At 42.1% G+C, this 144,179-nt stretch overlaps 3 protein-coding genes across 8 annotated transcripts; 2 read left to right on the top strand and 1 right to left on the bottom strand.

The window, feature by feature from the left end:
- Positions 1-23,046: 23,046 nt before the first annotated feature.
- SNX31 (sorting nexin 31) lies at positions 23,047-91,416 on the top strand. The gene is made up of 14 exons (XM_042924453.1): positions 23,047-23,142; positions 23,255-23,329; positions 33,586-33,700; positions 37,017-37,081; positions 54,787-54,897; positions 58,985-59,075; positions 60,035-60,122; positions 63,858-63,927; positions 69,256-69,348; positions 73,159-73,362; positions 79,369-79,482; positions 82,364-82,441; positions 88,474-88,530; positions 91,123-91,416. Exons 1-14 carry the CDS (start codon positions 23,077-23,079, stop codon positions 91,213-91,215), a joined length of 1,320 nt encoding a protein of 439 aa, XP_042780387.1. The 5' UTR covers positions 23,047-23,076; the 3' UTR covers positions 91,216-91,416.
- LOC122211306 (translation initiation factor IF-2-like) lies at positions 32,227-103,038 on the bottom strand. Of its 6 annotated transcripts, none has more exons than XM_042924447.1 (3): positions 101,838-103,038; positions 72,026-72,257; positions 32,227-32,401 (listed from the first exon to the last, which is right to left on the bottom strand). In XM_042924447.1, exon 1 carries the CDS (start codon positions 102,792-102,794, stop codon positions 102,000-102,002), a length of 795 nt encoding a protein of 264 aa, XP_042780381.1. In that variant the 5' UTR covers positions 102,795-103,038; the 3' UTR covers positions 32,227-32,401; positions 72,026-72,257; positions 101,838-101,999. The 6 variants fall into 6 exon arrangements, with proteins under 6 accessions (XP_042780381.1, XP_042780383.1, XP_042780380.1 ...); XM_042924449.1 differs by lacking the exon at positions 32,227-32,401 and adding an exon at positions 60,264-60,404; XM_042924446.1 differs by lacking the exon at positions 32,227-32,401 and adding an exon at positions 65,448-66,321.
- ANKRD46 (ankyrin repeat domain 46) lies at positions 102,184-142,468 on the top strand. Its single transcript, XM_042924452.1, has 5 exons — positions 102,184-102,225; positions 132,669-132,770; positions 135,376-135,713; positions 136,545-136,703; positions 141,911-142,468. The coding sequence occupies exons 3-5, from the start codon at positions 135,403-135,405 to the stop codon at positions 142,125-142,127; spliced, it is 687 nt and encodes a 228-aa protein (XP_042780386.1). The 5' UTR covers positions 102,184-102,225; positions 132,669-132,770; positions 135,376-135,402; the 3' UTR covers positions 142,128-142,468.
- Positions 142,469-144,179: the final 1,711 nt, after the last annotated feature.

Below are 144,179 nucleotides of genomic sequence, written 5' to 3'. Positions count from 1 at the left end.
ACGTGAAAGAATCTTCATTCTACAAATGGTTACCATTTGAAAAAGACTTTGAATAAAACCCCAGGCTTCAGTTTGGTCCCCGCGAGCTGCTTGGATGAAGTTCTTAACGCGGCTTCCCAGGGAGGCATTTTTCCGGGGCTCGATCTCATCTCAGAGCGAGCTGGAGCCAAGGTCAACCTTCAGAATCCTAAGAGCTGGGAGGGGCTCTGACCAGGTTATGCACTCTCCAGTAGCTTTCACACCTGGGGAGCTGTCAAAGCCTCATGCCCCAGCTCAACCCTAAACCAACTAAATCGGGATCTCTGGAGAGGAGGACCCAGGAATTAGTAGTGCTTATTTAAAAGCTCCCCAGGTGATACCAACAGGCAGTCAAGGCTGAGATGTGCTGCCACAGGAGTAACGGATCACAGGTGGCAGCATACGGCCACATCTAAAGATACAAGCAGATGGGGACACACCTGTTGGGTGGCACAGTCGGGTAAGCGTCTAGCTCTTAATCTTGGCTCAGGCCGTGATCTCAGTTTGTGAGTTCAAGCCCTGCATGGGGCTCGGTGTTGACATCAGCATGGATTGGGCTTGGGATTCTGGCTCTCCTCTCTGCCCCTCCCCAGCTTGTGCTCTTTCTCTCTCTCTCCCCTCTCCAAGAAGAAAAACTTTAAAAAAGATTTAAAAATAAAGACACAAGCAGATGTTCATGAACCGACAAGATTGGGAGCCCACAAATGGGGTCGTTTTGATGTCAAACCCCGTGGTATTTTCTCACCTTTTTGAAAGGCTTAGTTTGAGGGACTTTCACGTAAGTACTGCTTATGTCTTAGGTGGATTTAGAGGAGGAGTTCCTTTTGTGAGCACCCCCCACCCTCAGTTAGAACTTCCTGTAGGGGTCCAGAGGTAGGGCTGGGCAAAGGGAAACCTGAGCCCACAGCTTGAGAGTAGCCCTGCCCTGGAGGCCTGCGGTCTCTCCGTGGAGCCCATGTGGAGTGTGGGGCGAGAAGCTGTACCTTGAAGCAGCGGGAAGGGGACTCTGGAGAGTTTCTGAAGAGGCTGGGGGCAGCCCAGTGAGGACACTAGGGAGAGACCACAGGTATATCCTTGGGGAGGATCCTCAACTGCATTGTGCTTCTGATTCTTAAATGTCAAAAGGACAGTAGTACCTACGTCAGAGTCACTGCGAAGACAGAGCTAGCACAGAAGTAGGTAATGCCTGGCATGGAGAAAACCCTTAGCTGTGCTCGTCAGTAGCATTGCTCCCCACGTCATTGGGCAGCAATGGTTATTCGACTCTTCTCTAACCCGGGGGGAATCTGCCTTGATAATATTCCCATCACCTTTGAGAGGCAGCAAACCCCTTCCCGTCGTCGCTTTTGGGTAATGCTTTGGGTGGACCTTCGAGCTCGGCTGTTCAAGGTCTGTGTGTTATAACAGCGTGTTTCCACTTTATACTGCATTTCTCTAAGAAAGGCGTTTGTCCTCGTTAAAACCAACTAGCTTCCCCCCCACCCAAAAAAAAAAAAAAAGTTGGGCCACCCTTAGAGATAGTTGCCCAAGTAGGACTTGTGACCTGCCCACTCTACGCATCATGGCAAGTGGCTCCTGGGGCCACCACGGGCCTGCCAGGGTACCCAGAAGTGGTCAGGCTCAGCAAGGACAGAAGAACCAGGCTCACAGGACATCACTATCCTGGCCAGGCTCCGATTTATTGAAATACCAGGGGGAGGGTACTTCTTGGTGACAGGATACTGCCGTCTGGGCTCTCCAGAGCACCATCCCCATAATGGCATCCCCCCGCCCCCCCAAAAAACCCAAATTACTAATCGGAGGGCTGTTGATGGATGAGCCTCAAGTCAACGCAGAGGAAATTAGATGGTCATGAGTGGGACCTCGTTCCAGCCGCATGAAAGCCCAGTGGACATTCCCTACCCTACAACTCTAGTGATTAGTATCTCCAAAGCGAGGAGGTGTAGACTTCACTTCCTCCTCTGGACACAGCTTGGAGGAAGGGCAGGAGGAGAAGTCCCGGCCTCTTGGCAGTACTTTCCCAGGTATTCTACCAATAGGTGGCTGTGATGGGTCCACATCCTTTTTCAGACCGTCAGTGGATGGTAAAATTGGCTAGGTTACAGCTCTGATTTCATTCATTCCAGAGAAAGTCTTCTAAGTCACCTTGACCACACCAGACAGGTTTTTTACTCAAGTTCCAAAGTATGAGCCCACTTCTCTCCTCACCTTCCCGTGCCTTTGTCAGGGGACTACATCCACTCCTATGACAGTGACCCCCACCTGTATCCCTGTGATTCCCAGTCACGGTTTCATCCTCCACCCCGGCCTGGATATCTGAACCCTCCCACTGGCTCTCCATCTACCACATCCAGCTTGTGACATCCCAACTCCATTTGGGCTCCCCTATCCCCTACTTGCTACTTCCCCGCATGGTGGCCCGATTGCCCATCAAGACTTTCCAACCCAAGCCCCGAGGCAGCCTTGGGTCTCTCTTACCTTCTTTTCTTCACCCCCAGGCCAGTCAGTCTGAGTCCTGCATAACTTTGCCTCCTAGAACTTTTGTGAACACTTTAACAGAATATTTGTTGCAAGGGAGGATCTACAGGGACATGCCATCCTGCTGTCTGCACGAGCTTTGTTAGGGAGAAAAGCAACTGTTGATATGTTTGCCCTTGCTCCTTTATTTCTTCAAAATTTAATCCCTAGTTCATGTTTTCCATACAACCTAGCTGCCAGCCCAGGACAGAGCAGGGTCAATCACATCAGTGAACCCCAACCTCCTTGGCCCCGTGACGGCGGCCTTCCGAATCTCGGCTGCCTCCCGCTGCAGCCCCCTCATGTAGTTCTTCAGGCCTCGATTTTCCTTTAACAAGCTCATTTTGGTTTTGTCTGAGTTGTTTTTTTAAGTCATCGTAGGCCTTCACCGGCCTAGCTTCCCGGAAGGCTCTTCCCAGTTTACCTCTACTCATCTAGAAAGATCCCTGTCGCAGCCCATCTTCCGCAGAAAGCTTCTCTGCCTTCCCCCCACTTTCCACGCTGGCTGGCTAACTCCCTCCTCTGTGCTAATTCCCTGCACGCCGTGGTTGCAATCCTGGCTGGCCCAGTGTCTAGCCATTTTTGTGTCTGCCTGGCCCCAGCAGGCAGGAAGTCCAGCCATCTTTCAATTCCCACCCCTGATGTGGTGCCTGCACAGAAGGGAGCCTCCCAGCAGCATAGTGACCCCCCCTCTGAAGGGGTCGCTTCTGTAACACCCGGTTGCCAGCCATATCACTTCCCTAGTGTCATTTCCTCCAGACATCAGTGCCCAGCTCTGGGGCCCTTGATTTTTGAGAGTTCCTCCCATCAACAGTTATGAACCGAAATGTTATTTTTGTTTGAAGAAGCGAGTAGGAGTCCAGAGTCAAAGTTTGAATGCTGACTCCCAGCATACAAGCTGTGTGACTCTGGACCAGTGTTAAGCTCTGTCTACCTCAGTTTGGTCTCTCGTCAACGGGGATGACATTGCTTTGAGCTCCTACAGTTGTTACAAGGGCTCGAGGAGTTTGTATATGTGAGCACACACAGTGGGGCCTGTGGTGAGCACAGTGGGGCCTGTGGTGAGCACTGGGTCAGCCAGTCTTGTGACCATCTTCAGGACACTGTCATTCAGATCCCAGGTCCCCTTTCCTCTTAGCTGCTGTCACCCGGTTTCATCTCCTCGGAGGTACGTGTGTGTGCGGGGACATGCACCCACATGGCCCCGGGGGGTGGGGGGTGGGGCATAGCCCTTTGTGCTCTGGGACAGGGCTGATTGTGGCCACAGGGCCGGTGTAGGAGTTTCCTGGGGCCTCTGCCACAAAGTACCACAAACTTGGTCGCTTACAACCTCAGAAATGGCTTCTCAGTTCTGGAGGCCAGAAGTCTGGAAAAAATCAAGGTATCAGCAGAGCCCTGTTCCCCGTTCCCTCTGAAGGCTCTAGGGGAGAATCCTTCCTTGTCTTTTCCAATTTCTGGTGGCTCCATGTGTCCCTGGGCTTCTGGCCTGCATCACTCCAGTCTCGACCTCCATCTTCACATGGCTTCTCTTCTGCGTCTGTATGTCTTTGCTGTGCCTTGTAAGGTGCTCACTGGATTTAGAGCCATCCCAATCCAGAAGCAGCTCATCTCCATTTTTATCTTAATTGGAAATAGGGCCTTTGCAGATGTAATTAAGGCTATATTCTGAGGTTCCAGGTATACATGAATATCTGGAGGAAACTATCCAACTGACCATAGTCAATCTCGGAGTGTAGATGTTCTAGACTAGAAAATTACCCAGGAGCCCCAGACATTCCAGAACTACCTATGACTAGTATAAGTTATTTTTATTTTTTACATTTTATTTATTTTTGATAGAGAGACCGAGCACAAGTGGGGGAGGGGCAGAGAGAGACGGAGACACAGAATCCAAAGCAGGTTCCAGGCTCCGAGCTGTCAGCACAGAGCCCGACGTGGGGCTCAAACTCACAAACTGCGAGATCCATGACCTGAGCCAAAGTCGGACGCTTAACCGACTGAGCCATCCAGGCGCCTCTGACTAGTGTAAGTTTGCAGCTCTCTCAGGTTTCCTATAATTGATGGTCTCTCCAGTTCCAAAGGGCTCTAAAGCATTCAACATAGCCTAACAGGTAGAATCAAGACCAAGAAAGACATACAGCTCAAGCTCTCTGTCTTACCTTTCCAACTCAACCATCTGAAACTCAAGAGAATAAAGAGAATGCTGACAAATGAAGCAAGATACATAGGGTGGGAGGACTTAGCTCCCTATCTCTCACCACTCTTACACCTTCAGTGTTTGCTCGAAAAAGCTGCCTGTGGACAGGAAACTTGCACATGTTTGTTCCAGTCTTTTTGTTCGTATAGTCCATGGCTTTGACTATTGATTCCCAAAGACTGGGCTAGGAGAGGAGCCAAGGGCACCTATGTGCACACCAGATGAACCCCTGTAGTGTATACATAAGGGCGCCAACCATTAGAAACCACCTTGCTGGCTCTCTAGTAGACCTACTATGCTGCCTGTCCCAGAGGCCCAAGTATATGAAGGACTCTGAAGAAGTGGAAAGCCCCGCAGTCAAGACAGAGCCATACTTCACCATCCGTAGCGCCAAAGACTGTGTGGGTCCCAGATATGAAAAGACCAAAGGTTACACAAAGTAGATGAGAGGCTACGTGCAAATAACATTTAAAAGGCTTAAGCAGTAAATAGTGTTCTCGTTTGGTCATAGCACAGATTCCATTATAGAAACTGCCTCTTATCTGTAATCTAGGCTGTGGATTCTGTGAGGTTAAGAGACTGTATCTGTCCCACTACAGTGCCCAACCCCTAAGAGGCACTCAATAAATACTCCTTGAATGAGGAAACGTTAAGCTTTTAATGAATGCCCACCATGTGTCAGGCACAGAGCAAATTAAAATAACCCTCGGAAACCATACAGAATTGATTCAGAAATGGAACACCATAAAAATGCAGTTATTTAAAACTGCATTTAGAGTTAGGACTATAAATGGCAGGATTGTAAAGTAATGGTACAAATTTCATAAGCCATCCTTGGAAAGCAACCAAATTGAGCATGGTCCGCAGGTGCAGACCGCCTGCCTGCCTTATACCCCAGCTTCACCACCTATGAATTCCGTCATGTGGAACAAGTCTCTTAACTTCCGTGCCTCCGTTCCCCAACTGTGTATGATCATAACATCAGTACCTACTTCAGGTGGCTGTTAGGAGAATGAGTTTATTCATGTAAAGTGTCCAGACCACCACCTGACAAGAGAAGTTCTCTTGAAGTGTTAGCAATCATTATGATACTCCTCTCTCGGGCATGTGGGAGCACATCGCCTTGCACAGTGCAGAGTACATGGAAGCGGTCAGTAAAATTCACTGATAAATCACAGCATCAGTAAACTGAAATGTGAGGTGGAGGGCCCAAGTGAAAGTGGAGCATTTTTATATGCTATCCACCAGCTTAAAAGAGGAGGTTGGGGGGCGCCTGGGTGGCTTGGTCGGTTAAGCGTCCGACTTCAGCTCAGGTCATGATCTCACCGTCCGTGAGTTCGAGCCCCGCGTCGGGCTCTGTGCTGACAGCTCAGAGCCTGGAGCCTGTTTCAGATTCTGTGTCTCCCTCTCTCTCTGCTCCTCCCCTGTTCATGCTCTGTCTCTCTCTGTCTCAAAAATGAATAAATGTTAAAAAAAAAATTAAAAAAAAAAAAAAAAAGAGGAGGTTGTAACTCTAAGACATTTTAAGCCTCATGGTAACCACAAAGAAAAAACCCATAATAGATACGCACAAGATTATGACACAGGAATCAAAACGTACTACCCCAAGAACTAATCAACTCACAAAGACGACTGCAAGAGAGGAAGAAAAGGGACAAATGCACCATACAACAATACAAAACCCATGAACAAGGGGCACCTGGGCGGCTCAGTCGGTTAAGCATCCGATTTCAGCCAAGGTCATGATCTGACAGTTCATTTGTTTGAGCCCTGCTGTCTTCGTCTCTCTCTGCCCCTCTCCTGCTCGTGCTCTGTCTCTCAAAAACTAAATGTTAAAAAAAAAAAATTAAAAACAAAGAAAAACAATGAGGGCACCCGGGTGGCTCAGTTGGTTAAGTGTCTGATTTTAGCTGAGGTCATGATCTCGCAGTTCATGGGTTCAAGCCCCACGTGGGGCTCTGTGCTGATCGCTCAGAACCTGCAGCCTGCGTCAGATGCTGTGTCTCCCTTTCTCTCTGCCCCTCCCCCACTCATGCAAGGTCTCTCAAAAATGAACATTAAAAAAAATTTTAAATAAGCAAGTAAAAAAAAAAATAGCAACACTAAGTCCTTACCTATCAATAATTACTATAAATGTGAATTAAATTATCTGATTAAAAGAATGGTTGAATGAAAAAAAAATAAAAATAAGAAGCCCAAACACTAGATCTGATGAGACTCCTTTTGCTCGAAGCTCACACAGGCTAAAAGTGAAGGTATGAAAAAAAGATATTCTAGTAACTACTAACCAAAAGAGCAGGGTAGTTTTCCTTTTATCATAAAAAGGTAAAGTTTACGCTAAAAATGTTCACAAGTGGCAAGGAAGGTCATTGTATAATGACAAAGGGATCAATTCATCAGGGAGTTATAATAATTGTAAATTTTACGAATCCAACATTAGAGCACTGAAATATATAAAGCAAATACTGAGAGAACTAAAAAGACAAACAGCAATACAAATGGTAGGCAACTTTAATAACACACTTTCGACCACGATTAGATCACCCAGACAGAATCTAGAAGAACACAGTGGATTTCAACAACACTGTAGACTAAATGGACTTAATAGACCTACATAACATTCCATCCAACAACAACAAAATACACATTCTTTTCAAGTGGAGATACAAAAATCTTTAGGAGAGACGTGTTAGGCTACAAAGCAAGTCTCAAATTATTTCAAGGATTTTTTCCAACCACAGTGGTATGAAACTAGGAATCAATAACAGAAGGAAAATTCACAAATACATGGAAATTCAACAACACAGTATTGAATAACCAATGTATCAAAGCAATCAAATGGCATATCAAAAAATATCTTGAGACAAATGCAAACTGAAACACAACATACCAAAACTTAAAGGATGCAGCAAAAGCAGTTCTAGGAGGAAAATTTATAGCTACAAAGACCTTCTTTAAGGGGGGGGGGGGGGGCGTGAAGAGCCCAAATAAACAACGTAACATTATACATCAAGGAACTAGAAAAAGAACTTAACCCAAAGTTAGCTGAAGTAAATAAGATTAGAGAAGAAATAAATGAAGTAGAGAATAGGAAAAAAATAGGCAAGAGAAACAAAATAAGAACTGGTTCTTTAAGATAAAAAAAAAAAACCTGACAAACGTTTAGCTAGACTCACCAATAAAAAAAAAAAAAACAAAAAAAACAAAAAAAAAACAAAAAAAAACGATGACTCAATCAGAAATAAAAAAGGAACTATTTCAACTGATACCACAGAAATAAATACCAAGGATCAGAGACCCCTATGAACAATCATACACCAAAAAACTGGACAACCTAGAAAAAGTGAATAAATTCATAACATACGATCATCTAACAGAATAAAGAATAGAAGACCTAAGCAAACCAATAACGAGTAAGGAGATGAAGCAGTAATAAAAAACCTCCTAACAAACCAAAGTCCAAGACCAGAAGGTTTCATTGTTGAATTCTACCAAACATTCAGAGAAAAATTACCAATCCTTCTCAAACTTGCAAAACATTGAAAAGGAACATTCTGAAACTAATTGTAAAGGCCAGTATTACAGTGATAACAAAGTCAGATAAAAACACAAGAAAAGGAAACTATAAATCAATATCCCTGATGAGTATAGATGTAAAAATTCTCAGCAAAGTATTAGTTGAGTTCAACAATACATTACAATGATCACAATGACTAAGAGATACATCACAGAAATGTAAGGATGGTTCAACATACACAAATCAATAAGTGTGATTATATTAATAGAACAAAAAATAAAATCATCTCAGTGGATGTAGAAAAAGCATTTCATAAAATTCACTATTTGTGCATGATAAAAAGTCTCAACAAATAGAGAAGGAACTTACCTCACACAAAAAAGGGCATATATGATGGGGTGTCTGGGTGGCTCAGTGGGTTAAGCATCCAACTCTTAATTTTGGCTCAGGTTATGATCTCACGGTTGTGGGATTGAGCCCCATGTTGGGCTCTATGCTGAGCACGCAGCTTGCTTAAGATTCTCTAGGGGCGCCTGGGTGGCTCAGTCGGTTAAGTGGCCGACTTCAACTCAGGTCATGATCTCGCGGTCCATGAGTTCAAGCCCCGCGTCGGGCTCTGTGCTGACAGCTCGGAGCCTGGAGCCTGCTTCTGTTTCTGTGTCTCCCTCTCTCTCTGCCCCTCCCCCATTCGCGCTCTCTCTCTCTGCCTTTCAAAAATGAATGTTAAAAAAAAAAATTAAAAAAGATTCTCCTCATCCCTCCTCCTCTCTCTGCCCCTCCCCTAAGAGAGACAAGAGAGAGAGAGAGAGAGACAAGAGAGAGAGAGACAAGAGAGAGAGAGAGAGAGACAAGAGAGAGAGAGAGAGAGACGAGAGAGAGAGAGAGAGAGAGAGAGAGAGACGAGAGAGAGAGAGAGAGAGAGAGAGAGACGAGAGAGAGAGAGAGAGAGAGAGACGAGAGAGAGAGAGAGAGAGAGACGAGAGAGAGAGAGAGAGAGAGAGACGAGAGAGAGAGAGAGAGAGAGAGAGACGAGAGAGAGAGAGAGAGAGAGACAAGAGAGAGAGAGAGAGAGAGACGAGAGAGAGAGAGAGACAAAAGAGAGAGAGAGAGACAAAAGAGAGAGAGAGAGACAAAAGAGAGAGAGAGAGAGACAAAAGAGAGAGAGAGACAAAAGAGAGAGAGAGACAAAAGAGAGAGAGAGACAAAAGAGAGAGAGAGACAAAAGAGAGAGACAAAAGAGAGAGACAAAAGAGAGACAAAAGAGAGACAAAAGACACACACACACATACACACAGACACACACACAGAGACAGAGAGAGAGAGACAGAGAGATAGAGACATACAGTAAAACCTTGGATTGTGAATAACTTGTTCTGCAAGCATTCTGTAAGACAAGCAAACATTTCTAATCAATTTTAACTTGATAAATAAGCAATGTCTTACAATACAAGTAGTATATGATGCCGAATGTCACATGATCACAACTGAGCCAATGGTTCTTCTCCATCTCTCTTGCTCTCTCTCTGCTCACTGCAGGATTGTGGGTGATTATCTCCCATGCTCAGATGCTTCGTCTCAGGCCTCCAGTGTTTGGCAGAAATCAATAATCTTTCAGAACGTTGGAAGGTGCCCACAATTGGCACTAGTGTGTTTTTGTCACTTCAAAGCACCTATGGACAGTCCTTTGTTTTTCCAGACAAGAGTAACCTTAGGAATGCTTTGCTTCATTCTACGTCATTGGATAGGTTCCTTGTTAAAGTTGCACGAAGAGAAAAAGATTCCATTGAGCCAACAGATAGCAGGGATTCTGTAAGGGATAGTGAAAGTCCTCCTACACGATGACCCTCCTCTCTCTGGTCTCCTTCACATCAGCCACGAAAGTTTTCAAAGGTACGTGCAGGTTAATTTGTTCATTTTTCTTTATACTTTGTATTTTATTATTTTTATTATATTGCAGTATTATAATCATTTTTACATGAACATTTTTGGGTTGTAGAACAAATCATCTGAGTTTCCATTATTTCTTATGGGGAGATTCACTTTGATACACAAATGCTTTGTATTAGAAGCATGTTTATGAAATGAATTATGCTTGCGAACCAAGGTTTTACTGTACAGGAAAGGCCCACAGCTAACATCATACCCAAGAGTGAAAGATTGAAAACTTTTCCTCAGAGATCAGCAACTAGACAAGGATATCCACTCTTACCACATCTATTTAACATAGTGTTGGAAGTCCTAGCTTGAACAATTAGGAAAAAAAAAAATAAAGGGCATCCAAACAAGAAAGGAAGAGGTCATCTGCAAATAGTGACAGCTTTACAGGACACAATTTATAGAAAATCCTAAAGACTTTATAAGAATACTGTTGGCATAAATGATTCTACTGTTAGAATAAATAAATGATTCTGCTTTGCTGAATTCAATGCACAAAAATCGGTTGCATTTCTGTACACTAGCAATGAACTGAATAAAGAAAACAATTCCATTTACAGTAGCAACAAAATATTTAAGAATAAATTTAACCAGGGAAGTGAAAGATCCGTACACTGAAAACCATAAGATGTGGATAAAAGAAACTGAAGACACAGATAAATGCAATGTTATTCCATGCTCATGGATTGGAAGAATTAATCTTGTTGAAACATCCTTTCTTCCAAAGCCATCTATAGAGTCAATGAAATCACTATCAGAATTCCAATGGCATTTTTCATAAATGGATGAAGGAGTTAAGAATACTCAGTGAGAGGGGCGCCTGGATGGCGCAGTCGGTTAAGCATCCGACTTCAGCCAGGTCACGATCTCGCGGTCCGTGAGTTCGAGCCCCGCGTCAGGCTCTGGGCTGATGGCTCGGAGCCTGGAGCCTGTTTCCGATTCTGTGTCTCCCTCTCTCTCTGCCCCTCCCCCGTTCATGGTCTGTCTCTCTCTGTCCCAAAAATAAATAAAAAACGTTGAAAAAAAAAAATTAAAAAAAAAAAAAAAAAAAAAAAGAATACTCAGTGAGAAAAATAGGGTCTCCAACCAATTGTGGTGGGAAAACTGGATATCCACATGCAAAAGAATGAAACTGGACCCTATTTTACACCACTCACAAAAATTCACTCAAAATGAATTAAAGACTTAAATTTAAGACCTGAAATCATGAAACACATAGTGAACACATAAGGAAAAAGCTACTTGATGTCGGTCTTGGCAATCATTTTTTTTAAGTTTATTTATTTTCAGAGAGAGAGGAAGAGAGAGAGACAACAAGCAGGGGAGGGGCAGAGAGAGGGAGGGGAAGAGAGAATCCCAAGCTCTGCGCAGACAAGACAGAGCCTGTCACAAGGCTTGATCCCACACACGAGGAGATCACAGCGTGAGCTGAAATCAAGAGTTGGACACTCAACTGACTGAGCCTCACAGGTACCCTGGCAATCAATTTTTGTATAGGGCATTAGAAACACAACAAAATCAATAAGTGGGCCTCCATCAAACTAAAAATCTGCTCAGGAAAAGAAATAACCAACAAAGTGAAAAGGCAACTTAGGAAACGTGAGAAAATATTTGAAAGCCATGTATAGGATAAAGGATTAATATGAAAAACACAGAAGATAATCATGTAATGTAATAGCAAAAAAGCAATTATCTGACTAAAAAAAAAAAAATGTGCAAAGACAAAACCAGTCTTACTTTAGAAGACGGAAATCCTAGTATGCATCATCTCTAATTGTAGTGGTATAAAACTAGAGATCAATTACAAGAGGAAAACTGGAGAATTCACCAATATGTGGAGATTAAACAATACACTACTGAATCAACAATAGATCAAAACAGATACTAAAAAAATATCTTAAGACGACTAAAAATGGAAATACAACATACCAAAACTTATGGGATGCAGCAAAAACAGTTCTAAGAGGCAAGTTCATAATGATAAATACCTACATCAAGAGAAAAGGAAAATCTCAAACAACCTAACTTGACACCTCAAACTAGAAAAAAGAACAAAGCCCAAAGTTAGTAAAAAGGAAGTAACAAAGATCAGGAGGAAATAAACAGAGACTAAAAGGGCAATAGAGAAAAAAAAAAAAAAGACAAATGACTAAGATCTGAGGGTGTTTTTTTTTTATAAAAATATCCAAACCTTTAGCTAGACACACACACACACACACACACACACACACACACACACGAAAAAAATCAAACAATATCAGAAATGAAGGAGGAGACATTACAACCAATAATACAGAAAAACAAAGGATCATAAGCATATTATACCAATTGTACACCAACAAATCAGACAATGTAGAAGTGATTAAATTGCTACAAACATACAACCTACCATGGACATACTGAAGAATAAAAAAATAGAACATCTGAAAAGACAGAGTATCAGTAAGGAGATTGAGTCAGCAGTCAAAAACCTCCTGACAAAAGGTCCAGGACTAGATGGCCTCACTGGTGAATTCTATGAAACATTTAAGAAAGAATACCACTTTGTAATACAGCTTGCAAACTAGAATTGTGATACACAGTATGGTTCTGGCACAAAAACACACACATAGATCAATGGAACAGAGCAGAGAACCCAGAAATGGACCCACAAATGTATGGCCAACTAATCTTCAATAAAGCAGGAAAGAATATCCAAAGGAAAAAAAGACCGTCTCTTCAACAAATGGTGCTGGGAAAACTGGATGGTGACATGAAGAATGAACCTGGACCACTTTCTTACATACATAAATTCAAAATGGATGGGTTAATATCCAAAATCTATAAAGACCTTGTCAAACTTAATACCTCAAAACCAAACAACCTAGTTAAGAAATGGGCAAAAGAAATAGGCACTTTTCCAGAGGAGACATCCAGATGGCTAACAGACCAATGAAAAGATGCTCATCATTTATCAGTGAAATACAAATCCAAACCACAACGAGACACCACCTCACACCTATCTGAATGGCTAAAATTAACAACTCAGGAACCAACAGATGTTGGTGAGGATGCAGGGAAAGACGAACACTTTTGCTCTGTTGGTGGGCATGCAAACTGGTACAGCCACTCTGGTAAACAGTGTGGAGGTTCCTCAAAAAATTAAAACTAGTTTTCTATGACCTAGCAATTACACTACTAGGTATGTATCCAAAGGATACAAAAATGCTGATTCAGAGGGGCACATCCACCCCAATGTTTATAGCAGTGCTACCAACAGTAGCCAAATTATGGAAAGAACCCGAATGTCCATTGACTGATGAATGGATAAAGATGTGGTGTATACACACACACACACACACACACACACACACACACAAAATGGAATTTACTTGGCAAGGAGAAAGAATGAAATCTTGCCATGTACAACCATGTAGATGCAACTGGAGAGTATTATGCTAAGTGAAGTAAGTCAGTCAGAGAAAGGTATCATGGGATTTCACTCACATATAAAATTTGAGAAACTTAACAGATGAACGTAGGGGAAGGGAAGGAAAAATAAGATAAAAGCAGAGGAGGCGGCACACCATAAGAGACTTGTAAATACAGAACAAACTGAGGGTTGCTGGAGGGGTGGTGGGAGGGGGATGGCTAAATGGGTGATGGGCATTAAGGAGAGCACTTTTTGAGATGACCACTGGGTGTCATATGTAAGTGATGAATCACTGCATTCTACTCCTGAAACCAATAGTATGCTGTATGTTAACTAGCTTGAATTAAAAAAAAAAAAATACTAAGCCTTCTCAAACTTCCAAAGATAGAATAGGAGGCAACACTTCTAAATTCATTTTATGAGGCCAGCACTATCGTCATGCCAAAACCAGACAAGGATACCCAAAAAAGATAATTACAGGCCAATATCCCCGATGAACACAGATGCAAAAATCCTCAACCAAATATCAGCAAACCCAATTTAACACATTAAAAGGATCACACCATGATCAAGGGAGATCTATTCCAGGGATGCAAGGATGGTTCAATACCTGCAAATCAATCAACGTGCCCATTAATAAAATAAAGGACAAAACTTGTATCTCGAGAGGCAGGAAAAGCATTTGACAAAATTCACTATGTAGTTATGATAAAGAAAAAAAGAATCTCAACATGTAGGGTATAAGGTGATGTACATAAACATAATAAAGTCTATAGAAGAGAAGCCCACAACTACTATCATATGAAATGGTGAAAGCTTTCAGCTTTTCTCCTAAGAACAGGAACAGGACAAGGATGCCTACTCTCTCCACTTTTATTCAACATAATATTCCAAGTCTAGCCAGAACAATTAGGCAAGAAAAATAAAAAAGTATCCAAGCTGGAAAGGAAGAAGTAAAACAGTCACTATTTGCAGATGACATTATATATACAGAAAACCCTAAAAAGACTCCAGAAAAAAAACTGGTAGAATAAACAAATCTAGTAAAGTTTCAGGGTACAAAAATCAATATATAAAATCTGTTATACTTCTGTACACTAATAACAAGCTATCATAAAAATTAAGAAAACAATCATAAATTGTCTCCTAAAGAATAAAATATGTAGGAAGAAGTTTAACCAAGGAGGTGAAAGACTGGTCATTGGACAATATCAGACACCGATGAAAGAAACTGAAGAAGACACAAATAAATGGGAAGATATTCTGCGCTCACGGATTGGAAGAATTACTGTTGTTACAATGTCCACAGTACCTAAAGCAATCTACAGATTAAATGCAATCTCAATAAAAAAAATTCCAACGTAATCTTTCACAGATAGAACAATCCTAAAATGTGTGTGGAACCATAAAAGACCCTGAATAGCCAAAGCAATCTTGAGAAAGAAGAACAAAGCCAGTGACATCATGATCTGTGATTTCAAACTATATTAAAAAAAGCAATAGTAATCAAAACGGTATGGTATTGGAATAGAACAGACACACAGATCAATGGAACAGAATAGACAATTCAGAAATAAGCCCATGAGGCACGAATGTATAATAAGGAAAGGACATTCTCTTCAATAAATGTCCAGTTGGAAAAACTGGATCGCCACATGCAAAAGAATGAAACTGGATCACTACCTTATGCCATAAAAAAAAAAAAAAAGTTAACTGAAAATGTGTTAACGAGTTGAATGTAAGACCTGAAACCATAAAAATCCTAGAAGAAAACAGGCAGTAAGCTGCTTGACATCAGTCTTGGAGGCGGTTTTTTGGATTTGAGGCCAAAAGCAAAAACAACTGGGACTACATGAAACTAAAAAGCTCTCCACAGCACAGTAAACCATCAACAAAATGAAAGGGCATCAATGAGATACTGGCAAACTGAATCCAACAATACATTAAAAAAAAAGTCAATCACCACAATCAAAGGAGAGTTATTCCAGGGATGCAAGGGTGGTTCAATATTTACAAATCAACATCGTACCTGACATCAACAAAAGAAATGATAAAGAAAAAAAAACATGCATCATCTTAACAGATGCAGAAAAAGCATTTTACAAAGTGTAACATCCATCTATGATAAATACTCTAAAAAAAAAAAAAAAACAAAACTAGGCTTAGAGGGAATGTACCTCAACATAAAAAAAGGCCATGTATAAAGACACCCACATCTAGTATCATACTTAATGGTGTAAAACTGGCTTTTTAGATGAGGAACAAGACAAGGATGTCCACTCTCACCACTTCTATTCAACATGGGTCAGGAAATCCTAGCTGCAGCAATCAGGCAAGAAATAAAAGGCATCTAAATTGAGAAGGAAGCAGTCAAACTTTCACTATTTGCAGATGACATAACACTGTATATCGAAACCCTGAAGACTCCAGCAAAAAGCTATTAGAATTGATAAATGAGTTCAGTAAAGTTGCAGAATACAAAATTAATATACAGAAATCTGCTGCATTTCCATACACTAATAATGAAGTAGCAGAAAGAGAAATGACAAAAACAATCCCATTTATAAATACACCAAAATATAAAAAATACCTAAGCATAAACTTAACCAAGTAGGTGAAAGTCCTGTACTGTGAAGACATTAATAAAGCATTGATGAAAGAAATTAAAAGAGACACAAGCAAATGGAAAGATATTCCATGCTTATGGATTAGAAGAACCAATATTGTTAAAACAGTCATACTACCCCAAGTAGTCTACAGATTTCATGCAATCCCTATCAAAATACAACAACATCGGTCACAGAACTAGAACAAATAATACAAAAACTTGTGTGGAACCACAAGAGACCCTAAATAGCCAAAGCAATCTGGAGAAAGAAAAACAAAGCTGGAGGTATCACAATCTGAGATTTCAAGATACTTATAAAGCTATAGTAATCAACATAGTATGGCACTGGCACAAAAATAGACCCACAGATCAACAGAGTGCCCAGAAAATAAACCCATGCCCATGTGGTTAATTCATCTGTGACAAAGGAGAAAAGAATACATGATCAGTTAAAGACAGTCTCTTCAACAAATGGTGCTGGGAAATCTAGACAGCTACATGCAAAAGAATGAAACTGGACAATTTTCTTATGTCATACACAAAATAAACTCAGAATGGATTAAAGACCTAAGTGTGAGACTTGAGACCACAAAAATAAGCAGTCATTTCTTTTATACCAGCCATAGAAGCATTTTCCTAGAGGCCTCCCGAGGGAAAGGAAACAAAAGCAAAATTAAACTATTGGGACTACACTATCCAATAAGGAAATAATATACAAAACCTTTAAAGAACTTCTAACACTCAACACCCAAAACACAAATAATCCAATTACAATGGGCAGAGGACCTGAATAGACATTTTTCCAAGGAAGACATCAAGATGGCCAACAGACACCTGAAAAGATGCTCAACATCATTCGTCATCGGAGAAATGCAAATCAAAACCACAATGAGATACCACCTCACATCTGTTAGAAAGGGGAAAATTAAAAAGACAAGAAATAACAAGCATTGGTGAGTATGGGAAGAAAAAAAAAGTCCCTCATGCACTATTTGTGGAAATGCAAATTGGTATAGTTACTGTGGAAAAAAGTATGGAAGTTCCTTAAAGAATTGAAAATGGAATTACCATATGATCCACTAATTCCACTACCGGGTATTTACCCAAAGAAAACAAAACATTAACTTGAAAAGATACACAGACTCTCAGGTTTATTGCAGCCATTTACAATAGCCAAGATGTGTTAGCAATCCAAGTGTCTATATCCATAGATGGTTAAAAAAAAATGTGGCAGGTACACACACACACACACACACACACACACACACACACACACACACAAAATGGAGTAATATATAGCCATCAACAATGAGATCTTGACATTTCCAGCAACATGGACGGGCCTAGAGGATATAAAACTAAGTAAAAAAAAAATCAGAGAAAGACAAATACCATGATTTCATGCATATGTGGAACTTAAGAAATTAAACAAAGGCACAAAACAAAAAGAGATAAACCAAAACATTACAGAAGAAATCTTTTCAGGGGGAAAGTGGATGGGGGGTGGGGTGTGAATAGGTGAAACAGATGAAAGGGATTCACAGTACACTTATCATGAGGAGCACTGAGTAATGTATGGAAATGCTGAATCGTAATATTATACACCTGAAACTACTATAACACTGCAGGTTGATTGTATTTCAATATTAAAAAGGTTAAATGGCCAAAAGAAAGGCAGCCTTCTGAATGGACAAAAAATATTTGCAAATTATGTTTCTGATACAGGGTTAATATACAAGATATATAAAGAACACCAACTCAATAGCTAAAAGAATTCAAAACTGTGCAGAGGATCTGAATAGACATTTTTCTAAAGACAACAGAGATGGTCAACAAGTACATGAAAAGATGTTCAACATCACTGTCAGAAAAATGCAAATCAAAACCACAATGAGCTATCACCTTACACATGTCAGAATAATGACTATTATCGAAAAGACAGTAACGAATATTGTCAAGGATGTAGAGAAAAGGGACAGGACCTCTCATGCACTGTTTGTGAGAGTGTAAATTGGCACAGCCACTATAAAAAACAGTGTGAAGTTTCCTCAAAATGTTAAAAATAGAACTCCCTTAGGATCTAGCAATTCCACTTCTGTGTATTTATCTGGAGGAAATGAAAATATTCACTCAGAAAGGTGTATACTCTCCCCATGGTCATTACAGATTATTTACAACAGCCAAGATAATGGAAGCAACCTAAGTGTCCTTCAATGGGGGAATGAATAAAGAAAATGTGGTGTGTGTATATGTATTATAGAATGGAACATTTAGCCATAAAAAAGAAGGAAACCTTGTCACGTGAGACAACATGGATGGGCCTTGAGGCCATGAGGTTAAGTGACATAAGTCAGACAGAGAAAGGCAAATACCATAGCACCTCACTTACTGTGTGGAATCTAAAAAACACAACACAACACAACAAGAAAAACAAAACCAGAAGAACTCTGAATTCATAGACACAGAACAGAACCGTGGTTACCAGAGCCATGGTGGAGGTAAGTTAGAGGGGGCATGGAATGTGAGAAGGTAGTCAAAAAGTACAAACTTCCAGTTATAAAACAAATTCTGGGTATACAATGCACGGCATGGGGACTATAGTTAATAATACTGTATTGCATAATTATTAGGGGTGACTGGGTGGCTCAGTAGGTTAAGCGGCCGACTTTGGCTCAGGTCATGGTCTCAAGGTTCATGGGTTCGAGCCCCGCATCGGGCTCTGTGCTGACAGCTCAGAGCCTGGAGCCTGCTTCGGATTCTGCGTCTCCCACTCTCTCTGCCCCTCCTCTGTTCATGCACAGTCTCTTTCTCTCCAAGATAAATAAACATTAAAACATTTTTAAAAATTCAAGAATACTGTATTGCATATTTGAAATTTGTTAAGAAGGTCTTAAAATTTCTCATCACAAGGAAAAAAATTTTAAGCGTATGTGGTAATGGATGTTAACTGGCCTTACTGTGATGATCATTTCACAATATTTACTAATATTGAATCATTATATACCTGAAACAAACATGTTTTATTTAGGTCATTTATCTTAATTTTTAAAAAATGGGCAAAGGGCCTGAACAGGTATTTTTCTCAAGGTTTACTAATCTTCTAAAGGCCAACAGGTACATAAAAAGGTGCTCAACATCCCTAACCATCAGGGAAGTACAAATCAAAACCACAAGGAGAGATCACCTCACACTGTTAGAATGGCTGTTATCAAAAACAAAAGAGAGAAGTGTTGGCCAAAGTGTGGAGAAAAGGGAGCCCTTGTTTACTGTTGGTGGGAACGGAAGTTGGTGCAGCCACTGTGGAGAACAGTTTGGAGGTTCCTGAAAATATTAAAAATAGGACTACCATATGATCCAGTAATCTCACTTCTAGGTATCAGGAAAAGAAATCATACCTCAAAGAGGTATTTGCACCTTCCTGTTCATTGCAGCATTGTTTACAAGAGTGAAGACATGGAGACCACGTAAGTGTCCATGAATGCATGAATTGATAAAGAAAATATGACACAGAGACACAGGATTATTATTCACACACACACAGCAATATTGTTTGGCCATAAAAAAGAAGGAAATGCAGATATTTGCAATAATATAGATGGACCCTGAGGGCATTATGCTAAGTAAAATCAGATAGAGAAAGACAAATATACTATCTCACTTATATGTGGAATCTAAAATAACTGAATTCAGGGGCGCCTTGGTGGCTCGGTCGGTTAAGTGTCTGACTTCGGCTCAGGTCACAATCTCGCGGTCCGTGAGTTCGAGCCCCGCGTCGGGCTCTGTGCTGACAGCTCAGAGCCTGGAGCCTGTTTCAGATTCTGCGTCTCCCTCTCTCTCTGCCCCTCCCCTGTTCATGCTCTGTCTCTCTCTGTCTCAAAAATAAATAAACGTTAAAAAAATTTTTTTAAATAACTGAATTCATACAAAGTAGATTGGTGGTTGCTAGGGGCAGAGGAATAGAGGTCAAAGGGTAGCAACTTCCAGTTATGAGATGAATAAAGTCCAGGGATCTAATGTACAACATGGTGACTATAGTTAATACTATAATATATATTTGAAAGTTGCTAAGAGTTTATTTTAAATGTTAAAAAAAAAAAATCCCAAAACAAATGATAACTATGTGAGGCGATAAATGTATTACCATAATTATTTCTCTGTATACACATGTGTCAAATCATCACACCGTATGTACCTCTCAAACAATGTTACATGTCAATTATATCTCAGGGCACTCGGGTGGCTTAGTCAATTAAGCATCTGATTTCGGCTCAGGTCATGATCTCATGGTTTGGGGGTTCTAGCCCGAGTCGGGCTCTGTGCTGACAGCTCAGAGACTAGATCCTGCTTCCGATTCTGGGTCTCCCTCTCTCTCCGCCCCTCCCCTGTTTGAGCGCCGTCTCTCTCCTGCTCTCAAAAATAAACAAAAAAAAAAAAAAATTCAATTATATCTCAATAAAGTTGGAAAAAAGATACAATACTCTAGCAAAAAAATGTTAACTGAATGAGCGAATGAGAGCTGATGGTCAGGAGCAGAGGTTGGAGGTAGAAGACAGGGACTGGCACAGAGGTTAGTCCTGCCCAGTTCAGCTTCAGAGTAGCCTTGGTGGCAGGAAGGAAATGGCCCTTCGGCCTATGCTGGAGGTGGAGCCAGGCCCCAAACAGGTTGAAGAAAAGTCCCAGGAGGATGGGCTCCACTTTGCTGTCCTGAAGACTGGGCCAGACCCCAGAGCCAACCTCATGAGCCTGTACCCCAGGGGACACTCAGGGACACCTGTAGTCTTGGTGTAGTGTGGCCTTCCCATTCAGAGATGGCCCACCGGCAGGGGAAAAACCCTAAGGCCCATCTACCCTGGACTGAAAGTCCTTGAATACGCTTATTAACACAATTTCCTAAAGGGAAGAAAATGCGATGTAAGGGTCCATTAACTTGTCCAAGGCCCTTAAGTAGAAGCCACGGAGCTGGGATAGGAATTCCATTTGTAGTCTCTTCGTCTCTGCATTATATTGTCTCCCTAACTTAATGGCCGCAAGTTTCCTTTTCCATAAGGCCTCCCACCAATGGTTCCTAGCTCACTGTGCCTGGGGAAGTGAAATGGTGCAATGTACGTGAGAGCCTGGCACACGTCAAGCATGCAGGAAAGAACAGGTGTTGGGCAAGTGTGGGGTCTCCCTCCCCGGTTTCAGATTCCCCCTTTGGGCACTCAGCTCTCCCCCAGTGAGGACTTGCCTCTTAAAGGGCTTTCAGTGGTATCCACGGAGTCCTAGAAAAAAACCAATCAGACCTATGGGGAAAACAAGTGGAAAAGTTACTGCACTCTCTGGGCCTTTTCTGTCATTGGAAAGGATGTTGCTCTTGATGTTTACCCCCAAGAGCTAGGAGAGCTACGAACAGGAGGAACCATGGAGGCAGCCCAGCACCTACCTGGTGACAGGCACACAAGTGCCTGGAGCATCCCTCGGCCCCAGTGACCATGGTGGGAAGGGGGAGGGGGGAAATTCTATCCTCATTTCACTAAAATAAGGGAATTAGGAGGATTGCTTTACACAGCAACTGAAGATGAAAGATTGTTGAAAGAACTTGGGATGGTTAGTCCAGAGAACACAGCGTTTATAGAAACCCAGCTAACTGGGTGCTGGCACCTATTTAAAGCCGGGGCTTCCCGGGGACCAGGAGAGACCCAAGCCAAGCCCATTTGATAAGGTTTCCGGTAGATTAAGGAAACACAGTGGTTGAGGTTTCTGGTACTTTAGTGGGAAAAGTATTTCTTTCCTTTCTTTCTTTTTTTTCTTTCTTTCTTTTTTCTTTTTTTTTTTTTTTTTTTAAGTTCTATGGGTTTTTTTTGAGGGAGAGAAAGTCAGGAGGGGCAGCGACAGAGGAGACAGAATCTCAAGCAGGCTCGTGTGGTCAGTACAGAGCTGGATGCCTGGCTGGAACCCAGGAAACGGGAGATCAGGACCTGAGCCAAAGCCAAGACTCCCACGGACGCTTAACCCACTGAGCCACTCCGATTTAACAAATTCTTAACACAACAAACGGAGGCTAATGTAACTACGCTAGTTATAGATCAACTGCTAGATTTAAGGATTTCTTGAGAATCTTAATTCTCAGTGCACTGCATGTGGGCATTGTCGACAGGTAGTGAGACACGAGCTTTTTTTTTTTTTTTTAAATCCTGGTGTGGGGGGGGCACCTACTTGGAGAAAATATCAACATTTTGAGTTTGAGGGCGCGTCTGCACGGGATCGGTCGGTCGCTCCGTCACTCCCCCTCACAGGACAGGCCCAGGGAAGGGGGATGGGACCTCCGACCAGCCAGGGAAGTCAGAATGGGGTCCTGGAATGGACACTTGGAGAAAGCGACTCCTCCTCGCTGTACATTCCCCTAGCGCCCCTCCCCCCCCCCCCCCCCCGGGCCTCCCGCTCTCCCTCCCCAGGTGTTGGGGGCGGGGCGGGGGAGTCTTTACTTGCTTGGCACTGGACAGGACATCTATATGGCTGGAGCAACGATTTTAAGCTTTTGTGGGTTCTGATGAAAATCTGAAGACCACCTAGGACCTTCTCCCCAGAAGGCTTCTAGCGATCCACCCGCCCACGCACGATTTTCCCGCCAAGGAGCCGGGAGCGGTCCACACACCCGGGTCGAGCCGCTGGCAGGTCCGGCTTCTGCGAGCGCGGCTACCCACCTTCCCGGGACCCACCGCTGGGCGGGAGCTGGGCGGGGACCAGGGGGCGGTGCCAGCCCCGCCCCGGCCGCCGCCGCGGGTCCCGACTCTCCCTTGCCGCTGCAGACCTGCCGCCCTCTGCTCCCCGGAGCCCGGACTCGCCGCCGCGGCTCGGCTTGCCGAGGGCCCTTCCCCGCCCCCGCCAGAGCCATGAAGACGCACTTCTGCATCCCGGTGTCCCAGCAGCGGCCGGACGCGCTGGGGGGCCGCTACGTGGTGCGCGGGGGACCAGGGGTCTGATCGGGCGGGGAGACGGTCGGCGACGTGACGGGGCGAGGGCTCACCTGCTCGCTCAGCTAATCCGAGCCGCTCTGTCTCCGTGTTGCAGCTGTACTCCGTGTACCTGGACGGGTACCTCTTCTGCAGGGTGCGCTACAGCCAGCTGCACCGTTGGAACGAACAGGTGAGCAGGCTCGAGGCAGGTGAGGAAAAGCGCGCCCCAAGACACCGGACCTTTTGAGCACTCCAAGCCCCTAACCTGAGAAGCGGGGTCAGAGTAAGGATCGATTTGGTAACGCTCGCCCTACAGCTCCGTTTATATAGGTTACCGCTCCTAACCCTCTGCAGCTGGGAGGTGAGGGAATTGGCTCAGGTGATTCTCCCAACCGCTTTCCAGCCCAGTGATCGACCCCCAGCAGCCTCGCTGGCTGGGTGCATTTCAGCTCTTCCCCAGCATTATGTCCCCGTTCAGAATGAGCACACTAAATCTAGACGGAGCTATAGTCTTAGGAATCTTGTACATAGATCGGTATTTAATTTTCTCTCTCCCAGAGTGTCTTAGGCTTCTTTGAAAAGGTGTGTGTATTTTTGTTTTCAAATGAGTGTATTTATAGGCTTCAAGTACAGGCAGGCTGGAAACCCAGGAAGCAAATGACTGATCAAGACCGGAGGCCGTTTCCCACTATAGTTTCTCCCTCTGATGTGGGGCATTTTCTTTGCGAGGCAGCCTGATTTATTAGCATGCTCTAAAGGGTTTTGTCCTAATAAGGAAGAGTTCCAAGTCTCCAAAATGGGTTAGAGGAGTAAATGAAAGTTTGGAAATAAAATTCACCCTCCCTCTGCCTCCATGCATGTTTTCTTTTTCTTTTATTTTTTTTTAATCTTTATTTATTTTGAGAGAGAGACAGAGTGTGAGCAGAGGAGGAGCAGAGAGAGAGGGAGACACAGAATCCGAAGAAGCCTCCAGGCTCTGAGCTGTCAGCACAGAGCCTGATGCAGGGCTCAAACTCACCCACCGACAGTGAGATGGTGAACTGAGCCAAAGTCGGGCGCTCAACCGACTGAGCCACCCAGGTGCCCCGTGCATGTTTTCTTTTTAATTAAAAACATTTGGGGGCGGGGGTTGTATCCTGATTTTATTTTTATTTATTTTTTTTTTTAATTTTTTTTTTAACGTTTATTTATTTTTGAGACAGAGAGAGACAGAGCATGAACGGGGGAGGGTCACAGAGAGAGGGAGACACAGAATCTGAAACAGGCTCCAGGCTCTGAGCTGTCAGTACAGAGCCCGACGTGGGGCTTGAACCCACAGACCGTGAGATCATGACCTGAGCCGAAGTCGGACGCTTAACTGACCGAGCCACCCAGGCGCCCCTGTATCCTGATTTTAAAGAGCATATACAGGAAGGAAGGAAGGAAGGAAGGAAGGAAGGAAGGAAGGAAGGAAGGAAGGAAAAGAGGCCCCTGGGGAAGGAAGGAAGGAAGGAAGGAAGGAAGGAAGGAAGGGAGAAAGGAAGGAAAAGAGACCCCTGGGGAAGGAAGGGAGGAAGGAAGGAAGGGAGGAAGGAAGGAAGGAAGGAAAAGAGGCCCCTGGGGAAGGAAGGAAGGAAGGAAGGAAGGAAGGGAGAAAGGAAGGAAAAGAGGCCCCTGGGGAAGGAAGGGAGGAAGGAAGGAAGGAAGGAAGGAAGGAAGGAAAAGAGGCCCCTGGCTGGCTCAGTCAGAAGAGTATGTGACTCTTGATCTCAGGGTCATGAGTTTGAGCCCCAGGTTCGTTGTAGAGATTACTTAAATAAAAGTTACAACAACAACAACAGCCAAGAAACAAACTTGCCCAAGCAACAGCTATTTGGGGGAGAATCCTTCCAGGCAATCTGGGTTTCTAGCGAGCATTTAACACATTTCCTTTAACTGCCTTCTGTTGAAGGACAGGTCTCAACTCCATGTTTTACTGTTGCAAACAGTGCAGGGATGCTTCTTGCTCCCGTCAGCGGGCGCTGGAAGAAAGTCCATTTTCCAAGGTAGGATGAAGTTTCTTTGGACTCCACATAAAACAGCTTTAATGTGCTCGTTACCTAATTCATGTGGTCATCTCTGAGTTGCTACCGCCTGCTGAGGTGCCTGTGCCCCCGCAGGTGCTCAGGAATGACGGTTGGCTGACTCCATGAGGAAGGGCATGGATTCAGACTTCTGCAAGATGAGTGGCTACTTGTGACCAAAATGTGTCTGGGGACTTGGGAGGACTGCTGAAGTAGGCAGATGGAGATCTGAAGGGAAGAGAAAGTACAGGTGTGTTTGGCATTTGGCGGAGGAAGTTGATGTGTCCTCTTGCCCAATAATCCGCCTTCTGTAACGAGGGGTGGCCTTGGGCAGGCTGCCGTCACAGTGTGAAAAGCAGGAGACAGCCGTGAGGAGCAGGAGGGTGTGGAATTGACTGACTGCTTCCTGGCTGGTCACCTCACCTCTTCTCTGACCTTCCATTTTTTCATCAAATAATAAGCAAATAGGTGGTTATGGGTGTCAACTTCCCAGATTACTTGTGAAGAGTAGGGGCCATTTTCTCCCGGAGCCTGGCACATAGCACGTGTTCAGTTAAACACTTACTGATGGAGAGGCTTGAGGAATTCCTGAACCTGGCCCTCCTTAACCAACAGACTTGGGAAAATGCTCGTTTTTCAGAAAAACTAAGACCTGTCAAGTCTTCGTAGGTTCACAAGCGGAGCCATAAAGTGAGTAGACTTTTATTCTGTTTTGGAAGCCAGGGAAAACAAACTGTTAGTACAGTGGACTCTTAAATATTGAATAGCCACAGCCTGGTGCCCAATTTGGGGCACAGGGTAGATATTAATTAATACTTCATATTTGTCCCAGATTTTTCAAAATCTGAAAGTGGAAATTTCTTTATCCAGTTTCCAACTATCTTGTACCTTGCAACTTATCCTTTTCCTTGTTTCTACAGGAACGACTTCATTAAAAAGAAAACTACTTAGAACTTAGATGAATATTGGTATTATTAATTTAAAACAGCAAGCAGTTACTGTGTGTTAAGGTTGGCACCAAGAACTTTGTATGTAAAAGCACGTTTCATTTTAATAGGAGCGCTATGAGCCAGGATTATAATTAGCCCCATTTAACAGATGAGAAAACTGAGGCACAGCTTGCCCAAAGCCAAACTGGTAGTAAGTATTGGAGCCAAGATCTGATCTCCAGTATCTGCTCCGACCCATTAAATTTTGTGGTTTTCTTACTGCAGTTAACAAAATAAATTGTATCAGTAAAACAATGGAGTCTTAAAGTAACAAGCTTTTACCCTATTTGGGGATAACATAATAAAACTCCCAATTTTCGGTGTTCAGTGTGGTGAATTTTGGTAAATGTATATGTTACTACCACCACAATCAAGACAAAGAACAGTTTTTGCACTCTGCATGTAAGTTCCCTTGCCCCTTTGCCCTTGATAACCTCTCCCTCCACCCCTGGCCCCAGGCAACCAAGATCTGCTTTCTGCCAGAGTTCCAGGCACGGGATTTTATTCAGGCTGCCTAGCAAGCCTCTGTGGGGTCAGCAGGGCACTCGTCATCATTAATCAATCCTGTTGTGTAGATCGTCTGAGTAAGGTTGCGAGATTTAGCAAATAAAAACACAGGCTCCCCAGCTAAATGTGAATTTCAGGTAAGCAACAAAGAAGTTTTGGGTCGAAGTAGTTCCGTGCAGTATTTGGGACATACTTACGTGGGCATCCTGTGTTTTGTCTGGCAACCCGAAGTCGGAGACAGAACGTTTGGGGGACGTTTCTCAGGCACCACTCAGCTAGATTTTGTTCTTCTTATTCCACTGAAGATGTGAAATGGCTCGGAATTCTTAATCTGATTTAATACAAAAATACTATAAGTAGGAAACAAAACCAGGCCCCATCTGTGTGTGGGTTTGGTATTTTTCCCAGGAAGTTCTGCATCCTGGTAGAACAGAAATTTCACCTTATAGAATTAACTGATTCATTCGTTCATTTATTCTAAGTTCCCATTAGATGCCATGCACTCACTGTGGTACATTCAGGGCAGACAGCGCTTCAGCACGTGGGATTTTTGGCTTTAAGTATTGGATTTCTGTTTTGTATATTGGATAACTTTGGGATTGAGGAGAGGCACCCGCCCAGGTAAGGTGGCCCCTGCTCTTTCTCCGCCAAGTTGCGTGGAGGCTAACGCATGGAAGACTGAACTTGGCTGTGCTTTCAAGATGTCGGTTTTGAATGGTGCCCTCTGAAGTGATCGCCTGCAGGCTCGTCCCTCGGTGAGCTTCCTTCAAGGTCTGGCAGCTCGCCCCTCCGCTGTTGAGTGCTACTCATCTCTCTGCCATGTGAACTGCTTGACTGACTTCTTTCTGTGCCTTTGAATACATAAAACCGGTTGGATTTATGCCCCGCTCTTGCCTACACCCCCTTCCTTAAAGGGATTTAAAGAGACCTGTGAAGGAAACGTTCAACTGGCTCATTTTGACCTAGTGTTAAGGATGGGGCCATCCTGTGTAAGTGACACTGGACTCTATGAAAAGGATGCTTGCCTCTTTGCAAATGTTCTGTTAGTATCAGATACGGCAATAGGCACGAGCCACAGAATCTTGCAAAGGATCCTTCAGTGGAAGGCTTGGTGAGCCCGTATCTGCTGATTTAGTTTTCCTCCCTGCCAGCTGCTGACCCAGCCCAAATCCTTTCTTCTCTCCCTACTCACATTCTCTGTCTCAGGTTGGCCCACTCATAACCTCTATCTACCTCACTTCCCCCTCCTGGGCAGACCCCTGTTTTCTGGCCCACTGGTTAGCAACCAGCCCTTTCTCAAGACCCATCTCAAGCCTCACCTCCTCTGGAAAGTCCTCCTCGATTTCACAAGATGCCTTTCTCTGATTCCTGTTTTACTTTGTGTTCAGATCTTGTCATATTCCTCTTTTCGTGCAGAGATTTTGTTTCCCCTGATTATTTAGTTACAAAACCCAAATATTTAAATGAAGGAATGAATGAGGACCGTTGGCACAGTATACCCAGCACAGAATCTTTCTTTAGTAGATGCTCAAAAGAGATCTGGTGGAGGAGAAGGCAGGGGAGAAAGGAGGGAGAAGGGAGAAAAATGAGGGGAGAAGGAAAAAGTAACAAAAATCCACCACTCAGTAGCTTGTAGGACTTTGGTTAAAGTCACTTCGCCTCCCTGAGCTTCAGGTTACTGTGATTGTCACATAACCTTGATATAAAGGTGGCAGGATGACAATGTTAATGGTGACGATGATCATCTACCTCACAGGGCTCTTTTGATGAACAAATGGGATAATATACAAGCTCCAGGCTCATGGTCTTTGGTACCAGATGCCACTGACCAGATTGCTTTGAACTGTGGCCCTAGATCCAGTAAATCTGGGGTTTTGTTTCCAAGGGGCCTTGGAGAGGCGGGATGGATGAGTCAACATTAGAAACTGACAGTAAAAAGGATGCCATTTGTATCCGTAATTCCGCTTGTCCCGGGTGACCACTTCGGAATAAGTATGGGGGGGGGGGGTGGTGCTGGAAATGCCTAAGCAGGGAAGGGGGTGATATTTTCCACTGACCGGTAAAGTCCTGTTCATGTTGAAAGACAGAGCTGTGTGATGGAGAAATGGTGCCAGAGTTTGTGCTGGGATTGAAAATATATATGTATATATATATAAATATATATATATATATATATATATATATACATATATATTATCTGAAACATGGTCTTTCGAAAACAAACAAAAACCCCAAGCAAACAAACACATCTCATGATAAAAGAATAAAAGAAGTGTGTTTTCCTTTCAGTATCTGAACAGTTTTTGGAAAGAGTGTTTGGGCTAAACTCTGATGCCAGGTAATCCTTAATATGCTACTGGTTTTAATAGCTAAACTGTGTGCTCTCTGAGACCAATAGAAAAGGTTATATTTTGACGGAGTTGAACTTGGGGAGTCAATGATTGACTTTTGGCAGACTTTACTCAGTCTGTTATATGTTTATCTTCCCTCTTAGACCAGTATCAGAAAGGGGAGGGGAAAGATTCCTTGAGAAGTCAGCTCAGGTTGTGAAACCTGCTGGGAGAGTTTTTGTGCTGTGATGGGTACTAGAACCTTAAGTCTCGGTGGCTTTTCCCCCAGTTCTTGACCTTGGCATAGGGGCTTCCCCAAGATGCTCTGCTGCTGGTGGAAAACCCAGGTGGCTCTGGTGGCTCAAGGCTGCTGTGATTCAAACCAATTTGGGAGCATCTTCGACATTTATGAACACACGCCTAGGGAGAAAATTGCCTTTTAAAGATCGCTTAATCTGTTAGCTAGGAAATAATTGCATGCAAAGAAGACGATTTTCTGCTCTTATTTAATGGAATTAGCAGAGATAGGGTACATAAATCCCAGGTTGTTTGAACAGCCTTGCTTGGGATGATGCTCCAACCGGGGTGTCTTTTGACAGTGTTTGGCATAACAGGAAAACTGCCTTGAATTAAAAAAAAAAAAAGAATTGTTGCTATGATATTTTATACTAACAGATTTAAAGGCGGAATGGTTGCAAAAGTCGATGGCTACAGGGGTCAGGCAGGTAGTTTAAATGGGAGGTGTGAGTCAGGTGAGAGGCAATGGGAAATGGTGGGAACTGCTTAGGCTTCCTCGGGAGATGATTACCTGAGGAATGTGAACCCAGTGATTCCAGAACCTCTGGTTTTTCAGGAAGCCAGAATATCAGGTGTTTTTTTTTTTTTCTTAATTTTTTTAACGTTTTATTTTATTTTTTTTTCGAGAGAGAGAGAGCGAAAGAGAGCATGCGTGTGAGCAAGCAGGAGCGGGGCAGAGAGAGGGAGACACAGAATCCGAAGCAGGCTCCAGGCTCTGAGCTGTCAGCACAGAGTCCGACGAGGTGCTTGAACGCACAAATGTGAGATCATGACCTGAGCCAAAATCGGATGCCGAACTGACTGAGCCACCCAGCCGCCCTTGTTTGTTTGTTTTTTAAATAAACTTTCTTTTTGTGGACCAGTTTTAGATTTACATAATAATTGCAAAGAAAGTACAGAACATCCCCATATATCTTTGCACCCAGTTTCCCTTCTTATTTTCCATTAGCATGGAGCATTTATTACTGTTAAGGAACCAATATTGATACATTATTATTAACTATAGCCCACAATTCAGTTATGCTTCTTTATTGTTAACCTAATGCCCCATTTCTGCCCTGGAATCCCATCTAGGACACCATATTACATTTATTGTCATGTCTGCTTACACTCCTCTTGACTGTGTCAGTTTCTCAGACTTTCCTTATTTGTTTTTTTTTTTTTTTTTTTAATGTTTTTATTTATTTTTGAAGGAGAGAGAGACAGAGCATGAGCCAGGGAGGAGCAGAGAGAGAGGGAGACACAGAATTCGAAGCAGGCTTCAGGCTCTGAGCTGCCAGCACAGAGCCCGACGCGGGGCTCGAACTCACAAACCGCAAGATCATGACCTGAGCCGGAGTCGGACGCTCAACCGACTGAGCCACCCAGGCGCCCCAGACTTTCCTTGTTTTTAATGACCATTCCGAGGAGCACTGGTCAGTGATTCTGTGGGATGTTCCTCTGTTAGGCTCTGATGTTTCTCACGCGACCAGGCTGGGGTTATGGGTTTTTGGGAGAAAGATCACAGAGGTCAGTGCTGCTCTCATCACATCACAGGAAGATTACCTGCCATCAACATGACCTATCACTCTTGATGACTACCTTGATCACTGGGGTAATTCCAGTGGGGTTATACTTCAATTCTGCCTTAGTTTTTGCTATTTTAGTTGTCCCATCTCTGGCCCATGGAACTCTTTGAGTTTGCTTCTGTGCCTCTTTGACATGCACCCACCGTTGATTTGTGGTGGTGGTGTTGTTTTGAGCACTTTCTTGTTTTCTGATGCTACAAGATGCTCCAGATCCCTCTTATATATCCCCCGCTTCAGTCCTAAAAATCAACTATTTTCTTCACGGAGTCCTGGTTGCTTTAGCTGGAGCAAGAGAAACCAAGGAAAATGTGTGTGTGTGTACATAGCTATAAATATTTCTATATGTAACCTTCTGTATCTATGTGAAGCTAAACATGAGTTCCTACCAGTATCTCCAACTCTAATCCATCGCCACATCGATCGTTCTGGCCTGCTTCCCTTATCTGAAAATCTTCACGCCAAGAGTAAAAACCCTGACCCCCACCGCCTGCCATCCATTCACTTAATGTATCTTACCTATAGGCAGTTACTAACCTTTCTAGATACTAAACCAATACCCTCTGGTAGGACTTTCGGTGCTGATGGAAATGCTCTTTGGCCATCTCAGTAGCTACTGAATTGCAACTTGCTACTTTCAAATACTATTGCGTGTTTGAAAGGTGGCTGGTACAACCGAGGAACCGAATTTTAAATTTTATTTCCTTTTTGGGGTACCTGGGCGATCCAGTGGGTTAAGCGTCCACCATTGGCTCATGTCATGATCTCGCGTTGTGAGTTTGAGCCCCGCATCGGGCTCTGTGCTAACAGCTTGAAGCCTGGAGCCTGCTTCCGATTCTGTGTCTCCCTCTTTCTCTGCCCCTCCCCCACTCATGCTCTGTCTCTGTCTCTCTCTCTCAAAAATAAATCAACATTAAAAATATTTTTTTCTAAGGTTTATTTCATTTTAATGAATTTAAGTTTAAAAGTAAGTAGTCCCAGGTGGCTGGCGGTCATCCTGTTGATTGGCACAACTCCAGGCCATTGTAAAGATCCTGGCTTTTCCTTGCATGAGATAGGAAACCATGGAGGATTTTGAGGGGGGCAACGGAGTGACCTAGCTTGCATTTGCAGAATATCACCTTAGATGCTGTATTAAGAATAAACTGAAGGGGATCAAGGGCAGAAGCAGAGAACTATACTCTTGTATAGTTTCTGCAATAATCAGGCAAAGAGAAGACAGTGGTTGGGACCAGGGTGGTGGCAATGGGGGTGGCGACACGTGGTTGTATTGTATTTTGAAGTTAGGGCCTATGCAAGGTGCATATTCACCAGATACACACTGTGTTTGTGACAAAGGCCATGGAGTTAAAATTCCTACCCATTTGTTTCTCTTCGATCTGCTTTCATTTTCTTTAAGCTACTGGCTATGGTAAGAGAGCTTTATCCCGTCTTCTCCAGAGGCACGATGTTAAAACCTGATTTCTGACTAGTTTCCTTTCTCATAAAGAGAATGCTGGCCTCATCTTCAAGCTGCCTCTGTAAGTGCAGGGCTGGAATGAAGGGAAATGCACTTCGGTTATCTTAATTTAAAACATATTTTTGATGCATCTACTATTAGCTTGCATAAAAATAACTGCCACCGTGATCTTGGATCCATAATTGGGTGGGTAGATGGGTAGGAGGATGGGAAGGACCTCACTCACTGGGTTTCTACGGGGGTCATATGTTAACCTTACGGGAATTTTATAAACAGTCCTTTTTTTTTTTTTAATTTTTATTTATTTTTGAGAGAGAGAGACAGAGACAGAGATACGGGGAGAGTAGGGGAGGGGCAGAGAGAGAGGGAGATACAGAATCCGAAGCAGACTCCAGGCTCTGAGTTGTCAGCACAGAGCCTGACATGGGGCTTGAACTCACAAACCTGTGAGGTCATGACCTGAGCCGAAGTCAGACACTTAACTGACTGAGCCACCCAGGCGCCCCGACTTATAGGAATTTTATAAACCAGCACTGCACAATAGAAGTATAATGTGAGCCACATGTGTAATTTAAAATTTTCTGGTAGGCTGATTAAAAGACGTTTTAATAATTAATAGTTATTAATAAATTAATTTTATTTAATCTGGTATATCTAAAATATTACCATTTCAACATATGATCTGTATAAAAAGTTATTAGTGAAATATTTCCCTTTTCTTTTTCTTTGTGCTAAGTTTTGAAGTCTGGAATGTATTTTATACGGACAGCATATCTCAGTTTGGACTAGCCACATTCTGGGGGCTCATTAGCACTGGCTAGTGGATACTTTATCAGCTAGCGTGCTGTAAACCTCTGCTGTTACGTTCAGATTTGGTGGACGTGGGGTAGGGGAATTAAATTCCTATCATCATTGGTATCACAGATTCTACTGGGGAATGAATCTGAGAAATACTATATGGTGGAAGGGGTAGGCAATCTCGCAAAAACAAATGAAAAATTGCAACGTATCCCAAATCTACCAAACTCAGACTGGAGATGTCAGTCTGTAGTATGCTTAACAGCATCGTCGGAAACATGTACTGAAATAAACTCCTTGAGAAAATCAAAGCATCCCCTTTTCTTCCTCTTGGCCACCAGGCAGGGGTGATTTTAGATGAAGTACTCGAGTGAGACTTGCCGTAAGAGGAGGCTTTGGTGTCTAACCAACCTTGCATTGGAGGCTCGGCCTGAAGTGTGTGTTTTCTGGATCTTGCAGCTGAGGCGGATCTTTGGAAATTCCCTGCCACCCTTTCCGCCAAAGTACTATCTCGCGATGACCGCATCCATGGCTGACGAGAGAAGGGACCAGTTGGAACAGTATTTGCAGAAGGGTATGTATTTGGATTTTATTTTTACAGATTTGTTGAGATAAATTCACCCATTGAAAGTGTACAATTCAGTGGTTTTTAGCGTATTTGCAAAATTGTACAACCAGCCACCATGGTCGAATTTGAGAACATTTTTGTCGCCCCAAAAAGAAACCTCACACCTATTATCAGTCACTCCGTATTCCTCTCCCCACCTGCCTCTATCACCCCCTATACTAATTTCTGTCTTATATATTTGCCTTTTCTGAACATTGTATATAAATGGAGTCATACAAAATACAGCCTTTGTATTTCGTTTTAAAAATAACTTTCAGATTTGCCCTTGGGTGTTACGTGTTGGCTTTGATTGTAGAAGTCACAGATATATTACCTGGATTCGACTGAACTAGAGGAGGGGTGCCTGGGTGGCTCAGTCTGTGAAGCTCAGGTCATGATCCCACAATTTCGTGAGTTCCAGCCTTGTGTCAGGCTCTGTGCTGACAGTGTGGAGCCTGTTTGGGATTCTCCCTCTCTGCCCTTGCCCCCCACCCTGAGCTCTCTCTGTCTCTCTCAACATAAATAAACTTAAAAAAAAAAAAAGACTTTTAAAAGGGGAAATAGTATATACGCAAAATATTTTAAAAATAGAATCTGTCCAAAGAGTATACAATGAAAAGTGCATTCCCTTCCAGCCTAGACCCCGAGGCTTCTAGAAGTAAGCATCATTACAAGCGCTTTATGTATTCCTCAGAAACAATTTTTGTATCTACTGGTGCGTATGCATGTCTCTGTTAAACACAAATTGAAATTTATTCTATACACTTTTCGGTGATTGATTCTTAAAAACTTTATTCTGAAAGAATTTCTGACTTATAAAAAGGGTGCAGAAATAATGCAAAGAATTTCTGTATATTCTTCACCCAGATTTCCCAAATGTTAACGTTTCATATTTGCTTTATCATCCTCTCAATTTCCTGTGTGTGTGTGTGTGTGTGTGTGTGTGTGTGTGTGTGTATTTTTTTAATGCTTGTGTTACATACCCAAGCCACTTTACACTTAAATACTTCTGTGTGTATTTCCTAAGGTCAAGGACATTCTCTTCTACAATCACGGTATAGTTATCAAAATCAGGCAATTAATGTTATCTAATCTAGAGACCTTTTTCAAACTACACCAATTATCCCACTGATATCCTTCACAGCACAAGGAAAAATGTTTTTTTCTTCTGTAAGTTTTTTTTTCCCTCTTAAAATCTGTATTTTACAGGTCATTCTAAGTCAGAAATGATAGATTTACTTCATTATTTCTCATGGCTGCACACAGTTTTTTAAAGATAATAAATAAAAATTCTAGAGGTCATCTATTTCCCATATGTCTTTTGTAATGGAGAATATACCTCTTTTAGACCCAGTAAATAAGCTTTTTCAAACTCAAGATGTAATATCTACTGAATTTTTATTCTCTCTTGGCTTGATTTCTAATGTCTTAGTGAAATATCCTTTTTGAACCACTGGTCTTTTCACAAATGATCACAGTGCCTAAGGGGTTGCTTTTTTAGGCCTGGCCTTTGTCCATTTGTCATCAGGATATCTCCTGCATCCTCTAGCAAGGTAAAGCAAGGAGACAACGCAGCTTAGTGATGTGACTAAGATTTGGGCTCTGGAGTCAGAACTACAGTCAAATCCTAGGTTTGTACTTCATTAGCTGTATGACCTGAGCTTCTATCTGATAAATGGAGATAATATTTACCCCAGGGTTTGTTGTAAAGATTAAAGGAACTAAAATACACAAAGTGCTTAGCATTGTACCTGGTTCTTAATAAATACCAATTAGATGAACACTTTTTTCAACAGCTTCCCCCATCTCCAAGAGTCTATGCTAACAATTATGTTAATTTGCATTTACACCACATACATTCCAGAAAATAAGACAAGGGCTTTTTTTCCCCCACTCTAAAATTGCCTCCCTTAAAAAAGAAGGAATATCTTTTGTAAAAAGTCTCTCATGATTTTCTTTTAGTTACTTTATTCTGAAAAACGGAACATTGTTTGGGAAAGGTACAACTCGAAATGACTTCAGTCAGTGCTAGTTGTAAATGCCGGTAGAAGTTATGTGATGAAATCATTTGAAACGTCAATAAAAGAAGAAAAGAAAGAAAAGGAAAGAAAAGAGAAAGACATCTGACACAGAGTTAGTAAATAGATAAGTGTAGCTAAAGCACAGGGCCCAGAAGCATTACAGCAAGGAGGGTTAAGAAATGAGGAAGCAGTCTGGGAATGACCTCATGCAGGAATTTGAACTTCTCAGGGGGAAGTCTCTGCTCTGGCCACAGCACCTGAATATTGGTATCTGAGCTTTAAAACTAAGAGGGTAAATACTCTTATAGGTATAAAAGAATAGAAAACTTTATTACTTGTTTTCACCCTTAATTTATTACTTTTTTAAAATCCAAGTTAGTTGGATTAATGATTGTAATAATGATTTCAGGACTAGATTGATCACTAGTATGTAGTGATTGATCCCTTACATAGAACACCCAGTGCTCATCCCAACTGGTGCCCTCTTTAATGCCCCATCACCCATTTAGCCCATCCCCCCCACCCAACACCCCATCAGCAACCCTCAGTCTGTTCTCTGTATTTAAGAGTCTCTTATGGTTTGCCTCGCTTTCTGTTTTTATCTTATTTTTTCTTCCCTTCCCCTATGTTCATCTGTTGTGTTTCTTAAATTCCACATATGAGTGAAATCATAGGGTATTTGTCTTTCTCTGACTGACTTATTTTGCTTACCATAATACCCTCTAGTTCCATCCACGTTGTTGCAAGTGGTAAGATTTCATTCTTGAATAGAAAACTTTAAATCTCTCTGACAGCCTTCCTTATAATCACTTTTGGGGCGGCGGCGGGGGTAACCTCTTGAGAGCTCCTGTCATTATGAGACGTGCTCTCTCAACCAGGGTTTCTTGGTTGACTTCAGATTTTCAGATTAAGAAATGTCTTGCCAAAGCAGGAGTCCCAGTCCAGGTTTAAAGATCTTTTTGCTTTTTCGTATGAACTTCACCATCATCCTGCTAGGGCAGCAAGATGGATATTGAACGATACGGGGATGTGTGAATCAAGTGAGGTGCCTGGGACTGATAGGAGGGTTTATGTTGCTATCAAGGCTGCTGGGAGGAGGCAAGAATTGTGGATTTTCATGTATTTGAGAGGTCTCAGCTCCACTGCCCAAGGAGGCAGTGGTGTACTGGTAAGGCCTGTAGGACTCCCTAGAGGACAGAGCAATTTAACAGAGAGGTCACCCGAGCCCCAGGCTAACCTGGCTCACCATCCGTATTTTTCAGTAACCATGGACCCAAACATGTTGAGAAGTGACGTCTTCATTGACTTTTTAAAACTCGTACAGCTGGTAAGCATGGTCTTCTTTACTAAGGTCATTATTTTGCTACAGAACATGTCTCTTGGTTACCATGTGTGTATTTCCAGCCTGCAGCTCCACATTGGGTAAAATACATTCATCTGGAGGACATTGGGGAATGGTTCTTGTTTTGTTCTTTTGGCGGTTTAGATTCTAGATGGAAAATGAGTGGGTCGCTTGACTTTTGAACTCATTTTAATTCAGCAGATACCTTTTTATCCTGTAGCCTAAGCATTGTACCTCTCAAAACGGGCCATGGAGAAGAGAACCTTTTATCATGAAGGGCCCCCGTGACAATTCTGGGACCCTTCCTCTGTGGCTGGGATCAAGTGTGCCACAGTGAAGACATCAGCGCAGCATATCCTCTGCTCTTAACTTTGTTGTGAATGGATCACAGAGAAAATTCAGTCTGAACAGAATGACATATAGTGACTCCATTTCCTTTGTTGGCCTAAAGAACCACTGGCCACTTGCCCTGTAGAGGCTGGAAGTTTGCCAAGTAGGTTTGGTTAGCACACCCCTCATTCCAGTCGTACATGTGGGAACATTTTTGTGCCTGCAAGTATGTTCTTGACTGAATGGAAATCTTTGAGAAGAATGAAGTCGTAACGATAATATGATATTACCGAACTAGATCCCTAGCTAGGGGAGGAGTGATACTTTGATTGGAATTGAAAAAAAAAAAAAAACAAAAAACAAAAGGGAGCAAATTTCATTTACTCGGTAGGTCAACCATGTTGGTATAGTAACTGGTCCGTTCAACCCAAGAAATGATCTGGGCGTCTCCCATTGTGTCACCGTGTAGATTTTCACATATTTTTGATGGCTTAAAACACACGCACTTTCTTTTTCTTTGAAAAGTTTGTTGTTGAGGCGGTGATGGTGGTAAAATTCGAACAGCACAAAAGAGTTCATGATCCCACCACAGACCCCCAGTACCCCTCTTCAGAGACAACTGTTTAAAGGTTTGTTTTTTTTTAAATTTTTTTCATGTTTATTTATTTTTGAAGGAAAGAGAGACAGAGCATGAGCAGGGGAGAGGCAGAGAGAGAGAGGGAGACCCAGAATCTGAAGCAGGCTCCAGGCTCCGAGCTGTCAGCACAAAGCCCGATGCGGGGCTTGAACTCATGAACTGTGAGATCATGACCTGAGCCCAAGTCAGTCTCTTAACCAACTGAGCCACCCAGGCGCCCCTGTTTACAGTTTAATATACGTTCTTTCTACGCATTTTTGTGCACATACAAGCAGTCATATGTATGCGTAACCTTTTTGTTTTATAAATAAGCACATACTCTACACACTTACTGAATTTTTTTTTTAATTCTACATCTGGCAAATCATTCCTTGTCAGCACACAGAGGTACATTTGGCCTCACTTCTGCCCTGTTTTTTGTGTACGTTATGGTTTTTGCTTTCAGTGCCTTTTAAAAACTGTCATGGACTGTCAGTGTTGTGGAGCTTTGAGTGTCTTTTTTTCTGATGATGTGCAAGGTTTTTACCCCATTTTAGTTCTGTTAATATTTTACCATGCCTTCCTTCTTCTGATGAGATTTGCACTTGTCTAATGGCTTTATTTTTCTCTTCTGTTTCTTCCACCAACTTTGCAGGTTGCTTTTATATCCTTTTGTTATCTTCTCTCTTTTTCTGAGGCTTTCATCCGTTCTCTGAGTTAGAGAAGGTGTATTTTTATTAATGCATCTATCCTTGTCATCTCCTCAGTGGCATTGTTTTGGAGATATATTTTTTACTCTTAGTTGGTTACGATCCCTCCCTCCTTTGCTGCGGGAGTTTTGCCCAGGTCCCTCGCTATTTCTTCTCAGGCAATCAGTCAGCTTTAGAAGGGGCTGTGCTTTGTGAGTCAGCTGACATAGTGTTCAGGGAGGAGCTCTGGCTGAGTCTTTTGACTGTCTGTTGTACTTGTGGATCTTACCTCTTGTTTCTGAGCACTTTCTCTAATGTTCCACCTGAGGGCTCGAGCAGTGTGTCTAGCCATGAAGCCACAACCACACTTCCACATATTGTGATCTAGCATTTTAAACCCTCTTGTTGACCAAGTAGCCTCAGGACTGGCTTAGTGGTTAAGAGCACAGGCTCAGGAGTGAGATGGCTCAGGGTTGTTGTTGTTGTTGTTGTTTTTTATGTTTTTATTTATTTTTGAGAGAGAGCAGGGAAGGGGCAGAGAGAGAGGGAAACACAGAATCCGAAGCAGGCTCCAGATTCTGAGCTGTCAGCACAGAACCCAACACGGGGTTCAAACTCATGAACTGTGAGATCATGATCTGAGCTGAAGTCAGACGCTCAACTGACTGAGCCACCCAGGCGCCCCTTAAATAGCTCTTAAAGCACTTAAATATCATGTGGCAACCTTAACATTTATGAAGTATTTGCTGCCATTAACAATGTCTTTTTTTCTCTTCCCAACCATGCTGAGAGATTGCTTTCTGCAAAGATGATGTGTCTGCACATTTTTTTTTTTTTCCTTTTTTGGTGTCCCTTCCACTAGGTAGGGTCAAATGGGGCCCGGAGTTGTATTCCCAGACACGCTAGTCTCTGTTTATTAACTGCTTTAAGATAGCTTCTGTGTGATTCGAGTCCTTTGGCCCCTTCCTACCTCTGCTTGTCTCCTCCCGGACCAGGTCTGACTTTCACTGCACTTGGCGGCCCCTTTGAAAACCCAGTAAGTAGTTCAGGCTCGGGACAATTTTCAACGTCTTTGAGGATGATTTTCCTTCTGGTTGTTTTCTGTTTGTCTCCAAAAGGAGGGTAAAACAGAGGTCACTTTGCTTCTAAAGATGTTTACAAAGGAGGTTAAAGATTTTGACAATGAAATTAAGGTGTTTTTAAAAAAAAAAAAAAATTGATATTTATGGATTTATTTTTGAGAGGTGGGGAGGGAGGGGCAGAGACAGAGGGAGAGAGAGAGAATCCCAAGCAGGCTCCGTGCTGTCAGCGCAGAGCCCCGTGTGGGGCTCGATCTCACCATCCGTGAGACTTGAAATCAAGGGTCAGACGCTTAGCCGGCTGAGCCACCCAGGTGCCCCAAGAAACTAAATTTAAATCAGGCAGGTGGTTCTATGCTCCTTGTGCCCCTGTCCTGCTTTATGCTGTCCCTTTTATTGTTCAGACGTTGAACAAGTATGAAGCGCATGCCCGCTACGAGCCAACACTGCTCGAGAGGTGGGGGAGACACCAGCGAATGGCACCCAGTCCAGCTCACGGAGTTTACCGTCTTGTTGGGGAGACAGGTCACTGGGCATGTCGCTAAGTGTAATGAGTACTGTGATATAGGACCACACGCTGTGCCACAGGACCACGCGGCATGATACAGGGCCATGCTCCAGAAGAGAGTGGGGGCTGTGTTGAGATTTCTACCTTCTTAGCCCTGGTGCAGCATTTGCGGGCCCTGCCAGTGGCTTTGTGCCCACTTACCCCAGTGTGAAGGACAAATATCATTCTCTCTGCGTGACCGTGTGAGAAAAGGGCCGGAAGGCCCTGCCATAGGATGAGTGTGTGTCCGGGAGATCTTCCAAAGAAAGTGATATGTAAGCTGGTATTGGAAGATTTCTGGGGTGGGCAGGGAGATGAGATTATTATACTTTAGCTTTTTCTTCCCATTAGAGACCAAAACAACAAGCCACATAGTATCTGGCGGCCTGCAAGACTCAGGACGGATATTAGCAAAAGGGAAGCGGTAGCCAGTTAGTATTGGGGGTGAGTCTACTCCAACGTCCAGTAGACCCTTCCCTGACCGCCTTTCAGGGCCAGAGCGATTTATTGGTGGCGAATAGATGCCGTCAGCGCGGGAGAGATTCGGCCCACCAAGCTTGCAGCAAGATCGCTACTGCAGGGCGGGTGGGAGCCGGGAGAACTGGAATGAGCGGCGGTGATATGTGGATGTGCCAAACTGAAAGAGCCCAAGGGACAGGGATTAGGCAGTTTGCCCGCCTCAATATTACACAGACCCCCCCTGCATATTTTCACTGCTCCTGAAAGTGCTTGGCCTGCAGTTGCCAAGTGGTTATTGCTGGGCAATCGCATGCTCCTGGGCCTGGCTCTCCGGGATGCGGCAGGTACAAGAGCATCTTCCTGTCTCTGGGCAAGGACACGCAACATTCGAAACATGAATGCATGCAAGCATCCTGGCGCCCTTCTCAGGAGAGCCTTTATCAAGGATGATCAGATGCAGGCTGGAAAAACAAGAGGGATTTCCCTCTACAGGATGATTTAATCTGGGCAAGACCTGGTGCTTAATGCGCACTGTCTCATTTATCCTCTACAACTTGCTGAAGGAGGTGCTGTTAGTATCTCTTTTTCAGGTTAGCTAACTTGGCCAAGGGCACATATCTCAGAAGTGAAGGAACTGGGATCTGAACCCAGGGAAGCTGGATCCAGAGCCCCTGCTCTATTGGTGTTATGAGAAATTTCTAGAGTGGCGGTAGCCTGCCCAGCCCTGCCCCTAACCATGTCCCTCTTGTTTTGTGTGTCTGGACTCCCCTGACTTCCTCCGTTTTCTGTTTTTGCCCTGTGGTCGCCTTGGAGATCAAGGCAATTTTGAAAAGGCAAAATTGAAGTCTTTAGACTAAAGACATTTTTATGTTCCTGATTCTTAAACTGCAGTGTTCTATGGCCTTGTGTGAACAACATGTGTGAGAAAAAGAAGACAGAGAAGGTATCTGGAGTAGCGTTGTGTGCCTTGGAAGTTAGGGTCAACTTACTCAGGAAGTTTAGATCACTCTGGCTTTGTTCGGGGGGACCGGGGAAGTGACTCTTCCCCCATTTCCTCTTACGAATGTTTGCCTTACAGTGCAACGATTATAGCCCATTATTAAGTGTGATGGAAAGTAAGAGCTTGGCAATCCCAATGTGGATTTTCTTGGGTAAGAAACCTCAGGAATAAGGACCATGGCTACCATTATTCTGCCTCAGAGCAGAATACCAATAAAACACACTGATGGATCTTCTTGGAAAAATTCAAAAAATTCACAAGTTGTTAAATTCAATTTGAAAAGAATTAGAAAGGGTTTTGAAGGGTGTTGAGGGAGCCCATGGTATTAGAGGATTGCGACGTTTCTTAAAGACAAGTGCATTTGATTTTGCAGCGTGAACTGTGTATTTTGATTCCTGATCCACCCTAGATCAAGATGACAGCCTAGGTAAGGTTTTATTTTTTACATCCCAAATCCACGAAGTTGGCCTTTCCCCCTCTGATTGTGTTTTTGTATTGCTCTTACATTTTATTAATTATATATGTTCTGGCAAAATTCAAATACCACAAAGAGAGCCAAATTCCTCTTGGTCACCGCTCCGAATCTAAAACGTGTCACCTGTTGTGCACTTGCTTGTATCTCATAATATGAAGGTTTCTTACTGCCATTGTTTCTCCTCTTTGCCATATTGTCATAACATGTTCATTTTTCTTTAATCAAAGCAAAATGTGCTTGTGGTTTCCAAAGTAAAATGGCACTAAAACAGATTAGAAGAACATAAGCTTCTCCTGCTCTTCAGAAGCGGTGACTTTCAAATCTTTTAGTTTTTTCTTCAGGTATTTAAAAACCTGGGGGTTAATGAGATACATCTCTAACTTTCTCTTATTCTTCAACTTGTAGACATAATCTGCTGACTGTGATGGAGGGTGAGGATTGCCGCTTTCTTATATCACCTTCTTCCATTTCCTTCACCCCAATTTTGTTATGAAACTCTTTAAAAAAATTAAATTCTTAGCATTTTGATCCCTATAACATGTACAGATTTCTTACTACTGAACAAGTAATGTTCATGATTACTTTTACTTTCTTGAAAACTCTTATTTTTCCTGGAGTTAAAATGGCATCATGTAAAAGAAAAAAAAATACTCAGTTTTCTTTAAACATATGACTCTTTCAAAGCCCATGGAAGTGCTGAAAAGAGATATTTCTCCCATGGGAACCCCCCCCCTTTTTTTTTCTTGGTGGTGATCCACCCAGAGTCTCTGTGTTTCTGTTTAAGATGACAGGGACATGGGGTGCCTGGGCGGTGGCCCAGTCAGTTGAATGTCCAACTCTTGATTTCGGTTCAGGTCATGATCCCACAGTTGTGGGGTAGAGGCCAAGTTGGGCTCTGTGCTGAGTTGGAACCTGCTTAAGATTCTTTCTCTCTTTCCCTCTGCTCCTCTCCCCCACTCACATGCTCTCTCTCTCTCTAAAATAAATAGATGAGAAAAAAAAAAAAAAGATCAAAGAGACTTGAGTAGGTTTGCCTGCTAGTGGTGAGTAACCACTAGAGAAGGAGTTTGAAAATGGGAGTGGGTGGGGTTGGCCTCAATAATGAATGGCACCAAGTACTAAAGGAAGGAGGACCCAGCACAGACTGGGCTTGAGCGGAGGAAGGACACCTCTCACACTGAATGTGAGGCAAGGAGAGACACTGGGCATGACTACAGGCACAGTCCGAGGTGTGTGATTAGAAGTAGAGTGAGTCCCCTCTTGATGTTTCTTCTATGACTTGTAGAAGATGAGGTCAACCGGTGGGAATGAGGAAAGAGGTAAATGTGGTTAGAGTCTTGGGGAAAGTGGAGAAGTTGAAGGAGAGTGTGAATCAGAACCCTGTTGGCTGAGGCAACTGGTAGAACATGTTGGAGAAAAGGAGGGAGATTGTGGGCCAGTGGCCACCAGTGTGTCTGATTCTAACCAATGGCAAAGAGTTGGGTGGTCCTTGAACCAAAACATAATCAAATACCTAGGAATAAACTTAACTAAGGAGGTGAAAGACCTGTGCTCTGAAAACTATAAAACGCTGGTGAAAGATACTAAAGACGTCATAAACAAATACAAGGATATTCCGTGCTCATGTACTGGAAGAAAATAAATTGTTAAAATATCCATACTACCTGAAGCAGTCTATAGATTTAATGTAATCCCTATCAAAATACCAATGACATTTTTGTGTATTTTGTGTATATGTATATTTTTATGGTTTCAGGTCTCATATTTAGGTCCTTAATCCATTTTGAGTTTATTTTTGTGTGTGGTCCAACTTCATTCTTTTACATGTAGCTTTCCAGTTTTCCCAAAACCATTTGTTAAAGAGACTTTTTTCCATTACATATTCTTGCCTCTTTTGTTAAAGATTATTGACCGTATAATTGTGGTTTTATTTTCTGGGCTGTTTAGTGCATTCCTTTGATCTGTGTGTCTGTTTTGGGGCCAATATTGTACTGTTTTGATTACTACAGCTTTATAGTATATCTTGAAATCTGGAATAGTGATATCTCCAACTTTGTTCTTTCTCCGGATAGTTTTGGCTATTTGGGGTCTTTTGTGGTTCCATAGAAATTTTAGGATTTTGGAGGCACCTGGGTGGCTCAGTCTGTTAAGCGTCCAACTTCGGCTCAGGTCATGATCTCACAGCTCATGAGTTTGAGCCCCGCGTTGGACTCAGTGCTGACAGCTCAGAGCCTGGATGGAGCCTGCTTTGGATTCTGTGTCTCCCTCTCTCTCTGCCCCTCCCCTGCTCGTGCTCTGTCTCTCAAAAATAAATAAACATTTAAAAATTTTTGAAAAAAAAGAAATTTTAGGATTTTTGTTCTAGGTCTGTGAAAAATGCTGTCAGTATTTTGATAGGGGTTACGTTAAATCAGTATATTACTTTGGGCAGTATGGACATTTTAACAGTATTTGTTCTTTCAATACATGATCATGGAGTAGCTTTCCATTTGTGTCATCTTCAACTTCTTTCATCAGTGTTTTATAGTTTTCAGAATATAGGTCTTTCACCTCCTTGGTTAAATTTATTCCTTGGTATTTTGTTATTTTTTTGGTGCAACTGTAAATGGAACTGCTTTCTTCATTTCTCTTTCAGCTACTTCATTATTAGCGTATAGAAATAGAGTGGATTTCTGTATATTGATCTCGTATCCTGTGACCTTGCTGAAAATTTGTCAGTTTGGGTAGTTTTTTCCTGGAGTCTTTTGGGTTTCCTCTGTTTAGCAATGTGTCATCTACAAATAGTCAAAGTTTTACTTCTTCCTTACCAATTTGGATGCCTTTTATTCCTTCCGCTTGTGTGATTGCTGTAACTAGGACTTCCAGTACTATGTTAAACAATAGTGTACATCCTTGTTTTGTTTCTGATCTCAGAGGAAAAGCTCTCAGTTTTTCACCATTGAGTATGATGTTTGCTATGGGTTTTTCTTATGTGGTCTTTATTATGTTGAGGTGTGTTTCCTCTAAACCTACTTTGTTGAGAGTTTTTATCATGCATGGGTGTTGTACTTTGTCAAATGCCTTTTATGCACCTGTTGAAACGATCATTTTTTTTACCCTCTTATTGATGTAATGTATCACATTGGATGATTTGCTAATATTGAACCACCCTTGCATCCCAGGAATAAATTCCACTTGACTGTGATGAATGATTTTTTTTTTAATGTATTGTTGAATTTGGTTTGCTAATATTTTGTTGAGGATTTTTTGCCTCTGTGTTCGTCAGGGATATTGTTTTCTTTTTTAGTGGAGTCTTTATCTGGTTTTAGTATCAGGGTAATGCTGGCCTCATTGAATGAAGCTGGAAGCTTTCCTTCCTCTTCTATTTTTTGGATTAGTTTGAGAAGAATAGATATTAACTCTTCTTTAACTATTTGGCAGAATTTGTCTATGAAGTCATCTGGCCCTGGATTTTTGGTTTGGGGGAGGGCTTTTTTTTTTGTTTGCTGGTTTGTTTACTGATTCAGTTTCATTAATGGTAATCAGTCTGTTCAAATTTTCTTTCTTCCTGATTCAGTTTTGGGAAGTTATATGTTTCTAGCAATTTATCTATTTCTTCTAGGTTGTCAAATTTGTTGGCATATGATTTTTCCTACTATTCTCTTATAATTCTTTGTATTTCTGTGATGTTGGTTATTTTTCCTATTTCATTTCTGATTTTGAGTCTGTCTTCTCTCTCTGAGTCTGGCTAAAGATTTATCAATTTTATTGATCTTTGAAAGAACCAGCTTCTGGTTTCATTGATCTTTTCTTTTTTTTTTTTTAAGTTTCCATTTCATTTATTTCTGCTGTAAACTTTATTACTTCCTTTCTTCCACTGCTTTCGGGTTTTGGGTTTTGTTCTTCTTTTTCTAGACCCTTTAGGTGTAATGGTTAGGTTGTTTATTGAGATTTTTCTTGTTTCTTGAGGGAGACCTGTATGGCTATAAACTTTCCTCTTAGAACAGCTTTTTCTGTATCCCAAAGATTTTGGACTATTGAATTTTCATTTTCATTTGTCTCCATGTATTTTTTGTTTTCATCTTTGATTTCCTGGTTGAACCACTCATTGTTTAGTAGCATGTTATTTAGTCTCCATGTATTTGTATTCTTTTCAGATTTTTTCTTGTGGTTGGTTTCTAGTTTCACAGGATTGTGGTTGGAAAAGATGCATGGTATGACTTTGATCATTTTGAATTTGTTGCGACCTCTTTTGTGGCCTAACATGTCACCTATTCTAGAGAATGTTCCATGTGCACTTGAAAACAATGTGTATTCTGCTGTTTTAGGATGGAATATTCTGAATATATCTGCTAGATCCATTGGATCCAATGTGTCATTCAAAGGCACTGTTTCCTTATTGATTTTCTGTTTACATAATCCTATCAATTCATGTAAATAGGGTATGAAAGTCCTCTATATACAATACTATTATTGTATTACTATCAATTACTTCCTTTATGTTTGTTATTAGCTACTTTATGTATTTGGGTGTTTTCATGTTGGGGGCATAAGTATTTACACTTGTTATATCTTCTTGTTGTTCTCTTTATGATTACGTAGTGTCCTTCTTTGTCTCTTGTTACAGTCTTTGTTTTAATTTGTTTTGTCTCGTATAAGTATTGTTACCCCAGCTTTCTTTTCACTTCCATTTGCATGATAATGTATCTCTGTCCTTTCATTTTCTTTTTTTTTTAATTTTTTTTAACGTTTATTTATTTTTGAGACAGAGAGAGACAGAGCATGAACGGGGGAGGGTCAGAGAGAGGGAGACACAGAATCCGAAACAGGCTCCAGGCTCTGAGCCGTCAGCACAGAGCCCGACGCGGGGCTCGAACTCACGGACCACGAGATCATGACCCGAGCCGAAGTTTACTGACCTTCTTTAGTGATATACTTGGCCTTCTTTAGTGATATACTTGGCCTCCTTTTTCTTTATTTTTTGCCTATTACTAGCTTTTAAATTGTGGTTACCATTATGTTCCTATATAACATCTTACACATGTAGTAGTCTATGTTAAATTAATGGTTGTTTAAGTTTGAACCCATTCTAAAAGCACTAAATTGTTACTCCTCTGTCTCCCACATTTTAGGTATATGGTGTCATATTTCACATGCTTTTAGTTTGTGAATCCATTGACTTATTTTTATAAATATAGTTAATTTTACTGCTTTTGTGTTTCCTAGTTTTATCATTTCTGCTTGTGGTCTTCTGTTTCCACTCAAAGAGTCCACTTTAACATTTCTTTTCAGGCTGGTTTAATGGTCATGAATTCCTTTAACTTTTGCTTGTCTGAAAAACTCTCTCTTCTTCTATTCTAAATGATAGCCTTGCTAGACAGAGTATTCTTGGTTGCAGATTTTTCCATTTCAGCACTAATAATACATTATGCCACTCCCTTCTGGCCTGTAAAGTTTCTGCTGAAAAATCAGCTGATAGCTTTATGGGGTTTCCCTTTTATGTAACTATCTTCTCTTCTTTTGCTGCCTTTAAAATTCTCTCTTTATCACTACTTTTTAATTTTAATTACTACGTGTCTTGGTGTGGACCTCCTTGGGTTGATTTTTGTTGGGGGCTCTCTGTGCCTCCGCATCTGGATGTCTGTTTCCTTCCCCATATTTGGGAAGTTTTCAGCTATTATTTCTTCAAATAATTTTTCTGCCCCTTTTTACTCTCTCCTCCTTCTGGGATCCCTATAATGCGAATGTTATTATGCTTGATGATATGCTGAGTTCACTTAATCTATTTTCATTTTTTATTATATTTTCTCTCTTTCCTGTTCAGCTTGATTGCTTTCCATTACTCTGTCCTCCAGGTCACTGATCCATTCTTTTGCTTCCTCTAGTCCACTGTTTATTTCCTCTAGAGTATTTTTAATTTCAGTTACTGAGTTGTTCTTCTCTGGTTGGTTCTTTTGTACATTTTCTCACTCTTTGTCAAGGGTCTTACTGTGGTCCTCCATGCTTTTCTCACGTCCATTGAGTATCGTTAGGACCATTACTTTAAATTTGCTACCAGGCATTTTACTTACCTCTATTTCTTTTAGCTCTCTGGATGTGATTTTGTCCTTGTCTGTTTCATTCGGGACATTTCCCTCTGTCTCTTCATTTTATGAACTCTCTGGGCCTGTTTCCGTGTGTTCAGAAAGTCAACTACATCTGCTCTCGAAAGTAGTGACATTATGAAGAAGAGGTCCTGTAGTGCTCTGCAGTGCAATGTTCCCTGTTCACCTGAACCTCGTGTGTCAGGGATATCTCTTGTGTGTGATGTGCACCCTACTGTTGTGGCTGAGCCACGTTAGCCTTCAGTACAGTTGTCTGTAATGGCTCTCTTTGCCTGTTGTGGGCAGGGTTTGATCTCTGTGTTGTTACTGGGCCAGTCTGGGGTCGCCTTGGGCTTCAGTTGGCTCAGGCCAAGCACTTGCCAGAGCTGTGGTGGCACGAGACTGCAGAGCATTCTCCCTGCGATTGTCCCCGGAGAGCTTTCATTGGTGGGCAGGATCTGCAGTCAGGGCCCGTTGTCTGCCACCATTGCGCTGCTGGGACTGCAGTGCAACTTGGGGGGGGGGGGGTCAAATTGAGATGGTGCTGACCCTTGTCAGGGGTGGTTGCACACTGCCATGCTTGGTGTGCCCCTTGGAATGGACTACTGAGAGTGTGCTGGAAAGTGTGAGTCTACAGGAGAACACGGGGATGGGGTGCACAGTGTTAGAAAGGTTTGTGCTGGTCTGCTTCAGGAGGAGGTCAGGGTGGAGGGGGCAGGTCTGCAGGAGAATGTGGGGAGGCACGCTGCTAGTAAGCTAGGTAGAGAGTATTTGTGCTGAGCTTATTCCTGCAGGTATCTGTGTATCTTGGCTGGGGGAGAGGGAAGGGAAATGGTGCCTGCCAGCCTCTTTGTTTCTTGGACAAGTCTCCCAAAGGCCCCTCCAGCGCAGGCACGAAGATTAACAAACACATCTCTCTCCCGTACACCCAGGTGTTTTTCAAACGCTGCTTCTGTGCTGTATCTCAGCAGGGCAGTATATTATGCTGTTTCTTTAAGGGCCAGGATTTAGTTTCCATCATCCTCTGGCTCCCCCAGAGCCAAGCCCGCTGATTTGTAAAGTTTCAAGTGTTAAAAGCCCCACGAGTGATAAGAACTCGTGAAGTTAGGCCCCTATGGTTTTCAAAGCCAAATATTATGGGGATTCATCTTCCCAGTGTGCTGACAGCACAGAGCCCGACATGGGGCTTGATCTCACAAACCGTGAGATCATGACCTGAGCCAAAATCAAGAGTCAGACGCTTAATCGACTGAGCCACCTAGGCGTCCCAAAACCTTTGTAATTTCTTGAGTGTTGGGGGTAATCGGAGTGCCTTACACAAAGCTTCCGATATTATAAGCCTCTAGAATCTCTGGAAAGATCACTGTGTCTTGTTGCGTGCTAATGAGAAGACTGGTGGCTGGGGGCTCCTAGGTAGCTTCAAGATGGGGATTGGTGGAAAGCATAGTTACAGGGTTGGGATTTCCAGCCCCACCCCTGGTCTACAGGGGAGAAGCGCAGGGAAATTGAGTTAATAATCACACGTGATAAAGCCTATGTGATAAAGTCTCCATAAAAGTCCCTAAACTGTGGGGTTTAGAGAGCTTTGGAGCTGGTGAACATGCTCGGTGTGCCTGGAAAGGGCATGGAAGCTCTGTGCTCCTTTCCACATACCTTGCCCTAGGCACCTCCTCCATTTGGCTGGTTGTGGGTCGTTTCCTTTCTAATAAGTGGGCAATAGTAGGTAAAAGGAGCTTTCCTGCGTTCTGTGAGCCATTCTAGAAAACTACCAATCCTGAGGAGGGTGTTGTGGGCACTCCTGATTTCTAGCCAGTTGGCCAGAAGTGTGGGAGGCCTAGATTTGTGACTGCCACCTGAAACTGGGGAGAGGAAGTCTTGTGGCACGGAACCCTTAACCTGTGGGGTCTGTCCTAACTCCAGATAGTGTCAGAAGCGGTGTGAGTAGAGAGAAATTGTGTTTTTCCCTGGAGTGTCCTGTGGGCAGCGTAAGGCCAGCGTGGGTCGTATAGTGGCGAGCATAGCCGCCCTCTGTGAACAACGTAAGGACGTTGGAGCGTTTTAGGCGAGGGAAGGACATTTTTAGATTTGCATTTTAAAATACCTCTCTGGCTCCATGTGGCGAGTGCTTTGTAGTAGGGTAAGAATGGAAGCGAGGAGGCCATCACAGGAGCCGAGGGAGAAGAGGTGTGAGTTGGGTCTAAGGGGCTGGCAGCGGAGAAGAAAAGTAGATAGAGTCAAGAGATTGTGTAAGATGTAAAATTGACACAACTCAGACGTTCCTTGCTTCGATGTGAATGTTAAAATATCTTCCTGAGTATTTTCTTGAATCCTTTATATCTTATCTATTGGCACTGCTTCTAATCAAAGGTACGTAACTCCCTCCTCATTTCTTCTAACAATAACAGAACAACACAGCTGCCATTTGAGTGGTTTGCAGCGAGTGCCATTCCAACTTCCGCTTGTTGCTTCCTTGCATCTTGACTGCAGCCCTGTGAGGCGGGCACTATTACCGCCCTTATTTTAGAGCAGAAGGAATGAGGAATACAGGGGGCAAATAGCCTCTCCAGGTTTACATAAGGTCACATGGGGCAGGTGTAGCCGCTGGGCTTGGAACCCATTTCTTCACAGGCTCCAGCCAAGTCCCTTGGTACCTGTGAGCAGATTACTGCGGCCACCTCTGAGTGTCCCCTACCCTCCAGTCTCTCTTCCTGCCCATTTTCACCACACTACCAGGCAAAATCTTTCCATCACTCCGTTTCCATCCTTCTGCTTTCTTCTGCCTTTTTTTTTTTAAAGGTTTATTTATTTTTGAGAGAGAGAGAACACAAGCAGGGGATGGGTGGGGGGGTGGGGGGCGTACAGAGGATCTGAAGTAGGCTCTGTGCTGACAGCAGCGAGCCCGATGTGGGGCTCAAACTCACGAACTGTGAGATCACGACCTGAGCCGAAGTTGGACGCTCAACCGACTTAGCCACCCAGGTGCCCCCTTCCTTTTGCCTTTTAAAAAAAAATTTTTTTTAACGTTTATTTATTTTTGAGACAGAGAGAGACAGAGCATGAACGGGGGAGGGGCAGAGAGAGAGAGGGAGACACAGAATCGGAAGCAGGCTCCAGGCTCTGAGCCATCAGCCCAGAGCCCGACGCAGGGCTCGAACTCACGGATGGCGAGATCGCGACCTTAGCTGAAGTCGGCCGCTTAACCGACTGAGCCACCCAGGCGCCCCTGCCTTTTTAATAAAATCCTCAAGTGTCTGACTTCAGGGCCATCTATAATCTGACCTGCTCTCCCAATCCAATCTTTCTCACTTTTGTGGAGGAATTTAATAAAGGTATGCATTTATTTCATTTTAGCTGTTTATGTAATTTAGCTATCTTACCAGTCTGCAGTTTGGTCTGAGTTGGGAGTTGCACTGTGGTAATAAAAATTAATGCTAGGCTTTCCTTTAGAATCTTACCAAAAAGCAATAAAATTTTCATTCATTTTGTGAGTGTTTTTCCCCTGAGGTAAGAGATGTTTGTGATTATAGGCCCCAGAACACAAGAACCAACATCTAAGCAAAGGTGTTCCTAGAAAGAGACTATTTGCAGCAATAATTCTGGGGGAGCCCATTACCCCTGACTACCTGTATCTCAGCTAAATATGGAGCCTTGGGGACCCTGCTGTGTTTCATCATCAATCAGTTATCATGACTACAGGGGAACTAGGGAAATCTTCCAAAGGTCCCCTGGAAAGCAGAGGTGACGGAAGTGTGGCCTGAGGTTGTGTGGGAGCTCAGGACCTGTGCTACGGTGCAGGGAAACCAGGCGTTCTGACATTTTGTGGAAGAACTTGGAGTGATTCTCAAAGGATGCCGGGAAGCAGACGGTCCTGGCACCAGACTCTTGGAGGAAAAACCTGGTAAGAGGATCCGCGTTTGCTGACTCAGAGCCCAGTTCTGACAGGGAGGAGCCACAGGACTGTTTGAAAAGTGACAAATTCCTGTCACACAGACAGAAACCTATTGCATGCGGAGGGAGGCAGCATACCATGGCACCTCATGCTGGTGTAGAGGGTGGCGACATGGTACTTGTGTAACTTATCCAAATTTGGACACTTTGAGAATCAAAAAAGTGCTAGAGTTATTCCATTTGTATCGGACATTATAAAATGCAGGGCGGCTTCATAGAAATTCCTGGAACTATGAGAAATCTGCGTCCTCTTTGTGTACACATGGAAAGAGAACAGGCCCTCTGCTGTCCCTTCTCAAAAGGGCAGTAGTTCCATCACGAGGGACACAACCTCGTCCAGCTCTAATCACTTCCCAAAGGCCCCTTCTGCGCATCCCATCACACTGGAGGTGAGGGTCTCAGTACAGGCATTCAGGGGACGCCATAGCAGTGCTGGATGGGAGGCCTATTGTTGGGAATTCTTGGGTCCCTTGTTTAGATCCCAGGCCTAGAGTCACGTGGAGCTGGTCTGGAATCCTGCCTCTGCCATTCCCTAGCAAAGTGTCCTCCGGCAAATTACTTAACCTTCGTGAACTTTTACTCATCTGACGAAGGGGGATTAATACACGTATCTGTCTCAAGGCATCGCTACAAGAGTTAGATGAGTTACCCTATGTGAAGCCGTTGGCACAGAGCACAATTATGAGTATCACGCGTTATCAATATATTTGTACATAATAAACATATGCATATTTATTCATAAATGATATACTATGTATACATGCTGCCTAAATGTGTAGATATTCATAAACATGGGGGGGGGCAACCCTTTGAATTTGGAAAATAGCGGATTTTCTCTTCTAAAGTATTTAGATTCAGAATCAGAGAAACTTAGTAATTATAACACATGGCGGGCGGCGGCGGGCGGGGGAGGCACGTGGGTCGTTAAAATTTAAAGACAAAGCTTGCCCTTTGATAACAAAATTAAGAAAAATGAGCCTGTCGCTAATGTAGCTGGCCGGCTGAGGTACCTGGGCAATGCAGTTGTGCTGAGTCTCCCAGGAGCCTGTAAAACCTGAAATGTTATCTGTGGATGTAGGGAGGGTGAGGAAAAGGGAGGTGTTGCCTGTTGAGGGGAAAGGTCCCACTTGGTCAGCTTGCCTGAGCCCAATTCTGTGATCTGCAAACAATCTTACAATTGGTCATTTGGTTCTTCTCTCCCCGCCTGGTACCAGGAAGGCGGTAACCTAGGCTGGGTGCACATTGTCTTGGCACTAAGAAGAGATTACCCTCCACCCCTCTGTATTACTAATATTCTGACTTGTATAGTAGGCTTAGGACACAGAAAATGATTTGAGTGACTCTTGTCTCCGTTCTCCCCAGGAGAATACGTAACCACTGCCATTCTCAATGCCTAGGAGAGAAGTGAGCTCCTTGCCTACAGTGAATGTGTTGGTGCATTCGGGTTTAATCCTGTTGTAGAGTTGGGATGAGAGAGGCTCTGACCTGAATCAGCCTCCCAGAGATGAGGCAGTCCTGCGGACCCACAGCATCCCATTTGGGAGGTGCTAAAAACAGCCTTCTGCCAGATGCAACTGCCCCGCGAGGCTCAGCTGAGCGGCCACTGGCCGTGCCTCCTCCTGGGGTCCCCCGCTCTGTGGTCACTGAACATCAACTCCAGCTTCACACTTTCCTCCACTCTGAAGGCTTTCCAGTGTCTCTAGCCTGTCCTTGACATTCCAGAACATTTCATCCAAGAACTTCACAGGTCCCCAGATTTGCAGTAGTCTCTAGCACATAGGTATCCCCTTGCAGAATGCATAAATGTTAGCAAAGGAGGGCTGAGCTGGGAGTGCTGGCCCTCAGGTGGATGCTTACTCACCTGATAGTGACATGCTTCTTCATTCAGAAGACTTTTTTTTTTAATTTCTTTTAAAGTTTATTTGTTTATTTTGAGACAGAGTGAGTGAGCAAGGGAGGGGCAGAGAGAGAGGGAGAGAGAGAGAATTCCAAGCAGGTTCCACACTGTCAGTGAAGAGCCCAATGCGAGGCTCGAACCCACAAACCATGAGGTCGTGACCTGAGCCGAAATCAAGAGTCAGACGCTTAACCAACTGAGCCCCCCAGGCGCCTCCGTTCAGAAGACTTTTATGGGACTTTTAGGGATACCTGGAAATATTCAAAGTGAAAATTAAAATCTGAGATTCCCCAGGGTCAGGTGGATGATTTTATCAAAAGCTTTTTTTTTCCTAAAATGGATGCCTTGTTGTTTATTTGAAAATTATTCAAGCGGCATGTCATTGCTTCGTCTCGGCCCCTCCACACCCCTCCTCACCCCAACACATCCATCAAAACACCATCCCCCAAATCTCTGCAGTCAGCTCTGTGTGTTTCTGGGTAATGTATGCCCTGAGGGCCCAAATAGAGGAAGCTACTGACTTTTCCTGCTCCGTGTACCCCATTGAAGGGACTTGGGGGGCTCACTGTGCTTTCCCTTTGCTTGCAGGACACATTTAGCATCACGATCAAGACAGCGGCTCTGGATATATTTCTGCCTGATGGAAGGAATATTCAAATCGAAATTCTAACGTCAGATACTGCTGAAAGAGTTCTAGAGGTAAACTTTGTCTCAACTCCAGCTCCAGAACTGAATTCAGGAATCATTCTGTTTGAGGGCAGGGACTAGGATAAGGTTACCTTCCAGAAGCTTCCTGCCTATCATTTTACTCTGGATGATGTATCTGTAGAGACGCTGGATTTTCTGGGAGACTGACCAAGGAATCTGAGCTACAACTTATCCTCCCGGGCATCTTTGGTTTTACTCTCCCCGTGGGCATCAACTTCCCAGACATCTTTTAGGCCCTTCCTAATACGGCTGTCAGTTTTCTGGGACTCAGCCAAAGATGTGCCCTGGAGATATGCCAAGTGCTTTATTATGGGATGCCCTCATAGTTGGACGCAGGAAGGGGAGTGGAGTCCAGATGAGTCTGAAACAGGCTGTATCCAGGTAGGCTGGTGACAGGTTCTGGCAGAGTGACAGCAGATTTCTCGAAGGCTGGAGTAATTGTCCCTCCTGTCCCACAGGAAACCAAAACTCCAGCAGGTCTAATTCTGCATCCAGAGGGCCAGACCTGAGTTTAAGCTGGTTTGTGAGGACTCTGAAGACAAGACACAGAGACTGTCCGCCCCGTCTTTAGATGTGGCTAATACCAGCTCTGTCCCTGGGGCCTTTCCTCCCTACCCTGGGTTTCAAGGGAACACGAGCTTCTCACACCCGCATACTGCTCCCAGGTCCTTTTTCTTTGGAGGGTGTTAGTTCTAATCCTCTAGAGAAGTATGTGCGGGAAAATATAAAGTTATAAACAGGTGGAAGTGAGAAAGTTTCTAGGGGCCTTCCCAAGGACAGAATGTTCTTGCACTGGGGACATGGTACCTGACACCTTCTAGTAGGAAACGAGCCATCCCTGTTGGGCTCCCAGCCCTCAAGCCCACCTTTACCTGAGACCATGGGGTGGGGGAGCCTCCTCCCTGAAACACGGCTCCTCTTTCCAGCCTGGAGGTTCAAGAAGGCCCATGCCCTCCTGGCCTCCAAAGAGCAGTTTTGTCCCCAGGCTAGGAAACATCCCTTCTCTGGGGTCTTTGCTCTGCCCAAGAGTGATCATTTTTGACCTTCCTTCCTACAAAAGTCACTGCACACAACCTTTTTTGGCTCCTGTATTGCTGGCCTCATTGAATGAGATCTGCAGCCACCTCATTCCTGAGGCCATCCATTGAGAAGTTACCCTAGGGTCCCCTTCCGTCACCCCCTGACTCCCAAATCCTACTAATCTTGTGCCCCAAGTCTTTCTCCTGATAATTCCTGTCTCCCCATTTCCTCCTCTCCATCCTTATCCTAGTTTGAGCCCTCATTTCTCAGCTAGATTTCGATAGCAGCCTCCAAACTAGTCCCTGCTTCCAGTCTTGCCAACCTTCTACCCTGGCTTCCAGAGTGATATCTCTAAAAAAGCATCAAAGGCCCTTGCTGCTTAATGCCTCAGGGGATTTATCCCCCAAAGCCCCCCAAACACAAAAACATGGTTCCGTAAATTGCCTTCCCAGGACCTGCACAGGGGGAGGCTGCCATAGCGAAGGAGGAGGGCAGTAAGTCTATGGTTCCACAATACTATCTTTTTTGCTCAGTTTCTCTCGTAACAAGGAGCAGAAGTTTAACAACGTACGTTCGTGATCTCAGACAATTATACCTTCCCTGTTCTAATCACACCGACTTGTGAGACATTCAAACCCCAGACACTGACATCATTAGCATCAAATAAGTTTACCTGGAGGTGAGCAGGTACCAAAGTGAGCAGTTGGTCAGGCAGACACGTGACTTCTCTTCCAGGCGCTGGGAGATTCTCCAGCTTGCATAAAAATATAATTTAAATTTTGTAATCGAGAATCATTTTGGGGGGGGGGGCGCCTGGGTGACTCGGTGAAGTGTCCGACTTCGGCTCTGCTCATGATCTCATGGTTCATGGGTTCAAGCCCTGTGTCAGGCTCTCTGCTGTCAGCCCAGAGCCTGCTTTGGATCCTCTGCCCGACCCCCACCCCCGCTGCCCCTCCTCCACTTGTTCTCTCTTTCCCCGCCCCCCAAAAAAACCTTAAAAAAAAATCATTGTTTACATCTCCTCAAGCATACTTTCCTCCACCCTCCACCTCCCTGCCATCCTGCTGGGTTTCTTAAGGACCAGCAACAAGATAAAATCTCTTTCGGGGGGTTTTACACATTTGTGCTAACGTGGTTTTGCTGATGGTGCTTATGTTTTGAAATCTCCTTAACGTTTGCTAAGAAGACAATATCATTGTGTCTCTTTTTTGTCCATGCTTACTCCTCTCGAAAGAAGGTATGTGTGTTTATGTCCTTATAAATGAAAAAGCCTTCTCCATTCTTTTCCCTACTCCTTTATCTGCCCTAGCATGTAAGCTTGCTGTTTTCCCTGAACGGATCCGAGAAGAGAGTAATCAGTCTGAAGGGACGTGGCTCATCCTCTAGGAAAAGATGTCTTTGCAATCTGTTACTTACCAGCACACACTCACCCTTGCACACACAGGGGCGCTGTGTTTGGTGTGGGGTGTCTGCAAGGGCATGGGGAAGGGTGAGATAGGAAGCAGGCGAACGGGGATGCGCCTTGAGTGAATGTCGTAAAACATTCCCGGGCCCTGCCTTATTTTCAAAGCTATGCCGAGCACACCCACTCATATCATGCACCTAGTAAGACTGCCTCATGAGGCAATTTACAGATCTCTGACAAGAAAAGTGCCCCCTTGGAGCCTGGTGTTTGTACGACTGCCACCTTGAGAACCCGGAGCCATGGTTAAAGCATCAGCTCACACCCCTGGCTGTGGAGGTGAAATCCTCGAGTGTTGCAGAGGTGATCTAGTGAATTCAGAGTGTGCAAACAAAGAAGTCACGCTGCAGCCCAGGCTTAAGTGGGGGGCGGGGGTGGGTGAGGAAGGGGAGAATCTGTGGTAGCATGGACATTCCTGCTAAGGAAAGGTGAGTGAATATAAAACATTATGACGTTACAGCCTCATGACCCGCTGGTAGAAATAAAACCGTGGGTGTTGAAATGAAAGCCGTTTGATGTAAAGGTCAGGAAGGAATAGGAAAGGAGAGCAGCCTGTGCCTGGGATCCGAGGTTGTGCTGAGCAAATGGCGTGTAAATTAGACTTGACCGTCACAGGAGGTGCCAGACAGAAGGGGGCCGGGGCGGGGGGGGGGCAAAGGTGGCCAGTAGCTTGTACACTTTTCTATGGCAGCCAGTTGGCGGGAAACATCTCTTCTCTGAGAATCCAGCCCGCAGGAAGGTAAATTGGGGTGAGGGCCCCAGGGGCAGGTATCACAGAAGGACAGATGTTCGTGGAGAATGGCTGGTGCCCTCCGGTGGATTATAACGACCAAACTATCTGGGAGATACATCCCTGTCCCAGGTGGGACAACCAGCCTCAGCGGAGGCCAGGTTCATGTCCATAGTGTTGGAGCTGATTTTTATTTTCTTCACTCTAATTTTTTTGATTTCTAAATTTTCTAAAATCAATGTTATCATTTTTAGATTCAGAAAAGATTCCCTTTTTTTAAAAGTTTTTATTTATTTATTTTCGAGAGCGAGTGTACTTGGGGGAGGGGCAGAGAGAGAGAGGGAGACAGAATCCTAAGCAGGTTCTGAGCTGCCAGCACAGAGCCCGATGCGGGTCTTGAACCCGCAAAACCACGAGATCTTGATCTGAGCCGAAACCAAGAGTCAGCCGCTTAACCGACTGAGCCACCCAGGCGCCCCTGGAGAAGATTCCTTTTAATATCTGCAGCCCATTAAAGCACTTTCTATTGATGTTTACAGGCAATTTATTATTTTTTTTTTTTAACATTTATTTATTTTTGAGACAGAGGGAGACAGAGCATGAGCAGGGGAGGGTCAGAGAGAGAGGGAGACACAGAATCTGAGACAGGCTCCAGGCTCTGAGCTGTCAGCCCAGAGCCCGATGCGGGGCTCGAACTCACGGACCGCGAGATCATGACCTGAGCCGAAGTCGGACGCCCAACCGACTGAGCCACCCAGGCGCCCCTACAGGCAATTTCAAATTCTGCATATCATGGTAAGCATGGCAGACACTCTCCCAACTCCCCACCCCCCCGACCCTTTTCTTGTCTTTGTTTATTTCTCAAGGTGGTGTCACACAAAATTGGACTGTATCAGGAGCTCTTGGGCTACTTTGGCCTCTTTCTCATTCGGTTTCGCAAAGAGGGCAAGCTCTCTGGTAAGGAAAGAAGGAATGCAGGGCAGCCGGGAGATGGGGTTGGGCAGGTGTGGGCACGTGCTCAGCCCAGGGGATGCAGGAGATATCGCCGAGTAGGGGCGACGCGTGGTCCCTACTACTGTTCTCAGTAGTCCCTGGATCAAAAGTTGGGGGATGGGCGGTTGTGTCTGTGTTCAGGGTGAGCTGGGGATGAGCCACTCCAGAAAGCTAGCATGGACCACAGCAAGATGTCAGGCCCTTACCAGTAACTGCACTTGGTCTTGTGCCTGCCCTGGTCCCAGTCCTAATGTCTGTCTCACCTTTACCCTTATGGCCTGGCTGCTGGCCACCAGCCATGCCCCGGCCTCCCTCTGGAGTGCTGGACTTCGGATGTCAGGACATCCCATCACGCTATCGCTTCTCCTCGTTAAGGAATGTTTGCTATAAAATGTGGATGCCATAAATAAGTTCTCAGATTCTTAAAAAACGTAAGGAGTTAGTGAAAGACGACAGTGTGGTCCACATGGTTTTTGCTTTCCTCTACAGTGCATTTATAGATATTACAAGCTATTTAGTTGTGAAATGGTATCAATTATCTGAATGCCATTTACGCAAGTTCTCAAGAAGCTGCAGGGAAGTGGTTTTGAGTGGGAAGTTAAGGGGTTTGTGTGTTGGCTTCACCACTAAGATCTGTGGTGTGCTGGCGAAGGCACTAGACCTCTCTGGAACTCGGTTTCTTCATCTGTATTGCAGTGGAAAGTACCCCCTACCAACGGTGCTGCTGTTTTATGAGGGTGAAATGCTATTTATCATTTGGATGAATTTCAGAAAGTGAAAAATTACATACAAATGCGAGAGAATGTGATCAGGGTGATTTTATTCTTTCCAATGGCAACGCTTTATTTTCTCATTTCGAAGCCTCTGTATGTAAACTGTTTGTGCCGTTTCAACCAGGAAGACTCCCTTTCCCCTTTCTCTAGTCATGAAAAAACTGGCGGACTTTGAACTCCCTTATGTGAGTCTCAGAAGTGCTGGAATGGAAAACTGCAAGGTTGGACTCCGGAAGTGGTAAGCATTTGCGGTGATGGTAGATATTTGAGGATGTTTTCGGTTCCCGTTGAGATTTTGTCGGTCTCACCGTATCAGCTCACCACCTAACAGCTAGAGAGGGACCAGGAGCTTGCGGAAGGTTGAGAGGAAAGCAATAAAGAAGGGAGAGTGGGGAATGAACCAGAATATTTGTCCTAAAGAATGCGATGTTGAAGATAACTCCCACTGGTCTCCAGTAAGTACTTGAGGGATATTGTCACGAGGATGGTGGCCCTGAAGGTAAGTCTTGAAAAGCAAGTGCTGTTGGGGTGGGAATCAAAGCAGGAATTATGAGAAATGGCAGGTCACGGGCTTGCTTTGGAATGGATTATCAACTGTACTAATTGAAGGAATTTATTGATGATTACAAATAGGTGCAATTCATCTGTTGCACTGTGGTGTTCCCTAAGGGCAAAGGGTGGACTCCGACAACTTGCAGTGAATTTTAACTCTTAAGTATTTGGCTTACATTCTTAAAGGATTCCAGTAACAAATGCGTATAAACCAGGGCCAGCCATGTTCGTAGACTGACTGAACACCTTGCAGAAAATACTATCCTTTCCCCCAGAAACAAGAAGCCCTATGGAAAGCGAACGAACAGAAAATAACAAGAAGCAGGACACTTCTCTCACCCCACCCCGCCCCACATATATCCTATAATCTGTAGTCTCCAGTGTTCATTACCATGGCTGTATTGGGTTGCTTCTTTGGTTTACTCTCTCCCAGCCCAGCTATTCTGTAATCTGAGCACAGAGAGTATTAAAGAAAGGCGTTTTGTAATCTAGGAATAGTAGTTATCTTGACCTCATGATGCCTTGTTTACAGCGCCAGTCTGTGGTTTTGAATTTTGGAAGGACATTCCTGGCAGGGCTAGAAGTTCATCTACTGCTATTCAAAAGTATTCTGAGAAACTGTCAAAATCTGTGGGATGGAACTGTAAAAAGGCGAAAATGAAAAACCCTTAGCAGTTCCATCTAGGTGTTTCTAGAGTAGCTGTTCTTCTAGAAGCTGATTAGTGTAACAAGTGGCTGAGCATGGTCGTTCCTAGGGTCAGAGTATGTGAGTCTAAATCCCAACCAACTCACTGGGTAGCTGAATAACCTTAGCCAAGTTACTCAAGCTCACTAAGCCTCAGTAAAACGGGAATAATAACAGGAGTCTAGCTCATATGATTAGTGTGAGGGTTAAATAAAGTCATCCCACATGCTCAACAAATTTTGGTCTTGTTTCTTACTGTTATATTGAAGATAATAATAATTATAATAACAATAACAGCAGGAATCCCTGAGGCTTAGACTGCTTTGCTCATGGACTCTCCAGAGAACTTGAGATCAAAGGAGACCTGAGGACTCTGTCCCTTACCTTGAAGCCTTAATTGGTAATTGGGTTTTGCCCAGGTCTTCATTAAATAGGTATATTCTATGGGCACCTGGGGGGCTCAGTCGGTTAAACTTCTGACTCTTGGTTTCAGCTCAGGTCATGATCTGGTGGTTCTTGAGATCAAGCCCGATGTTGGGCTCTGCACGGACAGTACAGAGCCTGCTTGGGATTCTCTCCCTCCCTCTCTCTCTGCCCCTCCTGTGCTCACGCTTTCTCTTGCTCTCTCAAAATAAATAAATACAACTTAAAAAAAAAATAGGCATATAGTAGATCATCAGCGTAAGATAAAATGTCACTCACACACCAGCATCTCGGATCCAGGCAGATGGCCTTTGCTAATGGGAACTGGGAAGGAAGGAGGCTCCCACTCCAGCTGTTAGAGCTGAGGGTCAGGTCACCCGAGGGGAAGAGCCTGGAGTAGGATCCTGAAGGGACCTGGTCATCTGTCCAGGAAAAGTCTGAGTGGGAGCAGGGAGGCCAGCTTGGCTGCCGGGAGCTGTGGGATTCCCAGCAGGTGACGCATTCCAGCAAACATTAGCCAGAGTTTTAGGGATTTTTCTGTCTGTGAATTCTCTGGTGCACCTCTCCAATTATGGTACGGTTCCTTCCAGACCAGAGGGAGGCTGCCCTGGCCTCTCAGAGCCCCAAGTGTGGGCTGGGTCCGGGGGCTCTCTAGCTCGGATGCAACAGTTGCTATTGTCAGTCACGGAGAACAGGGTGCCTACGCCGCGTGGGCAAATGAGCTACATCGGACATAACTGTGCATGCTTCTCCCCACCCCCCCAGGAGGAAGGTGACCTTCAAGTACCATTTTCCTCCTTTCCTAGTCCATGCCAATCCCATTGGTCTCTTAACCACACTCTCATAAGTGCAGTGATTCGGCTTACCTCTGCCCTCAGGTTGGTTTAGACCAGCTGTGGTGCACCCTTTCTGGACCGTTTCTATCAATTCTTAGCAGCTCCTGTGCTCATACAGGAACTATGATTTCAGTTTAGCCTGACGATTCTAGGCCCATTAGACAGACACGGAGCCCTGCTGTTTGCAAGTCACTTTGCAGAGTGGCAACTCCAAATAGGACACAGCCCCTATGTACCTGGCGCTAAGATCAACTTGATGAGAGCAGTGGTCAGGATGACTTCGGAGTGCTAAGGAAGCATAGAGGATGAAGTGGAAACCGTGGGGAGTGGGGACTGGAGGGGGGACACGAGGAGCCCAGGAGAGGCAGATGAGGCAGGGACGGAAGCTGGTAAGGGCACTGGTCTTCCAGGCAGAGGAGAGGAGAGAAAACATGGTTGGATGTCGAGTGCGACGGAGGAAGGTGGGTAAGAGACGGAGCTGGAAATGAAAGCTAGGTGTCGCCTGACGGGCCGGGCCGTGGAAGGGAGCAAGATGAATGATCTAACTCCTGGGACCACGACAGTCCACAGGCTACTCAGGAAAGAGCCCTCAGGTTAGAACGCAGAGCCTGGGATTGAGGGGACGGGGCTGACGCAGAGGGCCTGACAAAGGGAGCAGTTTGGGCGACAGATGAGAGCAGCCTGGGTACAGGGTGGTGATGCAGGTGTGGGTTTGGGGCAACGGCGACACCAGGTACTATGGGGTGGGGAAAGGGCATCCGCACTTGGGGCCCGACAGCGGGGCGAGTGTGAACAGGGCCGTGGGCCATTCTCCCACAGCTTTATTGTTTGCCACCTTACTCTCAGAGCCCGCCAGACAAGAGCTTACAGTGTAAAGAAAGTAGGAGACAGAAAAAGCTAGGTGAGTAGAGGGCTGTTAGAAAGGGGGGCTCGTTTAAATATTTTTTTAATGTTTATTATTTTTTTTCAAACTTTTTTTTAACGTTTATTTATTTTTGAGACAGAGAGAGACAGAGCATGAACAGGGGAGGGTCAGAGAGAGAGGGAGACACAGAATCTGAAACAGGCTCCAGGCTCTGAGCAGTCAGCACAGAGCCCGACGCGGGACTTGAACTCACGGACCGTGAGATCGTGACCTGAGCCGAAGTCGGCCGCTTAACCGACTGAGCCACCCAGGCGCCCCAATGTTTATTTATTTTTGAGAGAGGAAGGGGGAGGGGCAGAGAGAGAGAGGAAGACAGAGGATCCCAAGGCAGGCTCAGTGCTGACAGCAGAGAGCCCAACGCGGGGCTCAAACTCATGAACCGTGAGATCATGACCTGAGCTGAGGTCAGATGCTCACCCAACCGAGCCACCCAGGTGCCCCAGTGGGGGCTCGTTTAAAGCATAGGGGGCCACCACCTCAGAGAGCATGTGCTCCCAGGTGTGCCCATCGGCTGTGTCATATGAATGAACTTAATGCTCCTGAATTACGCAGGTACATGGACCCATCCCTCGACTCCATGCTGATGGACTGCACAGCAGCCGTAGATTTGATCCATATGCAGGTAAGGGTGACCAAGGACTCTCAAAACACCATGTGTTATCGACCGTTTGGGATGGAAACCATTAAAAAAAATTGTAATAGTTAAGAATTCTACCTCCATAACTAGAATAGGCAAATTCACAGAGACAGAAAGTACAATAGAAGTTATTAGGGGCTCGGCGGCAGGGAGTTACTGTTTAATGGGTACAGACTTTTTGCTAGGGATGCTAAAAAGGTAGGTATGAGAGTGTTCATGGTTACACAACTTTATGAGTGTTTTTAGTGCCACTGAATTGTACACTTAAAAATGGTTAAAATGAGGGGCGCCTGGGTGGCTCAGTTAAGCGTCTGACTTTGGCTCAGGTCATGATCTCACGGTTCGTGGGTTCGAGCCCCATGTCGGGCTCTGTGCTGACAGCTCGGAGCCTGGAGCCTACTTTGGATTCTGTGTCTCCCTCCCGCTCTCTGCCCCTCCCCCACTCACACTTTCTCTCTCTTTCTCTCTCTCTCTCTCAAAAAATAAATAAGCATTTAAAAAATTTTTTAAATAAAAAAGTGGTGAAAACGACAAATGTTATATATATTTTACTACAGTAAAAAAATTTTTTTTAAGAAATAGAATTTAGAAAGAAAAAAAATTCTACCTCCATTTTAACCACCTCTCTGAGTTTTCTAGGCCAATTTACATGAGTCTAGAAAGGTTGTCCCTGATAATCTAAAGCCACATGTGTTCCCATCTCATTTTAGCATAATCTTCTTTTTACCTGAGCCAATGAGTAGCATACTTGCCTCCAGGGCCTGCTTCATGGGCACATAGCCTGCTCAGAAGAACCCCACAATTGTTTAATATTTTGCTGTTGCCATCTTGATCCTTAATTTTGGAACAAGAGACCTCACATTTTCATTTTGCATTAGGCCCTGCAGATTATGTTGGTGGTCCTGCCTACCCCTACCCCCTAACCCCCAGAAAGTACATTGAGAGTTTGAGAGTTTGGCCTCCTTTTTTTTTTTTTTTTTAGGTTTATTTATTTTTGAGAGAGAAACAGAGTATGAGCCGGGGAGGGGCAGACAGAGGGAGACACAGAATCCGAAGCAGGCTCCAGGCTCTGTGAGCTGTCAGCACAGAGTGACATGGGGCTCGAACCCACGAACCTCAAGATCATGGCCTGAGCCAAAGTCGGACACTTAACTGACTGAGCCACCCAGGCACCCCGGCCTCCTTTCCCTTCCCTGATTCAGTGGTGAAGGTTCTGCTACATGGTGGGGCGGTCACAGATGCTGCCTCTGTGATACCTCTCCTTTACCCCCCACCTCAGTTCTCCTGCCTCACCAGCCCCCTGCCACTACATACACTATGATTCTTCATGGAATGGGAGTTATCACTTACACAGAGAGGCAAAGACAGAGTGGCAGTTTTCCCCTTTATATTCATAAAGCCAGAAATGACCACACTTCCAAATTTTCTTATAAAGCAACCACCAGGGGCTTTACGTGCCCAGGGAGAGGGAACTGCTCAGTTTTTCACTAAGCTCTATGCAAAAGGACTGCCTGGCACAGGCCAAGAAGAACAGCTAAAGGCCAGAGGAATCACCAAATGCCTCAGAAGAAATAAAAGCAATGACCAGCCGGGAAAGGTCGGCATGGCCGGTTCATGCACCGTGCACAACTATCACAAGGCCCTGTGTCATAACTTAACTGGCAGTGTTTTTCCTTAGTGTCTCACAAAATCATGATATCAGAATCAATGAGGTCTTCAATTGGACAAGCTAGAGCATCACTTGTATCTATATCTCCCCCACTAGACCACCAGCCCCATGCAGGGACCTTGGCTTTTTCAGCACAGGGCAAAGCACCTGGGTGGGTGACTGAGCAGTCACAGGGAGCCCAGCAGCCAGCATGTCAGATAAGGAGTCACAGCCTAACTGCCCATTTCTCCTTATGTGACTTTTTAACAGGCCAAGGCAATCTAATAAATCATCTTCTCAAAGCTCTCCGAAATTCTAAGGAGGCAAATCAAAACATCACACATTGGATGTGCAATGGTCACCATTGTAGTTTCATGGCTAGTTTTGAGTTCATTTCTCGTCATACTTGGACCCATGTATAATCATGCTGAGTGTAATTAAAATCATGTTGTGTGAATGGGACCATACTTTACCATTTTACTCGTTTACCGAGGCTCATCGCCGTCACACCCTTGCTATTATAGTGCATTATTGGTTGCATCTGGTCTGTTTGATATCCCGTCCTTGGTGGAGGATGCATCGCCTAATTCTGATATTGTTCTGGTGGGAAATAGTCTTTCTGGCCTGGTGGTGAGAAGAAGGAACCTCCACCATCACCGTAGGCATCGTATCTGTCTTCAACGAGGAGTTGTAAACCAGAGAGAAATGGACGGTGTTTCCTCTGCTGATAGCTGGGAAAAAAGATGGCTTCCTGAAAAGCACACGAATAGCAGTTTTGAAAATGCATTCTGTCCCTTGCTCTGTCACTGGCTGTCTCTCTGCGTGACCTCGGGCCCGCCGCTTCACCCTTCCGAACTTTGAACTACAATGTCCCCCTGTTAAGCGATGAGACGGAAGGAACGGTTTCTAAGTTTTCTCTCAGCTTTACTAGACTGTTATTCAAACCACAGCTCTTCGCTTGCAAAGTCTTCAAAAAATTATAGTTGATGTTATGATTATCTGTGCCATTATCATCACCATTGTTATTACTGAATCCAAGTGGGGGTACCGAGAAGTCAGCTCCGGGGAGTCAGGACCGTAACTGCTGCCTCTTTGGGGGAAACTTTTCTCAGCTCCCCTCGAAAGAAAATCCCTTCCTCCCTCTCTGCTCCTGAGGTACTTGTTTGTACCCTCCATTAAGGGTGCTACTCACCCAGCCATGTAAATATCATTTACATATGTATTTGCCTAACTAGACTCTAAATGGCCCAGGGCAGAGACTGTCCTGGGAGCTTAGGATATGTGAATATGTGAGAAGCAATCATCCTTTAAAAAAATTAATGCAGAAAGTTCTTATGAGTTCTTCTGATAAATAACAGTGCCATCATAATTATTAAGGGAAACGCTTTTGATTGTTCTGAAGCAACTGTGCCCCATGGATGGCTGTCCCAGGAGTCAATTGGACTCCCACACTGTTTCCCTTCTTTTATTTTCAATTTGAGTAGTATTAACAAAATGGAAGGTGGTATATAAAAGTATAAATGTCTGGGTTTTCTAAAAAAATACCGAGGCTTGGTCAATTCTGGGCCTGCATGTCAGCACCACTGGCCTATGTGGTAACTTTGTGCAAATTAGAACAAGGTGTCCCTTGCTCTAGGCAGGCTAACCCCGTAATGGGGCTCATGGCTTGGTGAAGGGAACATGGGCTGACCGTTAGCTTCCCCAGACCGTCACAGCCTGGTGCCCTTGAACATGGCCCGGTCTACTCACACAGCCTTGGCCTAGCTGTGCCATGCCTCAGCCAGCTAGAGCCCGGTATATGCCTTGCTCCCCACTTCTCACTGCTATACCCTCTGCAGGGGGTGCTGGGGCATGTGTGATTGAAGCTCATGAAACCCATGGCTTAGGTGATTTCACTCGATTTTTAAAAATAGGTTCTACATAACTTTCCAGCAGCCAGTCTTTGGGGAGCCATAGAACTGAGTAGAGCCATTTGTCTGAATTGGATTCTCTCATGGTTAGAGTGAGATACTGTATGTGATGTATTCGATGACTCGCGAGCCCATAATCAGGGTCAAATCTTTTCAAAGGTAGTGAAACAAAAGCAGTTCTGTTCCTGCTGATGCAGGACGTTTAAATCTCTGTATCTGAGAGTCCCAGGTCCCCTAATGGCAAATGACATATCTTCAGCTAGTACTTACTGTCATGATTGCTGTTTACCTTCTTTATTTAGCTATACTTTCTCTTTGATATCACTGCTGAGTGATAACACTGCCGAGTCCTTACAGGGCTCTAACATCAAGCAGAATTCAGGAAAGGAAAGGTTCTAGATGTCTAGGTCCAGTTTTGCGAATAGTTGGTGACCAGGGGTAAGTCTTGGTGTGCATAGCCGCCTACATACTCAGAATTCAGTAGCTTGGGCATAGAGAGGAGGGTACAGTCGCCAAATCAGGGTTTTAACCCAACTCGTGCCACTTATTGCTGGGTTGTCTCGAAAGCCATAACCTCTCTGGACCTCAATTTACCCATCTATAGGATGAGGGGAATGTTCCTATCCCACAGACAATTTGCAAAGCTGAGAGAACCTATCTAAAACAGGTTCTCAACAAATATTTGTTATTTTTCTTTCTCTTCTCTAAACCCATTTCCTTGTCCCCCAACCTAAACAGCAAAATCAAAACTTTACTCATCTTTTCATTCTCCTGATGGAGATCAGGCATAACCAGTGGAGCACAGAGACTTACATTCAGACCAAGGTATAAATGAGTGCCTGACTATTGGCAAAGAATTATTAAATGTTTGCTGTATGTAAGACCTTGGACAAGATACACTGAGGGGAAGGACTCAAGGTTTTCTCTTGAGAGGTTAACAGGCTAACTGAAGACCAATGGAAAACTTTCTAAAAGCCTGATAAATAAAAGCAACACAGGCTAATGGTACCAATTTAAATCCCATCGGCTCTACATGGAATTTCCGGTTTCCCCAAATCTTTGCCAGCCCTGAATATTATATATATATTTTTAGTCTTTGCCAAGTTGAGAGGCAAAAAAATAAATAAATAAATAAAATAAAAAAATTACCGATTACTAGTGAGGTTGAATATAGATTTGGAATTTGGAATTCCTTTTTGTCAATTGCCGATTCATATTCTTTGTCCATTTTCTTGTTGGGGGATATTTACATTTTTCCTATTGCTTTATATAAATATCAACCCTTTTCCACATATGATGCGGTCATATTCTCTGGTTTGCCATTTGCTTCTTAGTTTTGTTCTTGATGGTTTCTATGCATAGAAGTTTTATATTTTCATGGAATTATATTTTCCTTTGTTATGACACTTTGATTCTGTATCTTAAAAATATAATCCTTACCTCAGCATCAGATTTCTTTTCCTGAATCTTTTTTTTTTTTTAAACATTTAAATCTTTATCTGGATTTATTTGATTGGGTGGTGTGGGGAAAGAGGCTAACTTTATTTTCTCTCCCAAGTGTGGCCAGCTGTCCCCAAAACCATTGAACAATCTCTTCCTCCACCCACTAATTTAACAGTCAGCTCTATAACATGCTAAATCCTTATAAATGTCCACTTGGCTCTGTTTTTATAGCCTTTCATACATGAGTGTGTTTTTGTCAGATTAGCTCACTTCTGCTAAGGTTGCTAATCTTACAACTTCTGTCGCTTTAAGGCACTACAGGACATTGAACAAGAATGGGCCAAACCCACACAGGCGCAGAGGCAGAAATTAGAGGCTCTCCAGAAAGAAGACAACCAAACAAAGGTGATCAAATATCGCACCAAGAGAAATCCCTTGGAGGGGAGTTAAAGAAACATATTGGAATTGAGCTGTTTCTTAATTTGTAAACCCATCAACCGCTAAACATGGGGGTCTTTTAAAAAACGAGAACACCATCATTAATTTTTCTGATTCTATTCTTTAAAGATTCTGAAAAGCACAGACGATATATTGTGGTGAACCCTTTGCCAAGTTAATATAGACCCTCAGCATTCTTTTTAATGACCACAGAGTATTGAGTTTTATAGTTGTCATTTAGCTAACCAATTTCTTATTATTGGAAATCAGGTTATTTCCAGTGTTTGCTGTTATAAATCACTTTGGCAGTGAGCGCCATGAGGCCCAGGACTGTGTCTAATTTAAACAGACCCTGTGTGTTCCCAACACCTGGTACAGTTCCTGGCTGAAGGTCCCTGAGCACTGCGGCCGGCATCCTCTGTCTTTGAGTACATGCTCCATTATTTCTTAGAATATATTTCTAACAGTCTGTTTCTAAAGCTTCCTTAAAGATGGTACCAACTCACACTCCCCCCCGTCCCCAAGCAGGGAGACGAGTCTGACAAACGGCATATTTTAACAGAAGAAATGGACCCTGCTTCATTGTGTTGTCTTCTTTATTCTCTAGGCTTTGCCAACGTTCACTCACTGAGTGCAAACCAAGTCCAACTAAAATTTAGAGGCCTCATTTATACCCACATTGCTATAGAAAGTAATTCTTCAAAAGCTCAGATATTTTGAGAATTTTACTGACAGGCAGGAAAAGAAGAAAAAAAAAAGGGAAAAGCATATACTTCCACGATATAATATTTTCCTTCCTTGGTATTCCACCTCAGCTTTGTCACAAAAAGTTTGGAGTTCAATTTCTCTGTGTATTTGTAAATTTTGACAATTACAGTGTTTATTTTGAAGGATAGATTATTTGGATATAATTGGATACATCAGCTACTTTGGATACAGTTAGAGATTCTAACTGAGATTCATTCCTGTTCCATCAACTTTTTGATTTGATGATTTAGTAGGAATATTGTGCTTACCATGTGCTATACTCTACCAAAATCTGTATTCGTATTTTTGACACAAAACGCATTTTACGTCTATGATGAGTGTTTTACCTGATTTTACTATATTATCTGTCATAGTCATCTTGAAAAAACTTCACTTTGAGCAGGGCACCTGGGTGGCTCAGTAGGTTGGGTGTCAGACTTCGGCTTGCGTCATGATTTCACAGTTCATGAGTTTGAGCCCCACATCAGGCTCTGTGCTGACAGCTCAGAGCCTGGAGCCTGGAGCCTGCTTCGGGTTCTGTGTCTCCCTCTCTCTCTGCCCCTCCCCTGCTTGTGCTCTGTCTCTCTCTCTCTCAAAAATAAATAAAAACATTAACAATTTTTTTAGTGAAAAAATAAAAAGTTTACTTTGAGTGTATGAATTAGATGAAAAAATCTGAACCATGATTCAAATGAATTTAACCGATACTTTCTTGAAGCATCTAAGGATACTGACATCAAACTGGCATTATTTAAGTGTTTGTGATGTTCTTCTCCTGCTAATAGAGCCATCATGGTAACAACTATTGCTTTACTTTATGTACATGTGCAAGAAAACCTGGAGTTGCAAATGAGTGAAATTAATTTAAAGGAGGAATTCGTTGATCTAAATCATAGGCTAACTACAGCCCATGGACCACTGTTTTTGTAAATGAAGTTTTATTGGCACACAGCCATGCTCGTTCATTTTTGTACTGTCTAAACCTGTCGTTTGTGCCAGAATTGTAGAGGCAAGTAGTTACAATGGAGACTGTATACCCACAAAACTGAAAATGTTTACTACATGGCTGTTTACAGAAAAGTTTGCCGACCCTCGATCTAAATGAAAATATGTGGGCATACCTTCTGCAGTTACGTATGTTAAATTATGTTTTTCAGGTGTAAGTTTCTTAAAGAAACTAATTTTCTTTAAAAAAAAACTAATCCTTGCAGATTTCTCTTAGTTTTCAAAAAGTCAGTAACATTGCCTGCTTCTCGAATGACAAATCCCAACAAGCATTTGAATGACTTACTCATTCATCACTGACTTTCTACAGAAATGGAGCTTAACTGTTATTATTTTTTTGAATGTTTATTTATTTTGAAAGAGGGAGGGAGGGAGAGAAGGAGAGAGAGGGAGAGAGAGAGAATCCTAAGCAGGCTCCACGCTGTCAGCGTACAGCCTGACACGAGGCTCAGACTCAGTAACCAGGAGATCATGACCTGAGCCGAAATCGGATGCTTGACCAACTGAGCCACCCAGGCGCCCTGTGGAGCTTAACTTTTAAATACTTTCGCTCTTTTAGAAGACCGCAGCCAAGAGCTGATTATTAAAAAAAGTTTTTAAAGGTGTTACCAAGCAATAAGGGCTTGTATCATATAATAAAGAAGAAACTATTGTAGCCAGAGCTTGAAACTGCTCTTTCTGCTCAGTGACAAGATAACTCCAACCCCCCCCCCCCCCCCCCCCGGCACACAATGTATCTACTCAGGACCTGTCATTTCTGATGTTTCCCACTGACCCAAGGGGAGGAGGCCTGGCAACTTCATGCAGCTTCTAAGTCAAATAAATGCAGCACAATGAGCTGGTATGAGGACGTGTGGCTGGAAGGGACAGGAACCTCAAGTATGTCTCCTACCTCATATGAACAGTCAGCTATCCCTCACCGCTCATGTCTCAGCACATTTCACCTTAATCAGAGAGTGCTTCATGTGGTCCTTGAAGGGACTTGGCTCCCCTTCAAAAAAGGATCTGGAAAGTGCCAGGTTGTCACTGAGTGATCTTCTTTCTTCTTTGACCACATGTTAAAGTGAGAACTGCTTTTTCTGAGCGCACGTCTCGCACAACATCAGGCAGGACCCTGGTGAAAGCTGGAAGAACAAGATCGAGAGAGGTCCTCAAGCTAATATCAGCTTAGTTAAAAGCAGTGGTTAATAATAACACTTTGTTACAAAAATGAAAAGTCCTAGAAATAGATGTTGTCAGGACAGGGTGTCTGGAACACACTTGTGAACTGCAACTATCCTCTGTCCTTAAGCCAAGTCAGAAGCAGAGGGAAAGCTAAACCTTAAAAGTCACATAAAAGTGTTCCCTTGACACTTTGGGGCTGTCTGTAACCCTACTTAGAAAGCAGACTCACTCTCTCATTTCATTGCCATTCGCAAAATCTCTTCCTCTGACAATTCATATATTCATCATATGGAGCAGACTGTAAAAACTACGTTCTTCCTACATAGACCTCAGCTTAGTTAAAAACAAAAAAAAATTTTAAGGAGGCTCCACACCCAACATGGGGCTTGAACTCAAGACCCTGAGATCAGGAATCACATGCTGTATGCACTGAGCCAGCCAGGTGCCCCAACAGCATTTTAAATATACACTTTTTGTGTATTTTGCTGTTGTAACCTGCTGAGATAGAATCATATCTACTTCATTTGGTTCACTCTATTCGTCTCCATTCATCATTCACTCCCTGAATATTTTCACTCCCACTATGTACCAAGCACTGCAACAGGAGAAGAGACACAATGGTGAATGAGGCAGAAATGGTCCCAGCCCTGGCGGGACACACCGTGAACTTCCCCAGGCCTTATTATGTCAGGGAGCACAAGGGACACCGTCTTCATTTGTATCATCCAGAAAAAAAGGCGCTTTCACGGTGACTCCGTCCCACGTGTGCTCCTAGAATGGCAGTAGCTTCTGGCATGAGGCTGTTACCTTTTTCAAGTCGTCTTTTGCTTCTTCCGACCTGCCCCCGCCCACCCCGTGCAGTTTTTGGAGCTGTCCCAAGAGGTACGGCACTATGGATACTTGCAGCTGGATCCCTGTACCTGTGACTACCCGGAACCAGGCTGTGGGGCCGTCCTTTCCGTCGGCAATGATGAGATCAGCTGCTGCATAACCCTGCCTGATAACCAGACCCAGGAAACCATCTTCCAGATGAGCAGAGTGAAGTGCTGGAAGGTCACTTTCCTCGTAAGTATCTTGGCGCTCTGCCTTCCCCAGGATTTAAAGTCTCAACCCGTGGTTTCAAGATCCTAGTGTTTGGGGGTGACAAAGTTGGGACTAGGGACATAGGCCTGCCATTTGTATCACTCTCTTGAGTGGGCTGGCATCTAAGCCATATTAAGCATCACCTAAGGTAAAACCTGTCAACGGGCTGGTACGAGGGTCCCAACCACAGCAGTAGAGACGCCTGTCTCTCCACTTTGCAGCAGTAGGCTTCTCTACTGCCGGAAGGGTGGCTCTTGTGATACAGCCTATAGAAACAATGGCTACTGCTTATTGAGTACTCACTACATCCTCAGTACTGACGAGGTCTTTACCCTCGGAAACTGGACGCCGACCAGTAGAGCTCTTCTCAAGGATCCCTGGCATCATCCTGCCATTGCCGTCTCCTCCCAGAAGAAACCCTGTGATCAGATTTATTGAGTGCGTGCTTTGTCCCGGGTGCTCTCCCGGATGCTGCCACATCTGGTATTCAATTCAATTCTCACAATAACTCAGTGAGCTGAGTGGGATTATCCCCTTTACGCGGGAAGCCAGATTAACTAGTAGAGGTGAAACACTATTAGAGCAACCGTGACCCCCAGTTGCTAAATCCATGGAATCCACGGGGAGTTTTTAGCCGGCACGATACTAGACCTCTCTGTGGCATTTGACTCTGTCAACCATTTCTTCCTTCTCAAAATTCCCTCTCCTCCCCCCCCCCCCCGCCCCGCCCCCCACCAGTTTTGGGTCTGCTTCTTCCTCTGAGCACTTCTGAAGTGCTGGCTTCTCCTGGGGTTCCATTTCCATCTTTCCTCTATGTCTTCCCTGAAAGCAGTTATCCACGTCCCTGTCGAAACGTCCATTATTTCCTAACGCCTTCTGGACATCTTCACCAGCTGTCTCACAGGCATCTCAAACTCGGCCTTTCCCCAAACCAGACTCGCCCTTTCCCTCTCATGCCCATCCTAGAGACCTTCCTCCTATGTTCCCCATCTTGGTAAACAGGACTTCAGCCACCACCCGCTAAATGTCAAACCAGCAATCTTGACATTATCAGCATATGATTTCAGTCTTTTACATTGATGGGAACTTGTGTTGTGGCTCCGAATCTGGTCTGTCTTGGTAAACGTTCCATGTGCTGTTGAAAAGTGTGTGTATGTGTATTCTGCCACTATTGGGTGGAATATTCTAGAAGTGTCAATTAGATCAACCAGTTGATAGTGTTTAAATCGCCTGCATCTTTATATATTTTCTACTTGTTCCGTCAGTTATTGAGAGAAGAAGAAGGTTAACACCTTCAAACGCAATTGTGGGTTTATCTATTGCTTTGAGTTTTATCCGTTTTTTCCCTCTTTTCCTACCTTTTGAAGAAACTAAGTATTTTATGATTCCATTTATATATATGATTTTTAAGCTATGTCCTTTCATTTATTTATGGTGACTTTAGAGTTTATAAAGTACTTTTTTAACTTATTACATTCTACTTTTAATCATTATACCACTTCACAAAGTATAAAAACCTTACAATAGTCTACTTCTATTTCCCCTTTTGTAATATTGTCATACTTTATTTTGACATGTATATATAACCTCATGCTACATTATAATTATTTTTGCTTTTATTTTTCAAACTTTTTTAATGTTTATTTTTGAGAGAGGGAGAGAGACAGAGCTTGAGCAGGGGAGGGGCAGAGAGAGAGGGAGACACAGAATCTGAAGCAGGCTCCAGGCTCTGAGCTGTCAGCACAGAGCCCGACACGGGGCTCGAACCCACGAACCATGAGATCATGACCTGAGCTGAAGTCGGACGCTTAATTGATTGAGCCACTCAGGCGCCCCATAATTATTTTTGCTTTTAAACAGTTGAATCTTTTCATTTAAACTTTTAATTTTGACGTAATTGTAGGTTTGCATGCAGTTGTGAGAAATGGTACAGAGATCCTGGGTAGTTTCCCCCCACTTTTCTCCAGTTGTTACGTCTTGCAAAACTACAGTACAGTATCAACACCACAATATTGGCATTGATACAGTCAAGAGTTGGAACATTTTCATCATCACAAGAACCCTTCACGCCGGCCTTTTATAGCTCTACCCACTTTCTCTCACCACACCTCTCCTTAGCCCCAACAAACCACTGATCTGTTTGCCATTTCTATAATTGTGTGATTTCGGGAGTGTTAGGTAAAATTTTGGAGGTGACGGATATATTCATTACCTTGATTGTGGTGATGGTTTCATGACTGTACCCATATGTCCAAACTCATTAAATTGTGTATATTAAACATGTTCAGTGGTTTGTTTTTTTTTTTTTTACATCAGGTATACCTCAATCAAGCTCTTTATTAAAAAACAGAAACACTCATAAAACAGTTATGTATTGATCAGTAGATGAAAATGTTGTAGCCACACGTTTGCAGGAACCTGGCCCCGTATTTCCCCTGGAACAATGATTCAGTGTTCAGTATTTCACTATGTACAGTGGCTTCATAGAACACGACTACTGTGAATAATAAGAACTGACTATATTTAGGATGTAAAAATATAAACAAAAACAAGGAATTGATTCCCTTAAAAATGTTCTGTAATGGAATCATATGGCATGTAGCCTTTAGGACTGGCTTTTCTTTACTTGGCGTAATTCTTTGGTAACCCATTCAGATTGTTGTTTATATCAGTAGTTTGTTTCTTTTTATTGCTGAGCAGTATTCCATGGTATGGAATGGACGAGATTTATTTAACCATTCACCCAATAAAACGTATCTGGTTGTTTCCAGTTTTTAGCTGTTATGAATAAAGCTCGTGTAAATGTTCGTATATATGTTTTGGAGCACAAATCTCCATTCCTCTGGCGTAAACTCAGGAGTGCAACTGCTAGGTTATATTGGAGTTGCATGTTTAGTTTTTTTTAAGACTGAACAGTTTTCAAGGTGTCTGTGCAAATTTACATTCCCACCAGTGATATACGAGCCATCTTGTTTCTCTGCGTCCTCATCAGCATTTGATGTCACTGGTTTTATTTTAGTGTGTAATGATATTTCATTGTGATTTTCATTTGCATTTCCCTCATGGCTGATAATGTTGACCGTCTTTTCATGTGCTTATTTGCCATCTGTATATCTTCTTTGGTGAAATTTGTTTTTCATATCTTTTGCCTATTTTCTAATTGAGTTGTGGGGTTTTTTTACTGCTATTTTAAGAGTATTTCATACATTGTAGATACTAGTCTTTTGTTGGATATGTGGCCTGCAAATATTTTCTCTCACTCTGTAGTTTTTCATCCTCTTAACAGGGACTTTTGCAGAGCAAAAGTTTTTAATTTGATGAAGTCTAATTCATCAGTTTTTTCCTTTTATAGACCGTGCTTTTCAGTGTCAAGTCTAGGAACTCTTTGCCAAACCCTAGATCCTGAAGATTTTTTTCTTAGTGTTTTTTTCCTAAAGGTTTTATAGTTATAGGTCATACATTTAAGCCCATGACTCACTCTGAGTTAGTTTTCATAGAGGGTGTGAAACTCAGAACCACGTTCCCTTTCCTGCCTGCGGAAGGGCACTTGCTCTGACGCCTTTTGCTGCAAAGGCTGTCCTTTAACTGAACTGCTTTTGCACCTTTGTCGGATATCAGTTGGGCACATGTGTGTGGACTTATTTCAGGGTTCTCTATTGTATTCTATGATGTATGTGTCTGTCCCTCCACCGGTACCACACAGTCATTGTGTTCCTTTGTAACCGCTTTATCAAGATATAACCTACATACCATGCAAGTGTACAATTCGGGGGAATTTCATACGTTCGCAGAATTTCACATCCATCACCATAATAAATTTTAGAGTATTTTCATCACCTCAAAAAGAAGCCCCCATGCCCCTTAGCTCACATCTGTGTCCCCATTCTACCAGCCCTAAGAAGTGACTAATCTGCTTGTCCTGATAGATTGACCCATTCTGAATATTTCATTATTATTTTTAAGTTTATTTATTTATTTTGAGAGAAAGAACATACGCACGCATGCACCTGAGTAGGGCAGGGGCAGAGAGAGAGGGAGAGAGAGAATCCCAAGCAGGCTCCACGCTGTCAGCACAGAGCCTGACGCGAGGCTTGATCTCACAAACCACAAGATCGTAACCTGAGTCAAAATGAAGAGTTGGCCACTTAGCCGACTGAGGCACCTAGGCACCCCTGGATATTTCATTATTCATGGAATCATATATGATCTTTATGACTGGCTTCCTTTACTTAGCATAATATTTCCACATATTACCTTATCATAGCATGTATCAACACTTTATCCTTTTCGTGGTCAAATAATATCTTGCTGTATGGCTATACCGAATTTTGTTTATTCATTCATTCATTAACGGACATTTGGGTTGTTTCTATCTTTTGGTTGTTATGAGTTATGTTGCTATGAACATTTGTGTACAAGTTTTTATGTGGACATAGGCTCTCATTTCTCTTGGGTATATGATTAGGAGTGGAATTGCCAGTACCATAGTGGTATTTTTATGTTTAACTTTGTGAGCAACTTCTAGGCTGTTTTCCAAATAGTCTGCTCCATTTTATATATCCACCTGCTGTGTATGAGGGTCCTCTCCACACAGGCACAGATCATTGTTCAACCAAAGATCTGAAAAGAGCTCTCGGAAGCTCTTTGTCTGTATCAGTCCTTGTCTTTGGTCCTTTTCTCCACAAATTCTAAACTCAACTTCAAACTCTTATCTCCTTCTCCTCAACTCAGCAAGACCTCTGGGCTCGGTTTGAGTCTCCTTCCCTGCACTGCATTCTGGAAACTCCTCCAGGCAGTGAGCTGGGTAACGATAGGGCTCACCTCATGTGTTTTCCTTCTCCTTGGGTTGACAGAACTGGATTATCTGTTGTTCGGTGTCTGAAAACAGCTATTTTTCAGTTCATATTTTACCCTGCTGCTCTCAGATCAATATTTCTAAAATATAAATCTGTGTGATTTTCCAGCTTTTAAAATCTGTTCATGCATGCCTGCTGCCTTCAAGATGAAGTTTAGACTCCTTAACTTAGCTTATAAAACCTGTAACAGCTAGGGCTTTTTTTAGTGGCCAGCAATAGAAACCAACACTTCTGGCTCCAGTGGAAAAAAAAAAAAAAGAGAGAGAGAGAATTTATTGGAGGGATACGTGAAAACCCACTGATTTAAAGGAAAGGCTGAAGCAGAGGCTTAGGAAAGTCAAGAACCAAAGGAGCTCAAGGTTTCTAGGAAACCGGAATTCTTTATCAGGACCTGCTCTTTGGATCGCTCTACTCTGGAATCAAATAAGGGGCATAGAGAGTATTTGTCCAATTGCCCTGAACTTGGGTAATGTGTGTCCCCCCTCCAGGAGGGCAACGTTCCCTGACAGTCCTACCTAGATGGCCACAGCAGAGGAGAGGTTCTCCCACGGGCATGAGACTCCATTACGAGGAGAAAGGAGGATAGAGGCTGTATAGCAAAACTCAAAGCTGCTTCCTACAGAGCTTTCAGGATCTGGCCCCAGGCTGCCTCTTCTCTCGCATCCCTACACGTCTTGCAGCCTGGGCTTTGGCGCCACACTTGATCTCTTGCCACATTTCCAGTGCGCCAGGTCCCCCCCTGCCTCGGTGCATTTGCACTTGTTATTTCTTCTACTAGGAACCACTTGTGCCCCCAGAACCCCGCCCCCACCCCTACCCCTCCACCCCAAAAAACCCACAACAAACTTGGAAATTTTCTACTGCTGCTGCTCAGATACCAGCCCCCTTCAGGAAGCCTACCTTTACACTCCTAGTCTGGATTACATGCCCATCCTACTTCCTTCCATAGACCTGTGTTTGCTTCCCTTGTAATACTTAACATAGCAAACTGTGGTGACTTACTTTCATAGCCCCTCCTAGACTGTTGGCTTCTTGGGAAGAGCCACAGTATCACTTGTTTTGATATTTTGCCTGGCACATAATAGCCACCTAATTTTCTACTGAATATTAAATAATCTCTCTTCCTCTGTAGGGAACTCTGCTGGATATGGATGGACCTCAGCGAACTCTCAACCAGAACTTAGAGCTCAGATTTCAGTATAGTGAAGACAGTCGTTGGCAATGGTTTGTTATTTACACCAAACAGGTGAGTTCTCAGGACAGAGCATGAGACCCTGTGCTGAAAGGCTCTCTTGCCTGCTGGGGTGAACAAAGCACATTATCCTAACCCATCCAGAGCAGAGTTCTAGAATACACTGTACACTCCATTTTTGGCCTATAATACTGTTTAATTTGTTTATTTTTTGTTTTATTCTACTAGTCACTGCAGCCTTCATGTCAATTTGAGAAATGCATTAAGTTACTAAATAACAGAAGATTCAACTAATCGTGGCTCAGACCAAGGGCTGGTGAACTTTTTCTCAAAGGGCCAGATGATAAATATTTTAGTTTTGGGATCCATATGGCCTCTGTTGCAACTACTCAACTCTGTTGTTGGAGTGCAAAAGTAGCCCCAGACAATATGTGAACAAATGGGTACAGCTGTTTTCCAACAAAAATGTGTTTGTAAAAACAAGTGAGGGGCTGGATTTATTGATCTCTGACTCAGACAATATAGATTTTTATCATCTACACTTAATAAGAATACTAGAGGTAGATGATTGACATCCCTATCATAAAAGCTATCCCTTTTATCTAGAAGGCAAAAACTTTGCCTCAGAAGCCCCCACAGACTTTCCATTAGGTCTCATTGGTCAGAGCTGGGTCACATGACCACTCCTAGCTGCAAGGGAGTCTGGGAATCAAGTATTTACCAAAAAGAACAGAATTTGTGATCAGCTTAGAGTAAGCATGAGCTGGGCACTTTGTCATCAGACAAAATCAAGGTTCTGCTGGGAGGGGAGAGAGCTGTTGGGGAGCAAACTCTCCAGGTCTTCCATGGGCTTATAATTAAAGTTGGAACAAACATTTTGTTTTTAAGATTTCATTTTCTAAACAACAAATTCAATTGAAAAATTCTATGAACTAACTTAAGCTATTTCAAATTGGAATCAAAATTACAGATATTCTAAAATGAAACCAAAATATCAAAGCAATCTTTGTGTCAACATTACTTTCAACTTAAGTCACTGGTGATCTCACTAAGTTCCAGGGAGCATTCTGGTTTCAGGTAACCAAAGGTCCCTGAGAATCTTTACCTCTAGTATAGTTGCAAATCATGAGATACTACACACCAAGGTCCTCTGAAAAACATGAAGTGCTAACCAAAGTCTAGATTAAAGAGATGGGCCCTCGGTTTCACCTTGAATATGAAACATCCTTAGGGAAATGGTAGGATGGTTTGCAGTCACTTGGAGAGATGCAAGGTAGATCTTGGCAGTGAAATCATTTCCCCTTGCCCAGAATGCTAACTGCAGTAGTTAAATTTTATTATCATCTTTTAATCTAGTCTGTACCAAATGAGTTGAAGCCACTATACAGAGTGTAATAAACATTCTTTTAAAGGACTCCTAGTAGGGTCTTATTTCCTTTGGAGTGTGGATTTATTGATATGTACCCAAGAGCTATGTATGCAAAAGGCAGAAATACAGCCCGTTTGCCTTGCAAACACCAATGAGGGCTTGGACCCCAATATCTTCTAGATTCTTTAAACAAAAGCTCAGTGCCTTCATATTTAATAAATCCTACCTGATTTATAGCTAAGTCTTAACGTACATATCTGTGCACATTGTATAGGAATATGGAATCGGTTCACACCTTACGGGGCATTATTAAACACCTCTCCTATCTGTATCAACTCAGATTATATTGTTTAACTATTTCATACCCTGGTTTTGTGTAGGTTACATATGTACACAGATAAACAGGGTTAGTTCTTAGCTAAACCAGGAAATCAAAATTTGTTTTTGTGTGTAAATCCCACATCTGTTACTCTTTTCCTTATTGGTAGCAGTACCTTTCTTCTCTTCTACTTCCTTTCTCTCCCCTTAAATAAAATAAATTCCTGTCATGCTCTACAGTCCTGCAAGACTTTGAGATGCTATCTGTATGTAGCTATTCTCCCTCTAATTCTACTTTCTATGTCCTATCCTCCAAGGGTCTCTGCTTTGGCTACCATCCCGACTTGGGTTTTCTCTCTTCCCTTTCTTCTCCTCTCCATCATCCCCTCCCACCCTCCCCAGTGCAGTGACCATCCTTGAGCACAAACTTATGCTAAGGTCCTATGACCACAAGCTTTGAGCTTTGTTGTCTCAAACTTTCGTAGGGCCAAAAGAGAAAGGTATAAGCCAAGAATTGAGAGCAGAACAAAAGAGAAAGAGGATTAGTGGGAAAGAAGCAAGTGGGGAAATCGTAGGGAACCTTAAATTGGCACATGGGGTAAAGGTCTTGGAAAAAGGAAACCCTAGCGTTTGTATGACAAGATGTCTAATGTCTGTGTCTTGGCACTAACAACGACGAGCCAACAAAAAGCCACAAGTGATATTGGGGGCGACCATCAGTCTTAAAAGTGAGTGATTAAAGATACCAGAAAAATAGGAAAGTGATAAAAAAACAAAATTTTTTTTAGTTTATAAAAGCCATAAGGTGTTAATATACCCTTTCAAATAGGTTACTATTTATACCTAGTAATAGGTCTCTCAATAATCATGCATACAATTAAATATAAGATTGACCATCATCGGTTGATTTGATTACAATAATAAGCAGTTTTTATTATTTGTTGCTTGTAAGACATGAGCAGCTTACAAAGTAAAAAATAGGGGGGAGTTTTAAGAGGGAAAAAGATTAGTAAGTGTAATGAGTTTTCAGTCTTTTTAAAAATTTACTGTAAGTATATCTATGTAATTGAGAAAATGTATGGCTACTAGCTAATTGCATCGTATGCAAATTTATGGAAATTAAAAAAGAAATTTAAATTCTTAAACGTGTACTCTTGGAGAGCAGAGCTCAAAATCTGTCTTGTGGTGTGAGGACAGAAGAAAGACGATCTCTTCAGCTGAGACACTTCTTTATTTCTGGATTTTCAGGCTTTTTTGCTGAGTAGCTGCTTGAAAAAGATGATCTCAGAAAAGACAGTAAAGCTAGCTGCAGAGAATCCAGAAATGGTAAGTGCTCTTATCCATGTATATTTTTCAGTTAAGTTCCCACCATCAGCCTATACTAACCTACACTGATGAATGCTGGTCCTCAAGGGAGGAATGTGACCTCCCAGAAGTGAGCTCCTCTGCCTTCTGGGAGCTCAGTCTTTAGAATTCAAGCCATTTTTCCAAGACAGGTGTCCTTACGTTGCTGAGAACTCTCCAACCCTCTACTCTGTATTCTTGTATTTCTGCTTTCCCCCAAATGGAAGATTCCAGATTTACCATAAAAACTACCTCATAAGGTCAGGATCCTGAGAGGTCTGCAACATAGCAGCGATGAACTTCAATAAGCTCTCCAGTTTTGTCTCTAGAAAGAACTCACAGCTTCTTGAAATTTCCATCGTGCCAAATTAAGATGCCGTTAGCAGTTGGAAGAAGCCATAGAGTGAAAGAAGCTCTCAAGGCTATAAATTTTTCTCAGTGTAAGATTAAACTTTGCTTTTCTAGTCTGCGTCTCTTCAATAAAGGCCTAGTAACTCCTTGCAAAGGTTGGTGACAAGCTGTAAAAAGAGACACTGAGATATTAAACTTGTCTATTTGCCTTGTCGCCATCATGATATGAGCATATCCCAATAAGACGGTACAGTTTATGTTTTAAAAATGATTACAGGGGCTCCTGGGTGGCTCAGTCGGTTGAGCGTCTGACTTCGGCTCAGGTCATGATCTCACTGTCTGTGAGTTCAAGCCCGCGTCGGGCTCTGTGTCGACAGCTCAGAGCCTGGAGCCTGTTTCGGATTCTGTGTCTCCCTCTTTCTCTGACCCTCCCCTGTTCATGCTCTGTCTCTCTCTGTCTCAAAAAAATAAATAAACGTTAAAAAACAATTTTTTTTTAAATGATTACAGGGGTGCGTGCGTGGCTCAGTCGGTTAAGGTTCCGGCTTTGGCTCAGGTCATGCGTGCACTGTTTGTGAGTTTGAGCCCTGCATCAGGCTGTCTGCTGTCAGCGCAGAGCCTGCTTTGAATCCTCTGCCTCCCCCTCTCTCTCTGGTTCTTTCCTGTTCACGCTCACTTGCGCGCTCCCTCTCTCTCTCTCTCTCAAAAAAAAAAAAATAATAATTAATTAAAAATATTTTTAAAAAATGATTACAAATACTAAAGCCTGGTTGACATTTATAAACGTATTTTTTTTTTTTGCAAAATGTTATACAATCTTTAAAAATGCAACAGAAAACATTTGGAAATGTTCCCTAATATTTTCATTTAAATTGAGTCCTTTCTAAGAAGATGGGTGACGTCTTCAGTTTAACATTGCTCTTTCCTAGACTTTGCAGCTTTTTTCTAAGAAAATAGTTGTACTTTACCCTTACTTCTCATTCTTCTAGAACTGAAAATATTTTCCCAGGGAAAATAAAATTCACTCCCCCCTTTGTATTTGAAGAATTCAAAATGTATTACAGCATAGCATATCAAAGCAATAAAAGAATTGTGGATGCTCTTTTTAATTTTTTTTTTTTTACATTTACTTATTTTTGATAGAGACAGAGCACAAGTGGGGAAGGGGCAGAGAGAGAAGGAGACACAGAATCTGAAGCAGGCTCCAGTCTCTGAGCTGTCAGCACAGAGCCCAACACCGCGGGGCTCGAACTCACAAACCGCGAGATCATGACCTGAGCCGAAGTCGGATGCTTAATGGACTGAGCCACCCAGGTGCCCCTGGATGCTCTTTTTTAAAGAGTAATAAAATCTAACCTCTTAGGATGGACCCCCTTAGGCTCCACTTATTATATATATATAAAGAAGAAGAAAGAGAAAAGTAATTAACTGAAGTAGCCCCGTTAAAAGGGAGAAGTGCTCTCAAATGTGGCTGAATAAAATGTAAGCCACTTGATGCAGGAAATACTTGTACAATGAATAGCTAAAGAGTTTGCTAAATAATAAGAGAAGGTAGTGACCTATTTAAAGTTTTCAAGAAAAACAACCACACTAACTACATTCTTCAGATTTGCACACAAATTGAAATCTACACTTTCTCTGTGGCTGATGGTGAAATCAGCATGTCAGTCAGTACTTGCTTTATCCTAATACTTAACAAGTTTTATTTCCACAAACTCTTTTTCTTCCCTTTCTTTCTTATTCTGGTTCTTGAAAAGCTAAACCCTTCTTCTGGAAAACTGGGCTTTCAAGGGGATGTTGTTGGGATAGTCCACACTTAAACTTGAAATCTCATCTACAGATGCCTGGGTAGAATGAGACCCCGGAAGGTGAAAAGAGCAGACAGATTAGCTCTCGGAACGTATGCTGGGTTCTGGGCTTCCTCACAAAGTATCGAACAAGTTATTTTGTGGAACTTAAAGTAGCCATATAAATTTATGACTGTGACATCCACTCATTTTCTAGGTAAACACGTAAAGTCTGAATTGACCCATATCACTTATAAAAAAGGCTTGTATGGACTAGGATAGAGAGGTCTCTATTTTGCAAGGCAGAATAGATTCCAAGATTTTGATCATCATGAAGAATCAGGAGGGGGGAGAGAAATTAAGGAAGCTGTAACTTAATGAGCCCCACAAATAAAGCAGATAGTCCCTAGAAGCAGATTAAATAGTACTACTTTATCCTAGTAAGAAGAAAGATGTTGAAAGAAGAAATTTGTGCTACCTTAATTAACTTAGTTAACTCTAGGTGATGCTTTCAAAGGTAAGACCTGAACCATTTCCAAAGAGATTGTTAAAATTTGAAGTCAAACAGGGGCACCTGGGTAGTTCAGTCAGTTGAGCGTCCAACTTTGGCTCAGGTCATGATCTCATGGTTTGTTGGTTCAGAGCCTGGAGCCTGCTTTGGATTCTGTGTCTCCCTCTCTCTCTCTGCCCCTCCCCCTCTCACATTCTGTCTCTCTCTCTCTCTCAAAAATAAACATTAAAAAAATTTTAAAAATTTTGAAGTCAAACAAATGTACTAAAAAAAATGTAAACACAACAACAAAATCATGTTACATTCTTAAAGGCAGTATCAACTACAAATCAGAAAGGGAAAAAATGTAACATTCTTTTTAGAGTTACACTCCTACACAAAAACCTTTAATAAACGAATTTTGTTAGTATTTGCTACTCGTAACTAGAACAGAATTTTAAGAATTATTTTATTGGAAAATAAAATGTATTTGTCAGGAGTAGGTTAGGCTACATATAACGAAGAACAAAACAAGACAGAAGAAGGGTCCCACGCAAAATAACAGTTTGTGTCTCTCTCAACTAAAAGAAGCCCAGAGGTGGGCAGTCTCGGGCTGGGACAGCTGCTCCATAATGTCACCAGAGACCTTTCTGCTCTACCATTTTTAGTGTGTGGCTTTTACTTCATGTTGAAAATGGCTGCTGGAGCTCCAGTCATTACATCCACATTCTAGGCAGCAAGTATAAATGGAAAGTATGAATGGTTCATATCTTTTCTTTAAGGAGGAGTCTCTGAAGTCCCACCGAGTTTCTGCTTGGCTCATTGGCTAAGAGTTAGGCACACCACAGGCCAACACCTAGCTGCAGGGAATCTGGTAAATGTAGTCTTTTTACAGAGTATGCTGTCTCTCCAAATAAGTTTGGGTGGTATCACTAAGAAGGAAAGGCAGAATGGATAATACAGGAGGCTACAGCAATCTCTGCCATTGAAAGAAATCTAAAAGACATTAAGAAAAGAAGGCAGATGTATTTTATGCAATCCATGTGTTCCTAATGAATTTCTGAAAATGTATCATTATTATTATCTTGTCTATTGAACCATAATCTGAATATCTGAGAGGTATCAGGCATAAGATGGTGAATAATTTTCTGAGTTGAAAAACAATTTATATTTTTAATAATCCATACCTAATTTGTCTTATTAGCTTGTATATTTTCTTCCTTAGATTTACTAAAAAGTGGGTCTGAATCTCTAAGTTGGTTTTCTGGAAAATGGCAAAGCACCAAATGGCTTTATGATTCTGGCTTGCCTCATACCTCACACCCCCAGCGCCAACTACCGTCACCATATGTATTTTTCTCTCCACTCCTCTTTCATTTGGAGCAAGATCAGACTATGTAAAAGGTCACTGGGCTCAGAGATCGTGATGTAAAGTGTGTTTCTGTTACGTGGCGAAGAGGGGAAACACCAAGGGCAGTGTTATCTGAGGTCCCAAGAATGTCAGCCTTTGAATAGTTGGCGTTGTCTAGAAAACAGAAGAAGTACAGACATACTACGGCTCTCTTGCGAATGGCCTGAGCATGGCAGGTGGACAAAATTTTGGAGAGCCAGGGGGAAATTACCATGTGGGAATAAGTAGTTAGATTATCAACAGAAACTACCTGGGCATGTAGGAATACCACATCATGACAAAAGGATTTGCTCTCTTTTCCCCTCCCCCTCGTAGATAAAATGTTTAAAGCCTTTCTTGAAGTAAGTAGGAAATAGATTATATCAGAAATTGCTCGATAGTTTGTAGTGGGTTCTATTTTATTTATTTCGACATAAGGAGGGGGGGAAGGTGAAAGAGAACAGGGGAGAGAAACATTCTGAGCTGTTTTCCCCCATATTCTGTGTATTTCATTGCACAAGACTACTTCCAAGCTATAATGTACTGTTGTAACCAATAACAATACCATAGCAAAACATGTAAGACAACAGGGCATTAATTTCTCATTTACCAAGACTTAACAACTGATTTCTTAAAGTTATTAAGGTAGGCTTCAAATATATGAACTTGTCTATTAAGAATACCAACCTAGAGGAAGTCCTCTGCATCCATCCCTCAAGGCAATCTATTTTATAACGGTACTAAGTTAACTGTAGTTAAAAGACAGTGACCCCTCTTTTGCAGGGTCATGTTCTTTATCTCACCTACTTTGAAATGTTCCACCCTGTACTCTCATGAATAGTAATCAATAATAAGCAATTAATTCACACCTCAATCGTTCACTTACAAATGCCTATATTTATGATTATGCCTATATTCATAACATAGGTTGGGAACTGAGGATCCAGAGTCAAGGAGTTTGTGGGAGGAGAAAGGCAATTAGTAAGGAGGCCTTATGGCTAGAGAGTGATACATTGAGACGGGCACATAATGCTAGTTGCTTAGTAATCGTGTTCTTTTCCTCTAAGAAGAGTCAAAGAACTCTCTCTCTCTCCCACCCTGCTCTGTGCCCTGGAGACTGATCTCTGTGTGCTACAACCTTGCTCCCTGGCCTCCCACTGGGCTCACCCGCTGGGAAAACCCAGCGAGACTGGAGTGTGGAAGAAAAGTGAGATGGGGGGAGGGGGGGGTGGGTATTTCTCCAGTTCTGTCCCTGCTGGGTCTCTGTGGCTGGCACAGCCTTCTGCTGAGGGCCACGCTCCTGCAGGTGGCCTCTCCTCTCTGCAGTGATAGCTGCTCTCCGTCCAGTAGCAGCTGCTACCCTTGCCCCTTCAGGCCTAGACGTGGTAAAAATGACCCTCCAGCCCCTCACTGCTAGCCCCTGGGGGCTCCCACATCCCTTCATTGATTCACTTTAATCCTGCCCACACCTCCATTAAATAGTTCCTTTTTAAAACGCCCCTCAGGAGTGCACCATCTGTTTTCCGCCGGGACCCTGACTGTTGTATTAAGTTTACCTTATGTACACGAGGTATATTCAAGTGTCTTGAACTTCAGTTTGATCTTCACTTGATTAATGGTGCCTTTTGATTAATCAAAGCCCCATTTGGCTTTGATTCAGCGTATGGATTGGAGCTCTGTGGATTATTTCAGGATTTAGGAGTTCATTTCGTGTGAAGTCCTTTTAGAAGCTGTGTTAAATCACAAAATCTATAGGCAGCCACCAGTGTTAAACATTAAGCTGTGCTTCACGTTTGGGGGGCTCAATTTCTGCAACATTTGGACATTTGCAAATAAAGAGGGAATGTGCCAATGGGAAGCAGGTGTGCCTGCTGACTGGAGGCCTTCGAGACCATTAAGAGGATTATTGTGGAAGGGGAAATGTGCTAGTTAAATAGATTATTTGTGTGCTTGCTTCTCCAGGCTGTGCTGACTGACATTTTACTAATCTATTTAGCAGATTGAAGTTCCAGAACAAGGCAAAAGTAAAAAATGCCACATTCAACAAAGCCAGGTCTGTGAGTAAAATTATGTAACCGATACATTATAATTTTTGATAAATCTGCCCTTTTCCCCCTTTAAGTAACCAAAGTCATTCTACTTTTAAGAAGCAGCCAGAATTTTCTTTCTCAGAAGCTCCTCCATGTAGGATTGGGCCAATTGGAGGACCATCACAGAAGTATGGTATTTTTACTGTGGTGCCCGGTAGAGCCAGGAGAAAATGCTTTCCTGGATTTTTACATAGAAAATTTCCAGGAAGAACACAAAATTCTCTAGCAATTTTCTTCTATACTCAATACATTTTTTTTTTTTTTTAAATCCTCTTTCTGGCTTACATTTTAGTTTCGTGAGTTCTCTGCAGTGGACTCTTCATACAACAACCTTTAAGTTTATTAAATATTGTTTGGAGCATTTAAGTCTGTTGGGCAGTTAACAATAACAGTAAATATCATAAAGAAAGGCACTTATAGCCAGGCACTGTTCTAAGAGCTTTTATGTGGATTAACAACATTCATTCTCACCAAAGTCTTATAAATAAATCACTGGAGGTGACGTCCAAGTAGCATTTGAAAGAACTCATTTGACTGGGAAGGTCCACTCTTTGTACATGCTCTGCTGTGTATATAAAGGTACTAAGTATCTAAGTACAGTACTTATAAATATATAAGGCCCTTTCGTGAGTGAATAAGCTCAGGAAAAACATTGACAAACAGACTAAATGCGGGGCGCCTGGGTGGCTCAGTCGGTTGAGCGTCCAAATTCGGCTCAGGTCATGATCTCACAGCTCCTGAGTTCGAGCCCCGAGTCGGGCTCTGTGCTGACAGCTCAGAGCCTGTTTCCGATTCTGTGTCTCCCTCTCTCTCTGCCCCTCCCCCATTCATGCTCTGTCTCTCTCTGTCTCAAAAATAAATAAACGTTAAAAAAAATTTTTTTTAAAAAACAGACTAAATGCAAATCTTACCCTCTTTCATAATAACAGCATTTCTGCCTGCTTAGGTCAGAAACAAGAGATAAGAACTCCACCATGCACTGGTGATGTGTCCTCAGGCAAATCAAAAAACTAAATGTTTAAGGGGCTCCTGAGGTGCTTATTAAAATGCAAATTCCTGGGCGCCACTCCAAAAGATTGATTTAGTAGATCGGCATGGGTAGCAAGCACACCAAGGGGGAACACCGCACCAAGCTTCAGTTTCTTTACCCGTAAAGTGTAGGCGGTAGGTGTTCACTCCATCGCTCAAATTCATCAGCAGCAGAGTGATAGGGCAGAGTTGTGGTTCTCGGTGAGCTGCACATTGGAATTACCCAGGGAGCTCTAAAAACAAATGATGGCTGGGCCCCACCCTCAAAGACTCTGGTTTAATAGGTCTACGGGCCTGGCAACACAATTTTTAAAAGCTCCTCAGCTGGTCTAATGTACAGCCAGGACTGAAGCTATTATCCTAGAACAGTGGTTCTCAAAGTGTGGTCTCTCGAGCAACAGCATCAGCATACCTTGGAAACATAGAACTTTAAATTCTCAGGTCCCAAACCTACCTACTTCATCAGAAACCCTAGGGATGGGGGCCAGGAATCTGTGGTTTTAGCCCGCCCTCCAGATGAATCTGATGCATGTTCAGTTTTGAGAGCCACTCTTCCAAAACAACAGGCAGCACAATACACAGCACAACTATGATTGACATTGAAACTGATTCACGTGTCCTCTCTAATGAGCAGCAACGGTAAACTAGGCCAACCTCCCTCATGCTCCGAGCAGGGCCAGCATATCAGAAGGTGTCCAAGTATATTGAGTCCCAACTTATTTGGCATACATGCATTCCATGTATGACTTACTTAGTCCCCACAACAACCCAGCTATTATTATTATCCTCGGTTTATAGCCAAGAGAACGGAACACAGAAAGGTTGAGGAGCTTGCTCAAAGTAACACAGGCAGTGAATGACAGAACCAGTAACAGAACTGAAGCACTCTTTGTTGTTTAACCCATCAAGTTTGTTTGTTCCTTTAGCCACTTTGCCATGGGTTCTATCAAGACAAATCCCTCATAGAAAAAAAATTAGCTTAGCTGCCCATGGAGGCACACTTATCTTACCAGGGACAAAACCATAGGCTTTGAGGTTTCATAACTACTGAAAGCCAACTATTCACTCACTGAAGGTTTATAGCAACCATAACCTCTTAAAAAGTTTTAGAGTAACTATAAACCTTGTTAAAAATGTGTGTTTGTGTGGCGTATGCCCTAAAGATTTGGAGTGAAGTTAAAAATTGAAAGTTGCTTAGCTTTAAGAGAGGGGGGAGAAGGACAAGAGGCAGAGTTGAAATGTTACCTGGAGACATTCCGGTGCCTGGCAAGGCCTTCTGGACACGTCTACCTTGGCATACCAGCAGGAGGCACTCTCAGCCCGAAAACATACACACCTACCCCAAAGTAAAGCTTCTACTGGAAAAAAACCACTTGGAATAACCATTGTTTAAATAAGTGTAACCTTTCCTGTTGCCTTTTTAACAGTATTTTAACATTCTTGACTTTTTTATTGTTGTCATTATTGTTGTTATGGAAATTATTTCCTTTCACATACATTCCTGACCTCTTTTTATTTCCTAACAGAAAGACTCTTCTCATTTTCCACCAAGGAAAAGCAAGATTGAGATAGCCAAAGCTAACTGTGTTTTCGGGACCATAAAGGAAGAAGATCTTTGATGAGAAACTCTCACTTTTAAAAAGGTCCTTTAGGGGCTGTCTTGACAGTGAAAGAGCTTAGGAATTGAAAGTGGGCTTCCTAGCATGAGTGGAATAAGTTAAACTCCTTCCCATTTTCTTCTGACGTTAAGATGGGCAGTGTTGACCAAGAGTACTTCAGAACTCTGTTAATCTCAAGATTAAAGAGAACTATGAACCACAGTTATATAGTTTGATTTAAGGACTCATAAATGACAGACAACAAATCCAAAGCAATTAGTATGTCGTTTGTTCTTTTCTCCCCGCCCCAAAAGAGATGTGTGCCTGGCTTGACGAAGTCTTCAATCTGTTCTGATATTACATGAATGAAAGGCTCGGCATAAAACACTCTAAATGTATTGGGGGTTAGGTTCTGAAGGCATGACCCAACACCTAAGGAAAATGTGGCTCTAAGAAATGGAATCATTGAAAAAGAAATCTGGATGGACTTCACTGATCTGTCCACAGCACCAGGGCAAGGAAGTGATGAAATACTTACTTGTTTCCTTACATAAGTCTGAGTCCACCAATAGCCATGTACTCAAAGGGATAGGCTGCCCAGTTCTCTGTTTCTCCACTGATGTAACTGTATTCTGTCTTTAGAATATGGAATTCAGTTCAGTAAGCATCACACTACTTTGAATCTTTTTTATTTTGGAAAGCAATGGGGCCCTGCACTCACTATCGGATACTGTGTATGTCTCTTAGCTTTAAGACTATGGATACTTTTTAGTTTTTTCCTTATCTGGTTTCAGTTTATCATGATAATAAATGTGATTACATATGGAATTAAGACTGCAATTAGGGAGAGAGACAGAAGAATTTATGTAATGTAATTAGATAAAGTGCAATATTCTAATGTTCTTTTCTAACTGGATTGTGTAACTAATTATGTAATAAATATGAAATATATTCTAGTGAATATAAAATTTACTGATGAAAATTCCGAGACTGATCTTTTTGAAGTGTAGAGTCGATTAAATCCCTGTACTGTTTATACAGCAATGCCTCTAGCCATCGCCTCTCGTACCATAAAGTTTTATATTTTAGGCGATAGTAGGATGTTTTTGCAGGGGGGACCCGTTAGCATCCCAAGTCACCCACGCTGACTGTATTAATTAATTAGAATACATTGTCAGATTAAAATAGAAGCTTATCTACTGTTCTGCCAATTTCAGAATAGTTCATCTATTTCTTTTTAGTAGCAGATACCTACACTGCGTCAGGGCCTATTGGAGACACCGAGAATGCAAAGAGAACTTGTACTTGGGGTGAGAAGATGCACACACTAGATTGAACCGTACCCAACTGGTGTTCTGCAGGTCAAACATCGTTGAATGTTGTCAATTTCACGTTTCCACTTGATACTTAAGAGTGAGTAATCCCAGACAGCATGTGGTAGGTGTCCAATGTGTAGTGTGGACCTGTGTGTCGGAGGAAGGTGGGGTGGTCAGGAAGAGGGACTTAGAAGAAGGTATAGAGCCAAGTGGAGGAGAGATGGGGGCACACATACGCAAGGGAAGGGCAGCTGATGGGAGAATGAGTACAGTGTTTGTGAAACCAGGAGCAAACCCCCCCTGTGCTGGCAAAGTTTTAGGTTGGAGAGTAGTCAGGAGATAAAGCTAAGAGAGAATAGGGATCAGTATCTATGCATACACAAATGCAGCCCTCCTAAAAAATAAGCAGAGCAGTTTATCCCTTATTTGAATATGGCAAAACCAGGAAGATTACAATTAAGTTTTTTTTCCAAGACACTGAGATCATCACCAATGTCAGGAGATGAGAAGAAACAAGGGATGGCGTGCATCCCAAGCATATACTGGGATAGTAGAAGACAAAATTCAAAACTTACTTTGTGAAATGGTACATCCCCAAGCAGTTATGTGGGAGAAGAAAGATTAGCCCTTTTGGGGATTATTGGGCCTGTCTTCATCTAGAAAGAGTTGGGGGCTTTGTTTACTTCTGGATCAAAACACTTCATCATTGGGTAAAAAGCCTAAACTCCAACTGCCAGAGTGGTCTTTCCTGCTGCAAGCTCTGAGAGAAGCCAGAAATGGGGCCCCATCACTCCTGGGGGTGACAACGTCACTCTTCTGTGGTGCTGCTGGGCCGGACCTTCCCAGCAGCATGGTCCCGCCACACGGGAGGAGACATCAGCCAGCACATGAACTTTGTCAAGGTAGGTAGCTACTGAAATCCTTCCAGTAACTCCTAAGTGGTATAACATGGCTTGGGAAATTACCAGCATATGCTTTAGTCTACGGATTCACTCCTTTTATACCCGCAAAACTGGTCCCCAGTCAACCAAATTTTCTTCTGATTCATCTGCTTTCACCAATATCCCTTCTCTCCACTTCTAGACATATGTGTTTGCTCCTACTGCTGTTCATTCTTCTAAAGCTATTGGCGTAAGCGCTCTGCTCACATGCAAACACTAGTTTGAAAAGTTCACAAATGATAAAAGGGCAGAGCTGACTCCATTGTGATTGGAGCCCCTGTACCCCTGTGGGGTCCTCTGGAGGGAAGCACGCCTGGGCTTTGTCAGAAGGGCTGACGTGCTCCCCAAAGCTAGGTCTCAGTCTACATCAGTATGTGGTGAGCTCATGGCTTGCACACATCTCCTCGTGGACACTTGGGAAGCGAACTTTATGCTAAATGTGTAAGTTAGAAATTACTTTAAGTTCGACCTCAAAGTGAATTTGAGAAGGGCTAAGTGATCTTAATTTGTGGAAAACCAAACAGGTTCTAAGCCTTAGTGGGAAAATAGTGGCCAAAGTGATCCTACAACACAACACAAAATAAAACTCAGCAACGGAGCCATCTACTTCTCTGGATGCTTTTTAGTCTTCCGTCTGCAGTGTATTGACCGAGGCCCATGAGGCAAACTGAGGCAGAAGCCCATGTGGACTCTGGACTGCCAGAGATGGAGCACAAGGTACTTCTCTCCTTCACTACGGCGGCCTCAATCCTGTCATCAGGGATCCGAGAAAAATAGTCAAGAAAAACTTGGACGTGTTTTTCTGGCTCTTACCACCCCAAAATAAGGCATGCTGAGTTAACTTAGAAAATGTACGGCTGGGGCACTTGGGTGGCTCAGTCAGTTAAGCGTCTGACTTTTGGTTTTGGCTCAGGTCATGATCTCGTGGCCTAATGGGTTCGAGCCCCGCATCAGGCTCTGTGCTGGCAGTGTGGAGCCCGCTTGGGATTCTCTCTCTCTCCCTCCCTCTCTGCCCCTCCCCTACTCACGCAGTCTCTGTCTCTCTCAAAATAAACTTTAAAAAAAAAGGTATGGCTAACACAAATAATCCTTTAGAAGATGGCTTTTCAGCCTTGTAATTGTTCTTTCCCCCCACTTTATTGATGTGTAATTGTACTTTGCTTAAAAGTTACTTTATAATAGCTATTTGTTGCATTCTTAAGTAATCAGTTGTTTGCAGAACAGGTTTCCAGATAAGAAAACTTAGAGCTATGGAAAAAGTACATGGTGGGCGTGGCTCTTTGGTCTAGCCCTCTAGCCCACATACTTTCCTGGAGGGCAAAGTCTTTTTAGCTAACCAAATGGGCTTTGGTTGTGTAACATCTTGGAAGAGGTTAGACATTCATTTGATTTAAAGGCACTGACCCTGGCGATTTTGCACTCCTCCTGCACTGAATGTGGTTTCTGTCCCGGAATTGTGGGAACACAAAGTTGGCTGTACTTCCTAATGGCTTTTCCATCTGTCCACATGAGCACTTATGTGATGGGTTCTGCGGTGCAACAGTTGTCTGGGGTGGAGACGCCTGGAGCAGCAGGCTGAGACTGCAAGTGTGAGTTGGCTTTTCTGTGCACATGCGTGCTCTTATTCTTACTGAAAACTAGTCCCCACAGAATTTCTGGGGCGATCCCCCTCTTTGTAACTGGGTCTAGTGTGCAGAGGAAGAGGTGATGGAAATCTACTGCATCTGGGTCCCGATCAAAGGAAGTTGGAATAATGTGATTTTCTGCAGAACAAAAATGATGAGTAAAACAAATGAAATGGCAGTTATGAATCATATATGTTGTGAAGTCAGCCACTTGGAGACAGGTTCTGTCCAACAATCAGCTGTAGAGATTTTGCTTCACAATAGCTGGTGGAGCATCGGGCTTTCCAGAGGCACTCCACCAACAAGTATACCCACTTAGGCGCAAAGGGAAGGCGGTTCCACTCCCCATAACTTGTACAGCACGAGATTGAGGAAGAAAATAGGAAGGCTGCACATCAGAGTTTATCTTCATGTATCGACTGCATTCATATTATAGTGGTTAAATCTATGGTTTCTTACAGGTAACTGGGTCTGTATCAATTATATATGTCAGCATCAGTTTCTCTTTTGCAACTAACGATGGGTTGTTTGTGTCAAGATGTCCTTTTTCCCTTTTTTCTTCTCATGGCCTCTTTTCCCTTTTCCTTCGTCAAGATTAAAACAAGTGACATGTGATCTCGGGGTGATAATGAAGATAGGCTGAGATCTTAGTGAGTTCACTGTAGAAAAAAATCCTAAAGCCTTACTGGTCCAGTGCAAGCGCTCTTACCTGGGATTTTCTTTTTAATCCTGCTGGATGATAAAAACACAAAAGGCAACTGCATTTATTTTTTAATGTACCTCGTGAGCTTGGAAGATAGACACATAAAATGCGTTTTTCAGGGCACCTGGGTGGCTCAATTGGTTGAGCATCTGACTTTGGCTCAGGTCATGATCTCGTGGTCTATGGGTTCGAGCCTTGCATCGGGCTCTCTGCTGTGCTCAGAGAGCCCTTTTCAGATCCCCTGTCCTCCTCACTCTCTTCCCCTCCCCGGCTTGCGCTCTCTTCTCAAAAACAAATAAACATTGAAAAAAAAATACATTTTTCAGGTTTGTAAGAAGTAAAAATCATTTGTAAGTCTTTCCCATTCTGATTGCCTTAAAACAAATGTATAGGATAAGAGTAATTCGTATTACTTCTCTACCCTTTTCTTTCCCCTATAAAAATGTCACAAGTTTCCTTTCTTGTTGGTTAGGAGTTTAAGTGAAAAAGATGTATTAGTCCAGTTGTATTGGCAGAAAATAGTTGTCAGAGGAGAAGAGCCTCAGGCTTTATCCTGACTTGGGTGCCAAAGTTTTGTAAAAGTGGAAATGAAACCACAGGATCAGTGTTTTTTGAGAGCTGAACCGCGGCAAGTTCTGAGAATGCTCATTCCCTGGAGTATGTTTCAGGACTGAGAAGGAGATGAGCTTTGCTTCTGTTTGAATGCTCGCCAGGAGTTTGTTTTGAGACTAATATGAGAGTTAAGATTCCCTCCAAGCCTAAAATGTGGGTTCAGCGTGAGCCCCTGGAGTGACCTAAGCACCGTGCTGGGGCTAAAGCGAACCCTCTAACAGCACAGATTGCTGGAACCGGTGGCTCATTATCTGGACCAGCAGGAACCCTTCCTCAGCTTCTCCTTTGCCCACACATAACTAAACCCTGAACCAGCATGTCTCTCAGGAGTGGGAATATTAAAAGGTTAGGAAGGAAATTTGGGACCAGAAAAGGAAGGAGAAAAAGCCAGGCTAGCCTGGGTTGTGAGCTTTTCGATATCTTCCATTGCCTTTCTTTGCCCGCTTCTGAAAAAATGCATAAACCTATTGACTTCTGAGTTTCTAGTGCTTGTTTTGAAGTGTAAAATAAGTGATCATAGATGTGGTTGGACGTCGTCATTTCTTGTGCACTCTGCAGAGTTTTTATTGACTTTTCCAATGACACCCAGCGGTGCTCTCTGGGAGATCATTTCTTAGGTTTGCACATAATCCCTACATCCCAAGTAAGCTATGACTTTCCCATGCCTAAGAGCTCATAACTCATTACTCAATGACTGAGATCTGGCGGTCACAGGCCTGACTCCTCACCGAAAGGCCCTTGTAACCCAGGTGCCCAGAGATTAATGGAATCGAGACAGTCTGATTTATGTGTAGTGATGACGTGCAGGCTACTTACTCACAGACTCTTGACCTAGGAAGGGAACTCAGAAGTGATGCTTGAAATTTTTCTAAGATTTTCTTGAGATACTTAAGAGCATTTAAGTACCACAAAGGAAGAGAGGCATGACAGTGGAGTGGAAGACGACTCCTGACTTGAATTCTGAGCTTGCTTCTGCTTTTAGTTGGCAATGTGAGTGTAGCCAAATTATCTAACTCAACAGCCCTTAGTTTTCTTATCTGCAAAATTAGTTATAAGAGCCTATGTGTGTACTGATTTTTTTTTTTTTTGTCAACTTGGTTAAATTGGAACTATGTTTCCCAGAGTTCCCTCTCCTGTATGGTTACAGTTTAGAACTAACCCAAAGGGGGCTTTTTATGAGGACTGGGAGACAAAGCAAGGGAGCAGCCATTACCTTCTGAGGGTCTCTTCACCATCAGGTACAATGACATGCAGATGGGAAGTTACCCACAGTTTCTAATTTGTCCTTGCCCCCCTCCACTCCGTATCTAGCTCCTCTTCTCGCCTACTGGCCCTGCCTAGCCCTGGGCCCACCACCAGATGCTTGGTAGGGGACTCACAGAAGCAGTAGTTAATTGAGGCATCAACCTGCATAGACCTCTCCATGAGCTTTCCCTTGGGGAGCCCACCTCAGAGAGACCCAAGCCATGCTTGGCATCCAGAATCCTCAGGCAGACAAGTTTGTGACATTTTATCTGATGCTTCAATACCCCCTTCTACACCTTCACTTCCTGGACTCCTCCCACAGGGAGGGAGGGAGGGAGAGAGAGAATCTCAAGCTGACTTCACGCCCGGTGTGGAGCCTGATGCAGGGCTCAATCCGACAACCCTGGGATCGGAACCTGAGCCCAAATCAAGAGTCGGATGCTCAACTGAGTCACCCAGGTGCTCCACATCATTTTTAAAGGCTTTGCAAAGCACTTCACTTGCTTAAACCCTTGCAAAAGGTATTCCCTTACTAATGATCATCTCCTTAACTTTTGGAAGTGAAGCTTAATTAGGACTAAGCACTATATACGTTCCCATCACATACATTATTTCGTCTAATATATGTGTGAAAATCCGTGTGGTTCCGGCATGTGTGGATAAGTGCAAAGAAAAACAGCAAATGGCTGTTGTAGCAAGAAGCCAAGTTCTTTTCTTCTTTCCAGGGGTGCAACTCTTAGTAACTTCAGAAATTCAAGATCTAAGATGTTTCCTTTGCAAATGAATAAAGGGAGAGAGATCCCTTTCAGAAAGTTTTGCTTACATACTTAATTTCTAGTTGTGCTGGTTGCTGGAGGAACAGATTATTCTACTAGGCTTCAAATTCTTTCCTCAGTGTTGCAAACACAATGCCTGGCATACGTGCACGCTTCATTTTTTTTTTTTTTTTCTGGTGGTTTCAATGTTTAAACTGTTGGGAAACCGAAATGAATCTTATTCTGGCGTAGATAAATATATGCTACATGCCTCATGCCCTGGGTGTGACTTAGTCATTCAATGGTTAATCCTTGAGAATCCACGGTGTTGTTAAAAACACCTGATTCTCTCCCTAGCCTGGTGTCAGAGATGGGTGACCCGGAGAAGCAACACTTACAGGAGCACGTCTCCCTCTGATGGCCATTCATTAGTACTACAAAAAACCAACCTGGAACATTAAAGTTCAACAAGTAGAAGTTCCTCTTCCTTTGTAGGTAGGGTGTGTTTTTTAAACACCTTCCCATTCCAACACATCTCTTTTCTACGGAGACAACTGGTTACATGGAGATGGTTGCTAGATCACTTTGAGTCTCTTCTGATAGGTGTTCAATTATGTTTTTGAAAGCCCTTTCTGCATTTTCTAAGACTGGATCCTGATATACCACCAATATAGCCCAAACTCCTTTTTTCCCTAACCAGAAGCAAACCACCTAAAAGAAAATCCTATGCCAAGCAAATTTTCTCTGTCATTCGTTCATTCATTCACTCAGTTGTACGTGACAGAGTGGTTCTCAACTCTGCACGCTGGCTGCACAGTAGAATTCCCTGAGCAGCTTTTAAAAATACAGATGCCAGGTCTATGCTTCAAAACGCTTCTTATTTGGTCTCGGCTAGGACCTGGGTGTAGGTGTTTTTAAGCTCCTGCAATGACCGTAATGTGCTGCCAGGGCTGGGAACTACTAAGCTAATGTTATTGAGCACCTACTATGTGCCACTGTGTTAGTGCTAAGGATTCAATGGTAGGTATACAATTTGGCCACAGCGAACTTTTTTTGTTTTTGTTTTTAAAGTAGGCTCCATGTCCAACGTGGGGCTTGAACTCACAACCCTGAGATCAAGAGTTGCATGCTCTACTGACTGAGCCAGCCAGGCACCCCCATGCTGACCTTCTGACATCACCACTCCTGGGCCACACGTACTACTCCCTTGTCTGAAACACTCCCTTTGTTCATTGCATAATTAACTCCTCCTCATTCTTTGTGTCTCAGATGAAACATTACTTTTTCAGAGGTATCACTGCCCTTCCACCTAACTTAGGTCCCATGTTATTTGTCTTTTTACAGCATTTCTTCTCTCTGCCCCCATAACGCTTATCCCAGTTGTAATTACAGGTATTTCTCCCCGACGAAGTCTCACAATCAGAACTCAGGACCAAACAGATTTTGGTAATGAGGAAGAAGAGGCAGATTCACCTGAAGGGAATGGAGTTTGAGCTTCAGGGCCCTTGTAGTGGGATGAATAACATCCCCTCAAAGATGGCCATGTCCTAATCCCCAGAACCTGTGATGTTGTTACCTAGTGTGGTACAAAGGAGTTTGCAGATGTGATTAAGTTAAAGACCTTGAGATGGAGAGATTCTGGATTATCAAGGTGGGCCCAATGTAAGCCAAGGGTCCTTATAATAAGGCAAGAGGGTCAAAGTTAGAGAAGACGCAAGAATGGAAGCAGAGGACAGAAGGAGAAACAATGCTACATTGCGAGTTTTGAGGATGGAGGTAGGGGCCACGAGCCACAGAATGCGGGCAGCCTCTAGAAGCTGGAGAGGATAAGGAAACAGATTCTCCCTAGAGCCCCCAGAAGGAATGCAGCCCTGCCTACACTTTGATTGTAGCCCAATAAAACTGATTTTGGATTCCTGGCCTCCTGAACTGTAACATGAGGAATTAGTGTTGTTTTAGGTCATTGAGTTTGTGATGATGTGTTACAGTGACAATATGGACAATATGGAGTACAGCCTCCCCTCTCCCTTATACAGGTCCCTTCCAAGACCCTGGTAGGAACTCTGGAAGTATGTACACATGGTCAAACATTTCTGTAAAGCTTGCAAAATTAAAACATTTTAACTACAATAAAGACTGCTGTCTTTTTCCACTCAGACTTCCCAAGGCTCTCTTCTCTGGGTGAGTAACGTTGGAGTGAATACAGACATTTTTGGGCCCTTGCTAAGCAAAAATGCAGTTGGGGATACTTTGGTTTGCATTTAATAGGACACGTTCATGGGTTCATGGTCATGTGCAGCATTAACTTATTGGAAGTGCAGGAATGGATTCTCTGAGCACTCCTAATGACCAATCTGCTGATGTCCCCTGGTGTAGTGACAGGGAAGATTCACAGAATATGTGTAGCACACACTTCATTCCCTTAATCTCATCAGAGAAAAAAGGCTGTCTGCACAGTCCCTGCATTTTTTCAGGTCAAACAAAGGCAGTAATTCATAAAGGGGAGGGAATATGTTTGAAAAGAAGTAATAAATGGGCTTTCAGATTGTTTGGTAAACCAATTAATGAAGAGAAGTGCATTCTGTGAACACACTGGGAAAAGATTTAAATTCTTTCCTGATTTGGCACAATTTACAGGCATCGATGAAGATACTTTAAACTCAACCCAAACCACAAGGAAGACATCCATGACGAATTGGTTAATAAATGTCATCAATTCAAAGAGTAGTTAATGCATTAGTAGTTAATGCACAAGAAAATGTGAAATGCCTTGAAATCATAATTCTTTTTTAAATTTTTATTATTCTTATTTTTTAAGTAGTCTCCAAGTCCCAGATGCGGGACCCACCCTGGGCTTGAACTCACCATCCTGATCAAGACCTGAGCTGAGATCTAGAGTCAGTCGTTTAACCAGCTGAGTGTGAGTGTGTGTGTGTGTGTGTGTGTGTGTGTGTGTGTAAGTTCCCAGTAAATGAATTTCTACCATCCCACCACCCACCACATTTTCAATGAGTTTTTTTTTTTTTTTAAAGAGTTTCATTCTAATTTTTTTTTTTTTCCAACGTTTTTTATTTATTTTTGGGACAGAGAGACACAGAGCATGAACGGGGGAGGGACAGAGAGAGAGGGAGACACAGAATCGGAAACAGGCTCCAGGCTCCGAGCCATCAGCCCAGAGCCTGACGCGGGGCTCGAACTCACAGACCGCGAGATCGTGAGATCGTGACCTGGCTGAAGTCGGACGCTTAACCGACTGCGCCACCCAGGCGCCCCATCAATGAGTTTTGGCTGTATACAAGTTGCATTTAGTCCAGGACTCTTAGAAAAGTGGGATGTAAATATTCAAACCGTTTTTGAGAAAAACAACAACAACAACAACTTCGCATCATATTTTAGAATTAGAGCAGTCACGACTATGTCCATTTGGGTTATTACATTAGACTTACCCAGAGGCCCGTGAGTATCAGTTGATGCCTACAGCTTTTAATAAAACTGTCCTTGCTTTGAAGCCTTCATTTAGCTGAGGAGGTGGGATGTATATTTAGAAAAAGACGTGAAAAGTGCGAAATGCTCCTGGACTTGGGTCTGAAAAGCCTCTTCTGAGGCTGTCATTCTCCTCTCCAGGCGCAGTTAATGGAGAGAGGGTTCTTTCCGAGTTTCCAGCTCAGGGCAGGCCGAGCCGCTGAGGGGGCCTCCCGCCTCCAGAGGGCGCGCCGACCGACGCGGCGTGAGGCCGCTCTGGCACAACTGGGGCTCCGCCTGTCTCGGTGGCCCGCCCCTCTCCTTTCCTCAGCCTGGAGCTGCCGCCGCCGCCGCTGCTCGGCCTGTTCGAAGGTACTTGGACCGGGGCCCGTAGGCGGCCCCAGGACGGAACCGTTGACACCTCCCCTGCCGGCCCCGACGTACCGGAGAGCCCCGGCCGGGGGCCTGGGAGACGGGCTTTGGGGGAGTGAGTGGGGGAGGCGGCCCGGGGCCCCCGCCCCTATTCGGCGACCGGAGGGAGCCCGACCGGGGCGTCGCGGGTCCGTGTTGGCTTCCCCCTGGGCCGTGCCGCCCGTGGGGGCTGGGAAAAGGCCTGCGAGGCGAGGGTTCTTGTTTGCTCTTGCGGGTAAAGGCCGTGACAGTCCGCAGGAGGAGGCAGCCCGGGTGTGCGGCCCGCGGCGGGCGGGCCTGGGGCGGGGCCCGCTCGCGATGAATCGGGCTGTCTGAGCCGCAGTCCTCCGCCGGCGCTTCGCCTTTGCGCCCGGACCCAGCGCGTGCTGTCGCGGCTTGCGCACCGCGCGACGTGGCTGGTCGTAAGGACCCTGCAGTCTAGGCGTAAACGGCTGTTGCGGTGTGAGTGAGCGGTCCAGAATAGCACATGGCCCCGTGTTTAAAGACAGCATTTGCCTTTTAATGTGCATTGCTAGGAAGCAGGTGCTTTACCCGCCAGGTTATCCAATACAGTGCTCTGCCTCGAGGAAAAGATATGTTTATTCTTTAAAACTGGCTACTGAACATCATTAGGTTAAAAAAAAAAAATACACCATTGAATAGTAACACTTCTCACTAAAGAATAACAGTGGTACCAAGGAGCTCCTAGCTTAAACAGCTATAGTATCAGTGGTATAGGAATTCTAGTAATAACTGTCTTCAGAGCTTACTATGTGTCAGACGTTGTGCTGAGTGTTCGAAATACCTAATACCTCTTGCAGCAACCCTGTGAAGTTCCGTTTCCAGTTTACAGACAAGGAACCGAGCACGGAGAGTCTGAGTTAACTTGTCGCCGGTCAGACAGCTAGACAAGAGTGAGCTGGGATTTGAGCCTCATCTGCCTTACTCCAGTGTTCTGCTTCTGTACCTGTCACCTATCCAGGCATGTTCTAGACATGTTTGATTTGATTTGTAGCCTGAACTGGTTTCTCTCGCGCTTAATTTTCATGGCTATGAGCAAGGGCCCCATACCAGCTTCTTTTTAGTTTTAAAGGAGTTTCATGAGAAAACTGTTTGCTCATTAAAGGTTACAGTGGATAATAAGTTAAGCTCATCGCTCCCAGTGCAGTTTGATTTGGAATAGAGTTGGGTTTATTTGGTTGTTTATGCACTTAATTACTTCTCTTCGTTATTTGTATTTCGATACCATTTTTAATGCGTTCGCTTTGCCTTTGCAATATTATGACAGTAGTGCTGAAGGGAAATGAGAGATTTTTCAATGACAGTGAGTTCATCTCTTACTGGATGTAGGAAAGGCATTGGAGAGAGAGTGAAGTAAAGAGAATGAAGAGATTTTTGCCATGTTTAGAACACATTGAGTTACTCTAAAGGATAAAGACTTCGCACAGTTCCTATGAACGTCAGGAGGGATGTCCTATTTCCCATGTGGAAAGAGGTTGGATATTATCGTCTCCCAAATCCCTTCGCCTTATCAGGATCCAAGAGTTTGCATATTCAGCATTCTTGTAGCAACTGTATATTGAGTGCCTTCCATGGCCAGGCACTGTTCTACACACTGGGGATGGAAGAGTGAACAAAGGAAAATCTTTGTCCTCATGGAGCTAACTTTCCACTGGAGGAATGTGCGGGTGGGTACAATAAACAAAATAATTAAAAAAAATTTTTTTTTAATGTTTATTTATTTTTGAGAGAGAGACAGAGTGTGAGTGGGCGAGGAGCAGAGAGAGAGGGAGACACAGAATCTGAAGCAGGCTCCAGGCTCTGAGCTGTCGGCACAGAGCCCGACGCGGGCGGGGCTCGAACTTAGGAACCGCGAGATCATGACCTGAGCTGAAGTTGGACGCCTAACCGACTGAGCCACCCAGGCGCCCCTAAACAAAATAATTTTTAAAAATTAAAATAAAATATCCAGTCAGATGGTAACAGTTGCTAAGAAGAAAAATAAAGCAGGGAAGGGGGATAGGAAGAACCAGAGAAGAAACAGATGTAGTTTTAAAATAAGGAACAGCGTCATGGAGAAGATTTTTGAACAAAACCTGAGGGAGTGAGGGACAGCTTTGGAGCTATCTAGGGGAAGAGTATACCAGGCAGGTGCTGAAGCCCAGAAACTGTCAGTCTTACTGGAGGACCAGCAGAAGGAGGCCAGCAGGTTTGAGCAGAGTGAGGGAGGGTGGGGTGGGATCTGAGAGCTAAACTGGCCTTGGTAAAGACCTTGGCTTTTTCTCTGAGTGAGGAGGGGAGTGGGTGGAAGGTTTTGAGCAGAGGAGTTGGGGGATCTGACTCAACATTGTTTTGTTGTTTTTTGTTTTAATTTAACATTTATTTATATTAGAGAGCAAGATAGAGCGCGAGCAGGGGAGAGGCAGAGAGAGAGAGACGGAGACAGAATCCAAAGCAGGCTCCAGGCCCTGAGCGGTCAGCACCGAGCCTGATGTGGGGCTCGAACCCACGAGCCCTGAGATCATGACCTGAGCCAAAGTCAGATGCAACCAACTGAGCCACCCAGGTGCCTCTCTGACCCAATGTTTTTAAAGGATCGCTCTGGCTGCTGTGTTCAGAATCAATTGTTGGGGCAAGGATGGAGCAGGGAGACTGGTTAGGAGGTTGGTTCAGAAATCCAAGTGAAAGGTGATGGGCGCTCAGACCAGCTGGTATCTGCCAGAATTTACGGATGGACTGGATGCGGAGTGCGGGACTAAAAGAAGGAAGCATGACTCGAAGGCCTTTGGCCTGCTGTTGGAAGGATGGAGTTGCTGTTTACTGAGATGGGGAAGATTTGAGGGTGGAGAGATAAGGGGAGGTGAGTGGGATGGCAATCAGGTCGTTTTAGATGTGTCAGATTTAAGATGCCTGTTCAAATGAGGCTATAGGAGGCTGGAGTTCAAGGGAAAGATCCTGACTCAAAATAGAAATTTGGGAGTCATTAGCAAATAGATAGTGTTTAGAACCATGGGATTGTATGAGATCTGGTCTAAAGAAAAGAGGATTGAGCTCTGGGCTTTGTGGAAAGATGATTGGTGAGATTAAGAACTTCCTGAGGAGGAGAATCCTTTGAAGATAGGAGTGTGGAGTGTTAGAAGCCAAGTGAAGAGAGTGTTTCAGGAAGGAGAAAGTGATCATCTGTGTCCTGCTCGTTGGAGAAGTCATGTAGATGAGGATGGTGAAATGGCCAGTGGATTTAGCAACGCGAAGGTCATTGGTGATCGTGCAGAAGCACTTTCAGGAGAACAGTGAGGGAGAAAAACTAGTCTAAAACCCGGTTTACAGAGAAAATAGGAGAGGGATTGGAGTCTACAAGTATAGACAACTCTGCAGAGGAGGTTAGCTGTACATTTTCCATATATAATTTGAAAGCACTGTAGTCATTTCCATAGTAAATAATTTTATTTCCAGCTTCTCTTACTTAGCAACTAGACTTGGATTATTTTATCAATGACTGGTGGAAAGAAATACTCCTACTACTGGTAATAATTTTCAGTGGTATGCCTTTCTTCATGTGGAGCTGATGAACCTCTTTTGGTGCAGAATTTTTCATTAACTCCATGTTGACTTTTCTTTTGTTATTCACCCTTTAAAAATGAAAGAACTTTGGAGATTGTCACTATGCTATTGAAATTGTCATACCAAATTTGCTTAGTACCATTCTACTAAAGACTTTTCCTAGATGTCTTACAAGGAAAATAGAGAATTAGATCGTGTGTAGGCATTCCATAAAGAACTCTTTCGTGTTGTGTGTAAAAGATTTACCTATTTAATATAATTTTTGCTATTAAAACTTAACGGTTATATCTTTGTAATAAAATCCCTTTTTTTCTAAACCAATATATGAACATTAGAGTGATCAACTTAACTTAAACTTTATATATGAAAACTAAAATCATTGACAAAGGAGCTTCTAATTTACAGATTAAAAAGACGTTTGTTCCTTTTTCTTCCAGCTTTATTGAGGTATTGGTGACAAATTTGTATATATTTAGGTAGCACAGCATGATTCTTTAAGGGGTACAATGTGATGATTTAGTATTCTTTATCTGTGTTTTTTTTTAATTTTTTTAATGTTTATTTTTGAGAGAGAGAGAGAGAGAGAGAATGCAAGCAAGTGAGGGAGAGGCAGAGAGAGAGGGAGACACAGAATCCAAAGCAGGCTCCAGGGTCTGAGTTGTCATCACAGAGCCTGATGTGGGGCTCAAACTCAGGAGCCTTGAGATCATGACCTGAGCTGAAGTCGGACACTTAACCAACTTAGCCATCCAGGCAGCCCTTGGTATTCTTATATACTTATGTGAAATGATTACCACAATCAAGTTAATTAATACATCACCTCACACAGTTACGTGTGTGTATTAAGGCACTTAATATCTACTCAGCAAATTTCAAGTACACAATACAGTATTACCAACTATAATCAGCATACTGTACATTAGAACCTCAGAACTTAGGGTGCCTAGGTGGCTCAGTTGGTTAAGCATCCAACTTCAGCTTCAGGGCATGGTCTCTCAATTCATGGGATCGGGCCCCATGTCGGGTTCTTTGCTGACAGCAACGGAACATTCTTGGGATTCTCTGTCTTCTCAAATAAAGTCTTAAAAATAAGTAAAATATAAATAATAAAAAGAACCTCGGAATTTAGTCATCTTGAAACTGAACGTTTGGGGCGCCTGGGTGGCTCGGTCGGTTAAGCGTCTGACTTCAGCTCAGGTCATGATCTCACAGACTGTGAGTTCGAGTCCCGCGTCAGGCTCTGGGCTGATGGCTCAGAGCCTGGAACCTGCTTCCGATTCTGTGTCTCCCTCTCTGTCTGCCCCTCCCCCGTTCATGCTCTGTCTCTCTCTGTCTCAAAAATAAACGTAAAAAAAAAAAAAAAAAAAAATTAAAAATTAAAAAAAAAAAAGAAACTGAACGTTTGTACGCTTTAACCGATATCTTTTCCTCTACCCTTCAGTCCCAGACAACCACCATTCTATTTTCTGGTTCTTTGAGTTCGGCTTTTTAAAATTCCACATATGGGGCATCTGGGTGGCTCAGTCAGCTAAGCATCCAACTTTGGCTCAGGTCATGATCTCATGGTTCATGGGTTCGAGCCCCACATCAGGCTCTGTGCTGACAGCTCAGAGCCTGGAGCCTGCTTTGGATTCTGTCTCCGTCTGTCTCTCCCCTGCTTGCACTCTGTCTCTCTCTCAAAAATAAATAATTGAAAATTTTAATTCCACATATAAATAGGATCATACAGTATTTGTGTCTGGCTTATTTCACTTAGTATAATGTCCTCCGTGTTTAATCATGGTATTGTAAATGATAGATTTTCCATATTTTTTTTTATGTCTGAATAGTATTCCATTGTGTGTGTATTATTTGTCAACTAATACTTGAGTTATTTACACATTTTGGTTATTATGAATAATGGAGAGAGAATCCCCAGCAGGCTCCATGCTGTCAGTGCAGAGCCCAAGGTGGGGCTTGATCTCATGCCCCATGAGGTCATGACCTGGGCCAAAATCAAGAGTCCAGCACTTAACTGACTGAGCCGTCCAGGTGCCCCAGTGGTGTTTAGTTTTTCTGAAGCTTGTCTTTGTTCACTAGGATTGTTAGCACTTCCTCCAAGGAAGAGTTTAGAAACCTTAAATACTTATTTATTATTATTGTTATTGCCAGTAATTATTAGAGAAACAAAACAATTCTAAGACCAAACCATGTTCGACAAACAGACATATACCCATCTGATTAAAAAAGGGACAGTTTGTTGTTTTCTAGTTCTCTGTCCTTTAACCATAAACACATATATACCAAAGAAATACTGATATTTGTATGTATTCAACAAGCTAGCCAATAAGTGGTACTTGTTTTTTTCCTGGAAGTTTGTGCCTCTTAATCCCCTTCACCTCTTTTGCCCATTTCCCCCACTCCCCTCACCTCTGGCAACCACCAGTTCTCTCTATTTATGAGTCAGTTTCTGTTTGTTTTAAATTCCACATATAAGTGATCATATGGTTTTTGTCCGTCTGATTTATTTCACTTAGCATAATACCCTGTAGGTCTTTCCATGTTGTTACAAATGGCAAGATCTCATTCTTTTTTACATAGCTGAGTAATATTCCATTGTGTGTGTATGTAAACACATACACACACACACACACACACACACACACCCCATATCTTCTTTATCATTCATCTATAGATGGACACGTGGATTGCTTCCATATCTTGGCTATTGTAAATAATGCTTCAATAAACATAGGGGTGCATATATCTTTTCAACTTAGTGTTTTTATTTTCTTTGGGTAAATAGCCAGCATTGGAGTTACTAGATCATATGGTATTTTTATTTTTAATTTTTGGAGGAATCTCCATACTGTTTTCAATAGTGGCTGCACGAATTTGCATTCCCACCAACAGTGCAGGAGGGGTCCCTTTTCTCTATATCCTTGCCAACATTTGTTATTTCTTGTCTTTCTGTTCCTAGCCATTCTGACTGGTGTGAGGTGATACCTCGTTGTTTTGATTTACATTTCCCTGATGATTAGTGATGTTGAGCAGCTTTACATTATTTGTCTCTGGCCATCTGTATGTCTTTGGAAAAATGTCTATTCAGGTTCTTTGCCCATTTTTAAGTTGGATTATTTGTCTTTTTTGGTGTTGAGTTCTATAAGTTCTATATATGTATTAGATATTAGCCTCTTATTAGGTAATATCATTTGCAAATATCTTCTCCCATTCAGTAGATTGCCTTTTGTTTTGTTGATGGTTTCTTGTGCAAAAGCTTTTTACTATGGTGTAATCCCAATAGTTTATTTTTGCTTTTGTTTCCCTTCCCTGAGGAGACATATCTATGAATATGTTGCTAAGTACTAATAGGTAGTACTTTTCACAAATTTCTGAATACGGTCAATTAAAAGACAAGGTGCACAATGCTATTTAGGGATGGTAGCAAGTGAGTCAGAAAGAAATGCAAGAACACAAATTCGTAGTTTATTTAGCTAATTTTGCCACGTTGGGTCTTTATGAAACTAGATACTCTTCTATACTTTACTTTTTAAATTCAGTATATCAGGGGCGCCTGGGTGGCTCAGCCGGGTGAGCATCCGACTTCGGCTCAGGTCATGGTCTCACGGTTCATGAGTTCGAGCCCCACATCAGGCTCTGTGCTCACAGCTCGGAGCCTGCTTTGGAGTCTGTGACTCCCTGTGTCTCTCTACCACTCCCTCGCTCATGCTCTCTCTGTCTCTGTCTCTCTCAAAAATAAATAAACACTAAAAAAAAATTAAACTCAATATATTAAAACTAGCCAAATATCCTATATATTGTATCTTATTAATTACGATGTCTTTTTTCCCCCCTTTAACCAAAGTTTAATTTTAAAGTAATGTCCTGAGGGGTGCCTGGGTGACTCAGTTGATAAGCATCTGACTTTGGCTTAGGTCATGATCTCATGGTTTGTGAGTTCGAGCCCGACTTCGGGTAAAAAATACGAGCCCGGCTTTGGGTGAGCCCTTCTTCTCTCCCCCTCTCCCCCTCTCTCCCCCTCTCCCCCTCTCCCCCTCTCTCCCCCTCTCCCCCCCTCTCCCCCTCTCTCCCCCTCTCCCCCTCTCTCCCCCTCTCTCCCTCTCTCCCCCTCTCTCCCCCTCTCTCCCCCTCTCCCCCTATCTCCCCCTCTCCCCCCCTCTCCCCCCCTCTCCCCCCCTCTCTCCCCCTCTCCCCTTCTCCCTCTCTCCCCCTCTCCCCTCCCCCTCTCCCCTCTCCCCCTCTCCCCCTCTCCCCCTCTCCCCCTCTCCCTCTCCCCCTCTCCCCCTCTCCCTCTCTCCCTCTCTCCCTCTCTCCCCCCTCTCTCCCTCTCTCCCTCTCTCTCTCTCTCTCTCTCTCTCTCCCTCTCTCTCCCTCTCTCTCCCTCTCTCTCCCTCTCTCCCTCTCTCCCTTTCCCTCCCTCCTTTGTCTCCCTCTCTCACTCCCTTTATCTCTCTCTCTCTCTCTCTCTCTCTCTCTCTGTGCCCCTTGGGATTCTCTCTCTCTCCCTCTCTCTGCCCTCACTTACTTGCACCCTCTCTCACTCAATAATAATAATAATAATAATAATAATAATAATAATAATAAATATCCTGAGTGTAACATTGTTGGAAGAATTTAGGCATTTGTAACTTTGGGTGGCACTTTCAGTCCTAACATCAGTCATTTTTTTTCCAGTTGCCAACTGACACTGCTTCTTTAAGTCTCTGCTGTTCCCCATCTTTTGGCTGTGTTTTGCCTGTTAACTGTTACATTGATTTTTTTCTTAAAAACAAAAACTGTATTATCCCTATAAAGAGTTTTCCCACAGTGAGCGTATTTTTATCTCACTTGTTTATTCAGAGTATCTTTTTAGCTTGTTCTGCTGGTTATCTCCATGGTCAGTTCCTAGAATTTACCTAGTGCTCTGTCAGCATCCGATCCCTTGTGCTATTTGTTCCATTTAGATGTGGGTTTTCTTAGACCATAATTCAGTTCATCTCATTCTTGAAGAGAGTTTGGTATCATTACACCCCACCCTTCCTTTGACCTTCGTCTTTTGCTGAAACATGGAACACAAACAATATGTTTTCCTTCTTGGAAAGCAGTGACAGGCGCATGTAGCAGTAGGTTAGGTATCAAGCAGTAATGACCACTTTAGATTCTGTCTCATTTAAATATTTGGCTCTAAGTAACAGAAAACCCAATTTAAGTTGTCTTAATATAAAAGGTACTTTATTAATGCCTGTATTTAAAAAGTCCAGAGTTAATAATGTGCTTTAAATGAGGTTTAATCAAGGCTTGATTCCATTTCTCTATCTACTCTTTGTGCATGCTGTATGTGTGTGTGTGTGTGTCTGTGTGTGTGTACATGTGTGTGTATGTGTGCACATGTAAATAAAATATATATCAAAATGACTAAAGCAGTTTTAGGTGTTTACATACCATATTTTCAGGAAAAAAAGATAATGTATCACTCTAACATTCCAAGCAGAGTCTTACTGGACTTGTCACATGTCCACCTCTAAATAAACACTACAGCTGGGGGAATGTAATTATTACATGGCTAAAATAATCAGGGATGACCCTTTCAAGGCATATGGGCAGTGAAAAGTTATACTGTTGGGTACTATAGGCAGCAGAAGGTAAGAATGGATACTAGATAGGCAGCCGACGTGTCCACTACAATGACACTGGGCATCTGAGGATAGAAAAACACATATAGGGACGCCTGGATGGCTCAGTCGGTTAAACGTCTGACTTCAGCTAAGGTCATGATCTCATATTTGGTGAGTTTGAGTCTCACGTCAGGCTCTGCGCTGACAGCTGGGAGCCCACTTCAGATTCTCTTGCTCCCCCCCCCCCCCCCCCCGTGCCTCCCCAGCTTGCGTGCATGTGCGTGCTCTCTCTCTAGAAAATAAACATAAAAGAAAAACACATAATTAGTTTTAGATCAAAATGGTATGTTAAGTTCATATTTCAGCACATGGCCATAATTGATCAAACATAAAAAGAGGAAGCCAGAAAGATGTAGTCAGAGCAGTAAATAAATTAAACATGGGGTGAGCCCTGCTTCTCTCTCTCTCTCACTCCCCTTCTCCCCCTCTCCCCCACTCCCCCCTTCCCCCCCTCTCCCTTTCCCTCCCTCTCTCACTCCCTTTATAAAAGTAAAAGCAAAAAGTAAAGTAAAAACACCGGGTGACAAGTGGAGCTGCAGGTGTTCTGGAGGTGGGCAGTGGTGGGCAAGTATTTGGCTCCTGCTGGGTGCTGAGGATTGAAAATGCTCCGCACAAGGCAGAGGTGGAGTAGGGTTAAGTAGGGTTACAGCTTCAAGTCAAGGTCTTGGGTAGAGATTCCCGGAGCACAGGAGGAGTCCCAGTAAAACTGTTGGCTGCTGCCAGAACCAGATGGCTTCAGGAAGCTGGACCTGGCAAGGCACAACATGGCAGTCTCCTGGCCAGAAACTGAACTGGACTTTGGCTCTGGAACTAAGTCTGTAATAGCCCCACTATCACTGAGAGACAAGAGCTCAAACTTACCTTTTATAAGACCTGGTTCTGAACTACGTTCCCAGGTGGCAAGGCAGAGGCAGCTCTCAGAGGGAGTAAGCACAGGGGGAGGAGGAATGGGGAACAGAAACAACTAAACCTTTGTCTCAAAATAAGCTTGCAGCATCAATTCCAAAAGGAATGAAGATCTAATGCTAAGAAAAACTCATCCAGTGATATTTAGCACTGGAACACAAATTCAATTCTGATGTAAAGAATTTTAGGAAACCATCCAACAGACTTGTGTCTATATGCTGAAAGAGAAAAAGGATTCATTTATTAAAAATGAACAGTAAATTATGAAACAAAAAGTAACAAGAACAGGTGGATATGAAGAATTAATGAGAACTCTTAGAAATGAAAAGTTACAGTAGTTGAAATCCTTTTTTATCTTTTTACTTATTTTTTATTTTATTTATTCTCAAGTTGGCTAACAAAAAGTGTAGTCTGGCTTCAGGAATAGCTTCTGGTGATTTGTCACTTAAATCCACCCAGTGCTCATCCCAACGAGTGCCCTCCTTAATGCCCATCCCATTTACCCCACTCCCATCAACCCTCAATATATTCTCTGTATTTAAGAGGCTCTTATGGTTTGCCTCCCTCTGTTTTTATCTTATTTTTCCTACCCTTCCTCTATGTTCATCTGTTAAGTTTCTCAAATGCCACATGAGTGAAATCATGTGATCTTTCTCTGACTTATTTCGCTTATTTCTATCCACATTGTTGCAGATGACAAGATTTCATTCTTTTTCATTGCCAAATAGTATTCCATTGTATGTATATACCACATCTTTATCCATTCGTCAGTTGATGGACGTTTGGGCTCTTTCCATAATTTGACTATTGTTGATAGTGCTGCTATAAACATTGGGGTGCATGTGCCCCTTTGAATCCACACTCCTGTATCCTTTGGATAAATTCCTAGTAGTGCAGTTGTTGGGTTGTAGGGTAATTCTATTTTTAATTTTTTGAGGAATCTCCACATTGTTTTCCAGAGTGGCTGTACCAGCTTACATTCCCACCAAGAGCACAAGAGGGATCCCCTTTCTCCACATGCTCACAAATATCTGTTGTGTCCTGAGTTGTTAATTTTAGCCACACTGACCAATATGAGGTGTTGTCTCAGTGTGGTTTTGATTTGTATTTCCCTGATGATGAGCGATGTTGAACATCTTTTCACGTGTCTGTTTGCCATCTGGATGTCTTCTTTGGAAAAGTGTCTATTTCATGTCTTCTGCCCATTTCGTCACTGGATTACTTGTTTTTCAGGTGCTGAGTTTGTTAAATTCTTTATAGATTTTGGATACTAATCCTTTTAATCTGTCATTTGCAAGTATCTACTCCCATTTCATCAGTTGCCTTTTTTGCTAATTGTTTCCTTCGCTGTGCAGAGGTTTTTTATCTTGATGAGGTCCCAGTTGTTCATTTTTGCTTTTGTTTCCCTTGCCTTCAGAGACATGTCAAGTAAGAAGCTGCTGTGGCCAAGGCCAAAGAGGTTGCTGCCTGTTTTCTCCTGTAGGATTTTGATAGTTTCCTGTCTCACATTTAGGTCATTCATCCATTTTGAATTTAATTTTTGTGTATGGTGTAAAAAAGTGGTCCAGTTTCATTCTTCTGCATGTCACTGTTCAGTTCTCCCAGCACCATTTGCTAAAGAAACTGTCTTTTTTCCATTGGGTACTCCCTCCTGCTTTGTCAAAGATTAGTTGGCCATATATTTGTGGGTCCATTTTTGGGTTCTCTATTCTATTCCATTGTGTCTGTTTTTGTGCCAGTACCATACTGTCTTGATGATTACAGCTTTGTAATACAAGCTAAAGCCTGGGATTGTGATACCTCCAGCTTTGGTTTTCTTTTCTAACATTACTTTGGCTATTTGGGGTCTTTTGTAGTTTTTTACAAGTTTCAGGATTGTTTTTTCAAGCTCTGTGAAGAATGCTGGTGCAGTTTTGATTGGGATTGCCTTGAATGTGTAGATTGCTTTGGGTAGTATCGACATTTTAACAATATTTGTTCTTCTAATCCATGAGCATGGAATGTTTTTTCATTTCTTTGTGTCTTCTTCAGTTTCTTTCATAAGCTTTCTGTAATTTTCAGTGTACAGATCTTTTACCTCTTTAGTTAGGTTTCTCCCTAGTTATTTTATGTTTTTTTATGCAATTGTAAATGGGATTGATTCCCTGATATCTCTTTCTGTTCATTATTGGTGTGTAGAAATGCAGCTGATTTCTGTACATTGATTTTATATTCTGTGACTTTGCTAAATTCTTGTGTCAGCTCTAGCAGTTTTTTTGGTGGAGTCTTTTGGGTTTTCCATGTCGAGTATCATGTCATCTGCAAAGGGTGAAAGTTTGGCTTCTGTTTTGCCAGTTTGGATGCCTTTTATTTCATGTGGTTGTCTGATTACTGAAGCTAGCACTTTCAACACTATGTTAAACAACAGTGTTGAGAATGAACATCCCTATCATGTTCCTGATCTTAGTGGGAAAGCTCTCAGTTTTTCCCCATTGAGAATGATATTAGCTGTGGACCTCTCATATATGGCTTTTATGATGTTAAGGTATGTTCCTTCTATCCTGACTTTCTTGAGGGTTTTTATTAAGAAAGGATGGTGTATTTTGTCAAGTGCTTTTTCTGCATCTGTTGACAGGATCATATGGTTCTTATCCTTTCTCCTATTAATGTGAAGTATCGTGTTGATTGATTTGCAAGTGTTGAACCAGCCCTGCAGCCCAGGAATGAGTCCCACTTGATCATCGTGAATAATTCTTTTAATCTGTTGAATTCGATTTGCTAGTATCTTATTGAGAACTTTTGCATCCAGGTTCATCAGGGATATCGCCTATAATTCTCCTTATTAGTGGGCTCTTTGTCTGGTTTTGGAATCATTGTTAATGCTGGCTTCATAGAATCATTCTGGAAGCTTTCCTTATGTTTCTGTTTTTTGGAATAGTTTGAAAAGAATAATTATTAACTCTTCTTTAAATGTCTGGTAGAATTCCCCTGGGAAACCATCTGGCTCAGGACTCTTATTTGTTGGGAGATTTTTGATACCCAGTTCAATTTCTTCACTGGTTATGGGACTGTTCAAATTTTCTGTTTCTTCCTGTTTGAGTGTTGGTAGTGTGTGGGTGTCTAGAAATTTGTCCATTTCTTCCAGATTGTCCAATTTGTTGACATATAATTTTTCAGTGTTCTCTAATAATTGCTTATATGCTGTGGTGTTGGTTGTCATCTCTCCTGTTTCATTCCTGATTTTATCTATTTGGGTTTTCTCTCTTTTGAGAAGTCTAGCTATGGGTTTATCAATTTTGTTCACTCTTTCAAAAAACCAGTTCTTAGATTCATTGATGTGTTCTATTGGTTTTTTGGTTGTTTTTTTGGTGGTTGTTTTTTTGTTTTTGTTTTTGTTTGCTTCTATATTGTTTATTTCTGCTCTAATATTTATTATTTCTGTTCTTCTGCCAGCTTTAGACTTTCTTTGCTGCTGCCTTTGTAGCTCCTTTAGGTGGAAAGTTAGGTTGTGTATTTGGGACCTTTCTTGCTTCTTGAGATAGGCCTGAATTGCAATGTATTTTCCTCTTACAACTGCCTTTGCTGCATCCCAAAGGGTTTGGACTGTCATGTTTTCATTTTCACTTGCTTCCATATATTTTTTAATTTCTTCTTTAATTGCCTGGTTGACCATTCATTCCTTAGTAGGATGTTCTTTAACCTCCCTGTATTTGGAGGCTTTCCACATTTTTTTCTTGTAGTTAATTTCAAGTTTCATGGCAGTGTGAGCTGAAAATATGCATGATATGATCTCAGTCTTTTTATACTTGTTGAGGGCTACCTTGTAACCCAGTGTGTGATCTGTTTTGGAGAATGTTCATGTGCACTCGAGAAGAATGTGTATTCTACTTTAGGATGAAAAGTTCTGAATATATCTGTTAAATTCATCTGGTCCAAAGTGTCATTCAGATCTGTTGTTTCCTTATTGATTTTCTGCCTGTATGATCTGTTCGTTGTTGTAAGTGGAGTATTAAAGTCCCATACAATCATGGTATTATTATGTATACATTTGTTTATGGTTGTGATTGATTTATGTATTTGGGTGCTTTCACATTGGGGGCATGAACATTTACAATTGTTAGCTGACTCCTAAATAATGGATAGACTCCTAAATAATGATATAATGCCCTTTTTCATCTCTTGTTACAGTCTTTGTTTTAAAATCTAGTTTGTCTGGCAGAAGTATGGCTACTCTGGCTTTCTTTTGCCATCCAGTAGCATGATAGATGGTTCTCCATCCCCTCACTTTCAATCTGCAGATGTCCTTAGGACTAAAATGAGTCTCTTGTAGGCAGCATATAGATGGATCTTGTTTGTTTTGGGTTTTGTTTTTGTTTTTCTTTTTGTTTTTATCCATTCTGATACCCTGTGTCTTTTGATTGGGATATTTAGTCCATTTACATTCAGAGCGATAATTGAAAGATACGTATTTAGTGTCGTTGTGTTAACTATAGGTTTCATGCTTGTGGTGATGTCTCTTGTCCTCTGTAGTCTTTGCTGCTTTTCACTCACAGAGTCCCCATTAGGATCTCCTGCAGGGCAGGTTTAGTGGTCATGAACTCCTTTAGTTTTTGTTTGTCTAGGAAAGCCTTTATCTCTCCTTCTATTCTGAACGACAGCCTTACTGGATAAAGGATTCTTGGCTGCATATTTTTCCTATTCACCACATTGAATATTTCCTTTCACTCCCTTCTGGCCTACCAAGTTTCAGTGGGCAGGTCTGCTACTACCCTTATGTGTCTACCCTTGTAGGTTAAGGCTCGTTTGTCCCTAGCTGCTTTCGGAATTCTCTCTTTATCTTTGTATTTTGCCAGTTTCACTATGATGTGTTGTGGTATTGACCTGTTTTGTTGATTTTGAAAGGAGTTCTCTGTGTCTCTTGGACTTGGATGCCTGTTTCCTTCCCTAGATTAGAGAAGTTCTCAGCTATAATTTGTTCAAATAAACCTTCTGCCCCTTTCTCTCTCTCTTCTTCTGGAACTCCTATGATACCGATATTATTTTGTTTCATTGAATCACTTAGGTCTCTAATTCTCCCCTCGTGGTCTAGTAATTTCCATTCCCTCTTTTTCTCAGCTTCATAATTTTCCATAATATCATCATCTATTTCACCTGTTCTCTCCTCTGTTTCTTTTATCTTTGCCGTTACTGTCTCTAGTTTATTTTGTGTCTCATTTATACCATTTCTTACTCATCATGACTATTTCTTAGCTCTTTAGTCTCTGTAGCAATAGATTCTCTGCTGTTTTCTATGCTTTTTTCAAGCCCAGCTATTAGTCTTATGACTATTATTCTAAATTCTTGTTCAGATATATTGTTTATACCTGTTTTGAGAAATTCTCTGGCTGTCATTTCTTGATGGATTTTCTTAAGAGAATTCTTCTGTTTCATCATTTTGGCTAGGTTTTTGTCTTTTGTGTGTTTTAATAGCTTGTTATGTGTCCTGCACATACTACTGCAAGTACTCCTGCAAGTACTACTGTATTAAAAATGGGTCATACACTGTCCAAGGCCTGGCACTTCAGGAAGTGTTTTTCACAGTGTGCTGTGTTTCGACTGCTCTATCCAATCGGTCAGTCCTCTGCAAAACTCCTCCTTGCTTATAGTGGTGGAGCGCTTGGACCTTCCACCAGGTGTGCTTTGATTTGTTGGTTGAAGTAAGCCTGGAAAAAAGGAAAGGGGGGTGGGGAGCCTGATCCCATACAAAGAGAAAGACGAAAGGGACAGAAAAAAGACCAAGCAGAGAATAAACAACAATAACAAAACCCAAAAACCTATAAGGCTTAATGCAGAGAGAGAGAGAGAGAAAGGAAAATAAAAGAGACATAGAAAAGGTGTAAAAAGAGTAGAGTAAAAATGCCTAATTAAACAAACAAACAAAATAGAAAAAAAATTATATATATAATAAGATTTGACCAAAAACCAAATCAGAAACTATGAGCCTGATTCCAAAAGAAAAAAAGAATAGGGTAGAAAGAAAAAGAAGAAAAGCAAAAGACAAACAGACTAACACACAAAAACGCAAGACAGTGGTCTGTTGGTGCCTGGGACCAGTGGCTGTGCTCCGGTGGAGAAGAGGCCATCTGGTTGGCTCAGTGTCAGTCCTACTCCAGTAGGTGAGCAGTTACCAGGCACAGAGGGGCAGGGTTTGATGTAAGTGTCCCGCCTCCACTGGGGGAGCTCTGCTGCTCCCTGAAACCCCACCATGTTGGCGATGGGGATCAAAATGGCAACACCCCAATCTCTCCTCCCCAGACTGGGTGTTTCAAACCACACTGTTCAGGCAACCCTCACAAGTAGCGTGGGCGGTCAGCTTGTCCTGCTCCACAGTCTCCTGTGCCTCCTAGGTGCTCGGCTAGGATTCAAAACCCGATGTCTTAAAGGGCCGTACACCAACTGGGTCCTGTTTTGGTACATAGCGCCACTCAACCCTGCCGATAAAAGGCCTTTGGCTGGTGCCTGCAGGGTCTTTTGTCCTTGGGGAGGCAATACACCCTCTTCCCACCATACTCAAGGGAGGGGTCTGTTCTCTCCCAGTGCACCTGGGAGCCCCTGAGATCGCTGCTGCACCCTGGGGGTGGCTCCCCTCCCCCACAGGAGCACACACATGGCATCGTCAAAGAAAAGTCATGCAATCTGCTGTCCACAGAGGTGTTTCTCATGTCTTAACACAATACCGCAATTCCAGTCTCCCGGTCCCTTTTGTCTCTCCACAGAAGGGGTTTGCTCTCCTCTGTGCCTACTCTGATAAAACAGAGATCTCCCCCAATTCACGTACACACACCTCAGTCTGGCCAAGCTGTCTCCCTCCACCTATGGAGATCCTTCTGCCACTCTGCAGATTGATTCCCTGGATGTGCCACGTGATTTGACCTCAGTACAGCTGTGTTGGAGGGAGGAGGAAAATCCCAGTCCCCCTACTTCTCCACCACCGTAACGCCTCCCTCGAGATCCTTTTCTAAAGTGTGATAACCATTTAGACTCCAGCCAGCCTGAGCATAAGTGAATTAGAAGAAGGTGCTACAAACTGCACCTAGAATGTAGCATAGAAGAACTTTTTTTTTTTTTCTAAGTAAAGGATAAATTGAACATTGAGTTTCCAGCACATATCTAATAGGAAGATAGGGTTGAAAAGCTCTATTTGAAGAGAATTCGCCAGAATTCTAGAAAGGCATGAGTGCTTTACATTACAAATACATTATGAATTCCTAACATGATAAATAAATCCTCCCACATAGACCTCAGTGAAACTGTAGAACATTAAGCATAAAGTGAAAAATTTTAAACCAAACAAAGAAAAAAAGACATTCCTACACAAGAACGACAATTAGACTGAGGCAGACATCTCCTGGCCATAATAGATGCCTGGAAGCATTAGAGCGAGAGCTTCAGGGTGCTAATGCAAAGTAACTAGCAACTACAGCCTCATGATCACCTCAAGTGAATAAAGTCAAAATCAAGCCGTTTGCAAATTTGCAAAGACTGGGACAGGTTACTGCTCACAGATCCTCATTGAAAGAAGTGGAGAAGTGAACTTCAGCTAGAGAGAAGAGTGAATCCAGAGGGGAGGCATGGGATTTTTTGAAAAAGAATATGATTGATAGGGGCGCCTGGGTGGCTCAGTCAGTTAAGCGTCCGACTTCGGCCCAGGTCATGATCTCACAGTTCCTGAGTTCGAGCCCCGCATCAGGCTCTGTGCTGACAGCTCAGAGCCTGGAGCCTGCTTCAGATTCTGGGTCTCCCTGTCTCTCTGCCCCTCCCCCACTCATGTTCACTCTCTGTCTCTCTCAAAAATAAATAAACTAAAAAAAAAAAAAAAAAGGAAACAAAGATAATAATGAAAGAGATGGTAGGAAAAAAGCCAAAAAAAAAAAAAAAAAAAAAAAAGAAGGAAAGAAAAAGGTAATAAATAGACAACACAAAATAAATGGTGGACATAAGTCCAAATACGTTAGAAATCATATAAAATGTAACTTGATTAAGTTCACCTATGGGAAAAAATTCTTCACAACAGTTAAAAAGCAATCTAGTTTCCTGCTGTTTACCAAACATGCATGTAAGACAAAAGCTATACATAAAGGTTGATATAGAAAAATATTCCCCCAAAGTTATAAACATAGAAAGCTAAATAATGTCAAATGTTGAGACAAGAAACATTAATAGGAATAAAGAAGCACATTAATAAAAGTCTTCCAGGAAGATAGAGCAGTGGTGCATGTACCTAAATATAGTCTCAAAATGTAATCCAAAATTAGATGGGATTACAGAAATAACTGATAAATCCACAATTCCTGGGGGGAAATTGTAACATTACTTTCAGAAACTAGTATATCAGATGGCAAAATATTGGAAGAATATAGAACATTTGCACAACAAAAGGAGCAAGATTGATCAAATTTATGTATATCGAGAGTAGAATCCTGTCTTCAACTAATATTCATACATTCTTTTCAGATATATATGGCACATTAACCAAAAGGAAGTCAATAAATTTTAATAAATTCTTGCCCAAAGGCCCATTTTCTTTTACCACAATGCAGATGAATTAGAAATTAACAAAAAGTTTTTCAAATCCCATGTTTGGGTATTTCAAATGCATTTCTATGTAATTAATAGGTTAAAGAAGACATCGCAGAAAATATATATTTAAACAACAATGTGAAATACTACATGTGAAAATCAGTAGGGTCCAGTTGACACTTCAGTGTAAATTTATAGATTTAAATAAATTTGTTGGAAGAGTAAAAGTGAGTTAAGGGTACAAATCAAGGTAGAAAAAGAAACCACAAAGCTTAAAGTAGAAAAAATAAATACATAACAAATTAACAAAAGAGAAACCAGAACCAGAAGCAATAAAACAGCAGAACTGGTTCTTTAAAAATTAAATATACAAGGGTGCCTGGGTGGCTCAGTTAAGCGGCCGACTTCGGCTCAGGTTATGATCTCACGGTTTATGGGTTCGAGCCCCGCATCAGGCTCTGTGCTGACAGCTCAGAGCCTGGAGCCTGCTTCGGATTCTGTGTCTCCCTCTCTCTCTGCTCCTCCCCCACTCATGCTCTGTGTCTCTCTCTCAAAAGTAAACATTAAAAACTTTTTTTAAAAAACTAAATATACAAACTTCTATCCATAACAATCTAGGAAAGAAAAAACAAGGAAAAGCACACACACACACACACACACACACACACACACCAAGAAAACCACCGGAAACAAGAAAGGAAACAATACAGATATAATAGGGATTTTTTTAGTCATGAGAGTATATAATGAATAACTTTATGCCAATAAGTTTGAAAACTACAAAGGTTAACAGTGGCTGTGGGTCATGAATTTGAAAGTGACTTAGCTGAATGGTTTAAACTCAGAGTATTTCAGTCAAGATTTCAGCCTGGGCTAGTCATCTGAAGGCTTGGCTGGGTCTGGAGGATCTTTTCCAAGGTGGCTCACTCACGTGACTGTTGGCAAAGAGCTTCAGTTCCTTGCTGTCTAGTGACAATGCTTCATCACACAAACCTCTGTAGGACTGGTTGGGTGTCCTCATGACATGGCAGCTGGCTTTTTTCAGAATGATCCATGAGAGAGTAAAGAGGAGGCTTCATTGTCTAATTTATGACCTATCTTGGAAGCCACTTCTACCATATCCTATTTGCTAATAGTGAATTAATAAGCCCATACTCAGGGGAGGGGATTTTGACTCCTCCTCTTGAAGAAAGGTGTAGTAAAGAATTTGCGGGCATGTTTTTAAACTAACACACTGTACTTATGTAAGTGATTGGTAATTCAACAAAGAAAATTCAAGAGAACCTATAAATGTATTAATAGAGTTAGTAAGAATTCAGCAAGTTTGCTGATGTGAGTCAACACACATGTATCAGTTTCATTCTTAGTACTAGTAATAACAAAACTGTAATAAAGACCTCAATCATAAGCAGAAATAAAGGCAGTAAGTTATTTAAAAATAAAATTTGTAAAAGATGTATAAGACCTTAATGGAGAAAATTATAAAAATGTATTCAAAGGTACCAAAGAATATCCAGATATTCCATGTTATCTGGGTATGACTTGCAGTAAATATAATTTCCAGTAAGGTTTCTGTCATACATGACAAAATAATCCTGACATTCAGATGGGATAGAAAATGGCAAATAATTGTTATAATGTTTTTGAAGAACAAGGTTGGGAGACTTGCCACATAAGATACCAAGAACTATGATGAAGCCAAAGTGATTAAAACAGTGTGATATTGGCACATGTATATCCCGTAGACTATTAGAACAGAATAGAGATCTGGCAACAGACATACACAGACAGAAATTTGTTGTATATTAAACTACGTTGTCCACTATTGTGTCTATTTAAATTTTAAATGTAAAGTGCCTAGCATTAATAACTACGGTACTGGTTCTCAGCATCCTGGTGTGCTAGTATTTAGTGCTGTTTTTAAGTATTTTTCATGATACATTTTTGTTGAGCTTAGCGTTATTTTTTAAAACCTTTAAGTATTTATGTCTTGGGACATACCAAGGGAATTTTATCAAGAGTCATGTTGCTATTAAAACTTGAGATCCTTAGTCACTAACCACCCTTTCTCACGTTGGTCACAGCGACCTGGTAGGTCTCTGGGCAGTCTGTAAAAATAGTTTCTTAGGAAACTGATATAGGGATTTGCCAGCCCTATTCCCATTTCTGAAAGATTCTCTGGAACTCTGAATACATAGACTTAAACTGAGCCAACTCATGGATCTGCCATTTTAACAGGAGATGCTTTCTGGGGGCCAGGTCTCAGTCGGAAAGAAGATTGCTATAATTCATTGTCCCTTTCACTTGGGATTACTATGCTGTTGAACAAGCTATCAGGACTGCTGATTCAGCTGTGCCTTAGAATATTGGCATTTCCCACTTCGTTCCCCACATCTTAGGTTCCTAAGTGGCATCACGAGAAAAGCCCCCCCGCCAAAACAACTTCTTCCTGTAATCCTTATTTTTATCCTCACAAACTGGCCCAGAAAATTTAGGGGAAAAAAGTCCCTATTTCTCTTTCTTGAACCTAGAGTCATTTCTAAGTATGTCACTCTCTACTTTCTCTTCTCTGGGTATCAGAAGATGCCTTCCCAAAATAGGTTGCCTCCAGTCCAAAGAAGCGGTGGCAGGAAAGGAAACAAAGGTTTCCTTTAAAGTCTCAGACACTTCTCAACCCTTTACTCGCTTCCTACCAAAGTTCTTAACTTCAATTCTTATTTCCAGTAGGGAGAAATAGGAAATGCTTCACACCCCAAATGGTGGTCCTTTTTTGCCTATAAATAAACATGCCATTTTTAGAGGCTATTTGGTAAGTTGGTTCCTTAGTCTCTCTTCAGTTGGTTTTTCATTGTGTCTCCTTATTTACCAGGGCCCCTGGAAGTTGAAATGAGTCGGGTAGGATGTGGGTCTAATAATGTGTAAGGAGCTCTTGCATTTTAAGGGTTGTCTTAGGCCGTAAATGTAAGCAGTATGGAGCTCTAGACTACGGTGATTCATATAGCTTCACATGCAACCAGAGGACACCTCAGAGATGTCTACTGGATCCTCTGTGGGGTTGCAGGGGCGTAGGGAGGGCCTTGTCCGCCCTGTGTCACTAGAATGGGTATTTTGCACGAAGGGTGCAGGACATGCTAGCACCCATCTGGTGCACAATTTAAAGCATTAGGTGGGGACAGGTGACAATAGAATTGTGATAAACATTATGTTGTGTAGATGACGTATTTTTTATTTTCACTGTGGATCCTGAATGGAGCTAGAACCTTGAGAATAAGGGCTGGTTTGTAAAGTAGCCTATGAAGTTACAGCCTCTCTGGTTCTCAGTATCCTTATCTGTAAAATAAGGAGATTGGGTTGAATAATCCTGAATGGGCCTCCTGGCTGTAGAAACTTCGTGGAAGAATTTAAGTTTCTCCTGAGAACACTTGTGCCTTCAAACTATTTGATGTGAATCTGATTTAAATTTTGTGAACTATTTAGAAAATAAGGAATAACTTACAAAAAGTTGTAGTTCCCGTATTTTTTAAGTAACACCAAATAAATGAATAAGTAGGAACATCATTTTTTTAACACTTCAGTTTTGTGTAAACGAAATCTGCTATGGTGGGTTTGAGATTTAGATTTCTGAATAATCCTAGAGTCGTCATTTATACTATTAATTTACTTTAATTTTACTTTAAAAATTAATTTTTTAAATTGAGGTATAATTGATGTACAGCATTACGTTAGGTAAACTTTTTTTTTTAAGAGAGAGAGAGCATGAGCGGGGAAGGTGCAGAGAGAGAGGGAGACACAGAATCCGAAGTAGGCTCCAGGCTCTGAGCTGTCAGCCCAGAGCTCTGGGTGAGGCTCGAACTTGTGAACCACAAGGTCATGATCTGAGCTGAAGTCAGACGCTTAGCTGACTGAGCCACCCAGGCGCCCCTAAACTTTTTTTTTAAAAGGAACATTGAGCTTCATCCCAACTCTGAATTTTCACTAATTAAGGATTATTGAGAATTATAATGGTAAGTAACGGTGAAATGAAACAAAGAGAGGGGTGCACCTGGCTGGCTCAGTCAGCAGAGCATGGGATTCTTGATCTCAGGGTTGTGAATTTGAGCCCCACATCGGGTGTAGAGATTACTAAAAATAAATAAAGAAACTTAATTTAAAAAACAACTTTAAAAAAAATGAAATGAAACAAAGAGAAACTTACAAGGCACTCCCTCTTGCTTTATTCCCGTCCTAGATGCTAAAGTTGCAGTTGAAGCCCAGGTGGCCCACAAGGTGGCACCATTAGGTCATATAAGTAAAGTGCTGCTATTGTAGATAAAACTGATATTTTTAAAAATCACTTTATTACAAAAATAATACATGTGCATGAAAGACTTCAGATTGACTTCCCAGTGCTTATTTAATATACTTATTATATAATTACAAAATATAAGCTGAAGACTTCCTATGGGGGAAGGTCCCTTGCTAAGAATTTTAAACGGGGTAAAATTGCACAGTAAAGATTTTGGAAAATACTGAAAAGTGTTAGAATAGAATAAAATATCCAGGATACCAGTACACCCTTTGGAAACAATTAATTTTATTTATTTTAAGCCAATATCTTTTCAAAAGTTTAATTGTAACTAAATGTTAATAATGCAAAACTATAAGTAATACAAACATCAGAGGAAATATATATCAGAAATCCTTATTTGGTGTTTTTTTATTTTCTGATGGAGAAAGAGAAGTTTAGACAAGCATTTTCTCATTATCCCAATGAGTAAGAGATATTTGAGAATAGTGAGTCCAGGAATTTAGTCACTTCCTATAAAGTAGAAAATACTTCCAAATATTTTGTGGTTGTTTTCTCACACTTAGAAAGGATTATTTTGAGACGATTGCAAAGAGTTAGTTCATAATGTATGGCTGAATGTTTCCTGTAAGCATGTGATCAATACTTCCTGTAAAGAAACATTTCCAGGTATTTATTGGTTTTTTTCGCAGTTTGAAAACTGTACTTTGCATGAGATGTTTGAAAGGAGTTAATTCAGAGTGTGTGGGGTAGACTAATGTTTCCCTTCATGTAATCTTTGAGGAAAAAGTTTCCAAACTATTTCATTGTATGGAAAAGAATTTTATGAAACCAAACTTAATGCCATAGGTTTTTTTGCCCATAAAATGAGGATAATGATAATACTTACCTTAAGGGTTTATATGAGGATGAAATCAGGTATTCCAGGAAAAACACTTAAATAGTGCCTGGAATGTAATAACTTAGTAAATGTTAAATATTTTCTATCTCATATTGCTAAGCAGTTGCTGCATAGTAATAGCAGACATATAAATAAATCCTTGTTTTTTTTATCAGTAAGTTTTCTTTCCTAAGAACCTCTACTAAGTAATACCTGATTAGCCTACTTCCAATTATTATATGGACTTAAAAATAATGAACTGGCCTCTAGTAGCATTCTGTAGTTCACACATTTCAAATCAACCTCACCTTTATTGCATTAATAAGGCTTTAATTATGAAGTAATTGAAGAAATCACAGAATTAAGAATTTTATTTTAGAGAGAGAGTGTGTGCATAAGTGGAGAGCGACAGAGGGAGAAGGAGAGAGAGAATCTCACTCAGTCTCACGACCGGGAGATCTTGACCTGAGCTGAAATCAAGAGTTGGAAGCTTAAGTGACTGAGCTACCCAGGCGGCCCAAGGATCTTAAATAAATCAAATTAGACTTGGAAATACCACAAAATTACATATAAAGTAAAAATGTATCTGTAGCAGATCCAGATCTATCTTAAAATTACTCTTTGAACTTCTGTCAATTATTTTTGAGACTCAGAAGTAAAATTCAGAAGGTTCTACTTATAAACTTCCTCCTTCCCATGTTCTTCATGGTGCTGCAGTATCCTGAAAGGGTAATATTCTCAGTTCTTTTTAAAAAATTTACTTCCATGCTTTCAGAAGAGGGCTACCCTTTTCCTTTTTTGAAGCTCAAAATAAATATCCATATATTTTGCCTTTATTTTGGACAGATACCTCAAAGGTTAAGAATTGAGATCCTCATCATATGATCTATGAGAATTTATTTCCCAGGGTCTTCTAAGACAGCTTCCAAAAAAATGGATATACAAGGATTCTATAAAAGGGATCCTAACTAAAGTGAACTGTAGTTTAAGATTAACGGAACAGCAGAATCTTTGAAGTTTTATAGTGAGTAAAGCAAGTGTTGCATCAGGATTGCTGTCAAAGTAAAACTGTTCATAAATTAGACTAGTTCCACGGCCAGATGTTATAGCCAGATCCATCTGTGTCACATCTTTTAAGTGCATTGCCTGTGAACCCATTATGATAGTCAAATTTTGACCAGAAATGTTATTTTAAAACTCTCTTAGACTGTTTTGATTGGCTTAAAATGTCAGCGTAAATATGTGTAATGGAAAAATACGGAACAAAAATTTTTTTAATGTGCTAAGGAATTTAATAAAATTATGGAAAATTATAGAATGTAACCATTAAAAATTAAAAATTAAGAATTGTTTTGGAAGACTGGTAACATGGAAGTATGTTCACAATACAGTAAGTAAAAAAGTTTAACATTTGTATTTAGAGTATTTAGAGTATTTACAGTAAATATATATTCATACAGAGAAAAAAGGCTGGAGGATCATAGCACCCAAAATAGTAATAATAGTTATTTTTAGTTGGTAGGTAGCATTATGGGTAACTTTTATTTTCTTCTCTTTGCTCATATTCATATTTTGTAAAAATTTGTAACAAAATGTAGAATTAGTCATAAGAAAAAAATGTTACCTTAAAATCTTGTTAAGATGAACTTAATTGAGTGTATAATCCACAAAGAATTCTTAGATTCTCCCAAGTCTAGATTTCAAAAAAAATGTGCCAGGCACTATGTCATCTACAAGGATACACAGATCAGATCCATTTTTTGCATTCTAGAGACGAGTTCTGGCAGGAAGTTTTGCAAGCAGTTGTGAACAAACAACTAAGCTTTGTATGAACCATTTTCTACTGATTTTCTTAATTGTGTAGAGGTGGCACGGCCTATTCGAGATATTGCAGACTAAATTTGAAGCCACTTCCAGCAGTGCGGCCTTAGACTCACTAACCTCTCTGAGCCTTGGAAATTATTAAGAGCACTCTATTAGAGAAACATAGCTATTGAAGATAAGCAGACAAGAAACACATGATTAATGTTTTGGGAAGGAATTAAATTTTTGTTAGAATTTTTACTTGGACAGAGCTAGATTTCTTTTAGATACGGCTTTTTTTCCTTGCCCACTATCTGTGGATCTGTGCAGCGCTTGGGTTTTAAGAACAGTCATTCTAAAGTGCTAGCAGTTCGGATTTAATGACTCCATTGGAAGTTCTTATTTTATGGTTCTTTGAGGTTATTTTTATATTTTAAAACAACCGTATCCTTTTAAAAGGTTAAGAATAACCACATGAGGTATAGAGAATCCAGATTTGGGTTTCCATTTGCTGTATACCGCTCAGTTTTAGTACTTCCCTCTGACATTAGAAAATGTAGGCAGTCAGATCCGAAAATGCGTCTCTCCCTAGGTATGCCATTTTTCCCGTGCATTTTGCTGAAGTGTCTGCTGCTTTGATCTCTGATCAAAGTTGCTATGTAAGCATAATGTCAGTCCATTTGAACCAGGAATGTAGCACTTAGTCTTGCCTTTTCCCAGTGGCCTTTCAAAATGAAAAATAAATCAATACATTATGTATGTAGATATTGGATATAGAAAAACAATTTAAAGTTAGGTTTAATAAGTATATATTAAAATACAACAGATTTTCTCCATTAGTTCTTAACCATCAAGAATACTATCTTAAAGTTCTATAGATGTGATCCAATATTAACAAAAGAAAAATATAAAAGAGAAAGATTATTAACTAGAACTTTCCATCAAGTCAGTGACTCACATGCTTCCACTAAAACCTCCTTATTGTTTTGTTATTTGGATTGAGACAAGCACTGTGTGGTGCTGGGAGCTCTTGTTACTGACACCTAGGTGACTACCTCATCCCAAAGGATGAGTGGCTCCAGCCCCATGAAGTCTCTTAGGTGGTGCCACAGAGCATGGAGTTAGGAGTTTTAAATGTTAGGCCGTGCCAGCCCTTCAAGACTTACCCCCAGAGTCCTGCTTTTCACAGTCCCAGGGAATTAGTCTCTGAACCAGTCACTGTCTCTCATGGACACTAGGAACTAGGCTATGGTGAACAACTAGAGGATTTGGGGGGGCTTGAGTGTTCCCACTGTTGACCATTCCTGTGGATTTTTCCTCTGCCAGGAATCCGTTCTCTTTTCCTTTCTTGGAGGCCTTTACTCCCCACTAGAGGTCACCCCATTGCTGGACGGTGCTCTGTTACCAGGGGATCAATGTTCAAGGCTCCACGCAGGCTCTCTTCAGTACAGTAGAGAACTGTCTCCCCAGAGCTGTGCCTGTCCTTGGGAGGGGAGTAACTATTATCTTTTGAGTGCTTAAGTCATACAACTGACCCGGAGTCCAAACCTAGGCAGTCTAGGTCCAGATAACATTCTGGGTGAAGTAGCCAAGTTCTTTTAACAGCCTCTGACAGTAAAAAATTGCCTCTAGAGTATTACACACTCCTAACAGTAGTCCCTCAGGAAAGTCAGACTGTATCTTGTCTTTCTCCCTCCTGCTTTTCCTACCTTGAAAAGAAATCTTCACTATGCTCAGCTTTTACATTCATTCACAGGGGAATAGACTCAGCCCTCTGTGAATCTCAAAAGATACTAGTTCCCTGTTCATACTCACACATTAGTGTTTCTAACTCTACTTGTGGAATGGTTCTTACTACACACTACCTTTGGTAAATACCAGGACCCTTGTGAATGCTTGGTCCAACAAACTCTTCCATAAATAACCTCTTAACTGTCCTGGTTGCCTGAGTCACCCAGACAGATGATCCCAAAGAAGACCTTACATTCTTTTTGTTTGTTTTGATTTTGGTTTTGTTTTGTTTTTTGTTTTTTGCATGGGGACAATAGGTACCTTCAGACTCAACTGTCATTTGTCCAAAATCCTTAAGCCTCCATACCAGCAATTTGCACTGATGGCCATTTATCCTAGAGAAACGAAGACTTAGGTTCACATAAAAATATGTACCCGAATGTTTTAGAAGCTTTAACACCCCAAACTGGAGACAACCAGATGTCCTTTGAAGGTGAATGGCTAAACAAGCTGTGACACCCTTGTCCTTTGAAAGGTGAATGGCTAAACAAGCATACCCTGGAATGCTCCTCAGATACAGAAAAGAATCACACTATTGCTATACATAACAACCTGAATGAATCCTCAGAGAATTATGTTGAGTGAAAAAAACCAACCCCAAAAGGTTATATACTGTATGGTTCCATTTATATAACATTCTTGAAATGACAGAATTGTAGAAGTAGAAGACAGGATAGTGGTTTCCAGGGGATGAAGAGGGTGGGGGTGGGAGGGAAGTAGGTGTGGTTGTAAAAGGGCAATATGAGAGGGCTTTGTGGTGATGGAAATGTTCTGTATCTTGACTATCAATGTCTGTATCCCAGTTGTGATATTATACTATAGTTCTGTGAGATACTAACACCAGGGGAAACTGGGTAAAAGTACACAGGATCTCCTTGTATTATTTCCTACAACTTCATCTACAATTATCTCAAAAAGTTTAATTAAAAAAATCTTTAGTCCTTCTCACCCCTTGAATAATAGTTAATAGATGTTCTCAATTTTATTCACTTTTATAACTTCTGGAGAAGCAATTAATAGATTCCTAGTGATTAAGGTCTAATTGGGGTCCAGACATTTTCTTTCAGGTTTCAAGTGTAATTAGGTCTAATGCATTTGTATGATATTAACTTTGAAATCACATAAATAAATCTGTAATTTGATCAAATGTACTGTCTTATGGGGCTTGTCTTCAAAAGAAAATGGCAGAAGCATTGTCTTTCCTGTGAGTTTAAAGGAACTTTCTTGTGAATTTATTTTTAAGTTTTTATTTAAAGTCCAGTTAGTGAATATACAGTGTAATATTAGTTTCAGGTGTACAATATAGTGATTCAACACTTCCATTCAACACTTTGTGCTCCTCACAAGTGCACTCCTTAATCCCTATCACCTATTTCACCCATCCTCCCCACCCACTTCCCTTCTACTGACCAAGAAAGTTTAGGAACTTTCTTGTGAATTTAATGGGTCATTTGAGGGGGTAACTATATAATCTATAATTCCATCTCCAAATGAGAAGCAAACTTTGTCCTTTTCATAGTGTGAACCCTACTATCTTCAGACTAACACCTGCACCATTTTAACATTAAAAATCATATATTAGAGATAAGCTCGAGTCATGAAGATTCAACCCCCAGTTGTTACAATAAGAAAGTAAAGAGGGGCGCCTGGGTGGCTCAGTCGGTTAGGCGTCCGACTTCGGCTCAGGTCATGATCTCGTGGTCCGTGAGTGCGAGCCCCGCGTCGGGCTCTGTGCTGACAGCTCGGAGCCTGGAGCCTGTTTCGGATTCTGTATCTCCCTCTCTCTGACCCTCCCCCATTCATGCTCTGTCTCTCTCTGTCTCAAAAATAAATAAAGGTTAAAAAAAAATTAAAAAAAAAAAAGAAAGTAAAGATATACACTGTGGGTGAACTCAGAATTTTGTTAAAGCAAATTGATTAAGTGGCTCAGTAATACGAAGTTTGTCTAAAATGGTACATATAATTTGTCAGTCCTCATCTTCCAGCCTAGCGCTGATAACCCTTATGATGCAACCTGACTTATGTATTTAAATGGCGCTTCAAAAAATACCATTAATTATTCGCATATAAGTTTACTTAAAGGAATTTGATAACAGCATGAATGACCTCTAAAAGCTTAACCTGAATTTCAGCCTGAGCTACAAATTTGAGATTTTGTACTTATATCCTACCACTTAGTGTAGTATCTGCCATATTTGGGGCATATAGTAAATGTTTAATGAATTAACACTGATATGCTGTGGACATACTGTCTGTGCATGACCCTACTTCCATCATCCCTCAAGAGTAGAGTACAGTGGGGCAGACCAGGCACTCGAGATGTCCCTGAGTGCAGAGGGGAAACCTGAGTGGGTCCCAGCAAGAGCATAAAGGACAGGCAGCAGCATGTTTCAGGAGGAGCAGAATCTGGTGTATGGCAAAGATTGCAGGCAGATTTGAGCCAATTTTTCTTTCATGTTGAACAGCAAAAGGGGCAGGGGACAATCTCGTGGGCAGATTTAAGTACCAGCATTCAGGATGGATTAGAAATGTTTTTCCTTAAATATATCCTGTTTGGTTTAAATATAAGTATTGGTTATTTTTACTCCCTCCCCCCTTGCAAATAGTATTTTATTTCTAAAAATGCTTTTGTGTGCTACTCTGAGATCTAGCCACCATTTATAATGTGAAAAAATGCATTCTGCATTCCGGTTATTTGGAGTGAATTTTCTGAGCCCAGTTTGTCCTCTACTGATGGCACATAATTTGATTCTTTTTCTTTTATCTTTCTGACCATGCTTTCTTGTTTGTGGGCGACAGAGCCACTCCTTAATAAGTCCTTCAGTCCTCCCTTTTCATTACTTTATTACTTGTTATTTTACCAGCCTCACAAATTGAGGCCTTACCCATAGATTTTCATAGCCCCACTAGTTTCTCTGTTTGATAAAACAGCTAGACTTTCTTCATGTCACAACCTTGTTATAACTAAATTTTCTATTTACTGTAGATCCTTGCCAGCACATTTCTGGATATTCTGTTGAACCTTCTTAAGAATTCAGAGAAACTGCTGGGTGACCACTGAAAAAAAAGATCTAATCTTAAGTTTTACGTGAGTATTTTTCTACTGTCGACTTCCTCATAATATGTGAAAGCTTTGATGCCTTGCTTTATGGCAGATTCAGTTATGTGATCAAGATGAAAAATGTTATCTCTCATTGGCCTTATTAAATCTGGGGGCAAAGTTAGTTTCTCAAGGACACAGAAAAACTCACAAAATGCACCACACTTCTTCTCACTTAAAAAATAAACAAGAAAGGCTTTTTTTTTTTTTTTTTTTAACTGAGCCAACATTCAAAAGAATCCCAAGTCTTTAAACCACAAGAATTCGTACTGTGTTTGAACCAAAAATACCAAGTAGCTTGTTTTTCATTGTCTATTCTTACAGAATTTAACCAAAACACATTATCTCTTGAAAAGCTCTTGATATGTGATATTTTACTTTTTGAAAAGTTTCAGATAGCTTTTCCTTTTTTATGATAATAATCCAGTGAATACTATAGGGGAAAATAAGGAGGTTACCGTTCAAAGAGAATTCTTTTTTTTTTTTTTTTATGTTTTTATTTATTTTTGAGACAGAGACAGAACATGAGCAGGGGAGGGGCAGAGAAAGGGGGAGACACAGATTCTGAAGCGGGCTCCAGGCTCTGAGCTGTCAGCACAGAGCCCGACGCGGGACTCGAACTCACAGAGTGTGAGACCATGACCTGAGCTGAAGTCGGACACCCAGCCGACTGAGCCACCCAGGCGCCCCCAAAGAGAATTCCTGACTATTTTAATGAGTAATTTCTTCTCGACAGGTTACTTTCTTTAAAAACTGTTATATAGTGGCATAATCTGAAGTTTATTTTATCTTGATCTCTGTAATTCTTAATCATAAGCAGATTTCCCACTTATTTAGAGTTATCCTTAACAACTGCTTCTTACCCTTTATATGTAGTGGGTCATTAAGTTGAGCTAATGCTATTTTTCTGTCCCTCTCCAGTGTGCTCCCTTCTTTCTGCCACTGCCTTAGATCAGGCTGTCATCATTTATTCCCTAGATTTCAACAGTGACCAGCTGATTGATCTCCCTGTCTCCAACCTCGAATCTAGCCTCCAATCTAGCCTCTCCCTGTTGCCAACAGAGTAATCTTTCCGAAAGACTGATATCATGAGACCATGCCATTTCCTTGGGTTGAAATCCTTCAGTGACTCCTTATTAAAATTCAATATAATAACCCTTATTATAGAGTTGTGAGGAAGATTAAACAAAATTTACTGGGAACCCTGGGTGCGATGCCTGGCTTGGAGCAAGCCCTTAGCGTGTATTAATGTTTCCCCTTGTTACAGGGAACCCATGGAGGCAGCGGAGCTCTAGTGGAAAGTAACCTGTGTGTAGAGGGACAGAGGCTCTGCTGGGAAACCAGGCTAAAAGGAGGAGGGCCAAGAACCTCACCAAACTCCGTAGCCATGCTTTCCTGAATCCCCTTGAGGTTAGACAGAAGCATAGATTGGTCTAACATCCAGTTCCATCCGTGTTCCAGAAAGAAAGACTTTGTCTGATAGATTGTCTGTGACTCAGCTTTTGTAACTGTAGAGTGAGGAAGTCATCTCTATAAAGACATTGGTCTCTGCCTTTGTGTTTTCTTCTTTGGGTTTGTTTTCTCTTCAATTTCTTAGTAAGGTTTCTTTTGTCAGGCTTTAACTTTTTCTTAAAGCAACAAAGAGGGGGCCAGTTAGACACACACACACACACACACACACACACACACACAGACCAAGAGATTGCTGGGCAGGGAAGTATCAGTGAAAGAGGTGTGGACACACTGGTGAAGCTGGGAAAGCTGAGTTACTCAGATGGATGAAATTTAAAGTGGAGACAGTTGGGATTGCTGCCTTTGCCCTGCCTCTCTATTCCCAGACAGACCTGTTTTTTTTCATCTCTCAGTTTTCAGGCAATGGGAGTTTGGCAAAATCAGATACTTAGATAACCACAGAACAGAGCCGAATAGGATCGATACTGTAAGAAAGACACTCTGAGTTGATTCCATGATATTTCCAATTTTTAAATTCAGTTTATTGCTCTTCCTAGCTGTTTTCTTTCTATGAAAATAGAGGTTTGTGCTATAGACACAACATTTAGCAGGTCCTTATTGAATGTGAATTAAGTTATTTCATTGTTTTTTTCGTGCTGATTTAGTTAACTTTTGAGCAGATAGTTTTGTTTACCATATGGAATATCTCAATTATGATAAGAAGCAAATATGTGAAAGAGGATTTTTTTTTGTTTTAGATAAGAAATCTCTATCAGCAGTAGCATGTGTTTAAAGTTTAAGGATAATGTTATATATGTCTTCTGACAATGCAATGAATCTAAATCTAAGCCATTATATCTTTTTAACTTTGAAAATCTTTCTTAATCTTTTTATATAATGAAAAACGAAATAGAGCTTTAGAATAATTCAATTGCGGCTTTGATTGAATGGATATGAATAAAAGGCATTTTAATGGAAAATAAAATATAATTGATAACTTTGTTGTTGTTTCTGTTTGGTGAGGTAAGTTATTAGAGGCAGGAGGCCAAGAAGGATAAGAAATAGTGCTTTTCTAAATGACTTCATTGTCTTGATTTAGTTTGGCTTTACTGAATCTCACTTACCTCATATTTCGTTACAGGCATATTCCATCCACCACATCAGAATAATGTCCTACGTTTTTGTAAACGATTCATCTCAAACTAATGTGCCCTTGCTACAAGCCTGTATTGATGGAGACTTTAACTATTCCAAGCGGCTTTTGGAAAGTGGCTTTGACCCAAATATTCGTGACAGCAGGGGCAGAACAGGCCTTCACCTTGCAGCAGCCAGAGGGAATGTAGACATCTGCCAGCTGTTGCATAAATTTGGTGCTGATCTTCTGGCCACAGATTATCAAGGAAACACAGCTCTTCATCTCTGTGGCCATGTGGACACTATTCAATTCTTAGTTTCCAATGGGCTCAAAATTGATATTTGGTAAGTTCTCTGTGGTTTTTGAAGTCTAGTCATTTCTTTCCATTAGGTTGTCAACCAGTGGTCTAATCTCAGAGTCTGTTGATTCTGCTTTCTCATTGATCAGCTGCAGTGACAAGTTCAAAAAGGCATTGAGGACAAGGTAATCTTGTTAGGGGAGTGAGGAAACAAGAGGCTGACTTCTGGGTTTATGCAGAAGCAGTGCAAGCTTGTTTATGAAAATAGTGGTGAGGTTCTGCTAACAATTAATTATGGCGCGAGACAAAGGAAAAAGAAGAAAAGAACTGACATTTGTTGAAAATCTGTTATGGACCGGGCACTGTGTTTACGTAACGTTAGCTCATTTAATCCTTAGAATGAATAGCTCTTGAGGTAGGTATTATCCTCATTTTACAGATGAATTAGTTGAGACAAGAAGAGTTTAAACAAAGACAGAGGTCACACAGCTGGAATTTGAACCTTATTTGGTTGCTTTAGACTTTTGTTTTTAATTCTTAGACTTTTTGTAATGTATTTTTTTGCTATAAAATATAAATGTCCGATAAGAGTGAATCTAGAATCTGGAACTTTCCAATTAATTTCTAAGAAGCAGCTCTCTTTTTCATTTATTTATTCTCATTTATTCACTTTTACCTGTATATTCTTCCTTTTTCCCTATAAGAAAAAAAATAGGTTAATTCAAAATTCAAGTTCTAGTTCAACTATTGGTTCTGCACTGCGCTTTAATTTTGAGTTAATTTGGCCTGTGCCTTATCACTGAGATATACACAAATGGGTACTAACAATACAGTCCAGCTGTTACGATGACCTCTTTATATGTATGAACTTTTTTAGCAATCATCAAGGTGCTACACCCTTAGTTCTGGCAAAGCGCAGAGGAGTGAATAAAGATGTCATCCGATTGCTGGAATCTTTGGAAGAACAAGAGGTAAAAGGATTTAACAGAGGAACTCACTCAAAACTGGAGACCATGCAGACAGCTGAGAGTGAAAGGTACTTACGATATAATTTTTTAAGGGGCAATCCACTTTAAGTCCTTAGATCTTTTATGACAACTTTGTGAGCTTTCTATTTATTTGCTTTCAAGTACAGAGCTTTGATACTTTCTTTGAACTTTATATAGGTCCGTATGGCTCCAGATTACAATTGAGAAACTATTAACAGAACGGACTACGTGCCCACATGCATGTAATGTTCTGTTAGACCCGTGCAAGGAATCCTGCAATATTGTCAGCATAAGAGAGAAGAGGTAGTTAAGAGCTGCGTATTAGGGAGGGAAGCAAAGAGTTTGAGAATTTTAAGTGCAGGTCACAAACAGAATGGAATTCAGAAAATGGGGAGAAAGATAAGGCTCAAAACTTGGACAGTATTAGAACTAAGACCAAAAAGGCCCTTTCAAAGGCAGGAAAGTGGAGTGCTGAGGACAAGCAAAAACAGGAGGAGGGAAATTAAGATTTAACACACAATTCTGTAATGGGAAAATGAAAGTGATCCTCCCATGAGTTGGAACAAATGAAATTTGGGCTTTTGTAAGAAACTGAAGCTAAGATGTGGTGACTGACAGGGTCTTTAGTGTGTCATCGTTTCTCATCTAGAAGCAGTTTACAGTACAGTTCAGGGAGCTCTGAAACTCCTGGCCCCACTGGCTCATCAGGTAAAGTTAGTAGGCCAGACTGAGTTGTACTAGCATGGGTTTTGGTTGACCGCCATGGAGTTTCAGCCATCCAGATACTACAGGGTAGGAAGGATGATGCACCTAGTATCGTCCCCTCCCAAAATTTTCAAAAGAATATATTTCAAGGGCCCTCATCAGCTGTTGACCCAGTAGCTTGACTGATCCGGACTGGGAAATAGGATAATATGGTCCACGTAGACTGCTGGGGTCATGGTTTCTGTGAGTGCTAATGGAATCATCTCTATTTTTTATAGTTGACCCTTAATTTGATTCCTTTGTACCCATGATTGCTTTCCCTCCTCTTCATGTGCTGGCTGGTGTACTCTGTGGGAACCATTAATTCCACTCTCAAGCTTAGGACTATTTGTTTAGATACTTTCAAGAACTTACTGCTGTCCAGAGTAAGTTTTACTTCTAGAACAGCACATGGCAGCTCATGAGTTATCACTAGAAGCTGACAAGTAGATAAAATAAGCAGGAAGTCCAAGATACATTGAGATACCTTGGCAAGCCCTTTTCTCACACCTTTGTACCCCAGATTGACAGAATGCTATAAGCAACATAATAACATTGAGTTATCTATTATTTGTTAAATATGCTCTTCCAAGATAACTTGAAGTTTATTTTCACAAATACTTTAAGCTTCTTTGCCGTGAAAAATGTCCAAGAATGTGTTTCTGCTTGGTATATTTTGGGGACCTTCCTTGCTATATTTTGTTAATAGCCAGTTTCTTGGCATCTTCTTGTCAGAAGTATACTTTTAGCTTTATTTTGCCTCAGTTGTGATTACTTATTAGCTAAGTAGTACGTGTAATTAGTCATTTGAGTGGCTCAGTATGAAATATTTACTCCTGCTTTTTTCGCATACCTGTCATTTCCTTTAGCATAAGGATTTGTATTATTTATAGCATTGTGTAAAGCCAGTTCTTAAAAAATTGAATTTTTTTTTTTGATGTTTATTTTTGAGAGAGAGTGAGCATGCACATGCAAGCAGGGTAGGGGTAGAGAGAGAGGGAGAGAGAAAGTCCCAAGCAGGCTCCATGCTATCAGTGCAGAGCCCTTCTTGGGTCTCAATTTCACGAACTGTGAGATCATGACCAGCCGAAATGAAGAGTCGGACACTTAACTCAATGAGCCACCCAGTGCCCCCAAAGATTGAATTGTTTTTATTTTTTATTTTTTTAATGTTTATTTGAGAGAGAGAGAGAGAGAGAGAGAGAGAGAGAGAGAGAGAGAGAGAGAGATGGAGCAGGAGCGGGCGAGGGGCTGAGAGAGAGGGAGACACAGAATCTGAAACAGGCTCCAGGCTCTGAGCTGTCAGCACAGAGCTTGACATGGGGCTCGAACCCATGAACTGTGAGATCATGACCTGAGCCCAAGTCAGACGCTCAACCGACTGAGTCACCCAGGTGCCCCCAGAGATTGAATTATTAATACTTGTACTACCTCGTTGCCCTATCTTATTCCTGCCCGTCAGTATCATGGTAGACATGTGGTGGTTGACGCTTAAAAAGCTTAAAGGCAACATCGTTGGTCATTAGAAAAATGCAGAGCAAAGCCATAGTGAGTTACTACTTCATACCCAGTAGGATGGCTGTAATCAAAAAGATGAAATGACAGCAAGTATTGGCAAGATGTGGGGAAACTGGAACCCTCATACATTGCTGGTGGGAATGTAAAGTAGAGTAGCTGCTTTGGAGAGCAGTCTGGCAGTTCTGAGAAAGTCACACTGAGTTACCATATGAACCAACAGTTCCACTTTAGGTGTATACCCAAGAAAATTGAAAACATACATTCACACAAAAACTTGTACATGAATGTTTATAACTGTATTAGTTATAAAAGCCCAAAGGTGGAAACCACCTAAAAGTCCATCAGCTGATAAGTGGATAAACAAAATGTCATTCATGCATCTAGTGGAATATTCCACCATAAAAAGGCATGACATACCATATATCAATATGCTACAACATGGATGAGCTTTAAAACCATGCTACATGAAAGAAGCCGGTTAAATAAGACATAGATAATTCCATTTATATGAAATGTCCAGAATCAGCACGTAAAAAGTAGATTGGTGGTTGCCAGGATCTGGTGGAAGAAGCAATGCGCGGTGACTGCTAAGCGGTAGAGTTTATTATAGAGGCGATGAATATGTTCTGAAATCAGTGGAGATGGTTGTACAACTTTGTGAATATACTAAAAAACACTCAATTGTACAACTTAAAAAGATGAATTTTATGATATGTGAATTTTATCAATCGAAAAGGTTAAGGAATAAAGCTTAATGGGATTGGCTAGCACATGGCATTGTGGCAAAGCTGTGTGATGATTAGCAGAACATGAAGCAAGTTTTGGATGTACCTAGCATTTTCCATTACCCTTAGGGTTCTCTGAGACATAGCATAACTAAAGGGCCCATAAATCAAGATGATGAAAAATATTTTCCCCACTCCCCCATATGTCCTAAGCTTAATGTAGTCATTTTTTAATTTGTGAGCATAGGATGACAAAGACAGTGTTGATGACACACGTACAAAAAAAATATTATGTGCACACATACAGTAGAAAGCATTTCACTGGATAAGGTCACCCTAGGAAATTCTGATTGGCAGAGCTTCATGAGCTCCTAGAGAATGCCCAACTAAATTCTCATTTTATACCTAACATCTTTGAGTATGAGATTGTCAACTTGGACATAGTCAATAAATTTTGAATAAGTCAAAATTAACCTGTCCTGAACTTCTTTATCTATTTATGGTATTATGTATTTAAACCTCCTCAAAGTTCTAATCTTATTTTTAAACTTGTTTTTTTTTAATTTTTGTGTTCTGGTAGACTCCCACTGAAAATGTCCTTTCTTATTTAGAAAATAAACATCTTTTCATATATAAAGAAGAAAAGCTTGGATGTCAGGCAGACTGGTCAATTAGGAAGTCTGCTTCCTATGATTCTAGAGAAGACCTTTAATACTAGTAAATGCTGAAGGACCTCTGATTAAGTATCAAGAAGTAAAGTAAAATTGTAGGTTAGATAAGAATGCCGGTTTTTGCATGATGAACCAGACTGTTTCCATTGTTCTATACCCAGATGGTTGGAAGAATAGGAAGAGAAGGGGTTGAGGACGGGTAGTAAATGACCTTTTATAAGCAAGAGATAGTTGGCACATATGATTATGGTCATTGTGGTTTTAATCTAAATGCTACCCTGTTATTGGGCCTGTATGTTGTGACATAGTTGTGGGTGCTAATCCCTTTGAGCTTTGAATTCATCACAGTGTGGCCTTCCAAATCCCAAAGTCAGATATCCTGTTTTCTACTTATAGGGGTCATATTTCTCACTGATAGAGTTCTGAAAACCAGAATCAAGAATCCGTGTTTCTTTGTTTAGTGTTTTCAGAGTTTATTTATTTTGAGAGAGAGAGCACGTGTGCACACCCGGGGGGAGGGGCAGAGAGAGAGGGAGAAAATCCCAAGCAGGCTCCACACGGTCAGCGCAGAGCCACACATGGGGCTCTATTTCCCAAACCGTGAGATCACGACCTGAGCTGAAAGCAGGAGTCAGATGCTCAACCAACTGAGCCACCCAGGCGTCATAAGAATCCGTTTTTATGGCACTTGTGCTACTGTATTTTCAATTAGATTCAGCCTTTATGCAGAAGTGAAATAAACTTATTTTGTATTACTGTACCAGATAGAACTACAACCAGTAGGAGGAAGCTATTAAGAATTCCCTAATGACTAGGCCTGTTCAGATGTACAACAGACTGAGCTAAATGTCCGTTTTTAGAGCATTACAGTTAAAAGAAGAAATTCCTTCATTGGTCAGATAATTGAACTAAATAAATGACAATTTCCTTTTAACTCTAAGATTCACACACTGTATATAAAATGCTTTTTTAGATTTCCCCATCTTGACTTATTTTCATTAACATGAATTCTCGAGGTATGAATCTTTGTTTTGAATTCTAAATTTAAAGTAACCAAAATTTGGTTACTTAGATACTGTGAGTTTGAAACAACTCATTTTACAAACTTCACAAGTTCTTCTTGGGGGAGCGGTCGGGTAAGCATCTCTTGATTTTGGCTCAGGTCATGATCTCACGGTTTCATGAGTCCAAGCCTCACGTCGGGCTTCCTGCCGACAGTGTGGAGCCTTCTTGAGATTCTCTGTCTCCCTCTCTCTCTTTGCCCCTCCCCCATTCTCTCTCAAAAATAAACTTTAAAAAAATAGACTTCTGCTTAGGACCTTTTCATTAGAAAAGGATTTTTAACCCTGGCTCTGCTGGATACTAAACCAAGAAACATAGTCATTGTGGCTTAATTTACAGTCAAAGGTAGACCGTGCAGATACATGCAGATACGTACATGAGTATGTGAATGTGTGCGAGTAGGTATAGGTCAGTTTTCTTCTTATAAGTGTTGTGTCCTGTCTTTTCTAAGTTACGTGGCTACTGTTGTATGTCTCCAAAATGGGTGGAATGCGTTGTTCATGTCTCTTTCCTTTTTCTTTGCTCCTTTCACAGTGCCATGGAAAGCCATTCTCTCCTCAACCCCAACCTGCAGCAAGGGGAAGGAGTCCTGTCCAGCTTCCGAACCACATGGCAGGAGTTTGTCGAGGATCTGGGCTTCTGGAGGGTGTTGCTCTTGATCTTTGTCATTGCTTTGCTGTCTCTTGGCATTGCCTACTATGTGAGCGGGGTGCTCCCCTTCGTGGAGAACCAACCTGAACTGGTGCATTAAAGGGGCTAATGGGGATGAGGCCAGTGCCTCACGTTCTGAGTTTCTCAAAAGTTTTCTCTTAGGCAAGGCAGTGAGGGCTGTACATTTTTTTCGTTGTGCATTTTTAGGTGTTGTAATCCTTTTTGAACAACGTAATGTTTTCATTTGAACTAACCACATACCGTAGTCAAGTATACTTCATCCTAAAGCTACCTCTGACTCAGCCTGACTTGTTAGGAAAGCCTTCACATAGCCTTGTTTGATAAAAACGTGGAGGTGATTGAAGAATGAAAGATAAAGGAAGAGACTAGGGAGTCCTTGCTACGGAAACCTTACCCTGATATGGGACCAACTAAAGTGAGGTGTTCAAAAAAAAGGGTTTTCTTATATGATTACTTTTTGTTAGCTGGTTGGTTTTGGTTTTATTTTTGCAAGAGTCCCCCGCTTTTTTTTCCTTCTCATTTTCTGGGAATAGGGGAGAGAATGAAAGATTCAGCTTAAAACTTGTGCTTTTTTCACATAGCAAATCAGTATTGCAGGAATCTGTTTGGTTTATTTTAATATTTTCGAGTCTAGTTACAAACCAAACAGAACTTTTGAAAATGAGCTATATTTTCTTCAAAAATGATTGATTTGATCATATATTTATTTGTTTATAGGGCAACTTTGGTTTTCTTTTTTGTAAACTGCTTTGCTTGTTGTTAATGTCTGTGAAAAAGAAAACTTGAGTTCGTTTTGTCCACTTTCCAGTTTCCCCTAATGTTTACTTCAAAGATCTCCTGTTCATCAAAAATATAGTCAGAAAACTCTTTTTCTACTTAATAGTCAGCAGGTAAAGAGAACTCTGACACATGTCGCTGTCACTGTAATTCTGTAGTGTTATTATTGTGAAAAATTCAGCTCTACAAGCTAGCTGTGTTGTCACAGCAGTCTCATAGTTTACAATCATTTCACTTTACACGCAGTCCTGTTTAGAGGCCCTGTGAGAATTGTTGTAACAGTCCCATCCATGTCAGTAATTCTCTGATGCAGGAACGGATGGAGCGTTTCTAAGTTGACAGTGCTGAGCGCTATGTGCTGGGTGCCATAAACTTTATGAATGGCAGCACTAGAGAAATTGAAACCTGGTCCCCAAACTGCATTGCAGCTTTCAGCAGTATGTCTGAAGGTCTCTTTTGTTTGTTAACGATCCTGTTCCGTATAAATCATATTCTTGAGTTTTTAAAAAGTATATGAAGAGTTCCTAATTATTCATTGAGTATAGTCAGAAAATTGTAGTGAAAGAACTAATGGTTTTATTTTTTAGAACAAAGGCATCTAAGCTACTGCTAATTGAATTGTCGCTAGAAGTAGAAATTATAGTTTAGAGTAGGATTGGTATTTCTGTGATTCTTGTTGCTTCTTGATATTTTCTCTTGTATTTATATATGCAGGATTAGGCATTTTCTTTCATGTGGCTTTATCCTCTCTTAAAGAGCTGTTTAAAAATTCCTGATTTAACGGACTGCTTCAGGATCAGCTCACAGAGTCTTGTTTTTAGGGTAGAAACAAAATAAATCATACTTGGTAAAAACAGCAAAAAAACAAAAAACAAAAAAACAACTGACTTTAGAATGGAGAACACTAGAACTCAAAATCAAAGTATACTCAGAGTGAAAGCTTTGGAATTTGCTCTATGTTTGTAAATCTAAATAGATATGCAGAATTGGTTAATGTATATGTAAAGATACTGCATTTTTAAAAGATTTTAAGTGCTGATTTCTTTGTATTTTAATCTCTGCATTCAGCATTCAGTAATACTACCAATAAATGCATTTGTAGTCTCTTAATCACAACCCATTTCCTTAGTGTGTCATTGTCTTTTAATTTAGGGCACCGTCGAATAGGTTGCAATTGCAACCTTTGAAAAGTTTTTTTCAAACCTGATGTAATAGGTATATTCAGTTTCACATAAGTTTGTCTTGTAAAGGCTCTGAAAGTAATTTGGGTGAATTGCTTGTGGATTTAAAAGTGATAATAACTGGGGTGCCTGGGTGGCTCAGTAGGTCGAGCGTCCAACTCATTGTTTTGGCT

The sequence above is a fragment of the Panthera leo genome, chromosome F2 (genome assembly GCF_018350215.1).
Source record: "Panthera leo isolate Ple1 chromosome F2, P.leo_Ple1_pat1.1, whole genome shotgun sequence".
NCBI lineage: Eukaryota > Metazoa > Chordata > Mammalia > Carnivora > Felidae > Panthera > Panthera leo.
This window is presented reverse-complemented; position numbering and strand designations above follow the sequence as displayed.

Coding starts and splice junctions, on each gene's coding strand:
- SNX31 (XM_042924453.1), top strand. CDS start 23,077: ATGAAGACGCACTTCTGCATCCCGGTGTCCCAGCAGCGGCCGGACGCG. Junction 59,076..60,034: donor CAAAGAGGGCAAGCTCTCTG/GTAAGGAAAGAA, acceptor CCCTTTCTCTAG/TCATGAAAAAACTGGCGGAC. Junction 73,363..79,368: donor GCTGGAAGGTCACTTTCCTC/GTAAGTATCTTG, acceptor CTTCCTCTGTAG/GGAACTCTGCTGGATATGGA.
- LOC122211306 (XM_042924447.1), bottom strand. CDS start 102,794: ATGCACATTAAAAGGCAAATGCTGTCTTTAAACACGGGGCCATGTGCT.
- ANKRD46 (XM_042924452.1), top strand. CDS start 135,403: ATGTCCTACGTTTTTGTAAACGATTCATCTCAAACTAATGTGCCCTTG. Junction 135,714..136,544: donor GGGCTCAAAATTGATATTTG/GTAAGTTCTCTG, acceptor GAACTTTTTTAG/CAATCATCAAGGTGCTACAC. Junction 136,704..141,910: donor CAGACAGCTGAGAGTGAAAG/GTACTTACGATA, acceptor CTCCTTTCACAG/TGCCATGGAAAGCCATTCTC.